Genomic DNA, 115202 nt, shown 5'->3' with positions numbered 1-115202 from the left:
CCCCAGAGAAGAGGCATTGAATCAATTAACCAAATAATCAATTATCCAAACGAAATACCACCCGCCCATCTTGTTCAGATAATCACGGTTCCTCTGTATTAACAGTAGCCCTGGACAGAAGAGAAGCCGAGTAAGTGATAATGAGGTCTGAGAGTAGGAGAGAATGGATAGGCTGTGCTGAAAACAACCCACGTATTGTGATAGGCCATGGAGTGTGAATGCATTGTCTGTGCTCATAGCAACCCATGTCATATCAGGACCAGATGTGGGAGGGTTGGTGAAAAACATGAAAGAATAGAAGCAGGCTGTAAATTTATTAAACTTATTGTTGACTCCTAGACATTGCAGGATCTCTATGTGTAAAATGGGATACTATTCTTTAAACTTGCACAAAGACTTGCAGGAAGACTGCATCAGGCTATCATCAGAAATGTGGGCATGGGAACATGATGGTATGTTTGAGTGGCAGGCAATTGGAAGCTTGATGTCATTTTTATGCACAGAATGTAGGTGTTCTGTAAAATGGTCACCCAGTCTGTATTTCCTTTCCCTAGAGACCACACTGTGAACAGCAAGTACAGCAGACTAGATTGAATGAAGTGCAGCAAATCGCTGCTTCATCTGGGGGTTTGTCTGGGGCCTTACAAAGTGAGGAGGGAGGAGGTAAGTGGTAAGGTATTACATCTGCAATGTCCTGGGAGGGTGCTGTGAGGCTATGAGACAGTGGGAATGGAGGAATGGACCAGGGTGTCCCAGAGGGAATAGTCCCTTTAGGATGCTGACAAAGGAAGGGAATGGTTCCAGGAATGAAAGGCTTAACATATGAGGAACACTTGAAGACTTGGAGTTTAGAAGAATGAAGGGGGATCTAATGAAACTTACAGAATACTGAATGGCCTGGACAGAGTGAATGTTGGGAATATGTTTCCATGGGTAGAGAAGACTAGGACTCGAATGCACAGCCTTAGAGTAAAGGGAAGACCTTTTAGAATGGAGATAAGAAGAAACATCATCAGCCAGAGAGTGGTGAATCTATGAAATGCACTGCCATAGAAGGCTGTAGAGGCCAGTTCATTGAGTGTATTTAAGATTGAGATAGATAGGTTCTTGATTGTCATGGGTGATAGGGAAAAGGAAGGAGAATGGGGATGAGAAACTTATTAGCCATGATTGAATGGTGGAGCAGATTAGGTGGGCAGAATGGCCTAATTTCTGCTCCTATGTCTTATGGTCTAATGGAATATTTGTCTGGTCGTGGTATCCCACTGGAGGTGACAGAAATAGCAGATTACGATCCTTTGGTTGGCAGATGGTAAGTGAGGACCGGGGTACCCTATTGTCCTTGTGAGAGGGAAGCAAAGAGGTGAAGGTAGAAGTGTGGGAGATGGGTCAAATATGTCTAAGGACCCTTTCAACCATGGTAGAGTGGAATCCACAGCTAAGGAAAAAGATGGATGTTTCTGAGGTCCTCATGTCGAAGGAGCTGATGAGATGGAGAAACTGGGAGAATCAGATACAGTCCATATAGAAAGCAAGGTCTGAGGGTGTATAGTCCAGGTAACTGTGCAAGTCAGTGGGTTTGCAATGGATATCAGGGGCTAGCCTATCCCAAGAAATTGAAACAAAAATATTGAGGAAATGAGTCAGGGAAAGACCAGGTGAAAGTGTGAGCAGGGTGGAAATTGGAAGTGAAATTGATACATTTTTCCACTTCTAATGAGAGAGGGAAACAGCACTGATGATGTCATTGATGTACAGAAATGCCTGTTCTTCCATTTCTTTCATCTATCCCCACACCCGGTCCAGCCATGACATGGGTTGCTTTCAACAAAGCCTACCCATTCTTTCATACTCATTATCACTCATTCAGCTTCTCTTCTGTCTTAGCCTACTACCAATAATCCCCTTGACAGCTGACATCTTTCAAGTCGCTCCCTCTCTCTGGACTCCATTTGACTATTTGCTCAGCCTCCACTCCACGTCCTCCACCCCTGACCACCACACCATACATTCAGCATAAATAACACTTTTCATAGCTCCTAACAGTTCTAACTCCAATAGACTCAAAATGTTAGGAATAATGTTCAGGAATAAGAGAACGAATACAGTAAGATTAGGGCCAATCAAAGACAGTAGTGGGAAGCTGTGTGTGGAATCTGACGACATAGGAGACACGCTTAATGAATGCTTTTTATCAGTATTCACATTGAAAAAGAGCAATGTTAGTGAGAATACGGAGATACAGGCTACTAGATTAGATGGGATTGTGGTTGACAAAGGGAGGTTTTAGCAATTTTGGAAAAGCTGAAAATAAGTCAGACCCCTGGGCTGGATGGGATTTAAGGATAAAGTGAGGACTGCAGATGCTGGAGATCAGAGCTGAAAATGTGTTGCTAGAAAAGCGCAGCAGGTCAGGCAGCATCCAAGGAACAGGAGAATCGACGTTTCGGGCATCAGCCCTTCTTCAGGAATGAGGAAAGTATGTCCAGCAGGCTAAGATAAAAGGTAGCGAGGAGGGACTTGGGGAAGGGGCGTTGGGAATGCGATAGGTGGAGGGAGGTCAAAGTGAGGGTGATAGGCTGGAGTGGGGTGGGGGCAGAGAGGTCAGGAAGACGATTGCAGGTTAGGAAGGCGGTGCTGAGTTCGAGGGATTTGATTGAGACAAGGTGGGGGGAGGGGAAATAAGGAAACTGGAGAAATCTGAGTTCATCCCTTGTGGTTGGAGGGTTCCCAGGCGGAAGATGAGGCGCTCTTCCTCCAACTGTTGTGTTACCATGGTCTGGCGATGGAGGAGTCCAAGGACCTGCATGTCCTTGGTGGAATGGGAGGGGGAGTTGAAGTGTTGGGAGGCGGCCTGTCTCCCCAATATAGAGGAGGCCACATCGGGTGCAGCGGATGCAATAGATGATGTGTGTGGAGGTGCAGGTGAATTTGTGGTGGATATGGAAGTGTCCGTTGGAGGGAGGTAAGGGGGGAGGTGTGGGTGCAAGTTTTGCATTTCTTGCGGTTGCAGGGGAAGGTGCCGGGAGTGGAGGTTGGGTTGGTGGGGGGTGTGGACCTGACGAGGGAGTCACGGAGGGAGTGGTCTTTTCGGAACGCTGATGGGGAGGGGAGGGAAATATGTCCCTGGTGGTGGGGTCCGTTTGGAGGTGGCAGAAATGACGGCGGATGATACGTTGGACATGGAGGTTGGTGGGGTGGTAGGTGAGGACCAGTGGGGTTCTGTCCTGGTGGCGGTTGGAGGGCGGGGCTCAAGGGCGGAGGAGCGGGAAGTGGAAGAGATGCGGTGGAGGGCATCGTCGACTACGTCTGGGGGGAAATTGCGGTCCTTGAAGAAGGAGGCCATCTGGGTGGTATGGTTTTGGAACTGGTCCTCCTGGGAGCAGATGCGGCGGAGACGAAGGAATTGGGAATATGGGATGGCATTTTTACAGGGGGCAGGGTGGGAGGAGGTGTAGTCTAGGTAGCTGTGGGTTGGTTTATAATAAATGTCCGTGTCGATTCGGTCACCCAAGATGGAAATGGAAAGGTCTAGGAAGGGGAGGGAGGAGTCTGAGACGGTCCAGGTGAATTTGAGGTTTGGGTGGAAAGTGTTGGTAAAGTGGATGAACTGTTCAACCTCCTCGTGGGAGCACGAGGCAGCGCCGATACAGTCATCGATGTAGCGGAGGAAAAGGTGGGGGATGGGGCCAGTGTAGCTGCGGAAGATGGACTGTTCCAATATCCTATGAAGAGGCAGGGATAGCTGGGGCCCATGAGGGTGCCCATGGCTACTCCTTTGGTTTGGAGGAAGTGGAAGGATTGGAAAGAGAAGTTGTTCAGGGTGAGGACCAGTTCAGTCAGTTGAAGGAGGGTGTCGGTGGAAGGGTACTGGTTGGTACGGCGGGAAAGAAAGAAGCGGAGGGCTTTGAGTCCTTCGTGATGGGGGATGGAGGTGTACAGGGACTGGATGTCCATGGTGAAGATAAGGCATTGGGGACCGGGGAAGCGAAAATCATGGAGGAGGTGGAGGGCGTGGTTGGTGTTTAATCTCCGATATGGCTACGAAGAACTGTTTAGTGTATAGATTCTTCTGTGGATGAAGAACAGTAGAGGTCCTTTACAGGTCTGTGTGAGTGTTGTCCTGAGCTGGGGTGGGTCGAATTGCAGGGAATGTAGGTAGCGGTGCATGGCTGCAAGTGTGGAGCGGAGGATCTGGAGGGAGGTCTGTTGATGGAGGCTTCGGATTTGTTGCAGGTACTGGTTGTCCTGGTTGGGTCCAAATTTTGTTGGTCGGAACGTAATCCGGAGTCCGTGTGGGATCAGTCCGGACCAACCAACCCAACCACCCCGTAGACTTGCGGAAGGTTTCAGAGAACACCTCTGCGACACCCGGATCAACCAACCCAACCGTCCCATAGACTTGCGGAACGTTTCAGAGAACACCTCTGGGACACCCGGACCAACCAACCCAACCACCCCATAGACTTGCGGAATGTTTCAGAGAACACCTCTGGGACACCTGGACCAACCAATCCAACCACCCCGTAGACTTGCGGAACGTTTCAGAGAACACCTCTGGGACACCCGGACCAACCAACCCAACCACCCCGTAGACTTGCGGAACGTTTCAGAGAACACCTCTGGGACACCCGGACCAACCAACCCAACCACACCGTAGACTTGCGGAACGTTTCAGAGAACACCTCTGGGACACCCGGACCAACCAACCCAACCACCCCGTAGACTTGCGGAACGTTTCAGGGAACACCTCTGGGACACCCGGACCAACCAACCCAACCACCCCGTAGACTTGCGGAACGTTTCAGAGAACACCTCTGGGACACCCGGACCAACCAACCCAACCACCCCGTAGGCTTGCAGAACGTTTCAGAGAACACCTCTGGGACACCCAGACCAACCAACCCAACCACCCCGTAGCCCAACACTTCAACTCCCCCTCCCATTCCACCAAGGACATGCAGGTCCTTGGACTCCTCCATCGCCAGACCATGGCAACACAACGGTTGGAGGAAGAGTGCCTTATCTTCCACCTGGGAACCCTCCAACCACAAGGGATGAAGTCAGATTTCTCTAGTTTCTTCATTTCCCCTCCCCCCACCTTGTCTCAGTCAAATCCCTCAAACTCAGCACTGCCTTCCTAACCTGCAATCTTCTTCCTGACCTCTCCGTTCCCACCCCACTCCAGCCTATCACCCTCACCTTGACCTCCCTCCACCTATCGCATTCCCAACGCCCCTCCCCCAAGTCCCTCCTCCCTACCTTTTATCTTAGCCTGCTGGATACACTTTCCTCATTCCTGAAGAAGGGCTGATGCCTGAAACGTCGATTCTCATGTTCCTTGGATGCTGCCTGACCTGCTGCGCTTTTCCAGCAACACATTTTCAGCTCTGGATGGGATTTAGCCTCAGATTCTCTGCAAGGCCAGGGAGGACATTGCAGAGCCTTTGGCTTCGATCTTTATGTCATCATTGTCGACAGGAGGATAGCAAATATTGTTTCCTTGTTTAAGAAGGGGAGTCGGGACAACCCTCCTAATTTTAGGCCAGTGAGCCTTACTTTGGTTGTGGGTAAGGTGTTGGAAGAGGTTATAAGAGATGGGATTTATAATCATCTGGAAAGAAATAATTTAATTAGGGAATAGTCAACACGGTTTTGTGAAGGGTAGATCGTGCCTAGCTAAAATTGGCTAGCTGAAAGAAGACAGAGGGTGGTGGTTGATGGGAAATGTTCATCCTGGAGCTCAGTTACCAGTAGTGGGCCACAAGGATCTGTTTTAGAGCCACAGCTGTTTGTCATTTTTATAAATGATTTGGATGTGGGCGTAGAAGAATGGGTTAGTAAATTTGCAGATGACACTAAGGTAGGCAAAGTTGTAGATAGTGCCGAAGGATATTGTGGGTTACAGAGGGACATAGATAAGATGCAGAGCTGGGCTGATAAGTGGCAAATAGAGTTTAATGCGGAAAAGTGTGAGGTAGTTCACTTCACAAGAAGCAACAGGAATGCAGAGTACTGGGCTAATGGTAAAATTCTTGGCAGTGTGGATTAACAGAGAGATCTTATTGTCCAGGTGCATAAATCCCTGAAAGTTGCCAACCAGGTTGATAGGGTTGTTAAGAAGGCATATGGTGTGTTGGTGTTTATTGGTAGGGGGAATTGAGTTTCGGAGCCACGAGGTCATGCTGCAGCTGTACAAGACACTGGTAAGGCTGCACCTGGAGTATTGTGTATAGTTCTGGTCACCGCATTATAGGAAGGATGTGGAAGCTTTGGAAAGAATTCAGAGGAGATTTACTGGGATGTTGCCTGGTATGGAAGGAAGGTCTTTTGAGGAAAGGCTGAGGGAACTGAGGCTATTTTTGTTAAAGAGAAGAAGTTTAAGAGGTGACTTAATTGAGACGTATAAGATAATCAGCGGGTTACATAGGGTGGAGAGTGAGAGCCTTTTTCCTCGGATGGTGAAGGCTAACACGAGGGGACATAGCTTTAAATTCAGGGATGACAGATATCAAGGGTAGTTTCTTTACTCAGAGAGTAGTAGGGATGTAGAACGGCCTGCCTGCAACAGTAGTAGACTTGCCAACATTAAGAGCATTTAAATGGACATTGGACATACGTATGGATAACAATGGAACAGAATAGGTTAAACGGGCATCAACTTAATTTCACAGGTTGGCACAACATCGAGGGCCAAAGAGTCTGTACTGCGATGTAACATTCTATGTTAGCTCTGTTTCTCACCACAGACCTGCTGAGTTTCACCAGCAATTTCTGTTTAGTAGGATGAGGTGATACAGTGAACCACAATGTTACAGATTGTAGTTGATTACAATTCTGCTGCTCATGGTGGCCCACAGCATTTCATGGATGCCCAGTTTGAGTTCCTTGATTTATTCAAATTCAATTTGCAAAACAATGAAGGGTATCCTCAATCTATAGGCAGAACTTTGTTTGCACAGTGACTATAGTGGTCAGTTCTGATACTGTCAAGGACAGATTAATCTGTTACATGTAGGTTGGTGAGGACAAGATCAAGTACATTTTTGTTGGTTTCCCCCATCACTTATTGCACGTCCTATCTAGTAGCTAAGTATTTTAGGACTCAACCAGCTCGGCCAATAGTAGTAGTAGTAACAAGCCACTCTTGATGCCGGACCTTGTCATCTATCAGAGTACATTATCAAAGGTCAGAGTGCCATGTCCAGCATCAATGCTTTTTCCAAGTGGTGATCAACGTGGAAGAGTAATTTTTCATCTTTCAAGATTGGAGGGTATGTAGGTGATTATCAGCAGAAGTTTCCTTTGCCCAAGTTTGATCTGGTGTAAATCTCTGGAATCAATGATGAGGAGTCCCACGTCAATTCTTTTCCCACAGTATACTACTGTGCCACCACCTATGATGCATCTGTCCTGCCGAATGTTCAGAACATACCCAGGGATTGTATTGGTGGTATCTAGGACATTAAGGTATGATTTGTGAGTATATCAATGTCAGGTTGTTGCTTGACTGAATGCCGCCCAACTCATCATGCAAACCAGCCTTCATTCCATTGACTCCATCTATACTTTCCCCTTGCCTCAGGAAAGCAACCAATATATTCAAAGACTCTCTTCCATCGGGCAGAAGATACAAAAACTTGAAAATGTGTATCAACACATTCAAATCAGCTTCTTTCCTGCCGTTATCAAACTTTTAAACAGACCTCTCATATATTAAAGATGATCTTTCTCTGAAATTTCTCTGTAGTTGTAACACAATATCCCGCATCCTGTTCTATTACCCTGATGTACTTATACAAGGCATGAATTGCCTGAATGGCGTACATGACACTTTTCATTGATGTATGTGATAATAACAAATCAAAGACTAGCCCTCCCAATTTTGGCACAAGTCCTTAGATGTAAGTAAGACTTTGCAGGGGTGCCAGAACTGTTACTGTCATTGTCGTTTCCAGTGCTTAGGCCAATGCTAATTGGTCCATCTGGTTTAATTTCTGACCAGTGACATTACCACACAGACAGCATATTCAAGAGGTTCTACTCTTGGTTGTGCCACTGTTGGTCTGTGTGAGTTTCCATCAGGTGTTCCAGTTTTCCCCCGAAGGCCAAAGATGTGCAGGTTGGTTGATATAGCCTTGCTAAATTTTCCATAGTGTCCAGGGATGTGCAGGCTAGGCGGATTAGCCATGGTAAAATACAGGGTTACAGAGATAGGATGGAATGTTCTTTGGAAGGTTAATGCAGACTTGCTGGGCCAAATATCCTCTTTCTGCACTGTAGAGATTCTGTGTTTCTAAACATCATTTTCATGGCCATTCCTCAACAATCACTGCGTCAAAATTCTGGAACTCCCTAACAACATTATGGGTATACCAACACGACACAGGCAGCAGCTGTTCAGGAAGTTCACCATTACCTTCACAAGTGTGCTTCAGGATGGGCAATAAATGATGGGTAGCCAGCATTGTCCACATCCTGTGAATGAATGAAAAAAAGACAGCATCTAGCAATATACACAACATATAAATCAACAGCAAAGCAGTAGAGTGATCAGCTCTCATGTGGCATTTGATTGTTATTCTGGTGAAACAATATCCTCCAAAGCGTCAGACTCTTGAAGACTGCAGTGCTGGACCTTCTATGATATCCCATTTCTTATATCTTAATACATTGTTCCCATTGTTTCCCTTCTTAGGAAATGAGTTGCCCATACCTAACTGTGTGTGAAACTAGAGGTCTGACAATCAAATTCTAGTCATGATTTGGAGATGCCAGTGTTGGACTGGGGTGTACAAAGTTAAAAATCACACAACACCAGATAATAGTCCAACAGGTTTAATTGGAAGCACACTAGCTTTCGGAGCATCGCTCCTTCATCAGGTGATAGTGGAGGGCTCAATCCTAACACAGAATTTATAGCAAAAATTTACAGTGTGATGTAACTGAAATTATAGTTTGAAAAATTGATTGTTAAGTCTTTCATCTGTTTCAATACCATATCGTTTCACTTCTTTCATGTGTAAATCGCAAAACCTTTTTTTAAAAGTTGCATTCTCAGGTTAGCTGTTAAAGACTTAACAATCAATTTTTCAATGTATAATTTCAGTTACGTCGCCCTGTAAATTTTTGCTATAAATTCTATGTTAGGATTTAGCCCTCCACTATCACCTGATGAAGGAGCGATGCTCCGAAAGCTAGTGTGCTTCCAATTAAACCTGTTGGACTATAACCTGGTGTTGTGTGATTTTTAACTCTAATCAAATTCCAGACTTATACATAGGCCAGACCAGGTAAGGATAGCACATTTCCTTTTCTACAGGGAATAAACAACATTAATTTATCAGCCACCCGCCGCAATAGGATTTGAAAACGTTTCCTCAGAACCTGGTCCTTTCATTACCACTACAGCCCCATCTCCCCAACTGCTCCATGAATGATTGGAATGCACAGGCTACATCTGGGCTGGATCTGGTCACAGTGAAATATTCCTGCCTCCACTGTGCCCTTTAATTTGCAACTACCTCGGCATTCGTTTTTTGACTATCGCTCTTCCTTTTGCAAACCGGAATACTGTTTTTCAGGCTCACTTCAATAATTTCTGTCCAAATGACTTTTTCTTTCGCAATGACCCTAAGTCAACACTTCTAAAAGGGGGAAGTAAACTGTCTGTCCAAAAGGGAGATAGATGAAATCCCAGAAGACTGCTATCATTGCAATGCGAAAAAAAACGTTGGGCGATGTACAGAATAGTCAATCTCACCCCCTGTAACTCGTAGGTTGCCGACTTTTGATCAGGAGTGGGTGGAAATTAATTTAGGATAAGCGACTTTAACCGCACCTCATGTAAACGTTCCACTGACTCTTTACAAACAAACCAGAACCACTATATATTTTTTTCTCTCTCTGTCGCCAATCTTTCGCTCTTAGCCGATTACCTTGATTTGACAGCTGGCTGATGTTGTGCTGTAGGGAATCACCGGAGAGCTGGTCCGGATTGCGGCGGTCTGGGCCGGTCCAGGCCGGTCTGAGCCGGTCACTGTGCGGTTGGCGGTTGCTGAGAACCGTTAGGAAGGACATGGCAGCCGAGGACCTGCCTCTGAAGGAGTTGGCTCTCGTTTACTTGGACAGGACTGGAGGGCTTCACAAATTTATCAACGACTGCATTCGCTACAGTGGTAATTTTTAAAAGGAGATCAGTTTGCAACGATTCATCCAAAGTTGCATTTGTGTGGTGGTGTCTTAAAACAAACACTAATGACATGAGGAATGGCAACAAACAGAAACAAATGGGTAAAGTCATTGCGAAGTCCAGTCCAATGATCTTTCTACAACTCTGAAGAATGGTCACTGAACTCAAAAGGCTCCCTGTTTGTCCACAGAATGACAGGACCAGGTTCAGAGGAAAGGTTTTCAAATCCAGATGTCCTGAGTTTCTTCAGCAATTTCTGTTTTTGTTTCAGATTTCCAGCATCTTTGTTTTATTTTATAAATTTACTGGATTTATTATTATAGTGTATTATTATTAGCACAGATCTTTACGCTGAACCATTCCTCGCACCTGTTTGTGGTCCAAGTATTGATCATCCGGATAAATACAAATTTATAAAATAAAACAAAAATCTGCAGATGCTGGACATCTGAAATAAAAGTAGGAATGGCTAGAGAAACTCAGCAGCTCTGGGAACACCAGTAGAGAGAAACAGTCAATATTTCAAGTCCAGTGACCTTTCTGTATTTTGTTTTTTGTTAAGTGCATAGGTATCTTATTTGCATGGCCAGCATACACTAACAAGGTGATGAAGAAGGCAGCTCAATGTATCCTCACCCATCTAGAAATGACTCGTAGATCTCCAGTCAAGCTGTAAAACTGCTATTATTTGGTATCTGAATTGGATCGGTTTGTTTTGAATCCCAAGGGCACCGCCCCACTTATCTCTCCACCCTGGAAACACCCTGCCTCCATTCCTGATGACAGGCTTTTGCCCGAAACATTGATTTTCCTGCTCCTTGCTTGGATGCTGTCTGACCTGCTGTGCCTTTCCAGCACCACTCTAATCTAGGCTCAGGTTTCCAGCATCTGCAGTCCTCACTTTTTCCTTGCTGATTTTAACCTTACTGCGAATCCTTTTGCAAGGATGCCTGCCTTGAATAAGTTCTCCTATCTCCACAAGAATCTCAGTCAGTCTCTCTCTCACTGCAACTCCCAGGTACCCTCTCCTCATTCCCCCCCCCAATCCTCGATGACTCTACTTTGAAAGTAAAAGCATGATGAAGCTCTCTGCACTAAATCTGTAGTAGCAGTTCCTCAAAAAGCCTATACTTTATGATGGCTGATCTTCACAGAATCACAAAACAATCCAAAGCATCAAGTCTGCAATGGCTATCCTCGTGTGTGCCATTCTCCTCCCTTCTGCCTGTATTCCTACAGTTTTCCCTTTCAGATCACAGTCTAATTCCCTTTTGAATGCTTCAAATGAACCTTCCTCCCTTGTCCCTGAAATCTTACATTGACACTGACCACCAAAGGCTAAAGCGATGGAATGCAAATCTGTGTGCATTTCTGGCAGCCAATGAGTGTTCTAGACATGGCTGTCCATAACAGCCATTTCATGGGTTCAGCACAGTTCCACTAATGTTGCTGGATTCTTCCACCCTTCGATCCAGTTTTCTGAGTGACTAACAAAAACCTGCAATGACCCAGATGGCTATCTTGTTCCACACTCTCACTGTCTGGTGTATTGGCCTCCTTTGGCAATCCAGAAAAAGGATTGCTGCCCAGCACTATAGGATTCCCAGGTCTTTGCCCAGGAATTAGGGTGTCATCTTACCTTTCTTTGCCATCTAATGGTATGACAAGAACTTTCAAAAGTTGATTGGAGTAGACTGTTCACAGGTAAGGGGATGACTGACAAGTGAGAGGCTTTCAAAAGTGTGATAATGAGATTACAGAGGCATTATGTTCCTGTTACATGAGAGGTAAAGCTGGTCAAAGTAGGGAACAATAGATGAATAAAGATATTGAGGTTATAGTCAAGAATAAGAAAGAATCATATATTGGATATAGACAATGGGATCAAATGAATCTCTTGAAACATAAAGAGTGTAGGGGCATTCTTAAGAGAATAATTCTACAAGTGCATTAAGAGCAAAAGAGCAACTAGACAGAGAATAGGGCCCCTTAAAGATCAACGAGGTTATCTATGTGTTGAATCTCAGGAGATGAGAGAGATACTAAATGAATATTTCGTGTCAGCTTTTACTGTGGAGAAAGAAATGGAGGCTAGAGAATTCAGGGAAGTAAATATTAATGTTTTGAAAACAGTTCATATTACAGAAGAGGGACTGCTAGAAGTCTTAGAAACATAGGTAGATAAATCTCTGGGACTTGATCATGTGTTCCAAGGGCAAGTTAAGGAAGAAATTGCATGGCCCCTAGCAGAGATATTTGTATCATCGATAACCACATGTGAGGTGTCAGAGGACTGGAGGGTGGCTAATGTTGTGCCCTTATTTAAGAAAGGCTGAAATGAGAAGTCTAGGAACTACAGACCAATGAGCCTGATATCGGTGATGGGTAGGTTGCTGGAGGTAATTCTGAAAGATAGGATTTACATGCATTTGTAGAGGACTGATTAGGGATAGTCAGCATGGTTTCATGTGAGGGAATAAAGGTTGATGAGGGCAGAGCAGTAGATGTTGTTTACATGGACTTTAGAAAAGCCTTTGACAAGGTTCAACATGGTAGACCAAGTAGTAAAGTTAGATTACATGGGATTCAGGGTCAGTCTGCCAACTGGATACAAAATTGGTTTAACGGCAGGAAACATAGAGTGGTAGTGGAGGACTGGAGAGCAGTGAGCAGCGGTGTTCGACAGGGATCGGTACTGGGTGCACTTTTGTCTATCATTTATGTAAGATATTTAGATGAGAATATGGGAGGCGTGATTAGTAAGTTTGCAGATGACACCAAAATTGATGGTATAGTGGACGGTGAAGAAGTTTATCTAAGGTTACAAAGAGATCAACATTAATTGGGTCAATGGGCTGAGGAGTGTAGATAGAGTTTAATTTGGATAAATGTGAGGAATTGCATTTTAGTAAAACAAACAAGGCAGGAGTTACACAATTAATGATAGGACCCTGTGTAATATTAGAGAAAGGAGAGACATGGGGTTCAGGTACATAATTCCTTGAAATTTGTCTCACAAGTAGATGTTGTGCTTAAGAAGGCATTTAGCATGCTTCCCTTCATTGCTCAGACCTTGGGACAGCATGTTGAGGTTGTACAGGGCTTTGTTGAAGCCTCTTCTGGAATACTATGTACAGTTCTGGTCACCCAGCTATAGAATGATATTATTAAATTGGAGAGGGTTCAGAAAAGATTTACCAGGATGTTGCCGGGAATGAAGGGGTTGAGTTATAAAAATAGGCTGGGTATGTTGAGACTTTTTTCACTGGAGTGTGGGAGGATGAGGAGTGACCTTCTAGAGGTTTATAAAATCATGAGGGGCATAGGTAAAGTGAATGAGACAAAAAAACAACAAATGCTGGATTCCAAAATAGGCAGGAGGCTGGAAGAACACAGCAAGCCAGGCAGCATCAGGAGTTGGAGAATCTTGAAGAAGGGTTAACCTGAAATTTTGACTTCTCCACCTCCTGATGCTGCCTGGCTTGCTGTGTTCTTCCAGCCAGGAGACAGTGATGCTGGAGATCAGAGTTGAGAGTGTGTTGCTGAAAAAGCACAGCAGGTCAGGCAGCATCTGAGTAGCAGGAAAATCGATGTTTTGGGCTGGAGCCCTTCATCAGGATTCCTGATAAAGAGCTCCGGCCCAAAACATCGATTTTCCTGCTCCTCGGATGCTGTCTGACCTGTTGTGCTTTTCCAGCAACACACTCTCAACTGTGTTCTTCCATTGTCCTGCCTGTCTATTATAGATAAGGTGAATAGCAAGGGTCAATTCCCTCAGGTGGGGGTATTCAAAACTAGAGGGGATATTTTTAAGGGAGAGGAGAAAATTCTAAAAATGGACATGAAAGACAACTTTTTTTTACACAGAGTGGTTCATGTATGGAATGAACTGCTAGAGGAAGTTTTGGATGCAAGTACAGTTACAACGTTTAAAAGATATTTGGAAAAGTACAGGTAGACAATCCTTTATCCAAAAACCAAAAAGAGCCAAAGTCTGAAGGTTTTTTTGGGAAACTTTTTTCTCATTAACAAGGTTGTTTGGCATGCAAACTGTTAACCCAAGTCCACACCCACTTGATGCGTGTCACTCAGATGCAACGTGCGGGAGCATGGCCTAGCACTAGCTGGCCTCAATTCTCTCTCAAGGCCCTTTTTACTTACATTAGGTCTATTATTCGGAAAGATTTTTTAAAATTTCACCATCAAACTGCCAATTATTCTGAAATTCGAAAAATTCTGAATTCCGAAAACCAATTGGTCCCAAGCATTTCGGATAAAGGATTGTGCACCTGTATATGAATAGGAAAGGTTTGGAGAGATATGGGCCAAATGCAGGCAAGTGGAACTAGTTTAGTTTGGAAACATGATCGACATGGACTATTTGCACTGAAGGATCTGTTTCAATTCTGTATGACTCTATATTTTCTAGGATAACATTTAAATAATAGACTTTGAGTGGTAGTTTGCAGCATTCGAGCTGGTGCCCAGCTCGGGTTTAAATATGGTGTTCATAGTGTCAATGCTTGAAGGTCCATGCACTAGCATGTGGCCTATGTGGCCACATGATTCAATGAGAAGGCACTTCGGAACCGAGTTGCGTAATTAATGAGATGTGCAACATAAGGTCGCTATGGTCCCTGGAGAGAAACCGTCCATGAAACTCCCGAAAATGACACTGCCAAAATACCAGAAGTTCCAGGTCAGTGATTTTCCATCAGAACTAAAGAGGAATAGAAATGTAAGAGATTCTATGGCAATGAAAGGTTGAGAACAGGAAGAGCAAGGAGGTCTGTGATAAGATGGATGCCAGAATACCTTTGGTAACAAAGGATCTCATGATTGGTCAGGCAAACAGAGTGGCATTTGATATGATGCAAAAGCAAAGGTTATGGTCAAATGAGGTGCGAATTGTACAAAAATCATCCGGTTGCAATGTGGAGAGATTATGTAAGATCATTATTTAAGAAAGGCTGCAAGGAATTATAGACTGGTGAGCCTTACGTCACTAGTTGGTAAGTTGTTGGATGGGATTCTGAGGGACAGCATTTACATGCATTTGGAAAGGCAAGGACATGACTTTGTCTATGGGAACTTGTTTCTCAGTAACTTGATTGAGGTTTTTTGAAGAGGTCGCAAAAGATTAATAATACAGATTCAGGACCCATGGGGATGGCCTCAACCGCGACCTTGGGTTCATGTCACACTACAGGTGATCCCACTAAACTACACAGACACAGAAACACACCCCCCCACACACACACACACACCCCCACACACACACTCACACACAAACACTCACACTCATAGACACACACTCCTACAGACCCATATGCTCACGCAGACCCTCTCTCATACTCAACCTCTCTCTCATTCACTTACACATGCACTCACACACGCACCCTCTCACAGACTTATACCCCTTTATACTCACACTCACACATACACATACACTTTTGTGGGGTGATTCTGTTTCGCCGAGCTGGAAATTTGTGTTGCAGACGTTTCATCCCCTGTCTAGGTGACATCCACAGTGCTTGGGAGCCTCCTGTGAAGCGCTTCAGTGATGTTTCCTCCGGCATTTATAGTGGTTTGAATCTGCCGCTTCCAGTTGTCAGTTCCACATTCAACAACCAAATATATGAACAAATCAACGGCACACCCATGGGCTCACCCATCTCTGGACTCATAGCAGAAGCGGTAATACAAAGATTAGAACAGTCTTACCGCAAACTCAACCCAAACTCTGGGTCAGATATGTGGATGACACCATTGTAATCATTAAAACCACAGAAATAGAGAACACATACACCGGATCATCAACGCCACACTCACAGGAATCTGATTCACTAGAGAGGAAGAAAAGGACAACTAACTCCCATTCCTAGACGTGATGGTACAGAGAACACCTAATGGAGAATTCACCACAAAGGTATACAGGAAAGCCGCACACACAGACCAAGTCCTGAACTACGGAAGCAACCACCCCAACACACACAAAAGAAGTTGCATCAAGACACTATTCAAAAGGGCCACAACACACTGCAGTACACCAGAACTGCAAAAAGAGGAAGAAGAACACCTATACAATGTATTCGCCAAAAACGGATACCCGTGCAATTTCATCAACAGATGCCTAAGGGAAAGACAGCGGAACGAGGACATACCGCAACCCAAAGGACTAGCCATACTACCATACATCAAGAGCATTTATGAACTGACAGCCAGACTACTGCGACCACTAGGACTCATAACAGCACACAAACCAACAGCCACTCTCAGACAACAACTCACCAGAACGAAGGACCCGATACCCAGCATGAGCAAAACCAATGTAGTGTACAAAATCCCATGCAAGGACTGCACAAAACATACATATTACAAACAGGAAGACAGTTAACGATCCGCATCCATGAACACCAACTAACCACAAAATGACATGACCAGCTATCCTTAGTAGCCACACACGCAGATGACAAGCAACATGAATTCGACTGGGACAACACTACTATTGTAGGACAAGCCAAACAGAGAACAGCCAGGGAATTCCTAGAGACATGGCACTCATCCACAGATTCAATCAATAAGCACATCAACCTGGACCCAATATACCGACCACTGCAACGGACAGCTGGAACTGACAACCGGAAGCGGCAGATTCAAACCACTATAAATGCCAGAGGAAACATCACAGAAACGCTTCACAGGAGGCTCCCAAGCACTGAGGCTGTCACCTAGACAGGGGACGAAACGTCTGCAACACAAATTCCCAGCTCGGTGAACAGAACCACAACAACTAGCACCTGAGTTACAAATCTTCTCACAAACCTTTTGTGGGGTGAATTTGTACTTGCAGAATTACATTTTATTTTGCTCAAAAACTGCATGAATCCCATGTAAGATTCTGTAAATCCCTTTTTTAGAAATAGAATCAGTCTGAACATTGGGGCACAGACAGCCTCACACAGACCACTTTGCACCTTCAATGCATTATCTGGGCCAACATCATGAGGGGCATGGATAGGGTAAATAGAGAAGGTCTTTTCCCTGGGAGAGTCCAGAACTAGAGGGCATAGGTTTAAGGTGAGAGGGGAATGAAGTAAAAGGAATCTAAGGGGCAACTTTTTCACACAGGAGGTGGTGCATATATGGGATGAGCCGCCAAAAGAAATGGTGGAGGCTGGTACAATTGAAACATTTAAAAGGCATCTGGATGGGTATACGAATAGGAAGGGTTTAGAGGGATATGGACCAAGTGCTGGAAAATGGGACTAGATTGGGTTGGGACACCTGGGTCAGCATGGACGAGTTGGACCAAAGGGCCTGTTTCCGTGCTGTACGTCTCTATGACTAAATGGTGCCTATTGTTAAAGTTCACTTGAGAATGTAACTTTAAAAAAGTTCTGGAATTTACATACAAAAGAACTGAAACCAACATAGCCATTCTAAAAGATGAGAGACTTAATAAACAATCCAGGTCTTTTTCAATATATAATTTCAGTTGCATCACACTGTAAACTTTTGCTATAAATTCTGTGTCTTACGACCTTATACTCCACAACCATCTGATGAAGGAGCAGTGCTCCGAAAGCTAATGCTTCCAAATAAACCTGTTGGACTATAACCTGGTGTTGTGTGATTTTTAACTTTGTACACCACAGTCCAACACTGACACCTCCAAATAATGTTAAAGAGTAATTTGTTAAATTTGGGGCTGGTTGGTTGAAAGGTGAGGAAAAGTGGAACCCAGTTGTGGTCCTGGGATGGAGGAGAAGGAATGAAAGCAGAGCTGTGTAGTGTGGATTGAATACTATCCACCACACTGGGTGGGAATCCTCAGTTCAGGTAAAAGGAACAAATGCTGAAATGAACACAGGGAATGCTGGAGAAATACAACAGATCTGGCAGCATCTGTGGAGGGAGAAACAGAGTTAATGATTTGAGTTTGGTTTGATTTCTTCTCTACTAACAATTGATAAAGGAGAACCGATGTACATAATATACTTAAATTTTCAGAAGGCTTTTGATAAACTCTCCCACAGGAGTTTGGTTGCAAAGATTAGTTCCCATCCCATGTGATTTAATGTAATGGCATGAATTAATAAATACAAAAAAACCCCAAAAAGAAGAGAATAAGAGTAAGTGGATAATTCTCACATTGGCAGATTCTGAATAGTGGGTTACAACAAGGATCAGTACATGGGTCCCAGTTTTTCACAATATATGTCAATGATTTGGAGATGAAGACCAAATATAAAATTTCCAAATTTGCAGGTGATACAAAGCCAAGTGGGGAATATGTATTGTAAGGAAGATGTAAAGAGGCTTCAGGAGGATTTGGACAATCTTAGTGAATGGGCAAGGTTAGGGCAGATGGAATATAAAGTAGAAGAATGTAAGGCTATCCACTTTGGTAGGTGAGACAGATGTGTAGAGTATTTCTTAAATGGTAATAGGTTGGAAATATATTTACATTTGGTCTAAAATATATTTATTCCAGATTCCAAACAGTGTCTTGCTGTTTATCGCTTCATTATTTGTGTGAATCCAGCTGACTTGACAGAGTTGGATGCAAGGCTTGGTAACTGTGTTCTTCATCAGCCTATAAGAGCTGCACATTTGTTTCAGTCTGTGAGTAAAAAAGAAAAATCCTGAATGGTTTGAACACATGATATTAATAGCATTCCCAAAATACTAAATAATCAAGAGGCCAATTGAAGGGGGCAGGAAGGACATAAAACACAATAACTATCACTAGAGAAAAGGTGCCAGGGAAACCGGTAGTCCTCTGTAGCTGATGCATTACGTCCTAGTGGGGTGCACTAAGAATTTTAAGATCTTCTAAGAATTTTGTGAAGTGCCAGAGTATTGGAAATCTGCTATAGTAAAACCCTTATTCAGAAAAGGAGGGAGATGAAAAAGGTAACTATAATTGGGAACATGTTAAATAGTCTCTTAGAAAAGGATTTAAAAGAAATATTTAATAATGCAGAGTCAGTATGGCTTCATGAAGAGGAACTCACACCTGCCAAATTTATAATAGCTATTTGAGGAGTTAACAAGCAGGATAGATAAAGGGGAACCAGGTGAAGTAATATATCTTAAAAGTCATTTGGTAGGTACTGCACACAAGGCTATTTAGTGAAAGCCCATGGTATTGGGGATAGTATAGTAGCATAGATAGAGAATAGGTTAACTAATAGAAGTCTAATAATTGGGAGAAAGGGTGCATTTTGAGGGTAGCACCTGTGGAGTTGTGGCCACAGGGATCACTGCTAAGGCTACAATTATTTACATTATGTATTGATTATGGAAGTAAACTTCGTAAAATCTGTAAAGACCTGCAGAAAGATACAGTACAGAGGGTTTTGGGAATCCTCATCCATGAATCAAGGAAAAATTAAGATCCAAGATCAGAGGCTAGTAGGGAAGGCAAATAGAATGTTGGCCTTTATTTCAAAGAGGATAGAGTATAAGAGTAGGGAAGTTTTACTAAATCTATACAAGGCACTAGTCAGGCCAATAACAGGAATGCTGTGAATAATTTTGGGCCCCTTATGTAAGGAAAGATATACTGGCATTGGAGCCGGTTCACTGGATTGATACCAGTATGGTGGGAGTGTCATGTAAGGAGAGGTGGAGTAGCTTGGGCCTGTACTCATTGGCATTTAGAAAAATGAAAGAAGACCTTACTGAAGCATATAAGGTTTTTAGGGGACTTGACACAGTAAGTGTGGAAACGTTGTTCCCCTTGTGAGAGTCCTGGACCAGATAGCATATTCTCAAAATAAGGGATCACACATTTAAGACAGAGATGAGTAGGAGTTCTAGTAGAGTGGAGTGAATCTGTGGAATTCTTTACTGCAGTGAGCTGTCAAAGTTGGGTCTTTAAGAATATTCAAGGCTGTAACGGACAAGTTTCTAATCATTTAAGGAATCAAAGATTATTGAGATAAAGCAGGAAAGTGAATTTGAGGATTGTCAGATCAGCCCTGACCTCATTGAATGGCAGAGCAGACCCAATAGGCTGAATGGCCTACTTTTACACCTCCATCTTTTATTATCTTTCAGATTTGCTTTACATCTATCAAGACATTATCGTTAATTCAACAGTTAGAAACAGAAAACCAGGTAAATAATTGCCTCTAATATAGATTAAGTATAATCTAGTCTAATGAGCTGTTTGTATCATAGGTCTTCTTCACACATAGAATGCACAGAATACAGAGGAACCTCGATTATCTGAATATCAATTATCCAAATATTGGATTATCTGAAGGAGATCTGGAGGCCCCGATAGAAACATTACATCAAAGAGCTCTTTCAACCCTGATTGCATCTTTTGTTTACAATGATTAAAAACGATCTCGGCTCACTGAAAAGCTGCTGACAAACAGTCCTGGACATCAGTGGGAACCCAGGTAGCATTTCCAAATGACCGACCTCCTGCCCACTCTCCCTCTCCCCACACACTTTCCCTGGAGATCCACACAGGGGTGAACCCTAAACTCCCACTTCCTCAGATAATCTCTCTAACATCGTCACGTACAGGGCAGAGGTGGAACTTGTCAAAAAGTTGTGTCTGTCTGTGTGTGTGTGCGCTATTTGGAGACTTACCCCACAAAGGGCAGCAGCAGTCTGACTGTTGGTGTCCACTCCGGCTGCTCTGGGGGCAGGGGAGGGGGGCTGACGGGAGTTGGGGGCAGACGAGGGCAGTGTTGGACATGATTGGGGTGGATGGGGGGGGCGGGTGGGACTGCGTTGGGGGCGAATGGGGTTAGGGGGCAGTGTTGGACCAGGTTGGGGACGGGTTGGCTGGGGGTGGTGTTGGACGGGGTTGGCAGTTGGCGGGGAGCAGTGTCAGACGGGGTTGAGGGAGGGAGGGTAATGGTATTGGACAGGATTGGGGGAGTGCGAGGAATGGTTTTGGACAGGGTTGGGGGTGTGCAGGAGGGTGGTGTTGGACGGGGTTGGGGGCAGGCAGGGGGACTATATTGGGGGTGTTGAGGGTGGGTGGGGAACCGTGTTGGGGTTTGGGGGGGCAGTGTTGGGGGCAGGCGGCAGTGTTAGGGGTGGGCGTGGGATGGTATTGAGGGTGTTGGGGGCGGTGTTGGGGTTTGGGGGCAGGTGGGGGCAGGGCTCGCGCGCGGTGTGCTGCTGCCTCGTCTCTTGAATGGGGAGCAAACATAACAGAAAACTCTGAGCCCCAAAGGAAAGGCATTGAATCGATTAACCGAATAATCAGTTATCCAAATGAAATAGTGCCTGCCCATCTCGTTCGGATAATCGAGGTTCATCTGTATATTCTCTGAGGTCTAACTTACTTCTCAATTCATAATTTCAACACATTAACTCCTTTGATTCTGCAGGATTCAATCAAATAAATGTATCAAGGATTAACTGGTCTTATGTATTTTCAACTCTAAAAAGTAATACTGAAACAAGAATTAATATAATGTAGTATTTAAGAAGATGCCAATTAATTTGATTACCGTTTGTAATTATATAAGTGGTTAAGACAATTTTAAGACAATTTTAAACAGAAAGAAAATAGAAAAAAGTTTAAATTCTTAAATGTGCTTGTCCTTTCATTCCTCTTTTTCATTTGCATCTTTCTCATTATTTCTGCCTTCATATTCTTTGTTCTGTTTTAAAGTTAAGTACCTTTTTGTCTATGTAATGACTTCTTTTGCAAGTTAATGTCACAGATTAGGATTAGATGTTCGGTTAATCTTTCTGTTCCTTCTCCCCCCAGGTATGCATCCTTTGAGAGCAACTCAAGTCATAAAATCATCATCGTAGAGATTTACAGCACAGAAAGTGCCCTTCAGACCATTGAACCATACTCGTCAAACATGAACAGCTAACTATTCTAATCCCATTTTCCAGCACTTTGCCCATCACCTTGTATGCCTTGGCATTGCAAGTGCATGTCTAAATACTACTTAAAATGTTATGAGGCTTTCTGCTTCTACTACCCTTACTGGCAGCAAGTTTTAGATTCCCACCACCCTCTGGGTAAAAAAAATGTTACTTCACATTCTCCCTAAACTTCTACCCCTTACCTTAAAACAATGCCTCCTGGTCCATCAAGTGGGAAAAAAAAAATTCCTATCCACCATATCTATTCTTCTCATAATTTTATAGACCTCCATCATGTGCCCTCTCAATCTCCTCTGCTGTAAGGAAAGAAAACCCAGTCTGTCTAATCTCTCTTCATTATTGAAATTCTCCAGCACATCTGGTAAATCTCCTCTGCATTCTCTTCAGTGCTACCACATTCCTTCAATGATGCAAATTCTAGAACTTTACAGAGTACTACATCTGTGGCCTAACCAACATTTTCCATCGTACCTCCCTGCTCTTAAACTCTATGCCCAAGCTAATAAAGGCAGTTTCTTAACCATTTTATCCACTTATCCTGATACCTTAAGGGATCGGTGTATATATACACCAAGCTGCCTCTGATCCTTAGTGCCTCCCAGGGTCCTGCTATTCCATATGTATTCCCTTGCCTTGCTTGTCCTGCCCAAGTGCATAGTCACACATTTCTATGTTTTTAAAATGTAAAACACTTCCACAAAGGATGAATTCCATGAACATGTCTTAAACGAGGTTTGGCATCACGCTGAAATTGCTTTGCAGCAATGCACATGTGGCAGTGTACAAAGATTTTGTGCACCATTGGATTTCTCTTATGTTTTTCAACTGGAGATTATGGCATTATTTTCTATGTTTCTAGATTGAATTATTTTTTCTTTAACCAAAACATTAAACTGAAAAAATTCAGAAATGTAAAAGAAAAACTGAAAGTAAAGATTTATCTGCAGTGCTAATTGCTGCAGGCTTTGCTTCATATGGATTACAATTCCATAAAATGCTATTCTTAGTACTGCAATAGAAATAAATACTATTTAATTTATTAAGGAAGTAAATGCTGACAGTAGAATTCAGTAAGAAGAGAATGCCACTTAGCTTACCCACCTTTATTTCTGTGTTTAAGATAAGATGATCTATGGAGAACTGATTTTCATTCCCTCTTCATGTAAGAACGATGTATTTATTTAAATTATCACACATTACAAAGTGTGCCAAAATGGTTCACACAATGAATTACTTTGAATGCAATATTTCTGTTACTAAGGCAAAATACAGTCCATTTGTACATAGCATAAGCAATCAAAAAAGTAATTGGACAAATGAGTTACGATGATGTTTGTTGAGGGAAGAATGTTGTTTAAGACTCAGGAAAATTTTTCATTCTTCTCGAATGGTGACTTGGGATCTTCAATGTCCATGTCAATTTCAGGAGCAAGCAGTTACTGTCCTGGCTTAAAATCGCAATTGAAGGACTGCACCTCCAACAATACACTGCTCCCTCAATACTGCTCTTAGGTGTCGCTTGCACTATGTACTCAAATCCTTATGGCTAAGAGCCAATAATGCTACTAACTAAGCCATATTGACATAAACTGAAATCTATTGTCACTGATAGACCAAATTCTTAAACAAGACTCTTCCACTGATAACCTACTTTTATATTTTCAAGGTTATTGTTGTGTTAAAGCTGACACATTTACCTCCACTACCAAATTACTCACTTAACCTCTGCCAGTTCCCTCGTGGGTACCAGCTGTTGAGATACTATAAGGTAGAAGGAGTAGTGATTGCAATGACAACTGTAACAAAATACACTCAAGGTGCAAGATTCCTTTGTTCTGAATCAAGCTGCCCATTTTCAACAGGTAAAACAAAGACAAATTTATTTTAAGCCAAGCTCATGTTTTGTATCAATTTTTAATACCATTTTATTCCTTTACCATATAATAGCAGTTCAGTTTAAGTTGAAATTTGTATCTGGAAGTATTCTAATTAAATACTGTATTTACAATGAGATGAATAATTGATAACTATTTTGTAAACTGTTTACAAAGTCATTACTCAAAGAGTTTTATTCATTTTGGAAATCTTCTTTCTCTTCCTCATTTTTAAGTTTTGTTTCCTTCCGTAATATGATCAGAAATTTCTTAAGGCATCAGGAAGTTTAGCAGCTGCTACAGGAGAGCTGGTGAGAGTTTTATTCCTGATGAAGGGCTTTTGCCCGAAACGTCGATTTCGCTGCTCGTTGGATGCTGCCTGAACTGCTGTGCTCTTCCAGCACCACTAATCCAGTATTTGCTTTCCAGCATCTGCAGTTATTGTTTTTACCTCTTCGAGGGAAGGTCCACCACATCATAAACCAATTAGGCAATGGCAAGACTACCAGGAGACTTCCCCAGGAATTAGATGATTGGGGATGCAGGTCCCTCTTGGAGGGAGCTGCTGATGAATCAGAGGATAATAGCTCCTACATTGGCATGTCATCAAAGAGGCCATGGCTGCTGCTGGATGTACACCCACTCAGGGTCCAAGGATCACAGAGTGAACCAGGAGAAAGGGAAGTGATGACGTGGAGAAGTAGGTTTCCTTGGTTAGGGCCTTGTGTAGTCTCAACAGCACCCCCTGCTAGAAGTCTCATACTTTGATCAGATACTGATTGCCTTGGATCGAGAGATCCTTGCATATCCTTCCCTAAGATTACAAGCTGTCTGCAGGGGAACAGCTATAGTTCATGCCACATAGTAACATGCTAGTTTTCCACTGGGTTAATCTCAGTAGATGTGGGCTAAGACCTTTTAATGGCCATTACTTTGGTGGGAAAATTGACCGTGGGTGTTCCTTTACTTAAGTCGGCGTCTAATTAGGTGCCCTTCCTGCCTCCCAAATTTCTACCATAGAGTGCAGATGATTTACCCCACATTTTTTAAGTGAGGAGAACATTTCAATTGCCTGTTACTTTTAGCTTATATCATTATCTAGTAAATCCCTAAAAACTAAAGAACTTACTTGCAAACAACCAATCTCCATATTCTCTTCAAAGTCATTGGATGTGTTGTCACCTCCCACATCCATTCCCATCTATTCTGGAATTATCTTAAAACACATAAAGGTAGATAAATCCCCACGACCTAATCAAATGTATTCCAGGACATCGTGGGAAGCCATGGAAAAAATTGTGTGGCCCCTCGCAGAGATATTTGTATCATCAGCCATGGGTGAAGTGCTGGAAGACTAGAGAGAGGCTAATGTTGTGCCATTATTTAAGAAAGGCTGTAAGGAAAAGCCAAAGAATTATAGACTGTTGAGCCTAATGTCAGTGATGGGTAAGTTGTTAGAAAGGATTCTGAGAGACAGGATCTACATGTATTTCAAAAGGCAAGGCAGATTAGGGATAGACAGCTTGGCTTTGTGCATGGGAAATCACGTCTCAAAATTTGATTAAGTTTTTTGAATAGATAACCAAGAAGACCGATGAAGGCAGAGCGGTAAATTGTCTACATAGACTGTAGCAAGGTTTTCGACAAGGTTGTGCATGGTATATTGGTTAGTAAGTTTAGGTCACATGGGATCTAGGGAGAGCTAGCCAATTGGATACAAAATTGCCTTGATTGTAGGCAGAAAGTGGTGGTAGACTGGAGGTCTGTGACCAAGCGGTGATGCTGTTGTTTCGCATTTATGTAAGCGATTTAGATGAGAATATAGAAGGCATGGTTAGTAAGTTTGTGGATGACACCAAAATTGGTGATATAGTGGACGGTAAAGAAGGTTATCTAAGATTACAATGGGATCTTGATCAACTGAACCAGTGGGCTGAGGAATGACAGATGGAGTTTAATTCAGATAAATGCAAGTTGCATTTTGGTAAAGAAACCAGGGTAGGAGTTACGCAGTTAATGATAAGACACTGGTGAGTATTGTCAAATAGAGAGACCCAAGGGTGCAGGTTTGTAGTTCCTTGAAAGTGGCATCACAGGTAGATAGAGTGATGAAGAAGACATTTGACATGCTTGTTGCATCAGTCAGAGCACTGAGTACAGGAGTTTCAACATCATGCCATGGCTGTACAAGACATTGGTAAGGCCACATTTGGAATACTGCATACAATTGTCATTGAGGCAAAAGTGGGTATTGCAGATGCTGGAGATTAGAATCAAGATTAGGGTAGTGCTGGAAATGCACAGCAGGTCAGGCAACATCCGGGGAGCAGGAAAATCAAGGTTTCGGGCCAAAGCCCTTCATCAGGAATGTTCTCATCACCTGCTATTGTAAGGATATTATTAAACTGGAAAGCATGCAAAAAAATTCACAAGGTTGTTTCCCAGGTTAGAAGGTTTGAGTCAGAAGGACAGGCTGGATAAGCTGGGACTATTTTCTCTGGAGCATAAGTGGCTGAGGGGCGATCTTACAGAAGTTTATCAAATCATGATGGGCATAGATAAGGTGAATAGTCAGGGTCTTTTTCCCAGGGTAAGGTAGTCCAAATGTAGAGGGTATAGGTTTTAGGTGAGGAGGTAACATTTAAAAGGGACTGGAGGGGCAATTTTTCACAGAGAGTGGTGCGGATATGGAACAAGCTGAAGAGGAAATGGTAGAGGCCATTTCCCCTTCCCCCACCTCACCCTAGTTCTAAACTTCCAGCTCAGCACTGTCCCCATGACTTGTCCGGACTTGTCCTACCTGCCTATCTCCTTTTCCACCTATCCACGCTTCAGGCTCACTGCCTTTATTCCTGATGAAGGTCTTTTGTCCGAAACATCGATTTCGAAGCTCCTTGGATGCTGCCTGAACTGCTGTGCTCTTCCAGCACCACTAATCCAGAATGGTAGAGGCCAGTACAATTGCAACATTTACTTGAATAGGAAAGGTTTAGAGAGACATGAGCCAAATGCAGGCAAATGGAACTAGTTCAGTTTAGGAAACCTGGTTGGCGTGGATGAGTTGGGCCTAAGAGCCTCTATGAACTCTAATAACTTACAATGACGTCTTGTCCTGCTCCTACATCATTACCTCAGGTATCTCCTAAGAATCTATCCTTGATAACTTCCTGTTGTTTATCAAAACGTTGTCCCTTAATCACAATATCTGATGGCAAGTGTTTGTTTTCATGTGCATGTTTTTGACAGCACCTAACTTTACTTCACCATCAACTCTCTCAACTTGTTCACTGCTGTTAAGTTAATGGATTGCTCATCCAATGTCAAGTATTGAGGAGCAGACAATTCCTCCAATTAACTATTAGAAGACTGAAACCATTGTTCACAATTCCCACTCCAAAATTCATTTCCCATTCTAATTCTATCCCTCTCCTTGACAATTATCTAAAATCAAGCCAGTCTGTTTGCAATTTTGGTGCCACATTGATCCTGAATTGAGCTTTCAATCTCATATTCATTTCAACACTAAGATGGCCTGTTTCCTCCCAGTAAAATCACTCAACTTCATCTTATTTCAGTTAAATTGCTGTTGAAACCCTCATCCATGTCTTTATTATCTTTAGCCATGACTTTCCAATGCATTCTTTACTGTTCTCCCATGTTCTACCTCCTATGTAATCAGGGTCACCCAAAACTCTAATACCTGTGTCTTAACCCATAGCAGGGCCTATCATTCCATGTGCTTGCTAACTCACTGTCTGTCAATCAAGCAACATCTTGACTTGAAAATTTTCAAGTCCTTCTATGGTCTTTACTGCCCTATTTTTGTCACCATCCCTAACCTAGGAACCCTCAAATATATCTTGCTGCCTACCCAGTTAAAATTGTTTCATCATAGTGCCATAATGTTAAAGGTTTAGATGGAGAGGAATTTCTTAAGTGCGTACAAGACAATTTTCTGATTCAGTATGTGGATGTACCTACTAGAGAAAGTGCAAAACATGACCTACTCTTGGGAACTAAGGCAGGGCAGGTGACTGAGGTGTCAGTGGGGGAGCACTTTGGGGCCAGCGACCATAATTCTATTCGTTTTTAAATCGTGATGGAAAATGATAGACCAGATCTAAAAGTTGAAGTTCTAACTTGGAGAAAGGCCAATTTTGACAGTATAAGGCAAGAACTTTTGAAAGCTGATTGGAGAAGATGTCCACAGGTAAAGGGATGGCTGGAAAATGGGAAGCCTTCAGAAATGAGATAACAAGAATCCAGAGAAAGTATATTCCTGTCAGGGTGAAAGGGAAAGCTGGTAGGTATAGGGAATGCTGGATGGCTAAAGAAATTGAGGGTTTGATTAAGAAAAAGGAGGAAGCATATGTCAGGTATAGACAGGATAGATCGAGTGAATCCTTAGAAGAGTATAAAGGAAGTAGGAGTAAACTTAAGAGGGAAATCAGGAGGGCAAAAAGGGGACATGAGATAGTGTTGGCAAATAGAATTAAGGAGAATCCAAAGGGGCTTTACAAATATATTAAGCACAAAAGGGTAACTAGGGAGAGAATAGGGCCCCTCAAAGATCAGCAAGGCGGCCTTTGTGTGGAGCCACACAAAATGGGGGAAGATACTAAATGAATATTTTGCATCAGTATTTACTGTGGAAAAGGATATGGAAGATATAGACTGTAGGGAAATAGATGGTGACATCTTGCAAAATGTCCAGATTACAGAGGAGGAAGTGCTGGATGTCTTGAAATGGTTAAAGGTGGATAAATCCCCAGGACCTGATCAGGTGCACCCGAGAACTCTGTGGGAAGCTAGAGAAGTGATTGCTGGGCCTCTTGCTGAGATATTTGTATCATCGATAGTCACAGGTGAGGTGCCGGAAGACTGGAGGTTGGCAAACGTGGTGCCACTGTTTAAGAAGGGCAGTAAAGACAAGCCAGGGAACTATAGACCAGTGAGCCTGACCTCGGTGGTGGGCAAGTTGTTGGAGGGAATCCTGAGGGACAGGATGTACATGTATTTGGAAAGGCAAGGACTGATTCGGGATAGTCAACATGGCTTTGTGCGTGGGAAATCATGTCTCACAAACTTGATTGAGGTTTTTGAAGAAGTAACAAAGAAGATTGATGAGGGCAGAGCAGTAGATGTGATCTATATGGACTTCAGTAAGGCTTTTGACAAGGTTCCCCATGGGAAACTGATTAGCAAGATTAGATCTCATGGAATAAAGGGAGAACTAGCCATTTGGATAAAGAACTGGCTCATAGGTGGAAGACAGAGGTTGGTGGTGGAAGGTTGCTTTTCAGACTGGAGGCCTGTGACCAGTGGAGTGCCACAAGGATCGGTGCTGGGTCCTCTACTTTTTGTCATTTACATAAATGATTTGGATATGAGCATAAGAGATACAGTTAGTAAGTTTGCAGATGACACCAAAATTGGAGGTGTAGTGGACAGTGAAGAGGGTTACCTCAGATTACAACAGGATCTGGTCCACTTGGGCTAATGGGCTGAGAAGTGGCAGACGGAGTTTAATTCAGATAAATGCGAGGTACTGCACTTTGGGAAAGCAAATCTTAGCAGGACTTATATACTTAATGGTAAGGTCCTAGGGAGTGTTACTGAACAAAGAGACCTTGGAGTGCAGGTTCATAGCTCCTTGAAAGTGGAGTCACAGGTAGATAGGATAGTGAAGGTGGCGTTTGGTATGCTTCCCTTTATTGGTCAGAGTATTGAGTACAGGAGTTGGGAGGTCATGTTGTGGCTGTATAGGACATTGATTAAGCCACTGTTGGAATATTGCATGCAATTCTGGTCTCCTTCCAATCGGAAAGATGTTGTGAAACTTGAAAGGGTTCAGAAAAGACTTACAAGGATGTTGCCAGAGTTGGACGATTTGAGCTATAGGGAGAGGCTGAACAGGCGGGGGCTGTTTTCCCTGGAGCGTCGGAGGCTGAGGGGTGACCTTATTGAGGTTTACAAAATTATAAGGGGCATGGATAGGATAAATAGACAAAGTCTTTTCCCTGGGATCGGAGAGTCCAGAACTAGAGGGCATAGGTTTAGGGTGAGAGGGGAAAGATATAAAAGAGACCTAAGGGGCAATTTTTTCACGCAGAGGGTGGTACATGTATGGAATGAGCTGCCAGAGGATGTGGTGGAGGCTGGTACAATTGCAACATTTAAGAGGCATTTGGATGGGTATATGAATAGGAAGGGTTTGGAGGGATATGGGCCAGGTGCTGGCAGGTGGGACTAGATTGGGTTGGGATATCTGGTCGGCATGGACAGGTTAGACTGAAGGGTCTGTTTCCATGCTGTACATCTCTATGACTCTATGACTCTATTGCTGGTTGTGCCTTAAATCACCTGGGCCCCAACCTCTAGAATTCCTTTCATACATCTCTCCCTCTCCTCTACCCCACTTTCCTCCTTTGACATACTTATTAAAGTCACCCATTTGGTTATCTCATAATGTATTATAATGTTCCAATGAAGTGTCTTAAGTACTTCATTTTGTTAAAGGTGATTTATAAATATACGTTACACAGATCACATTGGCAGAATATCCCAGTTACTTTATTTTTAAATCGTCCCTGTTTAAATGCAGCCAAATGCCGCATATAAAAAATGATCAGTTAATCTGTTTAAGTGGTTGCGGTTCATGGATAAGTATTAGCCAGTACTTTCTGATGCTGATATAAATGCTACTGCTGAGACAAGTTGACATTTGGTTGTATGTAAGATTGAGGTCAGAATGTATCATGTGAAGAGTTTTGGGTCCACATATTACAACCTTATCATCACGCATCGTGCATTAGTGCATCACTTTAGTTCTCACCGCACTTGGAAAGATACTTGCATATTAATTTTTATGTTACATTATTACAGCATTATATATTTTATCTTGTTATATATTACATCTTGTTAAATATTTAATATCATTCCCTATACCAGGCTTTGAGTACATTCGAGTGCATACTGTAGGTGCTACAGAATCAGCAACTGTGCGAAATGACTTCACATGCACTTTGTGTAACTCTGCACTCAAGGAAGACGTGAAATTTAGAGTGCTAGGTGGTATGTGTATAATTTCTTACATTCACAGCTTAATTCCTTATATTCTAAATTTAATTATACATGAAATAGTTATGTTTGGCACACTTTGGTGAGAGACAATTCTAAAACAGCAGCAAAATAACTTTTATAAGTTTGGAGGTAGAATAGCTCAGGATTGAAGAACAGAATCTGCAATAAACTTAATACATGGTGGAAATAAAAAATATTGAGCTTTTGTCATAAAATTCTGATATTGGTTGATATGTTTTGTTTATATTATTAGTAATACTAGTCAGTTTGTTTGTGTATGAACAACAATTAAATTATTTGGATATTACATAAGGATGTCAAATGATGCAAGTTTGAAACATATTCTCTCACTGGCTTAATTGATTAAATAAATGATTGGTTGATCCATACAAGCCAAGAAAGATGTCATTGTTCTGTGCCATTTGCTGAATGTTCTTATTGTAATCTGAATGTTAATATGTGCATTACAATTAACTTTGGTAATTCAAAAGTTACAGAGGAGAAAGTAGGCCAACATTCTTACTCTGCATTGCTAATCAGAGACACATTTAGTGTGGAGAAAGAGGATGGAAAGGATTCTCAGATGCCAGCCACCTATCTCTAAAGCCCTGTAATCCCTCAGTCCATGTGACACCTCACAGACATGGTCTCAAATAAATGGAATCCTGACCTTCTTTTCCCTGCTTATCTTTTCATTTGGATGGGTTCCTGGACTATTGAAACAATAGCATAGCACTGCCTTGAAGGAGAAAGCAAGTGAAACATTTTATTAAACCTTCCTATATGTTTTGTTTTAAGAATATGTAAGTTTTTGTTATCCAAGTTGTTTCTCCTTCTTACCACCATCCACTTTATCATTCTGTTTGTATCATTTTTGGCAAAAACAAATATAATCTGTATGCTTAACCATATCTAGTACTCACCTTGGATTTGTGCATCGCACAGTCGTTGAATCAGAAGTTGAATTCTGGGCTGAGTAGAACAGAAACATAGCAACATAGAAAGTAGGAGCAGAAGTAAGTCATTCAGCCCTTTGAGCCTGCTCACAATTCAATATGATTGTGACTAATCATCTAACTCAGGACCCTGGTCTCACTTTCTCTCAATACTTTTATCCTTTTAGCCCCAACAACTGTATGTAACTCCTTCTTGAAAACATTTAATGTTGTAGTGTGACAGAGAATTCCACTGGCTGACCAATCTTTATGAAGAATTTTCTCCTCATTTACAATACAACAATATTTGATAAAATATTACTTTTGTTTTAATATGTATTTTCAAAAGACAAACAGCTTGTTGAAATAATTGATGCAGCTGCCCTTGATGTCATAAAAGGAAATCAAGTCAACAGATCATGCTCTCGATACCAGTCGTTCACTGTGTTCTTAAGGGGTGAGTTGCTTTTATTGTAACATCAGTTAAATGTTTTGTCATGACAACTTATTGGAATGGCAAATAGTATTTCATGTTAGTAATCTTAAATAATTTAATGTGTAATTTTTCTGTCACTGGTAAATGTTTGATTTTAGTCAGCAGTCTCCTAAAGTAGCACTATTTCATTCAAATTGGAATGTTAACCTTTGGTGCTTAGTTCCTGTTTGTTGTATTATGATCCTAGCTGATGGTAGTACTGGACAAGTCAGGTCCCAAGTCAAATCTGGCTTGATAGATAACATGTTTAATTTTTGAGTTAATTACTGTTGTTAGTCACTGAAAAAAATGAAGGTAGGTTTTCCCCAATAAATTCACAGAATTGTTTGGTCAGTGAATCATTAAGGGAATGAGGGGAAATTAAATGTTCCATTGCTTTTTGAAATCAATCCGTACATTATGTATTATACTGTTATACATTATGCACTCATTAAGAGAAGGCAATGTTAGAGTGGTACTGGAAAAGCACAGCAGGTCAGGCAGCTTCCAAGGAGCAGGAAAGTCAATGGCCTAGTGGATTATTACTGATTGTTAATCCAGAGACCCCAAATAATGTTCTGGGGATCCAGGTTTGAATCCTGCCATGGCAATGAAAATCTGGAATTAAGAGTCAAATGATGAGCATGAATCTATTGTCGATTGTCAGACGAAACCCATCTGGTTTATTGATGTACATTAGGGAAGGAAAACTGCTAATCTTACCTGGTCTGGCGTACATGTGAATCTAGACCAATAGCAATGTGGTTGACTCATGAGAATGGGCAATAAATGCTGGCCTACCTAGTGATGCCCTCATCTCATTAATGAATTTAAAAAATTGTGCTGGACATGCTGTTCAGCCATCAAACACGTGATGTGTCTTTTCATGATTTTTCAGGGACATAAAACATCTTTAGTTACTCCCATGATGACACTATTGTTTATTCTGCTGCAGCCTTTCATTCTTGGTTGGGTATCAGAAGGATATTGCTTTAACATAGTTACCACACAGGTGCAAGACTGTATCACTAGTCAAAGCCTGGCTCAGTTGTACATGCTCTGAGCCATTTTTATAACGAAAGAAGCTTCCAGGGAACCAGTCGGAGCTCTAGCTTGTACTTGTATTCACATATACAAATAGTTAAGGAACATGTTAAAGTTATCTGTAAAATACCACTTCAAAAACAGTGTTTAAACCTAGTCATCTTTGGCATTGTAGAAGGTAACAATATATGCATGAGGAAATGACTGACCTTGACCTGCAAGTGGAAAGGTACTGCTGAGGTCTTGGAAATTTCATAGGCTCACAGTTAGTCAACTTCATGTGTTCAGTTGGAGTTTGAATACTGAAAATACCAAATGCAGATAAATTGTATTCTAAAGTGAAATTGTGGGAATACTTTTCCAAATGGTGATGCAACAAACTATTCCTATTCAAAGTAGTAGTAAAGTGCTAGGTTTACCAGGATGCTGCCTGGAAAAGAGGGTATGAGCTATAAGGAGAGGCTGGACAAACTAGGGTTGTTTTCTGGAGTGGCGAAGCTAAGGGGGAGACCTGATAGAAGTTCATAAAATTATGAGAGCCGTAGATAGCATTGACAGTCAGAATCGTTTTCTCAGAGTTGAAATGTAAGGGGGGAGAAGTTCAATGGAGATGTGAGGGGTAAGTTTTTTTTATACAGAATGATAGGTGAAATGCGCTGCCAGGGGTAGTGGTGAAGGTAGATATTATAGGGGTGTTTTAGGGGCTTTTAGATAGATACATGAATAAGCAAGGAATGGAGGGATATGGACCATGGGCAGGCAGAAGAGATTCATTTAATTTGAGGACATTTTTGGCACAATATCATGGGCTGAAAGGCGCGTTCCTGTGCTATACTGTTCCATGTTCTAAATGAAGTGAATCTTGCTGTAGAATGCAGTTTCTTACTACACTTGTAGACAGCTGTTTGCTGGCTGCTAACCATTCACTCACAATAATGGTTTAACAGACATAAACGTAGGACTTTGTGGCATAAACCGATTTAATGCACAGGAAGCTAACTTTGCTTTGGGAGAATCAGAATCAGTGATTTTGACATAGCGTTTACGCTGTCCAAATGAACTACACCTGTGTGAAATGCAGCATCAACCCCTCATGGGACACTCCGCTTTCGCTGCATTTCCTCCAAAAGTACCTAGAAAGCAGCAACTGGAAAAAAGCTACTTATCCCTTAAGGTGATAGCAACATCCTGCTGGTGAGCCTGAAAGTTCTGTTTGATAAAAACGAGACCAATCTTGAGCAATTTCACAAGATTAGCCAATCAAATATTTTATGAACAGAAATGAAAATGTACTCTTGTGTGCAGATTATCATTTAGTCAGGCATTAGCAAATAACATCATTATGGTTTGTCGGTGTTCCTTTTTTGTATTGGCTGTCCACAATTTTCTGCCCATTAAAACAACTTATAGATAGGGAACTTTTATGTATGGTTGCCAGTCTAAGTATTGGTAGCTTTGATATTACAATGATGCATACATTGAGTTACAATGTCTTCACAGCATTTTTAAGTCTGAAAACATAATATCTCATAAAATGGTAAAATACAACGTATATGGGATCAAAGACATTCAAAATCTTCATTTTACATCTTGCCATTTTAAGTTGTCTTGAAGAAACCAGAATGGTGTCAAAGGGCTAGAAATTATTGCCAGCAATGTTATGGTTCAAATACTTTCTAAGGTTAACCCTCCATTAATAAGCAAAAAGAAATTTGATATGAACTTGGTAAAAATAAAATATTGGCAGTAATTTTTAAGCTTCAGACTTCCAGGGGTAATGTAATAGAGAAAGTCAAATATATTTGACTGATTTAGATGAGATGTTTCTTTTGTATACCCAACAGTCCAGCTCACAATTGCAAGATATTCATCCTATGGATACCTGACAGAGTAAATAAAGGTTTCAAAAGCAATCTTATGTCATTAGGTCAGTTTGGACTACTGAACTAAAAATATCTATTTTGATATGTTTAACATAACCAATATAAAACTATAAGGAAATTATGTTGGAAACTTGGAATACTTTTTTTTTAAAGATGAGCTTCCTAACAGAATGAAAATGGGCAATAGATACTATGTAATAGGAATTCCAGCTCATATATACAGTGGTTCGCAACTGCAATTATGTATGGAAGCAAATAGCATACAGCCATGGTTTACAAATGGTAAGATCTGTATTAATTTGCAATATTTAACAAGAAACCCAACCGACAGTGATTTTAGAATATAGAATAGTTCAATGTAGTGTTGAGCCTTTTTGAGTTCAGTTGATAAATTTGATGTAGCCTATGTTCCTTCAAAGTGATAAAAGGCAAATGAATAAAGAATCGCTTTTTAATGTTATTAAATACAAATAGTAGTAGAGTCTTGAATATTACTGAAAAGAAATACATTTTGCATTAATCAGGATAAGATTGGTTGATTGTATCAAATAGCATTTGCAAATTGCAAATAGTTATTTGTACGAAGCAATGTACTGACCTTACCCAACTAGACCATTCTTACAAAACTTGCAACACATTGTCCAATATTAGATGTGGTTTTGCAAATGGGCAGTATTTGTTGGATAATCCTGAGTGTGCAAAGAATTACAATGATAATTAATGTTAGATTTTCAGTTAGACTTGCACTTTTCTCAGGGCACTGCCATAACTAATCAGTGTCAACTTGGTTTAAAATTTAGCCTGTCAATCATTATTAATGGGTGCTTTCTCCATAGCAATGCCTCTGCCAGAGTCCACTTGTCAACTAATCAACATGCTGCTCTCATTCAGTATAAATGTTGGATTTTTCCTTGAATTGGTATTCTTGTGAATTGTCCTGATGAGTGCAAGATGAAGCGCTTTGATAAAGTATGTTTTTTTTTCATAAATGCTATGCTTGAAATTTTGAGATATATTTCTAGTGATCTTATTATGTCGCAAACTTTGTGAACAACTGTTTATAACAGATGCTCACAAGAACCAGATTTCAAACCTTCCATCAACTGTCACCTTGTGGAAGATAGAGATTTATAGTCAAAACATATGCATCTACCTCTGACATACCTCTTCGTGATCAGTTAGTTTTCCTCTCTTTCAAGGGCACTAGACGCTCTCCTTTGCATTGCTGGGCTGTTCATCATTAATATTTGAACTGTTACAGGGACTATCAGCTAGCTTTTTCAACATGGGAGATATTGCAGCTAGTTCAACATGCACACCTGTACTTCTGTGCTAATGTGATGAAGATTTTTGATACCCCCAACTCATGGACTGTGGCCAGTTATATCATCTCAGTTGTATCTCTATTAATGCTGAGCTAAGATCAGCTAATGTCACAATTAAAAGATTGAATTGGGGTCTCTTTGGTGTGTATGCCTCAGCTACTCTTTGAAGTATCTCACTAAGACTGTGAATGCATTGAACTGTTAAAGATTGAAAGAACTGAACAGTATTTTTCTAACTTTACAATCTTTGCATTTTGATGGTGCTTAATGGTACTTGTTCTGTAGCTTTATGACTCACTAGCATGACATTATCTCTCCAGTTCATCTAATCACCAGTCTTCTGTTTTGTGCTGCACTTCTAGCAATGATTTACTGCCCAAAGGTACACAATAGCAGTGCAAAAGTACATTATTAAGATAGCACTAAAGCTAATCAGTCTGTTTTAAGCTAACTTGAAATGTTTCAAATTGTACATGAAATCGATATAATCAAAATTTGCTGAACCTGTTAAAGTAGTAAAACTAATTACCTTTCATGGTTCCTTTAAAGATTCACCCTTCATCAGTGACAACTTCAAATACCTACTTTCTATCACTTCAACTTCACCTTGGAGATTCACAGCTGTTCTGGCCGATATCTTTGCTGCCCAGATTGTCCCCCCCGGCACTTACAACATTCTGAAACTCAGCCTGCTACTGAGTCTGGTTCAGACCCGCAAAAATGACAAGCAGACACTGGAATACTTAGACCTTTTAGTTGTTACAAGTGATCCAGTAACAGTGGACAGGTGCTATTTTATGTTATTTAACTTTGTGTATAATTTTTATATGGCAATAGGAAGAACAATATCTAGCAGATTTCTCACATAGAAGTTGTATTGAATATTTGTATATCTCAAGGTTTATGGACGATCAATATTAACATTAGGGATGTTTTTTTTCTACAAATCAGTAGCAATTAATATCCTATCCTTATGTGTGTCATGGTTCAATTCAGAATTCTGCAACCTTGAAAAGAGGGGCATCCCTTTCCCAATTATTTCATAATCATATGTAGCAATCAGGGTGGCATGGTGGCTCAGTGGTTAGCACTGCTGCCTCACAGCGTCAGGGATCCTGATTTGATTCCAACTTTGGGCGACTGTCTGTGTGGACACTCTCCCCGTGTCTGCGTGGGTTTCCTCCGGGTGCTCTGGTTTCCTCCCACAGTCCAAAGATGTGCAGATCAGGTGAATTGACCATGGGAAATGGGTCTGGGTGGGTCTTCGGAGGGTCGGTGTGCATTTGTTGGGCCAAAGGGCCTGTTTCCACACTCTAGGGAATCTAATCTGATCCAGAACTTCCGATGACATTCATATTCTTATAGAACTCAAGAAACGTTACCTCCTTTCTTAATTAAAGTTTCAGATGGTAATTAAATGATTTTGTTAACCAAAATATTGTAATTTTGTTTCTGGTTCTTTTTATTGAGAGTATAAGTTCCTGGTTGTTATGAAATATACAGATCTTCCTTTGGGATAGAGTCCTCAGCATTGAGACAGATCCTTCAAACCACCTGCCTTGGCAACTGTGGCTTGTCTCTGAATTTTTTTTCCTGGGTCAGCTAGCCTGTGTGTAGGCTATAACCCCCACTCCATATAATAAAAATTCTACTTTCCCTGCTTTAAAACAAGTGGACCAAGCCAGGAATTTTTCTGACTCCTGCTACCTGTCTCAAGAAGAAAAATCCAGGTCAATGTCTCAAGGTACCAGGTTGTTGACTTCCTCAGCTACTTCTAACCACACCTGCTTGGTTGGAAAAGTCATTCTGTTCTTCCTGCCCTTCAGAAAGCTCACATCACTGCAGCACCTCAATTCCCACAGCTGGACATCTAAGTAAGGGTCAGAGAGCCAGGATGCAATATTCCCAGGTCACGTTGTCATCACTGTGTTTGCTGCAGCCTCAAAAATCCAAGTGCTATTGAGCCCTTATAACCAATGGCATGGCTTCTTTAATTAGAAATTCATCCCTTGGCAGAATGGATGAATCATCCCATCTCCCCTATTATTGGCCAGGATTCTACAAGATTCTACTCATTATTCTAGAAAGCTGCCTTGAATGCTAGTCCATGAACTCCTCCAATCTGCTTTTCATCAATCTGGCTTGAGCTATTTATACAATGATTGCATTATCTTTATTTCATAACCCTGTATTTGTACTCTGTGGAACATACTAACTACGATTAGGGTCCATAAATTACTCCAAATAATGTGTTATGGTTTGACATTTCTTAGCTCTGCCTATGCTGTACTATACTCTGACTTTTCTGGGCTAAGATTCTTCATCATTAGAGTCTGCTTATCTGTTCTAAAAATCAAATATCCCGAATTTTTGGTTTGCACACTTGTACATGTTGTAACCATGTCCCGGTAACGTTTGCTATTTCAAATTATTTATCACATTAATTAATCTGAAGTGGTATGAATGCTACATGTCTTCAAATATTGTGCCTTCTTTTTTAACTCACTATTTTCCCATGACATAACCTTAATATTAACACCCTGGTACCTTTATTGAAATCTGCCTCTTCCTGCCATACCCTGCCCGATCCACCCAGGCCATCACTCTGCTCTACAGCCTTGACTTTTCTCTTTCGTCTTAAAAAAAACATTCATCTTAATTCCATACCTACCTCCTATGAGTTTAAACATCTATCTACCACCCTGTTATTTGAACTTGTCAGAATACTGGTCCCAGTTTAGTTTTAGTGGAGTCCATCTCATGGGGCATCTTTCTCTTCCCCTTGTACACATGGTGGTGCCTCATGAATTGAAACCTCTTACTTCTGCAGCTTACTTATGTCATGTTGAGGTTGTAGAGGATGTTGGTGAGGCCACTTTTGGAGTACTGTGTACAGTTCTGGTCACCCTGCTATGGAAGGATATTAATAAATTGAAGAGGGTTCAGAAAAGATTTATCATGATTTTGCCAAGCCTGGAGGGTTTGAGTTATAAGGAAAGGCTGGAGAAGGTGTTATGGTGGCTCAGTGGTTAGCACTTCTTCCTCACAGCACCATGGGCAACTGTCAATGTGGTGTTTGCCTGTTCTCCCAGCGTCTGCATTATTTTCCTCTAGGAATTCCGGTTTCCTCCGACAGTTCAAAGATGTGCAGGTTAGGTGGGTTAGCCATGCTGACTTGCCCATAGTGTCCAGGCATGTGTACTTTAGGTGACTTAGCCAATGAAAATGCTGAGTTACAGGAATTGGGTGGGATACTGTTGAGATGGTTGGCATGGACTTGGTGGGCTAAATAGCTTGTTAAATGGATTCCTGATGAAGGGCTAATGCATGAAACGTCGATTCTACTGCTCCTCGGATACTGCCTGACCTGCTGTGCTTTTCCACCACCACACTCTCGACGCATCTTCAGTCCTCACCTTTTCCTAAATGGCTTGCTTCCACATGTAGGGATTCTAGGCTGGAATGTTTTTCACTGGAGGGTAGGAGGTTGAGGGATGACCTTATAGAGGTTTATAAAATCATCAGGATGAATAGCAAATGGCTTTTCCCTAGAGTGAAGGAGCTCAAAACTAGGGGGCACATTTTTAAGGTGACAGGAGCAAGATTTAAAAAGGGACCTGAGGGTCAACTGTTTTACACACAAGGTGGTTCATATGTGGAACGAAATGCCAAATAGGGCAGCACAGTGGCTCAGTGGTTAGCACTGCTACCTCACAGCACCAGGGACCTGGCTTCAATTCCCATCTGTGTGGAGTTTACATGTTCTCCCTGTGTGGGATTCCTCTGGGTGCTCCGATTTCCTCCCACAGTCCAAAGATGTGCAGGTTAGGTGAATTGGCCATGCTAAATTGCCCGTAGTGTTAGGTACATTAATCAAGGGAATGGATCCGGGTGGGTTACTCTTTGGAGGGTCGGTGTGGACTTGTTGAGCCATAGGGCCTGTTTCCTCACTGTAGGTAATCTAATCTAGCAAGTAGCGGATGTGGGTATAGTTACAATATTTAAAAGACATTTGAACAGTTCATGAATAAGAAAGGTTTGGAGGGATAAGGACAAAACGCAGACAAGTAGGACTAATTTAGTTTGGGAAACTTAGTTGGCATGGATGAGTTGGACTGAAGGGCTAGTTGCCATTCTATATGACTGTATGACTCTCCTCAAAACTCAAACTCTGCAGTCCCGTATGACTTTCCAAAAGGTAGGTGTGAGTGTGTATGTGTGTGTCATGATCTATTGTCACTTGTACTTGAACAACATGGTAAAATTCAGTGAAAAGGTTCAACTCTCGTCACAATCCAGCGCTATTCAAATGCTTTAAGAATAAAAAGACAAAGCTGGAAGAAAGTCCATTTACATTCCACCACCTCCACTATGAGTGTTGAGCCCTAAACCAGCCGACCAATGATGTCGGTGCTGGACCCACCAACATCGGAATCACCAATCTTCAGGCTCCAGATGATGCAGGTGCCACGCTAGACCCACTCTTGCCCTGCAACCAGGAGCCCCCAGCTCCACTGCTGCTGCGCCGACAACCAGGAGACCCTAGATCTTGGCCTACCACAACCAGGAGCTGCCACCGCCATGCCAATAACCAGGAGTCCCTGCTCCGGGTCTACCGCAACCAGGAGTCATTGGCCCCTCTGAAGCCACTGTCTTGCCAACGCCTGGAGTCCCTGCTCACCTCTACCACCACTGACAGGAAGATGACAAAGAAAAAGAAGTAAATCAAAAGGGTAGGAAAGAAGAGAGGAAGCAGCTGCCTGGAGCAGATGTGCCCAGGAACCTGAACACTGCCTACCTTTCCAATGCCACCATTGCTGATGCCACTATTCTATACATCCTTGTTGATCAGAGATAGACAGGAAGCTCACAAATAGCCATTGATAAAATTAGAAATATCTCTGACATATATACTTACTTGATTTAAAACAATTACTGAACCAAACAGGCTAAGTGCAGTAATTGCCAAGATTATAAAACATTGTTACATCGAAATCATATCTTCCTTTTATCTTCCATGGTCTCATGTGCTGCAAATATTGCAAAGCACCCATGAGGATGATTCTTTAGAGGACATCATTCCTTCAGAAGATGTACAGCACTAGATTACTTAGACACTTTGTTGAGTTTTCATGTGGTGATTTATATCTCACCAATCAGAACAAACAGACCCTGAAGGGTGGTAAGGACAATCATTGAGAGTCTGCTTTGAGGCATAATTCACACCAACTGGTGCTGAGTTGGACAGAGATGCTGAAACCCAGGCACTGTTTTTAAGAAGGAGAATGCTAAAAAAAAGTGTTAGCAACTTGGTTGAATACTGACAGAAGTGCAAAAAACACTTTTCACAACAGTGGAAAGGATGAAAGTATTCACTTTGGTTGTTAATAAATGAAATTCAGAGACAGTCAACAATGGAGACAGTAGCCAATTCCATGCAGTTTAAAGCTGAACTGTCAAATGAATCCATGCAGGCCAAAACTAAATCCATGTTAGGTTGGGTGAAAACCTGGCTGCTGCCTTAAAACTGGATTTCTAAGCATTGTAACGTGCTATTGATTATTGTCAAATTGTTCCACAGTAAGATGATCTGTTCATGGTCCAGAGATGGATGATAGAAAAAGGGAGCATAGAAGTGGAAACTACATTCCCAATTTACTCCTGGTCTCCAACCTCCTTCCCAGACCCACAACTGATATTCAATATGCAGCCGCACTTCTCTCCTCCTGCACAATTGCAAATAGAGAAGTTTTTCAGGGGTTCAAAACGCAGAAGGCATAGACCAAAAGCATCTGAGCAGTCAAATGAGGAATTATTCCGACTGAATGCTTCATGGGATGCTTCATGTATGTAAGAAAAATTCAAATACATCCAGGGTATGCATAAGATGGTAACAAAATACTGCATTGTTAAGATTCCTTTTCTTAATAATGCCACATAATTGATTAATTTACCCTTCCATGCCTTTGCTTATTAGTGTTTTGAATGCCAACATCCATTTTCACTTGTTTCATGAATGAAAACACCTGCTGAATTTAACTGGATGGATGTCCATTGACAAGGGGTCATGAGTTCAAAGTAAGAGGGGAAAAGTTTAGGGGAGATACACTTGTACATGGAAAATTCTTCACACAGAGAGTAGTGGGTGCCTGCAATGTGTTAGCAGTGGAGGTGCTAGGGGCAGAAACGATAGCATCATTTAAGATATATCTAGCCAGAAACATGCATGGGCAGGGAGCAAAGAGATACAGATCCTTAGAAAATAGCCTGCAGGTTTAGATAGAGGATCTAGATCGGCGCAGGCTTGGACGGCCGAAGGGCCTATTCCTGTGTTGTGTTTTGTTTGGATGAATGACAAGAGAGCTCTTGGGGTGGCAAGATTGACCTGGTGGTTAGACTTGATTGCAAGATTTCATTTCTTGTGTTTTACATTGAGGTGAACCTTCCCAGAACATAATAGATCGCTATTATTCTGGGCACTTCAATGGTGTGTACTGAACATGAGTACCACCAAGCACTTGAGGCCCTTGTTAAACATTCCAGTGAATTATTCTATGACACAAGATGGACTTGAAGCTCTCGTTGTAGCATGTCTGCACTCCACTGTCAAGATTTCTCAGAGTTTTCATGCCATGTTTGAAGAGACATACAGTCAGTTCTTCTATAACGCAATGATTGCGTTCTTGTGCAACCCCACGTTATAGAAAAATCGCACTTTAGAAGCAGCGCTTAAAGTGTTGGTGATGTAATCGCATTACAGCCAACTGTATTAATAGTTTTAATAGTTTGCATTTTAGAAACAATATCCCCAATTTGTCAATCGCGTTACAGAGAATTTGTGTTGATGAAACGTGCATTATAATAGAATGACCTGTATTCCATCTCTCCTAAAAATCATACCTTAAATCTGTTTCATAGAAATAAAACATTTGAAATGTTAGACTGATGCAATACGAATCCATCATAATAACTCCCAGTGAATTTGGCACACGCTTAGAAACCCCTTTCTGTGATTGTACATTAGCTGCGCATTGTGCAATTGATGACACCTATGGCCAGGTGGAATACAGAGAGTCGATCCACCTGCATACTTACTTTAGCTGTTGCCAGCAAAGGGTGGGTGAGAGGAGAGATAAAGTTTATGAGATTTTCAGCTCTGGCAAATTATCCATTCACCAACCACATTATGCGTGTGTGTATCTGGGACAGTGAGATCTTCAGGATGTCCCTGGTAGCACTCTGGACAAAATCATAGGCAAAACAATTTAGGTCTGTAGTAACCTTCACAGCTATTCATGATATGGAGATGCTGGTGTTTGACTGGTTGTCCACCTGATGAAAGAGCACCACTCCAAATGCTAGTGCTTCCAATTAAATCTGATGGACCAAAACCTGGTGTTGTGTGATTTTTAACTTCACAGCTACCAGTAGTGTGTCTCTGCCTGATAAAGCAAGTAGTAGATACCCCTTTGGAATCACTTAACATGACAAGGAAAGCTTGTGGAAGCATGGCTGTTCCAAGAGTTCAAAGAAGCTGAGCATTTGTATTTAAACATTAACTTTGGTCACTCTCCTGTTTACTTACTTTGGAGAGTCGCACGTGACTACTATTAAAATTCCTGATTTGGAGGTGCCAGTGTTAGACAGGGGTGTTCAAAGTTAAAAATCACACAACACCAGGTTATAGTCCAACATGTTCATTTGGAAGCTCTAGCTTTTAGAGCGCTGTTCCTTCATCAGGTGGTTGTGGAATATAAGATCGTAAGACACAGAATTTATAGCAAAAGTTTACAGTGTGACGTAACTGAAACTATATATTGAAAAAGACCTGAATTATTTAATGCCGTGATGCCGTCATTGTGGCATCACGGTAACAGCCTCAGTACTCAACGACATTTTCTCTACGCAGGACCTCTAACCAACATTATACACCATGTCAGAATGTGGACATGGATACCACCATTACATGTGGGGACACCTCCCACCATGTACATCGCAGGTACTCATGTGACTCAGCCAACGTTGTCTATCTTATTCACTGCAGGCAAGGATGCCCGGAGGTATGTACATTGGGGAAACTGAGCAAAAGCTACAGCAATGGATGAATGGGCACTGCACAACAATTCCTGATGAAAGGCTTTTGCCCAAAATGTCGATTTTACTACACCTCGGATGCTGCCTGAACTGCTGTGCTTTTCCAGCACCTCTAATCCAGAATCTGGTTTCCAGCATCTGCAGTCATTGTTTTTACCTACCACACAACAATCAACATACAAGAGTATTCCCTCCCAGTTGGGGAACACTTCAGCGGTCCAGGGCATTCAACCTTGGACCTTCGGGTGTCCATCTTCCAAGGCGGACTTCAGGACAGGCAGCAGTGAGCAGAGACTGATAGCTAAGTTCCATACCCATAGGGAGGGCCTTGGGCTCATGTCACACTATAGGTGACCACCATTGCACTATACACACAGATACACGTATACACAGACATGCACACAGACACACACACACTCTTACAGACACACACACACACAAAAACGTTTCTAGGATGAATTTGTACTTGCAGAGTTACATTGTACTTTGCTCAAAAACTGCATGAATCCCTGTAAGACTCTGTTAACACACTTTTTAGATTAGAATCAGTCTAAACATTATGACACAGACAGGGAACACAGGGAGCTAACACTTTCAACATATTATCTGGTTGACACCAGTTAACCTGAGAATATAACTTTTTAAAAAAGTTTTGTGATTTACATATGAAAGAAGTGAAATTATCATGGTCATTCTAATAGATGAAAGACTTAACAAACAATCAAGGTATTTTCAGTGTATAACTTCAGTTACATCACACTGTAAGCTTTTGCTATAAATTCTGTGTCTTACAATCGTGCACTCCACTACCACCTGATGAAGGAGCGGCGCTCCAAAAGCTAGTGCTTCCAACTAAACCTGTTGGACTATAACCAAGTGTTATGTGATTTTTAACTTTGTACACTCCAGTCCAACACCAGCATGTCCAAATCATTGGGATACAGACAGATTTCACACCTATTGTTTAAATAGCGGAGCTATCTTGAGAATGTAATTCTGAAAGAAGTTCTGGGATTTACATGTCAAAGAACAGAAACCAGCATATCCTACTATAAAAGATGAAAGTTTCAATCTAATATTGTTTTCTGTATCACATCCCCATATCACTGGACTCCTTTGGCTATAAATTCTGTGAGCATGACCTCAACCTCCACAACCAACTGATGAAGGAGCGGCGCTCCGAAAGCTAGTGCTTCCATATAAAGCTGTTGGACAATAACCTGGTGTTGTCCACCCCAGTCCAACACCGGCACCTCCAAGTCATCAGTTCCAAGAGACTGCCTAACCCATACATCATGGACACCTGTGACAAAATAAAATTCCCTCCCCAACATAGTCTACATTCACAACTCTGTTATCCCTCCACACTGGATAAAACATCACAAAACTCCTAGGAAGGTATAGGAAAGTAGGTGTGGGGTAATCCTCATCTGGTTAAATGAAATGAAAGCCTTGTTCCAGGAGGTTGCAAATATCAGCAATGACTTAGCATGAAGACCTGAACCTCTAAAGGCACTAGTGCACATGTTGAGAGAGGTGATTTTTTGAGTCCTGAATTGTGGGCTTTACCTCATTGGAGCTAGGTCTTTATGCACATCCCTTTTGCCCTGTGGAACAGTTTGTGACTAAAGCGCTAAACTGCTGTTGCTCCTGTTGCTTTTGATCTTCCTACATTACCTATCCTTCATGAGAGAACCTTGGTAGAGCTGAATAAGCTGTTATCACGTCACATTGAAGGTTGCCAAGCAGGAGACTAGAAGAACACAGCAAGCCAGGAAGCATCACAAGGTGGAGAAATCAGTTGTAACCTTTCTTCAGGACTCAAAATGTTGACTTCTCCACCTCCTGATGCTGCCTGGTTTGCTGTGTTCTTCCAGCCTCCTGCTTGTCTACCTTGGCCTCTAGCATCTGCAGTTGTTTTGTCTCTCACATTGAAGGCTACCAGCAGAGAAGTTCAGATGAAGGTGAGCAAAGTCAAAGACAGATGAACTGACTTCAAAGTAGTTGGAAAGAGTGGCAGGTTAGCTGAATTGGCCATGCTAAATTGCCCATAGTGTTAGGTGAAGGGGTAAATTTAAAGGAATGGGTCTGGGTGGGTTGTTCTTTGGAGGGTCGGTGTGGACTTGTTGGGCTGAAGGACCTGTTTCCACAGTGGAAGTAATCTAAATCTAAATCACCTGTTAAGCTGTATCATATACTCTCAGAAAAAGTGCTGCGAGCATTCACTTGTGCATAGCTGTAGCTATTCAGTTTCCTTGTCTGAAGGCCTCGTAGTCTGTTAATATTACTGAAAAGCCACACTCCACCATGTTTTTGGGCTAGTTGTTGACATTGAGATGTTCTAAGTAGCTTCTGGAACCTGTGCACTGATTGTTAAAGGTAGAATGCTGGTTAAATCCTGAGATAATTGCTTCTTTAATTATTTTAATTGCTTATTGACAATTCCACCAGTGATTCTTGCTAATCTGCATGGAAAAGACTTGGAAGCTGCAGGATAATGTTGTGTTTCTGAGCGAACACCATATTTCAGGACATCATAACCATGTCTGTATCTAAACCTAATTCTCCAAGACAGTTAAAATTCTGCTCAGTGTTAATGTAGTTTCTGGTCAAATGTAACATTTTATGATTGTGTATTTAACAATGATAATGCTATTGAAAGTCAAGGGGGAATGGTTAAATTCTTGTTGGAGATGATCATTAATTGACATTTGTTTGATCCAAATATTACCTGGCATTAACGCAAGCCTGAATTTTGTCCAAGTTTTGCTGCATGTGGCAGTGGTCTGCTTCATTATCTGTATAGTAACAAATGGAACTTAACATTCTACAATCATCAATGAACATCTCTCCCTCCTCCCTGATGAGGGAAGGGAGGTCATTTCTGAAGATGATTAGATCCAGGACATTCTCTTGAGGAACTCATGCAGCGATATCCTGACACTAAGATGATTGACTCCCAACAACTAGAACCATCTTCCTTTCTGTTAAGTATAATACAACCATTGGAAATCTTTTGCCCAAGGGCAGTCACTCTGGGTTCAACTCTTTTGGCTATGTTTGGTCTAAGGCTTTAATAAAGTTGGAAACCAAGTATCCTGGGTGGAGCCCAAACTGAGCACATGCAGGCAAGTTATTGGTGAGTAAGTGTAAGCCTTGCCAACACCATCTTATATGTGTCTTTCTGACGTTTGAAAGTGGCTTGAAAAGGTGCTAAGGAAGGGTTCTGAGGAAAAGTCACCAGAGCCAAAATGTTAACTTTGATTTCACTTCACTGATGCTGCCAAACCTGCCATTCTTTTCCAGCAACTTCTGTTTTTGTTGTTGATAAGGTGCTAATTGTCCAGATTGTATTTGGATAGGACACTCTAAGTAGTTTTCAACATTCAAATTTCAGAGTTGAAGCTATATCTGAACAATTTAACCAGGGCATGCCCTAGTTCAAAAGCACAAGTCTTTAGCCCTAGATCTAAGATATTGTTGGTGGTGAAGCTTTAGCTACATCCAATACATTCAGTGTTTCTTAATAGCAGGTTGAGTAAATTGAACTTGTTGAAGACCGGCATCTGTGAAGCTGGAGGCCTCAGGATGACGCTGAAATGGATTACTTACTTGATACTGGCTGATAATGGTTGCACTTTTGTCTTTTGTCTTATGCACTTATATGCTGGGCTTTACCATCATTGAGACCAGGAATTGTCAAAAACAGTTCTCCTCCAGTTTGTTGTTTAATTGTCCACCGCTATTAATGATTGGATGTGAATCTGCCCTCGGTCTGCTTTTCACTCAGTGCTTTATTTGAGGAAAGGACTAAATCAGTTTTATGCATTGTTTTAAAGAGAGTGGTGTGTACATAGTAATTTAACAACTTATTCAGGTTTATGTACCAAGGCTGACCAAAGGTCATCTTTCATACTAGTCCCACATATAGCAGGAAAGGCAAGAAAACGGATTACTGCAAGCTTAGGAGTCATTGGAAAAAGAAATCTTCACAGTCCTTCCTAGGCAATTGGCAAGCTCTGACTTTTTTATTACCTCGGACTCATATCCGGAAAATACCTTCTAAATTATTTGATAACTTTGGTATCACATGCCATTTTAAGATTGTAAATTTTCAGACCTTCTTTTGGCATCCTACTCCAGACGTTGATCGGCCTTTGTGAAAAGCTAAGCTAACCTCATCCCCTTCTGTGCAGTGATATCTGTTCTGCCCAAAAACACAAGATGTAGGAACAGAAGTAGGCTATTCAGCCCATTGAATGTTTTACCATTCAATGAAATAGTGGCTGATCTGATAATCCTCAATTTGACCTTTCCTTTTCCTTATAACCGTTAATTTTCTTGTTGATTAAAAATCTGTCCATCTTGGTCTTGAGTATGCTTAACAATCCAACCTTGGCAGCACTGTGCAGTGAAAAATTCCACAGATTTACTACCCTGGGAGAGAAGAAAGTTCTCGTCATCTCTGTGTGTGACCCCTTATTCTGAAACTATGTCCTCTGTCCTCAACTCTCCAACAAGGGGAAACAACTTCTCTGTATTTTGCCTATCTAGGCCCTAAGAATCTTATATGTTTCCATAAGGTTGCCTCTCATTCTTCTTGATTCCGTACAGGCCTAACCTACTCGACTTCTCATAAAATAATCCCTCAATATCCAAGAACAGCCTGGTTAACCTTCTCTGGACTGCCTTCAACGCAACAGCATTGTAGCTCCTACTGATTTCCTTAGATAAGGAACTCCAACCTTTTCACAGTATTCCAGCTGTGGTCTGACTTCTCAACTTTTATATGTCATTCCCTTTCCAACATTCCATTTGCTTTCTCTATTACCTGCTGAATTTGGGTATTAGTTCTTTGTGATTCCTAAACAATAACTGCCAAATCTTTCTGTAGTTTTCTGCAGTCTTTCTCCATTTAAATAATATTCAGGTCCTTGATTCTTCCTGTTAACATGCATAGCATCACACATTTTCCCACGTTATATTCAATCTGCCAGATTTCTGCGCACTCACTTAACCTATCTAAATCCCTCTGCAGACTCTTTGTGTCATCCTTCCACCTATTTTCATGTCATCAGGAATAATACATTCACTTTCCTCAACCAAGTCATAAATATATAGTTAAACAATTGCAGTCCTAGCACTAATCCCTATGCCCCTCTACTAATTAAAGGTTGCCATCTTTAAAATATTCTCCTTATCCCAACTTTCTGTTAGCCATTCCTCTATCATTGTTTATCTACTACATCCAACACCACAGAGTCTTATTAGGTAGCCTAATGTGTGGTACCTTTTCAAATACCTTCTGAGATTATATCCTCTGTCCTAGACTCTCCAACATATATTGCCTTCACTGCTTCACATTTAACTATTTTGCTTGTTCCCTCCTGAAAGTATTCCAGTAAATTTGTCAGACATGAAGTCATACTGACTCTGCTTGATCATATTTCAAAATGCTCTGCCATTACACCCTTTACAATAGAGTATGACATCTTCCCAATAACAGATGTTAAGCTAACTGGTCGATACTTATCTGATTTTTGTCTTTTTTCTTGTTAAAATAAAGGCACTACTGGAATTTTCCAGAATACCTAGTGTTGTAGAATGTCTACAGTGTGATAAAAGACTCTTCAGCCCTAAATGTGGGTCATCCAGCATCTATCTATTCTCATCTCATTTTCCAGTATTTTGCCCATAGCTCTGTATGCTAGCACCAAATACTTTCCATTTTCAGATGACATTCATGCCTTATGTAGTCTTAACTATGAGGATAAAATCTCCTTCTAAATCTCTACAGTTATTTATCTGGGCCTGTTTTCATGAAGATTTTTCCATCTTCTTGTAGGCTGTTAACATATAGTTTGAACCTTGTGCCTTGTGGAGTGCGGCATTTTCCATCATATGAAATGTTTGCCACAGTCTCAAAAGATGAACATGGAACTGGCACTGCCAAAGTTCAGGCTGGCTCTGCATTACTGGCAAAGGGAGGTATCTGCTACATTGGAGAACTTTTTTCTTACAGAAAAGACAAGCTTGACTTACTTCAGACAGGTATGCTGCATACTCATTACTATGTGCATTAGGCAGTTGGTATTTAATAGAACTTTGCATTGAAAATGTCTCTTGTGTATGTATTAGTTTTAGAGACTAGGAACACCACAGTGTTTATTTCTGGAAAGAAGTTTGGAGAAGATATTGATCAGCAGATGTCCTTTCCAATCCAGTGCAACTTCTGGGCTTTGGCTGATGCTGATACCCACCTAAAGAAAGCTATGCAACGAGAAGATGCTGTATTTGGTTCAATGGTAAGACAAAATCACATAAGTCACTGCCTGGCTAATCACATGTATTATCATTCTATTCAAGGATGGCGCTTTCAAATTAAAAATGGGAAGTAATCTTGCAGTCTTCTGTCAGTAGACCCTTTAAACATTGCTGGTAGATTTTAGAGTGGTCCAGGCTGATATAATAAGTGAAATTTTAACCTCCAAAAATGCATGAGTTTGTGGCAAGTGAAAAGTAAAATTAACTTTAAGTCTCAAATCTAGCTCTAATTCACATTTCTCCAGGTTTTACGGAAGTTGGTAGGATGTGGTGGGTTCTGACAAAGTTAGTTTCCTCTTAGGAAAAGGTGAAGTGTATTGATAATCGTCTGCACAAGATTCAATCAGTAAAAACGAACATCTACGAATTGGAGATGAGTTTATGGCCTGGGCTGAAATAGGTTGAGAGATTGGAGACAGTAAGTAAGTAATATGCATAGGCATTCCCTTATCCCCCATATTAGTGACCTCCTCAAAGAAAACCTAGGTTAGTCAGACATGACTCACCCTTCACAAATCTATTTACGATACTTTCTAATCTCATATTATCCAAATGTGTTGCCCCTTGTCAATGTAGGCATACTGATTCTTCATGTTGTCAAGATCAAGTTCAAAGTTCACCTTTCTTTAATGGTTATAGTGTTCAATGTTAACAATATTAAAGTTTAAATGCCATGACTTTGAATAAGCTCAGGGTTTCAGAACTTTGGGACTTAGAAGTTTTATGTGTGGGAAAAAAAGGATAGATCATATTGGGAGACCTAAAGTCATTTTAGAAGAGTAAAGCAGGTAAACATTTCTGTATAATTATCATTAGTTTAAATACTCATTCACTATAGCTAATATCATTGTTAAGAATACTTGAACCTATGTTAATTTTGTTTTTTTTAAAAACTTGTCTTACTTGGCCACTTTGGAAACATATCAGATTTTTGTGTCCAGACTACAAATCAACTATAATGTTTGTGTCAAAGTTAAATTAAAAATTCTTCCAAGGATTGTTTAAAGCAGGATGTGGGATGATTTTCAGTTTGAACATATATTGAGTGTGTGAAGTATTAGACATGTTCTAATCCACCTGTACAGTGATGTTATTGCACACTTGTGAAGCAGATGGGACTTGGCCCAAGCCTCCTAGTTTAGAGGTCAGGTCACCACTACTGCATCACAAGAGCCCTTTGTGTGAAGTACGTAGATGTTTCTAATCAGCCTTTTCAGAGATGTTATGATATACTTCTGGATCAGGTGGGTCTTATACCCAGGTCTCCTTGCTCAGAACGCTACCACTGCGCCTCAGGAGTCCTTTGTGCATGACGTGTGTATGCCAAAAGAGTCAACATGAAGCAAATGTCGTTATCTACATTAATTCACTGAACTGTCATTGCTATCATTCTCCCTTTTGGAGGTTCTCTGCAGTAGAGTATATAAAATCCATTAATGTGAAGGTGCTGACTGCACCTTACATGGGATGAGTTGAAGTGCTTGGAGAACGAGGCAGCATAGTCCTTTTTAGAGAAAAAAAACATATTAAATATCAAACCTTTTAAGCCTCAAAGCCCACGGATAACAGGTGCAGTACAATAGCAAATAAACAATCAGTTTTTATTATTTGAACCCAACTGCTTTTTATGAATGCACAAAATAACTGTATCTGAACATGGAATGTCATATTGGTTGAGGTGGACGCAGTAATTCAACCAGCAGAGATTAGTTGCTCATGAATTATGACTGTGGCATCTGATTTCAATTAGTATATATTCATGAGGTTTCTATGCGCTGCTTCAACTACTTACATGAAACCTACCCAATAACTAAAATGAGCTGGAGCCATATGGTAGCTTGGTGCTGCAACATCACCTTTTATTTGGTCCACATACTATTGTTTTGAAGTGCAAATGGGGAGATAGGAACCCAAAAGATGCCCAGTTTTAATTTATATGCTTTTCCTCTTTGTTTGTTTTATACATTTTTTTTGGTTTCTTTAACTTAGGACATCAGCTCAGTCCCAGCTAATCTGGTTGATGGTTTTGGTCTGTTGATTTACTGCGGTGAATCATCCAACTACCATTCTCCTGTGCACTTAATACAGCATGTACTGAGTGAAGCTATGAATCCAGGCAAGCCTCTTTATCCAGCACTACAGAACTTTACAATTCAAGACTATGAAAAGGTAAAAATAAGAAATTGGTCTAGTTGCTAACTTATGTTACAATGGTGTTGACTAAAATAGTGTTGACTAAATGAGAGTCAATACTTATTTTCATTCTAGGACCTGGACAGTCAAATTGTATAAATGCTGAAATGATCATAAATATAACATTAAAGTATATCTCTACACAGTATCTGCCTAACATCCAAGTTAATATATGGTTTTGTTGTAAGCACATTTCACAAATTATTGAAATATTTGTTTTCATTCTTGTCATAGTAATTTTCTTTGCCATTCATTTGTGACCAAAACGGTGTAATTTTAATTAATACTTAAAAGGATGGTTGTCACCTGAAATGAGGACCAAGTCAATGAATTAACTGTGCCACCAACCCAAAGCTTGTGTTGAAGTGCCTGAACTACCATATACATGACTCATTGAATGTTGCTGATGAGCTGTCAGCACCAGAGAAACACTGCATTACAGTGTGCGAGTTGTAATTGGTGGGAATTGATTTGGCTTGTGGAGGGAGGACATGAGGAGAGGAAAGGAGAACTAAATCTGGATGATGGACCAATAGAAACCTGTAAGATTTTTATGCAGTGAAGAAAAGCTTTCCAATGCTTCTCCTTTGCCCAAAGAAAATTCTTCAGAAACAATTCTTGTGCCTTTTTTTCAAACAGCTATCAATGATTCACTCAAGGACCTTGCATCAGGCTACTCAGGCCAATCGGAAGTCAAAATGCTCCTCCAAATTGTATCTATTGAAAAGTCACGCCTGGTGCTATTGTCAACTAATGCAAATATTTGCAAGTGCAGGAAGATTGATTATTATATATGTCTGGTCAAACAGAGTAGTTTTATTCTAAAGAATATAGGTTCAAGAAAATAGTATGAATTTCAAAAATACATGAGCAGTGTCATAACATCATAGTCATTCATTGATTCGGAAGGTTGATACACACGGTTTTCGTCATTTGCGGATCCAGAGTAAAACTTTTTGGTCAATCATTTGTGTGCCCTCTGACTCATGTAAAGGAGAAGTCAGTTGTTTGGTGACAATTTGATGTTGTAAGAGTTAAACTTGTCACAAAAGTTTGTAAAATTTGAGCAACTATTGTAATTAAAGATAAAATCAGAGGTGCTTGGTCAACTTTGAACAACCACCAGACAAAGTGAATAGATTCATGGTACTATCAAGTGACTATAAATGTAATGGTTAGCTGTAAAACAAATATCAAATGTTAAAAATACATTTCAGCAATTTTGGATTCCAAACAACAATGCAAATGTTGATTTTAATTGGGCGTAATGTTTAAGCAGGTTTATTAATGACAAGATGATATCAATTTAGGAACCCTCCTCTAAGAACATGGTGGCAATCAGATTATGAGTGAAAATCCACTGTATGGGGACAAAGTAAAGGCTAACTGCCATAAAAATGGCAATGCCTTTGTGTTCATTATGATTTATAAATTAATTTCTCTCGCTTCAAACTTAGATCTTAATATATGTCCATTTTCTGAATGTGAAGGATTTAGACACTTTACTTGATGGCCTAAAATAAAGCATCATTTATCGAGAGGAACAAGTTTCAAATCTGAAATTGATTCAGATATCATAGGTTTTTAGATCGTGCACATTTACTAGATTAGCAGTTTTACTTAATAAATTGAAAAATAATTTTCTAAATGTATATTTAAGACTCAAGTAAGATATATTGTTCTGGAGTGCTTCTGATCAGTCTGTAAATTTAAAACATATCTTGATCAGCTGCTAGCATTTGCCAGAAACCAGCAGACTGAACTTACTCCCGAGGCTGAGAGGCTCATACAAGGGTATTACACTGCAAGCCGGAGAGTCCGAACTGATCCTGTCCATGGATCTAAAATTTCTCCCACTGCACTGAAGGCATTGTAAGTTATTTTTATTAAAGTTCATCACTGAGTAACATTTGGTAAATAAGTTAGGTAAGAACAAGGACTGCAGATGCTGGAAACCAGAGTCTAGATTAGAGTGGTGCTGGAAAAGCACAGCAGGTCAGGAAGCATCCGAGGAGCAGGAAAATCGACATTTCTGGCAAAAGCCCTTCATCAGGAATAGAAGCCCCCAACAACCCACCCTCCTTTCCTGGCACCCTCCCCTGCCACCGCAGGAATTGCAAAACCTGCGCCCACACCTCCTCCCTCAGCTCCATCCAAGGCCCAAAAGGAGCCTCCCACATCCATCAAAGTTTCACCTGCAAATCCACCAATGTCATTTATTGTATCCATTGCTCCCGATGCGGTCTCCTCTACACTGGGGAGACTGGACGCCTCCTAGCAGAGCGCTTTAGAGAACATCTCCGGGACATCAGGACCAATCAACCACACCGCCCCGTGGTCCAACGTTTCAACTCCCCCTCCCATTCTGCAGAGGACATGCAGGTCCTGGGCCTCCTCCACCACTGCTCCCTCACCACCTAACGCCTGGAGGAAGAACGCCTCATCTTCCGCCTCAGGACACTTCTACCAAAGATCCAACTATTCAGTCAGGATGATTCAGCAGACATCTTTTTTTTAAAAAAAGGCAACTGCAACCTGATTCCAGGATTACCTGCACCTTCCCAGGATTTTTAATTTTCAGAAGTGCATCTTCAGGTTGTGGGCCAGTGAGCTGTGAGCTCACACCTTATATCGCTGACCTGGTCAGAACCATTGCGGAGATTGGCATGTTCTTCTCCACAATTTTAATGGAGTTGAGCCAACCTTTTGAAGCATTGTGTCTCACACATCTGAGTTGTTGACTATGGTCTACATTTGAGCTCCTTATGGAGGGGATGCCGGTATAGTGGTAATGTTACTTAACTCATAATTCAGTAAGCCAGTATAATGCTTGGAGGACATGGGTTCAAATCCCATGAGCTGGTAAATTTAAATTCAATTAATAAAATATGGAATTAAAATCTTGTCTCTAATGGTCACCATTGAACTGATAGATTGTCATAGACTCTCATCTGGTTCACTAATGCCCAGAAGGGAAGGGAATCTGCACTCTTTACATGGTCCAATCTGCATGTGATTGCAGACCCACGCCAATATGGTTGACTCTTAATTGTTGTTTGAAATTAGAATAGAATAGAATATTCTTTATTGTCACGTGTGCTCAAGTACAGATGTATAGGGATACAGTGAAAACTTTACATTGTCGCCTCTCATGGCTGAAAATGTGTTGCTGAAAAAGCGCAACAGATCAGGCAGCATCCAAGGAGCAGGAGATTTGACGTTTCGGGCATGAGCCCTTCCTCAGGAATGGAGGCCTGGAGTGGTGCGGAGTGGGCTGGAGGCCTAGCGCGGTGCAGAATGGGCTGGAGGCCTGAAGCGGTGCATAGTGGACTGGAGACCTGGAGTGGAGCAGAGTGGGCTGGAGACCTGGAGTGGAGCAGAGTGGGCTGGAGGCCTAGTGCGGTGCGGAATGGGCTGGAGGAATGGGCTTCAGGATTCCTGAAGAAGGGCTCATGCCCGAAACGTCGATTCTCCTGCTCCTTGGATGCTGCCTGACCTGCTGCGCTTTTCCAGCAACACATTTTCAGCTCTGATCTCCAGCATCTGCAGTCCTTACTTCCGCCTCTCATGGCGCCATTTTCGGTACAAAGTACCTAGATACAAATCTTAGATACAAACAGAGGAATACAAAAGAAAAGAAGTTGCATTATATTCATAGTATAAGTTAGATGTAAGACCTATTAAAGTCAGATAAACAAATTACAGATAAACATTACATTGCAGTAGCTCAGCACAGGGGCTTCTACATGTGGTTTGTATGGCCTCGTAACCTGCTGACTGACAACACCAGATCCCATCCAACAATTAACCCCGTTCAGCTCCAGGCCTTCAGCCCACTCTGCTCCGCTCCAGGCCTTCAGCCCACTCTGCAGCAGGCATCCAGCCCACTCTGCTCCGCTCCAGGCCTGCAGCCCACTCCAGGCCTCCAGCCCACCCTGCTCTGATAAAGGCCTCCAACCCATACCGCTGCAAGCCTCCAGCCCACACCACTTCAGGCCTCCAGCCCACTCCGTTCTGCTACATGCCTCCAGCCCATTCCGCACCGCACAAAGCCTCCAGCCCACTCCGCTCCAGGCATCCAGCCCACTCTGCTCCAGCCCGCCCCAGGCTCCAGCCCATTCCGCACCGCACTAGGCTTCCAGGCCACTCTGCTCCACTCCAGGTCTCCAGCCCACTCTACACTGCACTAGGCCTCCATCCCACTCTACACTGCTCCAGGCCTCCAGCCTGTTTCACACCACTCCAGGCCTCCAGCCTGTTCCACACCACTCCAGGTCTCCAGCCCATTCCACACCGCACTAGGCCTCCAGCCCACTCTGCTCTGCTCCAGGCCTCCAGCCCACTCCGCACTGCTCCAGGCCTCCAGCCTGCTCCGCTGCAGGCCTCCTGCCCACTCTGCTCCACACCAACCCGCTCTGCACCGCTCCAGGCCTCCGGCCCACTCTGCACCGCTCCAGGCCTCCAGCCTACTCCGCACCGCTCCAGGCCTCCAGCCCACACCGCTGCCGGCCACCAGCCCACTCTGCTCAATTCTAGCCCACTCTGCACCAGCCCGCTCCGCACCACTCCAGGCCTCCAGCCCACTCTGCACCAGCCCGCTCCACACTGCTCCAGGCCTCCAGCCCATTTTGCACCACACTAGGCCTCCAGCCCACTCCGCTCCAGTCTGCTCCAGGTCTCCAGCCCACTGTGCACCAGCCCGCTCCACACTGCTCCAGGCCTCCAGCCCACTCCATACCATTCCAGGCCTCCAGCCCACACTACACCACTCCAGGCATCCAGCCCACTCTGCTCCAGCCCGCTCCACACTGCTCTAGGCCTCCAGCCCATTCCGCACCACACTAGGCCTCCAGCCCAGTCCACTCCAGGTCTCCAGCCCACTCCGCACCACTCCAGGCCTCCAGCCCGCTCTGGACCACTCCAGGCCTCCAACCCCTCTGCTCCAGCCCGCTCCGTACCACTTCAGGCCTCTAGCCCATTCCACGTCGCACTAGGCCTCCAGCCTACTCTGCTCTGCTCCATGCCTTTAGCCCACTCTGCACTGCTCCAGGCCTGCAGCCCACACCGCTGCAGGCCTCCAGCCCTCTCCAGACCTCCAGCCCACTCTGTTCCGATCCAGGCCTCCAACCCACACCGCTGCAGGTCTCCAGCCCACTCTGCTCCAGCCCACTCCACACTGCTCCAGGCCTCCAGCCCATTCCACGTCGCACTAGGCCTCCAGCCTACTCTGCTCTGCTCCAGGCCTCCAGCCCACTCTGCTCCACTCCAGGCCTCCAGCCCACTCTGCTCCACTCCAGGCCTCCAGCCCACCATGCTCTGCTCCATGCCTTTAGCCCACTCCACACTGCTCCAGGCCTCCAGCCCATTCCACGTCGCACTAGGCCTCCAGCCTACTCTGCTCTGCTCCAGGCCTCCAGCCCACTCTGCTCCACTCCAGGCCTCCAGCCCACTCTGCTCCACTCCAGGCCTCCAGCCCACCATGCTCTGCTCCATGCCTTTAGCCCACTCCACACTGCTCCAGGCCTCCAGCCCATTCCACGTCGCACTAGGCCTCCAGCCTACTCTGCTCTGCTCCAGGCCTCCAGCCCACTCTGCTCCACTCCAGGCCTCCAGCCCACTCTGCTCCACTCCAGGCCTCCAGCCCACCATGCTCTGCTCCATGCCTTTAGCCCACTCTGCACTGCTCCAGGCCTGCAGCCCACACCGCTGCAGGCCTCCAGCCCTCTCCAGACCTCCAGCCCACTCTGTTCCGATCCAGGCCTCCAACCCACACCGCTGCAGGCCTCCAGCCCACTCCACTCTGCTCCAGGCCTCCAGCCCATTTCGCACCTCTCCAGGCCTCCAGGCCTCCAGCCCATTCCGCACCGCACTAGGCCTCTAGCCCACTCCGCTCCAGCCCGCTCCGCACCGCTTCAGGCCTCCAGCCCATTCCTCACCGCACTAGGCCACCAGCCCACTCCACTCCACTCCAGGTCTCCAGCCCACTCTGCACCGCTCCAGGCCTCTAGTCTGCTCCGCACCGTTCCAGGCCTCCAGCCCACTCCACACCGCTCCAGGCCTCCAGCCCACTCTGCTCCACTCCAGCCCACTCCGCACCACTCCAGCCCTCTCCACAACGCTCCAGGCCTCCAACCCACATTGGCCCGCTCCGCATCACTCCAGCCCTCCAGCCCACTCTGCTCCACTCCAGGCCTCCAGTCCACCCTGCTCCGCTCCAAGCCTCCAGCCCACTCTGCCCTGCTCTAGGCCGCTGGCCCACTCTGCACCGCTCCATGCCTCCAGCCCATTCCGCATTGCTCCAGGTCTCCAGCCCATTCCGCATTGCTCCAGGTCTCCAGCCCACCTTGCTCCACTCCAGGCTTCCGTTCCACTCTGCGCCGCTCCAGGCCTCTGGCCCACTCTACACTGCTCCAGCCATCCAGCCCACCTTGCTCTGCTGCAGGCCTCCAGCCCACATTCTGCTCTGCCCCAGGCCTCCAGCCCACTCTGCTCCACTCCAGCCCACTCCGCACCACACCGCTCCAGGCCTCCAGCCCTCTCTGGCCCGCTCCAGGGCTGCGGCGCACTCTGCCCCGCTCCAGGCCTCCAGCCCAGTCTGCACTGCTTCAGGCCTCCAGCCCACTCCGCACCACACCAGGTCTCCAGCCCACTCCACACCGCTCCAGGCCTCCAGCCCACTCTGCACAGCTCCAGGTCTCCAGCCCACTCTGCTCCAGCCCGCTCCACACCGCTCCAGGCCTCCAGCCCTTTCCACACTGCACTAGGCCTCCAGCCCTTTCCACACCGCACTAGGCCTCCAGCCCACTCTGCTCCACCACAGGCCTCCAGCCTACCATGCTCTGCTCCAGGCCTCCAGCCCACACCACTGCAGGCCTCCAGCCCACTCTGCTCTGCTCCAGGCCTCCAGCCCTCTCCAGGCCTCCAGCCCTCCAGCCCACCCTCCTCTGATCCAGGCCTCCAACCCACACCGCTGCAGGCCTCCAGCCCACTCCACACCTCTCCAGGCCTCCAGCCCATTTTGCACCTCCCCAGGCCTCCGGCCCATTCCGCACTGCACTAGGCCTCCAGCCCATTCCGCTCCAGGCCTCCAGCCCACTCTGCTCCAGCCCGCTCCGCACTGCTTCAGGCCTCCAGCCCATTCCTCACTGCACTAGGCTTCTAGACCACTCCGCTCCACTCCAGGTCTCCAGCCCACTCTGCACCGCTCCAGGCCTCTGGCCTGCTCCGCACCGCTCCAGGCATCCAGCCCACTCCATACCACTCCAGGCCTCCATCCCACTCTACACTGCTCCAGGTCTGCAGCCCACACCACTCCAGTCCTCCAGCCCACTCTGCTCCAGCCCGTTCCACACCGCTCCAGGCCTCCAGCCCATTCCACACTGCACTTGGCCTCCAGCCCACTCCGCTCCGCTACAGGCCTCTAGCCCACTCTGCACTGCTCCAGGCCTCCAGCCCATTCCACTGAGCATTAGGCCTTCAGCCCACTCTGCTCCACTCCAGGCCTCCAGCGCACTCTGTACTGCTCCAGGCCTCCAGCCCATTCTGCTCCAGCGCACTCTGCACCGCTTCAGGCCTCCAGCCCATTCCACATTGCACTAGGCCTCCAGCCCACTCTGCTCCACACCAACCCACTCCGCACCACACCAGGCCTCCAGCCCACATTGCACCGTTCCAGGCCTCCAGCCCACATTGCACCGTTCCATGCCTCCGGCACACTCTGGCCTGCTCCAGGCCTCTGGCCCACTCTGGCTTGCTCCAGGCCTCCGGCCCACTCTGGCCTGCTCCAGGTCTCCGGCCCACCCTGCTCTGCTCCAGACCTCCGGCCCACTCTGCTCCACTCCAGACGTCCGGCCCACTCTGCCCCGCTCCAGGCCTCCAGCCCACTCTGCCCCGCTCCAGGCTGCAGCCCACTCCACACCGATCCATGCCTCCAGCCCACTCCCCCCCACTCCAGGTCTCCGGCCCACTCTGCACCGCTCCAGGCCTCCGGCCCACTCTGCACTGCTCCAGGCCTCCAGCCCACCCAACTCTGCTCCAGGCCTCCGGCCCACTCTGCACCGCTCCAGGTCTCCAGCTCACACTGCACCGTGCAGACCTCCAGCCAACTCTACCCTGCTCCAGGCCTCCAGCCTACTCCGCACTGTTCCAGGTCTCCAGCTCACCTTGCTCCGCTCCAGGCTTCCAGCCCACTCTGCACTGCTCCGGGCCTCCAGCCTACCTTGCTCCGCTCCAGGCCTCCAGCCTACTCTGCTCTGCACCAGGCCTCCAGCCAACTCTGCTCTGCTCCAGACCTCCAGCGCGCTCTGCCCCGCTCCAGGCATCCAGCCTACCCTGCGCCGCTCCAGGCCTCCAGCCCACTCCGCACTGCTCCAGGTCTCCAGCCCACCTTGCTCCACTCCAGGCTTCCTGCCTACTCTGCCCCCTCCAGGCCTCCGGCCACTCAGCACCGCTGCAGGCCTCCAGCCCACTCTGCTCCACTCCAGACCTCCGGCCCACTCTGTCCCACTCCAGACCTCCGGCCTACTCTGCACTGCTCCAGGCCTCCAGCCTATCGTGCTCTGCACCAGGCCTCCAGCCAACTCTGCTCTGCTCTGGACCTCCAGCCCACTCTGCCCTGCTCCAGGCCTCCAGCCCATTCTGCACCACTCCAGCCCATTCCTCACCGCACCAGGTCTCCAGCCCACTCTGCTCCACTCCAGGGCTCCAGTCTACTCCTCACCACCCCAGGGTTCTAGCCTACTCCGCTCCACTCCAGGCCTCCAGCCCACTCTGCGCCGCTCCAGGCCTCCAACCCACTCTGCGCCGCTCCAGGCCTCCAACCCACTCTGCTCCACTCCAGCCCACTCCGCACCACACCAGGTCACCATCCCACTCCACACCGCTCCAGGCCTCCAGCCCACTCTGGCCTGCTCCAGGGCTGCGTCCACTCTGCACTACTCCAGGCTTCCGGCCCACTCTGCTCCGCTCCAACCCTCAAGCCCACCCTGCTCTGCTCCAGGCCTCCAGCCCACTCCGCACTGCTCCAGGCCTCCTGCCCACTCTGCTCCACACCAACCCGCTCTGCACTGCTCCAGGTCTCCAGCCCACTCTGCACCGCTCCAGGCTTCCAGCCCACACCGCTGCCAGCCACCACCCCACTCTGCTCAATTCCAGCCCACTCTGCACCAGCCCGCTCCACACCACTCCAGGCCTCCAGCCCACTCTGCACCAGCCCGCTCCACACTGCTCCAGGCCTCCAGCCCATTTCGCACCACACTAGGCCTCCAGCCCACTCCGCTCCAGGTCTCCAGCCCACTGTGCACCAGGCCGCTCCACACTGCTCCAGGCCTCCAGCCCACTCCACACCATTCCAGGCCTCCAGCCCACTCCACACCACTCCAGGCCTCCAGCCCACTCTGCTCCAGCCCGCTCCGCACCACTCCAGGCCTCTAGCCCACTCCACACCACTCTAAGCCTCCAGCCCACTCTGCTCCAGCCCGCTCCACACTGCTCCAGGCCTCCAGCCCACTCCACACCATTCCAGGCCTCCAGCCGCTCCACACCACTCCAGGCCTTCAGCCCCTCTGCTCCAGCCCGCTCCGCACCACTCCAGGCCTCTAGCCCACTCCACACCACTCTAAGCCTCCAGCCCACTCTGCTCCAGCCCGCTCCACACCGCTCCAGGCCTTCAGCCCTTTCCACACCGCACTAGGCCTCCAGCCTACTCTGCTCCGCTCCAGGCCTCTAGCCCACCATGCTCTGCTCCAGGCCTTCAGCCCACTCTGCACCGCTCCAGGCCTCCAGCCCACACCGCTGCAGGCCTCCAGCTCACTCTGCTCTGCTCCAGACCTCCAGCCCACCATGCTCTGATCCAGGCCTCCAACCCACACCGCTGCAGGCCTCCAGCCCACTCCACACTGCTCCAGGCCTCCAGCCCATTTTGCACCTCTCCAGGCCTCCAGCCCATTCCGCACCGACTAGGCCTCCAGCCCACTCTGCTCCAGCCCGCTCCGCACTGCTTCAGGCAACCAGCCCATTCCTCAATGCACTAGGCCTCCAGCCCACTCCGCTCCACTCCAGGTCTCCAGCCCACTCTGCACCGCTCCAGGCCTCTAGCCTGCTCCGCACCACTCCAGGCCTCCAGCCCACTCCATACCACTCTAGGCCTTCAGCCCACTCCAGGCCTCCATCCCACTCTACACTGCTCCAGGTCTGCAGCCCACACCACTCCAGTCCTCCAGCCCACTCTGCTCCAGCCCGTTCCACACTGCTCCAGGCCTCCAGCCCATTCCACACTACACTTGGCCTCCAGCCCACTCCACACCGGTCCAGGCCTCCGGCCCACGACACACCGCACCAGGCTTCCAGTCCACCCTGCTCTGGTCCAGGCCTCTAGTCAACCCTGCTCCGCTCGAGGCCTCCAGCCCATCCTGTAATGCTCCAGGCCTCCAGCCCACTGTGCTCCGCTCCAGGCCTCCAGTCCACCCTGTTCTGATCCAGGCCTCTAGTCGACCCTGCTCCGCTCCAGGCCTCCAGCCCACTCCGTAATGCTCCAGGCCTCCAGCCCACTCTGCACCGCTCCAGGCCTCCAGCCCACTGTGCTCTGCACCAGGCCTCCAGCCAACTCTGCTCTGCTCCATGCCTCCAGCCCACTCTGCACCGCTCCAGGCCTCCAGCCCACTGTGCTCTGCACCAGGCCTCCAGCCAACTCTGCTCTGCTCCAGACCTCCAGCCCGCTCTGCCCCACTCCAAGCCTCCAGCCCACCCTGTTCCGCACCAGGCCTCCAATCCACTCTACACCTCTCCAGGCCTCCAGGCCACTTCGCACTACTCTAGGTCTCCAGCTCATCTTGCTCCGCTCCAGGCCTCCGGCCCACTCTGCCCTGCTCCAGGCCTCCGGCCCACTCTGCCCCGCTCCAGGCCTCCAGCCCACTCTGCTTCACTCCAGCCCACTCCCCACCACACCAGGTCTCTAGCCCACTCCACAGCGCTCCAGGCCTCCAGCCCAGTCTGGCCCACTCCAGGGCTGCAGCCCACTCTGCACCGCTCCAGGCCTCCGGCCCACCTTGCTCCACTCCAGGCCTCCAGCCCAATCTGCTCCACTCCAGCTCACTCTACACTACACAAGTTCTCTAGCACACACCACACCGTTCCAGGCCTCCAACCCACACTGGCCCGCTCCAGGACTGCGGCCCACTCCGCACCGGTCAAGGCCTCCGGCCCACTTCGCACCGCTCAAGACCTCCAGCCCATCCTGCTCCGCTCCTGAGCTCCTGTCCACCCTGCTCCGCTTCAGGCCTCCAGTACACTCTGCTCTGCTCCAGACCTCCAGCCAACTCTGCTCTGCTCCAAGTCTCCAGCCCACCCTGTTCCGCACCAGGCCTCCAACCCACTCTACACCTCTCCAGGCCTCCAGGCCACTTCGCATTACTGCAGGTCTCCAGCTCATCTTGCTCCGCTCCAGGCCTCCGGCCCACTCTGCCCCTCTCCAGGCCTCCGGCCCACTCTGCACTGCTCTGGGCCTCCAGCCCACTCTGCTCTGCACCAGGCCTCCAGCCAACTCTGCTCTGCTCCAGACCTCCAGCCCGCTCTGCCCCACTCCAGGCCTCCAGCCCACTCTGCTTCGCTCCAGCCCACCCACCACACCAGGTCTCTAGCCCACTCCACACCGCTCCAGGCCTCCAGCCGACTCTGGCCCACTCCAGGGCTGCAGCCCACTCCACACCGCTCCAGGCCTCCAGCCGACTCTGGCCCACTCCAGGGCTGCAGCCCACTCCTCACTGCTCCATGCCTCCAGCCCACTGTGCTCCACTCCAGGCCTCCAGTCCACCCTGTTCTGATCCAGGTCTCTAGTCGACCCTGCTCCGCTCGAGGCCTCCAGCCCACTCCGTAATGCTCCAGGCTTCCAGCCCATTCTGCAACGCTCCAGGCCTCCAGCCCACTGTGCTCTGCTCCAAGCCTCTGGCCCATTCTGCACTGCTCCAGGCCTCCAGCCCACTCTGCTCCACTCCAGTCCTCCAGCCCACTCTGTTCCACTCCAGTCCTCCGGCCCACTCTGCCCTGCTCCAGGCCTCCAGCCCATTCTGCACCGCTCCAGGCCTCCAGCCCACTCTGCACCGCTCCAGGCCTCCAGGCCTCCAGCCCACTGTGCTCTGCTCCAGGCCTCTGGCCCAAGCTGCCCTGCTCCAGGCCTCCAGCCCACTCTGCACCTCTCCAGGCCTCCAGCCCACTCGGCACTGCTCCAGGTCTCCAGCCCACCCTGCTCTGCTCCAGGGCTCCAGTCTACTCCGCACCACCCCAGGCTTCCGGCCCATTCCGCACCGTTCCAGGCCTCTTGCCCACTCTGCATCACTCCAGGCCGCCGGCTCACTCTGCACCGTTCCAGGCCTCCAGCTCACCCTGCCCCGCGCAGGCCTCCAGCCCACTTTACCCTGCTCCAGGCCACCGGCTCACTCTGCACCTCTCCAGGTCTCTAGCTCACCCTGCTCCGCTCCAGGCCTCCAGCCCATTCTGCTCTGCTCCAGACCTCCAGCCCGCTCTGCCCCACTCCAGGCCTCCAGCCCACTCTGCTTCACTCCAGCCCACTCCCCACCACACCAGGTCTCTAGCCCACTCCACACCGCTCCAGGCCTCCAGCCGACTCTGGCCCACTCCAGGGCTGCAGCCCACTCCGCACCGCTCCAGGCCTCCGGCCCACCTTGCTCCACTCCAGGCCTCCAGCCCAATCTGCTCCACTCCAGCTCACTCCACACTACACAAGTTCTCTAGCACACACCACACCGTTCCAGGCCTCCAACCCACACTGGCCCGCTCCAGGGCTGCAGCCCACTCTGCACCGCTCAAGGCCTCCGGCCCACCCCGCACTGCTCAAGGCCTCCAGCCCACCCTGCTCCGCTCCTGAGCTCCTGTCCACCCTGCTCCGCTTCAGGCCTCCAGTACACTCTGCTCTGCTCCAGACCTCCAGCCAACTCTGCTCTGCTCCAAGCCTCCAGCCCACCCTGTTCCGCACCAGGCCTCCAACCCACTCTACACCTCTCCAGGCCTCCAGGCCACTTCACACTACTCCAGGTCCCCAGCTCATCTTGCTCCGCTCCAGGCGTCTGGCTCACTCTGCCCCCCTCCAGGCCTCCGGACCACTCTGCACTGTTCTGGGCCTCCAGCCCACTCTTCTCTGCACCAGGCCTCCAGCCAACTCTGCTCTGCTCCAGACCTCCAGCCCGCTCTGCCCCACTCCAGGCCTCCAGCCCACTCTGCTTCGCTCCAGCCCACTCCCCACCACACCAGGTCTCTAGCCCACTCCACACCGCTCCAGGCCTCCAGCCGACTCTGGCCCACTCCAGGTCTGCAGCCCACTCCGCACCGTTCCAGGCCTCCAGCCCACCTTGCTCTGCTCCAGGCCTCCGACCCACTCTGCACCACACCAGGTCTGCGGCCCACTCCGCACCGCTCCATGTCTCCAGCCCACCCTGCTCTGCTCCAGGCCTCCAGCCCACTCTGCTCCGCACCAGGCCTCCAGCCCACTCTGCCCCGCTCCTGGCCTCCAGCCCACTCTGCCCCGCTCCTGGCCTCCAGCCCACCCTGCTCCACTCCAGGGCTGCAATCTACTCAGCACCAGCCCGGGCTTCCAGCCCACTTCGCACCGCTTCCAGCCTCCAGCCCACCCTGCTCCACTCCAGGCCTCAAGCCCACCCTGCTCCGCTCCAGGCCACCAGCCCACTCTGCTCCGCTCCATGCCTCCATCCTACTCCGCACTGCTCTAGGTCTCCAACCCACCTTGCTCCGGCTCCAGGCTTCTGGCCACTCTGCCCCGCTCCAGGCCTCTGGCCACTCACACTACTGCAGGCCTCCAGCCCACTCTGCTCTGTTCCAGGTCTCCAGTCCACTCTGCTCCACTCCAGACTGCCGGCCCACTCTACCCCGCTCCAGACCTCCGGCCCACTCTGCACCACCCCAGGCCTCCTGCCCACTCCGCACCGCTCCAGGCCTCCAGCCCACCTTGCTCTGCTCCAGGCCTCCAGCCCACTCTGCTCCGTTCCAGGCCTCTAGTCCATCCTGCTCTGCTCCAGGCCTCCAGCCCATCCTGCTCCACTCCAGGCCTCCCGCCCACTCTGCTCCACGCCAGGCCTCCAGCCCACTCTGCTCCAGCCCGCTCCACACTGCTCCAGGCCTCCAGCCCACTCTGCTCCAGCCCGCTCCACACTGCTCCAGGCCTCCAGCCCATTCTGCACCACACTAGGCCTCCCGCCCACTCTGCTCCAGCCCGCTCCACACTGCTCCAGGCCTCCAGCCCATTCTAAACCTCACTTGGCCTCCAGCCCAATCCGTTCCGCTATCGACTTCCAGCCCACTCTGCCCTGCTCCAGGCCTCCAGCCCACTCTGCACTACTCCAGGCCTCCAGCCCACTCTGCTCTGCTCCAGGCCTCCAGCCCACTCTGCCCAGCTCCAGGCCTCCATCCAGCCATGCTCCGCTCCAGGCCTCCAGCCCACTCTGCCCAGCTCCAGGCCTCCATCCAGCCATGCTCCGCTCCAGGCCTCCAGCCCACTCTGCTCCAGGGCTGCGGCCGACTCCGCACCGCTCCAGGCCTCCGGCCCACTCCGCACCGCTCCAGGCCTCCGGCCCACCCTGCTCCGCTCCGGGCCTCCTGTCCACCTGTTCCACTCCAACCCACTCCGCATCACTCCAGGTCTCCAGCCCTCTCCACAATGTTCCAGGCCTCCAGCCCACACTGGCCCACTCCAGACCTCCAGCCCACTCTGCACTGCTCCAGACCTCCAGCCCACTCCGCCCCACCCCAGGTCTCCTGTCCGCCCTGCTCCACTCCAGGCCACCGGCCCGCTCTGCACATCTCCAGGCCTCCAGCCAACTCTGCCCCGCTCCAGACCTCCACCCACTCTGCTTCACTCCAGCACACTCAGCACCACACCAGGCCTCCAGCCCATTCCGCACCGCTCCAGGCCTCCAGCCCACTCCGCTCCACTCCAGGCCTCCAGTCCACTCTGCTCCGCGCCAGGCCTCCAGCCCACTCAACTCCACTCCAGCCCACTCCACACCACACCAGGCCTCCAGCATTCCGCACCACTCCAGGCCTCCGGCACACTCCACGCCGCTCCAGGTGTCCAAGCCACTCTGCTCCGCACCAGGCCTCCAGCCCACTCTGCCCAGCTCCAGACCTCCAGCCCACTCTGCCCAGCTCCAGACCTCCAGCCCACTCTGCCCAGCTCCAGACCTCCAGCCCACTCTGCCCAGCTCCAGACCTCCAGCCCACTCTGCCCAGCTCCAGGCCTCCAGCCCACTCTGCACCGCTCCGCAACGCTCTAGCCCTCTGGCCCACTCCGCAACGCTCCAGGCCTTCAGCCCACTCTGCCCTGCTCCGCTCCAGGCCTCCAGCCCACTCTGCTCCGCTCCAGGTGTCCAAGCCACTCTGCTCCGCACCAGGCCTCCAGCCCACTCTGCCCAGCTCCAGGCCTTCAGCCCACTCTGCCCTGCTCCGCTCCAGGCCTCGAGCCCACTCTGGCCCACTCCAGCGCTGCGGCCCACTCCACACCGCTCCAGGCTTCCAGACTACACTGCTCCGCTCCAGGCCTCCAGTTCACCCTGCTCCGCTCCAGGCCTCCAGTTCACCCTGCTCCGCTCCAGGCCTCTAGTCCACTCTGCTCCGCTCCAGGACTCCAGCCCACTCTGGCCCACTCCAGGCCTGTGGCCAACTCCGCACTGCTCCAGGCCTCAAGCCCACTCTGCACCGCTCCAGGCCTCTGGCCCACTGCACACCGCTCCAGGCCTCCAGCCCACCCTGCTCCGCTCCAGGCCTCCAGTCCACCCTGCTCTGATCCAGGCCTCTAGTCAACCCTGCTCCGCTCGAGGCCTCCAGCCCACTCCGTAATGCTCCAGGCCTCCAGCCCATTCTGCACCGCTCCAGGTCTCCAGCCCACTCTGCTCCGCTCCAGGTCTGTGGCCCACTCGGCCCTGCTCCAGGCCTCCGGCCGACTCTGCACTGCTCCAGGCATCCAGCCCACTCTGTTCCACTCCAGGCCTCTGGCCCACTCTGCCCTGCTCCAGGCCTCCGGCCCACTCCACACCTCTCCAGGACTCCACACCACTCAGCATTGCTCCAGGCCTCCAGCCACACTGCTCCGCTCCAGGCCTCCAGTCCACTCTGCACTGCTCCAGGCCTCCGGCCAACTCTGCCCACTCCAGGCCTCCAGCCCACTCTGCTCCGCTCCAGGGTTCCAGTCTACTCTGCACTATCCCAGGCCTCTGGCTCACTCCGCACCGCTCCAGACCACGACTCCAGGCCTCCAGTCCACCCTGGTCCGCTCCAGGCCTCCAGCCCACCCTGGTCCGCTCCAGGCCTCCAGCCCACCCTGGTCCGCTCCAGGCCTCCAGCCCACCCTGGTCCGCTCCAGGCCTCCAGCCCACCCTGGTCCGCTCCAGGCCTCCAGTCCACCCTGCTCCGCTCCAGGTCTCCAAGCCCACCTTGCTCCACTCCAGGCCTCCAGCCCACTCTGCTCCACTCCAGGTCTCTAGCCCACTCCACACCACTCCAGGTCTCCAGCCCTCTCCACCACGCTCCAGACCTCCAGCCCACACTGGCCCACACCAGGTCTTCAGCCCACTCCGCACCGCTCCAGGCCTCCAGCCCACTCCACACTGCTCCAGGTCTCCAGCCCACCTTGCTCCGCTCCAGGCCTCCGGCCCACTCTGCACCGCTCCAGGCCTCCAGCCCACTCTACCCCGCTCCAGGTCTCCAGCCCACTCTGCTCCACTCCAGGCTTCCGGCCCACTCTGCACTTCTCCAGGCCACCAGCCAACTCTGCCCCGCTCCAGGCCTCCAGCCCACTCTGCTCCACTCCAGCCCACTCCGCAACACACCAGGCCTCCAGCCCATTCCGCACCGCTCCAGGCCTCCGGCACACTCCACACCGCTCCAGGCCTCCAGCCCACTGCTCCGCTCCAGGGTTCCAGTCTTCTCCGCACTATCCCAGGCCTCTGGCTCACTCCGCACCGCTCCAGACCTCCACCCCATGCTGCTCCGCTCCAGGCCTCCAGTCCACTCTGGTCTGCTCCAGGCCTCCAGCCCACCATTCTCCGCTCCATGCCTCCAGCCCACTCTGCTTTGCTCCAGGCCTCCAGCCCACTCCACACCGCTCCAGGCCCACGCTGCACTACTCGAGGCCTCCAGTCCACTCTGCTCCGCTCCAGGCCTACAGCCCAGTCTGCACCACTTTAGGCCTCCAGCCCACTCCGCACTGCTCCAGGTCTCCAGCCCACCTTGCTCCACTCCAGGCCTCCGGCCCACTCTGCACTGCTCCAGGCCTCCAGATCACCCTGGTCCGCTGCAGGCCGACAGCCCACTCTGCACTGCTTCAGGCCTACAGTCAACTCTGCTCCACTCCACACCAGGTCTCCAGCCCATTTCACACCGCTCCAGGCCTCCAGTCCTCTCTGGCTCGCTCCAAGGCTGCAGCCCACTCCGCACTGCTCCAGACCTCTGGCCCACTCCGCACCGCTCCAGGCCTCCAGCCCACCCTATACTGCTCCAGGCCTCCTGACTGCCCTGCTCTGCTCCAGGCCGCCGGCCCACTCTGCCCCACTCCAGGCCTCTGGCCCACTCTGCTCCACTCCAGCCCACGCCGCACCACACCAGGTCTCCAGCCCAACCTGCTACACTGCAGGCCTCCAGCCCATTCCGTAACGCTCCAGGCCTTCAGCCCACTCCACACCACGCCAGGCCTCCAGCCCACTCTGCTCCGCTCCAGGCATCCAGCCCACTCTGCTCCAGCCCACTCCACATTGCTCCAGGCCTCCAGCCCATTCCAAACCACACTTGGCCTCCAGCCCAATCCGCTCCGCTCCCGACCTCCAGCCCACTCTGCACTGATCCAGGTCTCCAGCCCACTCTGCTCCACTCCAGGCCTCCAGCCCATCCTGCTCCGCTCCAGCCCGCCATGCTCCGCTCCAGGCCTCCAGCCCACTCTGCCCAGCTCCAGCCCTCCAGCCCACTCTGCTCCACTCCGCACCGCTCCAGCCCTCCGGCTCACTCCATATCGCTCCAGGCCTCCAGCCCACTCTGCACCGCTTCAGGCCTCTAGTCCACCCTGCTTCGCTCCAGTCCTCAAGCCCACTCTGGCCCACTCCAGGGCTGCGGCCCACTCCGCACCGCTCCAGGCCTCCGGCCCACTCCGCACTGCTCCAGGCCTCCAGCCCACCCTGCTCCGCTCCGGGCCTCCAGCCCACCCTGCTCCACTCCAGCCCACTTCACACCACTCCAGGTCTCCAGCCCTCTCCACAACGCTCCAGGCCACCAGCCCACACTGGCCCGCTCCAGGGCTGTGGCCCACTCCACACCGCTCCATGCTTCCGGTCCACCCTGCTCCGCTCCAGGCCTCCAGCCCACTCTGCCCTGCCCCAGGCCTCCTGTCCGCCCTCTGGCCCATTCTGCCCTGCTCCAGGCCGCCGGCCCACTCTGCACGTATCCAGGCCTCCAGCCCACTTTGCCCCGCTCCAGGCCTCCAGCCCACTGTGCTCCACTCCAGGCTTCCGGCCCACTCTACATGTCTCCAGGCCACCAGCCAACTCTGCCCCGCTCCAGGCCTCCAGCACACTCTGCACCTCTCCAGGCCTCCAGCCCACTCTGCACCGCTCCAGGCCTCCAGCCCACTCCGCTCCACTCTAGGCCTTCAGTCCACTCTGCTCCACTCCAAGTCTCCAGCCCATCTGCTCCACTCCAGGCCTCCAGCCCACCCTGCTCTGCTCCAGGCCTCCAGCCCACTCAACTCCACTCCAGCCCACTCCGCACCACACCAGGCCTCCAGCATTCCGCACCACTCCAGGCCTCCGGCACACTCCGCACGGTTACAGGCCTCCAGCCCACTCTGCTCCACTCCAGGCCTCCAGCCCGCCATGCTCCGCACCAGGCCTCCAGCTCACTCTGCCCAGCTCCAGACCTCCAGCCCACTCTGCTCCACTCCGCACCGCTCTAGCCCTCTGGCCCACTCTGCACCACTCCAGGCCTCCAGCCCACTCCGCACCGCTCCAGGCTTCCAAACTACACTGCTCCGCTCCAGGCCTCCAGTTCACCCTGTTCCGCTCCAGGCCTCCAGTTCACCCTGTTCCGCTCCAGGCCTCTAGTCCACTCCGGCCCACTCCGCACCGCTCCAGGCCTCCGGCCCACTGCACACTGCTCCAGGCCTCCAGCCCACCCTGCTCCGCTCCAGGCCTCCAGCCCACCCTGCTCCGCTCCAGGCCTCCAGTCCACCCTGCTCTGATCCAGGCCTCTAATCAACTCTGCTCCGCTCGAGGCCTCCAGCCCACTCCGTAATGCTCCAGGCCTCCAGCCTATTCTGCACCGCTCCAAGTCTCCAGCCCACTCTGCTCCGCTCCAGGCCTGTGGCCCACTCTGCCCTGCTCCAGACCTCCAGCCCTCTCTGCACTGCTCCAGGCCTCCAGACCACTCAGCACTGCTCCAGGCCTCCAGCCACACTGCTCCGCTCCAGGCCCCCAGCCCAGTCCGTAACGGTCCAGGCCTCCAGCCCACTCTCCACTGCTCCAGGCCTCAGGCCCACTCTGCACCGCTCCAGGTCTCCAGCCCACCCTGGTCCATTCCAGGCCTCCAGCCCACTCTGTACTACTGCAAGCCTCCGGCCCACTCTGCACTGCTCCAGGCCTCCGGCCAACTCTGCCCACTCCAGGCCTCCAGCCCACTCTGCTCCGCTCCAGGGTTCCAGTCTACTCCGCACTATCCAAGGCCTCTGGCTCACTCCGCACCGCTCCAGACCTCGACCCCAAGCTGCTCCGCTTCAGGCCTCCAGTCCACTCTGGTCTGCTCCAGACCTCCAGCCCACATTGGCCCACCCCAGGTCTCCAGCCCACTCCGCACCGCTCCAGGCCTCCGGCCCACTCTGCACCGCTCCAGGCCTCCAGCCCACTCTGCACCGCTCCAGGTCTCTAGCCCACCCTGCACCGCTACAGGTCTCTCGCCCACTGTGCACTACTCCCAAGCCCCCGGCGCACTTCCCTCTCAGCCATTCCAAGCTTCCAGCCCACTTTGCTCCAGCTCTCAGCTTCTCCAAGACAAGTTTTCTTATCGACAAAACAAACACTTTAAAATCTTCAAAAAAAAAGAGAGAGGAAGAAACAGGAGAACAATTTGGACAGATTGATGAGCTCTGGGCTTAAGATCCCAAAATGCTGTCTACTCTTCTGATCTCGACTGCTGTCTACTCTGTTGCCACCATCTTGAATGGATTTACAGGTGCTGGGACACCTGAATTCTTGCTCCTTTATAGACTTGCTGATGTTTGTGTTGATTTGAAAGACAGGCCCAAGTAATACTGTAACTGAAACAAGGGGAACACACACAGGCTACAGAATCACAAGGAAACATGAATAGGCAGTTCTGATGAAACACTGTCTTTCTTATATCGTCAGCAACAAGAGACCTGGAAGAGACAAAGAAGATCTGGATGAATGACACTATAAAGATACAGTGAATTGAATTTTTTTTAACATGGTGCTCGTGTGATTTTACATATTCAACTGTCTTTTTAGAGTTTATTGCTTCTAAATTGTGTACAGTGGGTAAGTAGGCATTGAAGGGGTATACCTGGGCATGGCTGTCATGAGATAGCAAGGATGGGGCAGTGGATTATGTGGAATGTCAGGGCTGTGGGGCCTTGTTTTTAAAGCCTCTGGAACAAAGTCCCACAATACTGAGGTAGCCTTTTAACCAACTCGCCTTGGTATACGGCAGCCCCTGTTGCTGTGTGGGAACTTTCTCCAGGAGTGGTTGGCTTGAGTTCAACTAGCACCCTCCTGTGGGCCATGGGAATCGCTCCTCTGAAACCAGTATCTCCTGAGGTGGGCACATGGAAAATTTCCAGAGCCTCTTTACCAGCCTCCAGGATGAAAATCTGATTCTTTCATGCAGACATTAATTCTGAGCAACTACAGGCAGCAAATGAGACAAACCTGATTTTAATAATCTCCTCACAATGTTAAATTGTATTTGTTGTAGAAATATTGGAGTAAGAGCTGGCCTTTCAGTCTCTTGGACTTGCTCCATCCCCTAGATCATGGCTGACCATCTTCCTCAATGCCATATTCCTGTACTATTCCCATATCCCATGACATAATTAGTAACTAGAAACCTATCAATGCCTAACCTGAATTTATTTAATGACTGAGTTTCCACTACTCTCTGGGATAGACAATATTCGTGATTGAAGTGAATGGAGAAGTACCTGCACAAATCAGTCTGAACTGACTTGCCTTTTATTGTGAAACTACATTCCTTGGTCCTGAACCCCACAGACATGGGAAACATTCCTTTACATCTCCATCATATTATAATAATTATAACATACATCTATGTTCTGCATAATGGGTGCAAAATAATAACTGTAAATTTGTAATTTAATTGTAAGTCAAATATTTAAGGCTTTGTTTTACAGTTTAACTCTCCAAGAAATCATTTGATTAGGTAAATTGTCTTTTTTAAAGGTATGTACAATTGTACATGATTTGTTATTGTAAATGAATTGCATGGAAGTGTGTAAAGTTTCATTACAGCAACAGTTAAAGCATTTATGTTTTAAACTTCTGAGAATTTTCCTAATTTCCAGAATGTCATTGTCTGAAACACATGCCAAACTCAGCCTGAGAAACAGGGTATTGGAAGAGGATGCTGTCATTGCAATTTTGCTGTATGAAATTTCCATCACTGCAAGACATGGTAAGGATAGTCTTAACAAAAAAATGTAAATTCTAGATTGTTATTGTAAACAAAGGATGCATTTTCATCAAAAACAGAAATTGTAGGAAAATCTCAGCAGGTCTGGTAGCATGGATTCGCTGCAGTGTGGGTGTAGACCATTGAGTCCACACTGACCCTTTGAAGAGCATCCTACCCAGACTCAACCTCCTACACTATTCCTGTAACCCTGCATTTCCCATGGCCAATCCATCTAACCTACACATCCTTGAACACTATGGGCAATTTAGCATGACCAATCCACCTAACCTACACATCTTTGGACTGTGGGAACAGACCCAAGCAGACACAGGGAGAATATGAAAACTGTACACAGAAAGTCACCCAAGGGTGGAATCAAACCCGATCCCTGGTGCTGTGAGACAGTAGTGCTAACCACTGAGCCACCGTGCCATCCAGAGTGCTTTGAAGAAGGGTCACTGCACCTGAAACATTAACTCTGATTTCTCTCCACAGATGCTGCCAGACCTGCTGAGATTTTCCAGCAATTTCTGTTCTTGTTTCGGATTTCCAGCACACGCAGTTCTTTTGGTTTTTTTTGTCTAGGATGTATTTTAATGTTTAGAAGGCTGTTTGTGTATTGTTAACTTATACAGGATGTAGTGGATAACCATAAATTGAACTAGTTTTTATTAACTTCTGTAGGTACCTCAGTGTTATGTGTGGCTCCCAATGCAGTGTTTCCCTTTGAGCTGTGTGATGAGCATAGCTTAAATCAAAGAGATATATATTTGGCACAATTCCATCAACAGCTGTTACAGTTCTGTTATACATATGCTCCTGGGATGTCTGTACACTTTTCTGAAGAATAACTTAAAAAAGAGATTTATTTGCATTATACTCAAAATTTGCCAATCAACACTGCCATTGTATTGTTGTTACTTTTTGGTAACTGTTTTATATGTGTACATTAAATTGCAATAAATATCAAAACTACAAATATAAAACAGATTATTAATGAAAAAAGTAATTTATTGAATATTTCTAATTTAACATTGTATAAAATGTAGAGTGCTAATATTTGATAAAATTATTGTTCAAGCACATTTTATTACTCAAAGTAGCTAACATAATTCTTGGCATTAAATATAATCTTTTGCTTAGCATCTATTTGTGATTATTTCTATAACATGTAAAATCCTATTGGAAATCAGAAAATTAGAATTGGGCACTTGCAGGCATTAAGTGAGTGTTGAACTCACATTACTTGTAAGTGGTGTCATACCTGCTACTCGTTCTTCCCCATTTTAGTTTTCTTAAACTGTGTTAGCTTGTTTTATATTTCTGAGAATGAATAGCTTTATATTCAATAACTCCAACCAGAAAACACCTGAAATTGTGTTTTAATATGGATAGGCATCCTGTAATGCAAATTTTAATGTACTTTATGAGTTATGAGTTTCATTAGGTGTGATTTGGATCCTACCATAGATATCTGTCAGGGTTCATTGGCGTTTATTCTCGAAATGGTTCTAGTTATTTTTGGCAGTTGATTGACACTGCTCTGTTTCTACTGGTGCATAACAATGAAACTCCTTTTAATCTGGAATGAATCTTCATGTGTTTTAACAGATGTGCAGAAAAGATTGTTTTGAATTCATTTTACACTCAGAGTTAGAAAATCTTCTCACTGAATTTACATGTCTTTGTGCCTGACCATCCAGACAGTTCAGTTTTAAAACACTAGATCAGCCAGAGTCAATTTTCATTATCCAAACATGGCACATCAGCCTGCAAATAGAGTCGATATCCTGAATGTCTCATGAACACTGGTGATTAGGGTTTGTTAAGACTTGGATATCTGGACCACTCACCTGTTTCGGATGGTAGGCACTTCTAATATTGAAATTGGTGTGTTTTTGAAGTAAAGAGGATGATAACTGATGATTTGGATCAGAATGGATCAGAGCCCACACCATTCACATTCCAGCAAATACCATGGTGATGGAGCCAAAGAGGCTGGCCAGAGGTAGGGGTTAAATTAATTCACAGGATCTTGGAGAACTATTTTGTCTCATTCTCCTCAAGAACTGCAAAAACAAAACTGGGCCACTACTTCTTCAGGCCAACCAACTCCCTGCCTTAGAACCCCCAATCTCCAACAATAAAAACACCCTCATGTAGCCAATTCAATATTGATATGCAAAGCCCATTAAGGGCACAGCAAACCATCGAAAGTAAGAGGGAGAAAAGGAAGAGACTAAATTAAAATGGAGTTGGAGGGGGAAGTAAAGACTGTATTCCACTGTGGTGCCTACTTATCTCTCAAGGCATTGACAGCATTGATGGACAGCATGCTCTGCATTGTGCTTTTTGTAACTCACATGTAACTCAAAACTTCCTGATGAAGGGCTTTTGCCCGAAATGTTGGTTTTCCTGCTCCTTGGATGCTGCCTGACCTGCTGTGCTTTTCCAGCACCACTCTAATCTAGACTCTGATCTCCAGCATCTGCAGTCCTCACTTTTGCCTGTAACTCAAAACAGGTGACAGCCATTTTCTTTTTCATTTTTCAGGACCATGCCTAGGCCAGTTAGGGTTAAACCAACTTGGCATAAATGTAAACAAAAATTGGGAATTAACTGTCAATGATCATTTAACTAATTCATTCTCCAAGACAAGACCTTTACCAATCAAGTAAACTCTCATACAGTATAAAATAAAGTTTACCTTGCCATATCTTGTGAATTGTCATGCATACAAGGAGAAAGCTTGAACAAAATGTTATTTTTCAGCAACATTCAAATGATATAAAAGTAGTATTTTGACTTTTTGTATTTTTCTTTTGGTGCAATTGTTATTTTCTTACCAGTTTCACAGTGCCCCCATCCTCTCCTAGGCCATCATGCTTAAGTAAGGAATAATAGATTTTTTTTATAAGGAAAAGTATATTTTTTTAAATTTTTCTCATTTATAGTTTTCAGCAGGAATTGCTTGGGCTTGTTTTATTTGGAATCATGCTAGTAAAGTCAGCGTGGACATTACGCCATCTGGTATGTCAAAAGAGTGGGAGAAAGTAAGAACTGCAGATGCCGGTCAGAGTCGAGAGTGTGCTGCTGGAAAAGCACAGCAGGTCACGCAGCATTCAAGGAGCAGGAGAATCAACATTTCAGACATAAGCCCTTCACCAGGAAGGCCTGATGAAGGGCTTATGCCCAAAATGTTGATTCTCCTGCTCCTTGGATGCTGCCTGACCTGCTCACACTCTCGATGTTAAAGGAGTAGCCCTTATTCCAGTATCATTTAGAGATAAACAGTAAGTATTGGAATAGCAATATTCTACGCTATCACTTCAGACTGTCCATACAAATAAAAACACAGATTATCAAGCAAATGAATTTTTGAGAGAAGCTGAAGCACATCATCAATTCAGGAATCGCAGTCAGAAATCCTCCCCAACCTTCAAGGATCGTGCTAGCCGTTAAATATCCCTTAATATCTAACATTTCTCCTTTGGTGATTTTGTAGTTTTCCATACAAATTTCTAGCATTTTCTTTGAAGGCTGTAAGACACTATCCTCACCATCACTTTTAGAATGCCTTTTCATGTGAAAAATAAAACTTCCTCACAGCAAATCTCACTTCTTATTTTCCCAACTTAATTGTATACTCCCAGTTTTGTCCAATTTCATCTTGCACTATTGGCAGTGTCAATTTCATCCCCTTTAACACATTTTGACAATACCAACTTTTTTGTGGCTCATTTTCTTCAAAGTTGCAGCTAATCCAGCTTTCTTTCCTGTTGAACCATCATTAGGTATTTCATTACTTTCATTACTTTCATAAATCATGAATTTTGTAACTTTGAGCCTGTTGCATTGAAAAGATTTAAACCTTCTGTTGGCTTGTTCAAATCTTAACTTTCATCTACTGGCTGCCTGAACATTTAATGTTTTTGACAAATGGCATTGCTCTCATGTGTTATAATTTACTAGATTTGGATACTATACATCTTTCCTTGTAAAAATGATATTAGTTGGTTATCATAAAAACTGAAGTTTTCTCCTTTAAAGCATCCTGGGAGTTAGATATGAAAATACACACAATATGGCCTTCGTTCTGCCATGGTTAATTACATACAATTATTCTTCAACTATTTTAAGACACTCAAACTTGGGTGTAAGACAACAAAAAAAACATGTAGGACTGTAGGAAAATCTGAATATACAGCAGTGTACTTTTTCTTTGAGTCTTAAAATTTAAATTTCAAGTATTCACCATCATTTATACATACTGAGCACAGTAGCTTTAATTACTGCAGATTGACAAAGTATTTTAATTGTTAATGTTACTTATATTTAGATCATGAAAATGAATTAAAGATCACAAAAGAAAGTGGTTCTCTTGTATTTATTTTGTTTCCTCCTGTGCATTACAATCTGTTATAATGAGCCAAAATGCTGTCCCTGAACATACACGTGGAGAGTCATTTTTGAGACTTGGAGAATGACCAGCTGACTGAAAAGACTGTGGAGACTTGACCATATTATAGTTACCCAGGCAACTCTCAGTAAATGTTTTTCAATCATTTAAGGCACATATTTAATATGTACCCTCTTACAGTTGTATGTCTGTGCAAATCCAGAGAAAATTCCAGGAATACATGCACTTATAATACTGTATTATTTCTTAAAAAAAAATTACCTAGTAGCTGAAGGAGAATCTTCAATATATTTAAATGCTGCAAGTGACCTTAGTAAAAATCTCAATGAATTAAGATGCTTTCAGCTCTGGCTGATTTACTGGCTTACTGCAAACACTAGGTGGTAGTAAGAATGTTTGTAATGCACCAAAGATTTGCAGTGCTGACTGTACCTATTAATTGGTCTCTTTTGCATTAGCAAATTAAGTAATCGCATTAATGTACACAACATTCACTGTTTCACTAAAAATATTCACAATGCTGACGTACACATGTGTGAATGAATATTTTTAAAAATAAATATCTTTCAATGTTAAATATGATTTCTTTAATGGGTTACTAATAGTCACAGGGAAAGCTGGCTTAAAAACAATGCTTTTTGATGCAAAATATTTCTCCTTAGAAACTGGAAAATGTTGAAGCATCAAAAAAAAACTAGGGTTCTGAGGAAGGGTCACTTGACCTGAAATGTTAACTTAGATTTCTCTCCACGATGCTAGCAGACCTGCTGAGGTTTTATAGCGATTTCTGTTTTTGATTCTGATTTATAGCATCCATAGTTCTTTAGGTTTTCAATGTGGAAAGCTAGGATTCACTTTTGAATAAATAAATAAATTAGGCTCAACCCCCTGTTGTGTTGAACAGCCTTTGGGCGTCCATTTTGTTTTGTGATTTGTTTTCCACTGGTTCAGTTTTTTCTTTTTTTTATTATTCCCTTACTTTGGATATGAATAGCTGCTATCCAACCAATCACACCACATCTAGACACTTTTTTTGTTTCCTTATTTGCATTACCACTCCCTTTTTTGTTAATCTTTTTATAACTTAAATTTCTCTCCCCCTCCATCCTTTCATACATTTTGTTATTCCATCCCCCACACTTTTCAATTGCTGAAAAGCTGTAACTGCTAGACCTGCTGAGTTTCTACAGCAATTTGTTTTTCTTTCAGATTTCCAACATCTGCAGTTCTTTGTTTTATATTGCAATGGTAATTTTTTCTCAGATACTCGCTGACCTGATGAACATTTCCTGCATTTTCTGTTTTTATTTCAGGTTTTAGCATTGGAGTGGTTTGGTTTTGTAGTGGCATCTGTTGATGCCTTAATGATCTCACGGCATGTATCTTAGGATAATACACCACGTCTAGGCATGCCCAAATAACTGTAAATCCTCATGTTAAAAGCCCGCTGGCTACTTAATCATCAGTCCAAGAGACACATCACTCCTGTGCTGGCATTTTGACCTCTGACATGAACTGTGATACCAGGTTGGGTAGTGTGAGGTCCAATGCTACACGTGAGTCATGAGTTGTCCCTGATGGGAGTCTGAGATGACCTATGGATTACTTATTGTTGTTCGTTATTGTGGGTAACATCTTCAATATCTGACTCATCAACACGTCAATACTCTTTTTTGTGTAGGAGCAGCATATGGCAAACTGAACTAATTCATTCATTTGAAATACCAACTTGAATGTAACCCATTCTTTTCTATGGGAAAAATGTAGTCAGATATAATAAAATCCAACAACAACCAAAAAAGGATTCATTAAAAATGTCATTGCAGATTATGGGATGGCGACCACAAATGGCTGCCATTTGATCTGCATTGGTCAGTGCATTTCCAAGTATATTTGCACACATTTGTGTTTGCAATGTGTGAAATAACCGCTATTATTAATAGCTGTACATTGTGGGCAACATACTCCTGCAAGGAAAGCCCAACAGATAATCATCTCAAAGCACAAATAGGCATTTTTATTTCTTTCTTCACATCAGAAATTTGAATTAGTTAGTCACTGATTCCTCTTGTCACAGCTGCTTAAAGTTTGGCAGTTATTAGTAAATCCTCTAAGGGTGTTATCACCCAGAGGGAGCTGTACACCTAAAGCATTCCTCCCATTTGCCCATCATGTTGCATCATATTTGACTAATTGATCCTCTATACTAGGTCTATATCCAAAAACTGTCAAGCGAACAAGATTAATGATATTCTGACTCTCAATTTTGACAGCTATTTAACTTGACCATTCCTTGGAATTTAGTAAAGGCAAGATAAAAATCAATATACTGTAGCATTATGGCAGAGGATGTTTCAGTTTAATTACAATATTGAGCAGCTGCATATGCTGGTAATATATATGAACTGAGAGATTTATTGAGGACCTCTGCAACTATTGGCAGCATTCTGACTTTTTGAACCAATAATTTGATGGTACTTACACATACAGCATTTATTTCCACAAAGAGTCACTATCACTAAATATATATTTTTGGTTTTAATATGAAATTGTCATATATATTAACAAGCACTGCTAGACAATTCACAGCAAGCCGTAACATTAGAACCTCTGACAATATTGCCATTGTGCCTCTGTGATTAAAAAAAAAGATATTGTAGATACTGGAAATCTAAAACAAAGGCAACTAGTTCTGGAAGTACTTAACAAGTCAAACAGTATATGAGCACAGAACAGATAATACAATTTTGACCTCGAACAAATGCTCTGACTAGCTGCAAATCCAGAATTTTTGTACTTGCTAATTTCATTTTGCTCTTCAATTGTCATTGTTGATACAAGCAGGATGAGTAAAGAAGGGGAGAAGGGGAAAATGTTGACAATGGGTAAAGGGGAAAAAAAACCTTGCAAGGCAAGTGCCCTCTCTTGACCCTTCTTCTCCCTCTGTCCCCTTTCCCAACCCCCTCCTCTTTGAACCCTCTCTCCATTTGGTCTCCTTCCGAAACTAATTGAGAAAAATGCCCAATCAACATCTCCTCATAAGAACAGTCCTTTTTACCTTGAACAATATAAAGGACTTCTCTGGACTGCCTTCAACATCAGTACTGTATATCGTTCTTTAGACAAGGGGACCAAAATTGTTCTAGTATTCTATTTGTGGTCTAACTAGTGTCTTGTATAGTTTTAGCAAGGTTCCCCTATTTTTATAATCCATTCCCTTTGAAATAAAGGCACACATCTCATTTGGTTTCCCTATTATCTGTTGAACTTGTATGATTTTATGATTCTTCCAAGGATCCCCAAATCCCTCAGTGCTGCTTTTCATAGTCTTTATCTATTTAAATAATATTTGTAATATATGTCTATTTTTATATTTGCTAGTATACCCTTAAATTTATTTTCTTGCTATTTTTTTCGGTCATCATTTGTTGGCTTATAAAACTTTCCCAAACCTCTACCACTAATCTCTGCCACATTGTGATTTTTTAACTTTAAATTTGAGACTACCCATGGTTGGGGTTTATCCCCTTCCGAGTATCCTTCTTCTACACTGTGATGCATAGACTCTGAGTTTACAGCAGAGTGAGATCATTCAGCCCAATTTATCTGTGCTGACTTCACTATGACCAGTTACCAACTCTTGGCCCACTGCCCGGCAACTCAAGCAACTATCTAAATAACATATTACAAAAGTTTCTGACAACCATAATTTCAGCCAGTGAATTCTACACACCCTTCATCCTCTGTTTAAAGACTCTTTCTCTAACACCATTTTAGCCTTCTACGTTATCTTAAATCTATGCCCCCAGCTAATAACCCCACTTTAACAGGAAGTGATTGCTCTATGCCCCTCATAACCTTATATATCTCAAACAGGTGCTCTCTCAGTGTGTACTGTTCTACATTCAACCTTCTTTGCTGTTAAAAAACAACTCCAGCCTTTCCAATCCTTCCTCTTAGTTCAGACAGCACCCTCTCTCATGCAATCACATCCTTCCTGAGTTGTGGTGACCAGAACTGCAGTGTTCCAGTTGTGGCCTAATCAGCATTTTAAACAGTTCCAGAATAACCTTGATCAATAAAGGCAAGTATCCCGTATGCAGCCTTAATCATATTATACCTGCTACCTTCAGGAATTGTACACCGAGGTCTCTCTGATCTTCAGAACTTTACATTTGTGGTGTAATCGCTTGTCTTGTTGGTCCTGCCCATGTGCATCACCTCATTTGCCACTCTTCTACTCAGTCCTCTGAGCTTATAGCTGTCTTTGTCACTATTACTACCCTACATCACCTGCAAAATATTTGATCACACCCCTGACAATAAAGTCCAATTAATGAATGTACACCACAAAAAGCAAGGATCTAGCACTGAACCCTACAGAACCCCACTGGAAAGACTTCAGTCACAGAAACATCTGTCTCTTATCACCCTCTGCTTCCTGCCTCTCAGCCAACTTTGGATCCAATATTCATGGAGCACATGAGCTCTTACTTTTTGACCAGTCTGCTACATCTAATCAAAGGCCTTGCTAGGCCTCATCCAATGCATTTCCTGAATGGTCATTCCTGGTTACCTCCTCATAAAATTCAAATTTGTCCAGCAAAGCTTTTGCAAATCCATGCTATCCCTGACTTTTCATGTATTGATAGATTCTGTCCCTGAGAATTTTTTCTAATAAACTTGCCAACACTGAGGCTAGACCTAATTTTGAATATATAGTTTCCAGTTTTGATTTTCTTGTAACCATGTCTCTATTAAGATTGTATCCATTAACATATGTTAGTGCTATTAATTCATCTATTTCATTCAGAATACTACATGCATTTAAGTGAGAACTACTAATTTTGCCCTTTTAATACTTTTTCATCACCTCATGTCTTTAAAAATATTTGACATTATGTGCCTTGCTGTACCACTCTGGATCTTAAGTCATAGGGATGTATAGCACTGAAACAGATAACTCATCTATGCCAACCACATATCCTAACCTAATTTAGTCTCATTTGCCAGCACTTGGCCCCTATCCCTCTAACCCCTTCCTATTCATATACCCATCTAGATACCTTTTAAATGCTGTTAATTGTACCAGTATCCACCACTTCCTCTGGCAGCACATTCCATACACGTACCATCTTCTGTGTGAAAACATTGCCCCTTCAGTCCTTTTTAAATCTTTCCCCTCTCACCCTAAATCTATGTTCTCTAGTTCGACTCTCCCACCCCAGGAAAAAGACCTTGTCTATTTATCCTGTCCATGCCAGTCATGATTTTATAAACCTCTATAAGGTCACCCCTCAGTCTCAGGACGCTCCAGGGAAAACAGCCTATTCAGCCTCTCCCTATAGCCCAAATCCTCCAACACTGGCAACATCCTTTTCCTAATAATAAAGTTTATTTCCATTAGTTTTACTCATACACTAAATCTATTAACAATACCATGAGCAGATACAAAGTTTGGAACTTTCTTCCATAAATATCAACTGATGCTCAGATAACAATTTTAAATCTAGTAGATCTTTGTTAATAATGCTATTAAGGGGTCTGGGGTAAAGATGATTAGTCATGATTCTTTGAATGGAAGGTGAGAAACTAGCTTCAAAGGATAGATGACCTACTTGTGTTTGGTTTCCCTCCACTTTTATCTTGACTTTTGATGGGAAAATAAAATTACGCCCCAAGCCAACAAAGCCACGATGAGACATTCACCATGGTGGGTATTATTACAACTGGTTTATATCTGTTTTTGCTCCATGTCACAATGAAAATTAATGCATGTATAGTTCAAGAATAGTTGTTATTTTTCATTTATGATCCATATTTTCCAATTTTAGTGGCTAATAATTTCAGAACCAATGTAAAACATGGTGGACCATAAAGTATAAAAATAAAGAATACTTATTTGTTTAGTGTTGTTCTGATGTTCATTCCCCTGTCAGAAATAGATGAATATTCTCTACTTTTTAAGATTGTTTAAATGAAGTTAAATAGCATTTTCTAACTGCATGTTTTGTTTTATTTTAACTTGCTTAATAAGCATATTCAATTATGAATAATACATAGTAGTTTAAAATAGCAAAAATCTTCAGCACTTCTTTCTTACACCATTACAGTGCTGGAGGACGAAAGGCTAAACTACAAATACATAAATCTAGTTTGGTATTACATAACACATTAGAATTAGAACCCCTACAGTGTGGAAAAAGGCCCTAAGGCCCAACAAGTCCACACTGACCCACCCAGACCTATTCCCCTACATTTACCCGACTCATGCACTTAACTTATACATCCCTGAACACTATGGGTAATTTTAGCATGGCCAATTCACCTAACCTGCACATCTTTGGATTGTGGGTAGAAACCGGAGCACCAGAGGAAACCCACATAGACATGAGGAGAATGTATAAAGTCCACACAGTCGCCCGAATCTGGAATCGAACCCAGGACTGCTGTGAGCAAGTGTTAACCACTGTGCCACCGTGCTGCCCTTCAACAGCTACTCAAAAAAAAAGGTACATCAAGATCCTAACCTAATTTAGGATCATGCTGTATAACTAACGTGAGAAATGTCACATGATATATCTGTAGCACAAAAAAATCAATTTTTGAATCAGAATTGCCATGAAAAACCTAAGGACATACAAGAACATGCCTAATTAGTTTGGGATTTAGTTATTCTTAACCAAAAGTACACTGAAGGGGCAAATGAACAAACTGATCTTTTTTCATTTATACTTTTAATAGATGTGATAGATTTTTCCTTCTGTTGACAAAAATCGTTCTCAGCATTTTCAGTTTTCATTCTGTTTTAGTTAGGAGCCATTTAATTACAACTTTTTTTTAGGAAATAGACAAATTTTAGCACCTATGTCTCTGCACTTTGTATGTATAAGGGTTCCTGAGTGGTGATTTTCTTGGTCTGAACAGGAAACAATTCATTTAAAGAGAAACAACAAGTTTTAAAGTACAATAACTTTATTGCTTTATTATTTTAAAGTACAACTTGTAATGAAAATTATTTTTAACTGGGTTTCACTACGTTCCCTTATCTTCAATGAAAAAAATTAATAAATGATATGAGTCTAGAGTGAAATTATAATTCACCAACTGTTCACAATTCGCTCCTGTTGAAAGGCTTTTCATTTTGAAAAATTAATAACAGTATGGTTTCTTTATTAATTCAAAATAAAAAGTAGAAGCAAAATAACACTCACAAAAGCAGATTGAAAAATGTTAATTGAAACTAAAGATTTCAATACCACTATTAGGAATCCTTTTAGACAGTTAACTTAAGAATAATGAACTTTATTTTACAGCACATAAGCATTATTGTTTCAAAGTGAATTCTAAAAATGCCTTGCATCAAAGACAATGCGCGGAATCTTCCCAGCCACTGAATGACATCGTCATTGGCAAGAAACATGGGAGAACTGAGATCAGCAACGAGGAACTTGCTATAAAGAGCAAAATGTCCTATTTTCCAAACTAGTGTTTGAATAGCGAGATGAAATTTTCGCTCGTGAGAAGCGAGGGAACTATTTACATCATTAGCAGCTTCATTTTTACATAATCTCAGCTCATTGATTTCCCATTCTCCCACTGGCTGTATAGAAACTAGGTGGCGACAGTTCCCAATGTGAAAGTCAGAGCAATTCAGAGTGTCTCCAGATTACTGCTTGCTCCTCAAGACTTCCATCAGTCATGAACATCTCGTGCACATTCCAGGGGCAGTGACTGAAAACATCATCCCGTACAGGAGGGCCTCCAAATCCCCATCAGCAAAGCTGGGTGCCAATTACTCTTTGTCTGACATGTCTGGGGAAAATAAAAAAATGCAGGCCAGCTGCAGACTGCCAGCACTCAACGAGATGCATGACTTAAAATGTGGTACCAATAATCTTAGGAGGTGACAGCAGTGTGCAGTACTTCTAACTGTGGAAGTGGGAGAATACCACAAATGGGGCATCATAGGGGGGATGGTACAAATGTAGTAAGGCAAGTTTGGTAAGACTGCATGGAAAAAATGTGCTTGGGCTTCAAAGAGAAATCCTCCATGAAACTCTCCAAACTTAACACTCAGGCAATGTCTCGTGGTAGTCACAATGATCTTCGCAATGTTATTTCATTAACAAGCTAAAAATGGCTAAAATTGAACAAGTCTTCTGAATATGGTCATTCATTTAACCAATTTTAATGATCACTGGTCAAACAGCCAGTTGTCAATCAAGGGTATATTTGTCTCAAAACAAGAGGTTCAGCACATTGATACAAAGTGTGCCTCAAAATCTACCATGTAATAATGCACAATCCACTCTCATTTCAATGGCGGGGCTCAACATTAGACAATTCACATGATTGAATGTTTACTGCTGTTGAGATCAATAAATTCATTCAGTATTACTCCAGAGAAAATTGCATCTCCATCCAACCACGTTTGACTTTATAAAAAGGATAGGAGAAAGTGAGGACTGCAGATACTGGAGATCAGAGCTGAAAATGTGTTGCTGGAAAAGCGCAGGTCAGGCAGCAGGAGAATCGACGTTTCGGGCATGAGCCCTTCTTCTTATAAAAAGGATAATTTGTTGAAAACAGCTCAAAATACAAAATCTCTACTGAAACAGGACAATGATGTTCTAATGTTTAGCTTCAGGATGAACTGACACTTACAGAACAAAATCCAATTGTTTTTAAATCAATGCTACAGTTATAGTACATAGACGAAAATCCATCTGGAAAAAGACTTTGCAGAATTATTCCCACAGTTAAAGCAGCAACATTATTTTCCAGACTATAGATTAGACTCCCTACAGTGTGGAAACAGGCCCTTCCACCCAACCAGTCCACACCGACCCTCTGAAGAGTAACCCACCCTGACCATTTCCCTCCAACTAATGCACCTAACACTTTAGGCAATTTAGCATGGCCAATTCACCTGACCCGCACATCTTTGTGACTGTGGGAGGAAACCAGAGCACCTGGAGGAAACCCACGCAGACACGGGGAGAACGTGCAAACTCTACACAGTCACCCAAGGCTGGAATTGAACCTGGGACTCTGGTGCTGAGAGGTAGCAGTGCTAACCACTGAGCCACCGTGCCACCCTAGAATTCTAATTCCTATAATAAGATGTGTTCTATTTCCCTCCCATACTTTTTAAGTTTACCTTGTCACATGCCATATGAAGTTCGAAGGCAATGTGCTCCCAAAACATCTAGGTTGGAATTTCAAAGGAAAAATTCAATGATTTAAGTCATTTCCAAATTCTTTTTGCAATAATTTAGTCTTTGAAGATTTCCTAGACTCCATTTCCAAACAGTTCCAGTAATAAATCCAGAAGATGCTAAACAAAGTAATAATTACCATTCTTCACTTAGATTGCTGGTTTCAGTAGAGGTCACACCCAGAGATAGAAAACCTTGAACAACATTAGTAGAAATTGATTATCAACTGCAATCGACAGGAATATACAACTTGTATTCCATTTATTTAAAAGTCAAGACTATTTGTAAATGATCAAAATTTTAGGCAGGCATAATTTAAGAACTAGTAGAAGCAGTAGGCCATACAGCTCCTGGAGTCTGTCCCACCATTTAGTCAGATTGTGGCAAATCTTCAAGCTCAATTCCACTTTCCTCTTAGTCCTTTAATTCTCTTACAGTCCAAACATCTGTCAATCTCAGCCGTGAACACACGTATAACCTACTGGGGTAAAGAATTCTCAAGATTCACAACTCTCAGACTGGAGAAATTGCTCCTCATCTCAATGCTACATGGCTGATCTCTTATTCTCAGACTATAAAACACAAGTTCTATACTTTTGAAGGGAAAAAAGCCTCTCAGCATGTATCATGTCAAATTCTCTCAGAATCTTGTATGTTTCAATGAGACTATGTTTGACTCTTCTAAACTCCGAAGTACACAGGCATATTCTGCTCAAAATTGTGTCACTGGACTGTTATCTAATCTGAGGAATCAACCAAGTGAACTTTAGCTGCATCCCTCTCCAAGCCAAATAAAACCTTCCTTGGGTAGCAAGACAAAAACTGTCCACAGTACTTGGTTTTAACAAAATCTTGAATACTGCATCAAGATTTCCTTCCTCTTGCACTACAACTCCAATGTAATAAAGGCCAATGCACCATTTGATTTCCTAATGCTTCTTGTACTGAATGCTAATTTCCTGTACTTTGTAAATAAGGATACCTAAAACCCTCCGAACATTAGTACTTAGTATTCTTTCAATTGTTAGAAACTATTTTGCATTATTTCTACCAAAGTGGACAACTTCAGATTTCTCCATTATTATACTTGTTTGACCACCTTTGCATCTGCTCACTACTTTTGTCTACAGATTTCTTGTGTCATCCTCTTGGCAAACTTTCAACCTAGCTTTAGATCAGCAACCTTAATACAAAACACTTGGTACCATAATCTAATTAATTAATATAGATTTTAAATAGTTGATGTCCAAGTACTAATCCATCACCCATGAAACTAGGCGAAAGTGAGGACTGCAGATGCAAGAGATCAGTCGAAAGTGTGGTGCTGGAAAAGCACAGCAGGTCAGGCAGCATCTGAGTAGCAGGAAAGTTGACATTTCGGGCAATGAGACTGAGAGCCAAGGGGATGGTGAGGCAAATGGTGGGGGGGGGGGGGGGGGGGAGAGAGAAGCTAGCTGAGTGCAATAGGTCAATGAAGGTGGGGGTGAAGGTGATAGGTCAGAGGGGAGGGTGGAGCAGATAGGTGGGAAGGAAGATGGACAGGTAGTTCAGGTTATGAGGGTGGTGCCGAATTGGAAGGTTGGATCTGGGATAAGATGAAGGGAGGGGAAATGGGGAAACTGGTGAAATCCACATTGATGCCATGGGGTTAGAGGGTCCCCAGGCGGAAGATGAGGCATTCTTCCTTCAAGTGGCGGATGGTTAGGGAGTGGCAATGGAGGAGATCCCCCTCCCACTCCACCAAGGATATGCAGGCACTGGGCCTCCTCCATTTTCTCATCTTGTAGTCTGGCACTCCAGCAATTTAGAGAATACGATATGCAATGGGTCAAAATTTATTTCAAAGACTGAAGACTTCTTAATGACTATGTAGTAACTCAAAATGAAACTAAACTTAGTAGAGGACATGACTAACTTGCCAGAATGATCCTGTAACAAAACGCTTAGCACCGCTGTTGCTTTCCTCTAATATCACAGTTCTTGTTTTTTTTAAAAAGTAATCTGTACTAGGGCAGGGCTTCCCAAACTGCAGGTTGTGACCCAGGTATCACCTTTTGGAGCTGTAAACCTCATGACAGCAATGACTGCTGTGAAGTTTGAACTAATATTTGAGAACTAGGAGGTTCCTTCAAAATGCTTTTTTGATATTAAGGGACATGACTCAATGGACTATTCGGGAGGCCTTTACACCAATTCTCTCACATTCTGGTTCAGTGGTTAGCACTGCTCCCTCACAGCACCAGGGACCCTGATTCAATTCCCACTTCAGGTGACAATCTGGGTGGAGTTTGCACATTCTCCCCGTGTCAGCGTGGGTTTCCTCCAGGTGCTCCGGTTTCCTCCCACAAACCAAAGATGCGCAGGTTAGGTGAAGTGGCCATGCTAAATTGCCCACAGTATTAGGTGCATTAGTCAAGGGTAAAGATAGGGTAGGGGAATGGATCTGGGTGGGTTGGTCTTTGGAGGGTCGGTGTGGATTTGTTGGGCCAAAGGGCCTGTTTCCATACTAATCTAATCATCCTTCTCTTTCTAACCCCCACCCCTCCATACCAAAACTCTCACAATACCAAAATGTTTACTCTGGGGGTCTCACAAATCTGAGAAATTGAAATTAGGTCACACCAGCAAAGAGTCCAGGAAGCACTGCATTAGAAAGTGCTTTACAGGTAAATTGATTGTTTAAAAGAGACAGTGGTGATCTATAAACTTTGCTGCAAAGATGCAGCTGTTCTCTAGTGCTACAAAATACAACTAACTTCCATGATAGCCTCTTACTAATTATTTTGCTTTTCCTCCAAAAATACAGCACATAAGAAAAATGTCCATGGAGATCTCATTTTGAAGCATTTAGATGAGGTTTCTCAAAAATTACGTACAAGCAGAATCTCTCAAAACAAAGCTTCAAGCCTAACAAATCGCAATCTCTGAAAAAAGTCCAAATATGAAGAAAACATATTTTACAGAAAAATGCAGTTTTGAATGATTTTAAGTATAGCACTTGCCCATTTAGAAACCTTTCCTTTTCTTCCACCTTCATTCAGCACCGCCAAGAATGTGGGATAGAGGTGCTCATGATTTGGGTTTACATGAAGGGACTTAGGATGATGACTTTATCCTGTCTAAATTAGTCAACTTGCATTGTTATATTCATTAAAGATTAGACATATCACACACTGGTTGCCACTTGTAGCCAGGAATTTCACGTAGAACAAAATAACTAGGCCAAAAATTTTAATTCCTAAAGGATTGATGCCACCATGACTCTTCTAACTAGGATTACAGGATTTAGCCCTCTTAACTATACAGACTAGAAAGCCCCAGGTTTGATTTCCACTATTTGCTGCATCTCTCTCAAAGTGGTGGATTAATAATTGAGCAAACTTTTAGAGAAGAATTTAAATGGTCATGTCTCCCATTCTTGACTGCTATGAAGTCATGAAATACAAATGTATTTGTATAGACACCAAATGTTTGGCTGACGTGTTTTAACAAATGATACGCCAGCACTCATCATCAAACTCACAGATGAACTCCTGAACACTGGAGACAATGTTTCTGTAGACACCAAAGTTTATGTTGAGGAGATGGAGGGAAAAGAATTAGAATACTAAAAGACATATTATCAAGTTAATACCTTAGTATTTTCCAACATTAGAGAACAAATATTAACACAATCATTTATAATTTTCTGAAAGAGAATGCAGATGAAAAACAAACAGGGAACACGGAGTTTATGATTGGTGGCTAGAAATCACCAGGTGTAAGTACACAGGCAGATTTCTTAACCCTTTTCCCACTGTTTTGTGTATCATCTAGATTTACGGTCATATTGAATTTGGCTCACGTCGGATTATTTGCCATTCAAACCTTATCAATAAAAGGAAGTTAAATATTTTCTTCAAGCATTAGTTTGGGAAGGGTCTGTTTCTGTGCTGTATGACAATGAGAAATAATTCTCGATTCAACAATTTTGCAACACTTTTTGGAATTTTACAGCGACAGGCTGAGATCACAAAATAGTTTAATTGACGTCTGTTCATCTGTAAAGTACCAACATTTACCTAAACTCAGCTTTTAAGAGAAATTATACTCACCATATGGTGGTAAACTTCATAAATCAGGCTCAAGTAGCTGTGATCAATAACAGGAAAAAAGTGATGTTTGCATACCAAACATTTTTTAAAAACAATTTTTTTTAGGCCGTGCCTACCATCTTAAATCAAGCTAATTTCTTCATAAAAATCTTCACTAGATCTATATTTTGCAAACATGCTCAGAGATAGGACTATTCCAGAGCCTTCTGCTGTAAACCTTGATGTTGGGTGGCACAGTGGTTAGCACTGCTGCCTCACAGCGCCAGAGACCTGGGTTCAATTCCCGCCTCAGGTAACTGTCTGTGTGGAGTTTGCACATTCTCCCTGTGTCTGCGTGGGTTTCCTTCCACAGTCCAAAAATGTGCAGGTTAGGTGAACTGGCCATGCTAAATTGCCCGTAGTGTTAGGAAAATGTAGGGGAATGGGTCTGGGTGGGTTGTTCTTCGGAGGGTCGGTGTGGGCTTGTTGGGCCAAAGGGCCTGTTTCCACACTGCAAGTAATCTAATCTACACTAATGATTTTTGAATAGGTTTATGGGCACTTCAAACTTGCTTTACTAATTTCAGATGCTCTATATACTTCTGTTCAAATTGTCATAAGGAAAAGTTTCTGATTTAAATATTTGATCATTATAAAAGGAATTAAGACATTGGGAAACGTAAAGGACTGAATGTTTGCCAAAGCGTATGAAAAAATGACAGACATGGCAGAGGGTGGTGGTGCAGGGTGGCTTTTTTGGACTGGAGGCCCGTGACCAGTGGCGTGCTGCAGGATTAGTGCTGTCGTGAGTGTGGTGCTGGAAAAGCACAGCGGGTCAGGCAGCATCCAAGGAGCAGGAAAATTGATGTTTCAGGCAAATATCCTTCATCAGGAATGAGGCAGGGAGCCTCGGGGATGGAGAGATAGATGTGAGGGAGTGGGGATGGCTTGGGCCGGGGTGGGGCGCACGGGGCTGAGTGTGCAATAGGTGGATGGAGATGGGAGTAATGATGATAGGTCAGAGGGGAAGGTGGAGAGGATGGGTGAGAAAGATGATGGACAGGTAGGACAGGGCATGAAGGCAGTGCTGAGTTGGAAGGTTGGAACTGGGACAAGGTGGTGATGTGGGGGCGGGGGGGTGGCGGTGAATGAAGAAACTAGTAGAATCCACATTGATTCCATGGGGGTAGAGGGACCCAAGGCAGAAGGTGAGGCGTTCTTCCTCTAGGCGTCAGGTGATAAGGGAGTAGTGATGGAGGAGACCTAGGACCCGAATGTCCTTGCCGGAGAAGGAGAGGGAGTTGAAGTGTTCCGCCACAGGGCAGTGGGGTTGGTTGGTGCGCATGTCCCAGAGATGTCCTCTGAAGCACTCTGCGGGTAGGTGTCCTGTCTCCCCACTGTAGAGGAGACCGCATCGGGAGCGATGGATACAGTAAAATGAGGGTCGTGAGGGGATGTCTGGGGGATGGTGGAAACTCGGCCACAATTTCCCCTCCCAGGTAGTTGGAAGATGCCGTGCAGCACATCTCATCCACTTTCTGCATCTTGCCCTTTGAACCCCACCCCTCCAACCACAAAAAGGACAGAATCCTTCCCGTCCTCACCTTCCACCCCACCAACCCCCAGATAAGTCGCATCATCCACCGACATTTTGCCACCTACAGACCCACCACGAGAGATCTATTTCTCTCCCAACCCCTATCCGCTTTCCGCAAAGACTGTTCTCTCCACATCTGCCTCATCGGTCTATGCCTCCCAACAACCCACCCTCCCCTTCCACCGTAGGAATTGCAAAACCTGCGCCCACACCTCCTCCCTCACCTCCATCCAAGGCTCTAAAGGAGCCTTCCACATCCATCAAATTTTCACCTGCATCCACACGTCATCGACTGTATCCCTTTCTCCTGATGTGGTCTCCTCTACATTGGGGAAGAGAGGACACCCACTCACAGAGCACTTCAGTGAATATCTCCAGGTCTACTGTACCAACCAAACCCACTGCCCCATGGCCGAACACTTCAATCCCCCCTCCCACTCTACTGAGGATATGCAGGTCCTGGGCCTCCTCCATCGCTACTCCCTCACCACCTGACGCCTGGAGGAAGAACGCCTCATCTTCAGCCTTGGGACCCTCCAACTCATGGCATCAATGTGGATTTCACCTGTTTCCCCATTTCACCTAGCCCCACCTTTTCCCTGACCCAACCTTCCAATTCGGCACCACCCTCATGATCTGTCCTACCTGTCCACCTTCCTTCCCTCCTATCCACTCCACCCATAACCATTACCATTACCCCAACTCCAACCACTTATCACACTTTCAGCTAACATCCCCCCCCCCAGCCCCACACCTCTCCCATTTATCTCTCCACCCTCGAGGCTCCCAGTCTCATTCCTGATTAGATTAGATTCCCTAGAGTGTGGAGACAGGCCCTCTGAAGAGTAACCCACCCAGACCCTCTGACTAATGCACCTAACACTATGGGCAATTTAGCCAGGCCAATTCACCTGACCTGTACATCTTTGGATTGTGGGAGGAAACCAGAACACCCTGAGGAAACCCACGCAGACACAGATAGGTACCCAAGGCCAGAATTGAACCTGGGACCCTGGTGCCTACCGTGCCGCCCTGATGAAGGGTTTTTGCCCAAACGTTGACTTTCCTGCTCCTCGGATGCTGCCTGACCTGCTGTGCTTTCTCAGCACCACACTCTCAACTCTAATCGCCAGCATCTGCAGTCCTCACTTTCGCCCAGGATTGGAGCTGTGTCCATTGCTTCTTGTCATTTATATAAATGATGTGGATATGCATATAAAAGGAATGGTTAGGAAATTTGCAGATGACAGCAAAGTTGAAGGTGGAGTCGCGGGCATACAGGGTAATGAAGGTGGCATTTGGTACACTTGCCTTTACTGGTCAGTGCATTGAAGTTAGGATGTCATTTTGCAGTTGTACCTGACATTGGTTTGGAATATTGTGTTCAGTTCTGGTCTCCCTGCCATAGGAAAGATGTTGTGAAACTTGAAAGGGTGCAGAAAAGATTTCAGGATATTGCCAGGAATACAGGGTTGAGGTATAGGGAAAGGCTGAACAGGTTGGGGCGGTTTTCCATTGAGCGTTGGAGGCTGAGGGGTGATCTTATAGACATTTATACAATCATGAGGAGCATGAATAGTATGATTAGCCAAGGTCTTTTCCCCAGGGTAAGGGAGTCCAAAACTAGAGGCATCTGTTTAAGGTGAGAGGGGGTAGATTTAAAAGGGACCCAAGGGACAGCTTTTCCACACACAGGGTGTTGAGCGAATGGAATTAGCTGCCAGAGGAAATGATGGAGGCTGGTACAATTACAACATTTAAAAGGCTTCTGGATGAGCACATCTGGGCAAAATGCTGGTAAGTGGGATTAAATTAATTTTAGACTTCAGGTCAGCTTGGACAAATTGGATCAAAGAGTCTGTTTCCATGGTGTAAAACTCTGACTGTATGACCAAGGATCAGAAGTCTCAACTGCAACCATGGCAATCTACCATTTTTATGTGGACAAGAAGGAAGACATATGCATTTCACCGATTCATACAGATCAGCAGTTTATATCCACATCAGTTGTCTTGGTAATTTGGGTGTCTGAAATACAAAGTGCAGTGAATAGACCTTGTAAGGAACAAGTCTGAATTTTAATGAATTGTCTGGATAGCCAGTTTGCCCTTTTGGATATAGTCCTGGGCCAACATTTTGAACTGCTGCAGTTTATTGGGAGTAGGTCATCTATGGAGGAGGTCACTCAGTTTTGGAATTTGGGTACAATTTGCAGGAGTCCAGATGCGTTTTGGGATTTTAAGTATGGAAGTGCATAAAGTATGTGAAATCACGCAGAAATGTGAAATCCACTGTTGGCATTTGCTTTTCACAGTTTTTAACAGTTCTGAGTGTCAAGAGGAATTGTCAGAAGTTATTGTCAAAGGGAGCTGTCAAGGCATATAAATGTCCTGCTCTGAAATTGTCTGGACTGTTGAAGAATGTTATTGCTTGCCAGTTCAATCTGTTGGGGAGGGTAGGGCCTTAGATTGCTTTTTGGAGGTTCAGTGTAGACTCTATGGGCTCAATGCCTCCATCTGCACTGTAAGGATGCTATGAACTCACTGTTTTGGGCAATGAAGTCAATGCATTTTTTTAGATTAGATTAGATTACTTACAGTGTGGAAACAGGCCCTTCGGCCCAACAAGTCCACACCAACCCACCAAAGCGTAACCCACCCAGACCCATTCACACGGGAAGAATGTGCAAACTCCACACAGAGAGTCACCTGAGGCGGGAAGTGAACCCAGGTCTCTGGCGCTGTGAGGCAGCAGTGCTAACCACTGTGCCACCCATTCATGTAAACAACTGAAGTGTTAGCAAACAAAATTTTAACTCTGCTGGAAACTCAGAACAAGTAGATATCCACATGATTTTTATATCAGATGGGTAAACGGCAAAGGTAATCTTCACAGTTCCAGCTGCAATGTTCACTAACTTCCAAAATTACATTTGTTCATTAATCATATTTACCTGTCATAGACATTGAAAAATCAGTCTAACATTCATTCACACAGCTACCAGAATATGTAGTCATGGACATCACCTGTAATCATGAACAAACAAATATATATTCAAACATTTTCTAAACTTTTGATGCATCCAACTAGTTTTTTATTGTAACACGCAACTGAAAAAATATTGACCATTTTCTTTGGGGTTCTACATTTCAGCGAACATGTTTAAGAAGGTTCTTTGATTGGATGAGAGTTTTGCTGACAAAGTCAGCATTTATTGCCGATCCCTTGAAAAGGGGATGGTGAGCCAACATTTTGAACTGCTGCAGTTTTATTGGGAGTAGGTAAACCAATATTATTAAAGGGAAAGGAGTTCCACCATTTGGACCCAGTGATAGCAAACGAATAGTAGTAGTTATCCAAGAAAGGAAACGTGTGATTTGCAAGGGAGCTTGCAGGTGGTGTGCTTTCATGCACCTATTACACTTGTTCTTCTGGGCGGTAGGGGTCATGGGGTTAAAACATGCTTTTGAGGATGGTTTGGCAAGCTGTCTTATGGCATGGATGGGTTCGAGTGAAGGGTCTGTTTCCATGCTATGTAGATTATAGGCACTATTGCCACTACAGATTAGTGGTGCAGGAAGTGAATGTTTAAGGTGGTGGGTGGTGCACCAATCAAATGGCTGCTTTGACATCAATGGTGCCATGCTTCTTGAGTGCTCTCAGAGCTACACTCATCCAGGCTCTTCTCCCCAATCTACAACAGAAGCTTCAGGCACGTGAATGCACCAAAATGAGGAACAGATAAGTATTCTTTCCTTCCTGTTGGAAAAGCTGATTAATAGATTCTGACTTTAGTTACAATAATAATCCACTGTATTAGTCTAAATCAGAAAACTAGTCATCAAATAACCTAGGGACTGTATAAAACTAAACAATATACAACATGGTTACCGCAAAATAATCTCACCTAATTGAAAGGTGAGGTTTTTAAAATTATCATAGAACCTCTACAGTGTGGAAGCAGGCCATTCAGCCCGTTGAGTCCACACCAACCTGCTGAACAGCATCCTACCCAGACCCACGCCCTTACCCTAACTCTGCATTTCAGATGGCTAATTCATGTAATCTATGCATCCCTGGACACTATGGGCAATTTAGCATGGCCAAACCACCTAACCTGCACATCTTTGGACTGTGGGAGGAAACCGGGGCACTCTGAGGAAACCCATGTAGACACTTGGAGAATGTATAAACTCTACACACTCATCTGAGGGGGAATCGTACCTGGGGTCACTATGATGCAGCAGTGCTAATCACTTCTTTCTTCTAGTAATCACATCCTATTTCGGATCAATATTTCCACTTCCTAGGCTGGACCTTTGATACTACACACTGGGGGGAGCATTTCACATACCAATGCAATCAGTGACATCATTATCAACAACATCCTAGATTAGGCAATTGGTTCCCTCACATAAAACGCAAATATGGCAACATTTGGGAAAAATAACAGTGCAGTGAAATTATATTTTAAAAATAAAGTAGCGAGAAACCAATAGCAAACAGAACATGGGACAAATCCAGATTGATCTTCCAGTTGGTATGGGCCAAGAGGGATCTCAAGTCCCTGTGGCTCTCAATGCATAATGTTACGATAAGTTGGTAAAAATCAATATAAAGTATCTTTATATGATATATCATTTTAGATATCATTTCTATGATCGAAAAATGGCGAAATTATTCAGTATTCTTTCATTCTCACCAAATCTGGAACTCTGGTCCAAAACAACAAGGTTTTATTCGCTTAAAAAGTTTCATAGTTAACAGTCACTTGGTTGTGCTGTTACAAGAGAAAGAACTAATGTTCAACCAAAATACTCAATAAATCAGAAGAAAAACAATTAAACTTGATAGCTGACATTCTGGCAAAAATTGCTGTGTTAAAACAGCCAGGTGCTGTATTAGTGGCATGTATCAGTTTAGGGGGAGAGACTACACAAGCAATGAGGGCCAGTGTGGTTCATTTGCACGTGCACAAATTCCTTGGTGCCGGTCTGTTTGTGTTATTGTTTCTAAAAGCTAACACATCAATAGATCTATTTATTTCTTAAATAAATAAGTGTGTTCCATTCTTTTTCTTAAGCTCTGCCCGAAGGCAGGTCTGACCCACATCCACAACGTCAACCACAGATAGACCAAGACGACAGGTTTTAAACCCACGGGGAGCTGGAAAGGGGGCTGAATCTCATGCTGTTAGCACCAATCTGATTCACTCTCACCATCCAATCTACTGAGCCAACCAGACGTCCCAGGAGTCCAAATGCATTCATGCCACACGTATGTAATTTAAATGTATTAATGATGATTTGTTACTTCAGAAGTTGTATCTTTTGTTCTAAAAGATATATTGTGAGATACAGAATATTTTGATGCTGGAAACTCAGAATTAATAAGATATCCTCATTATATTGTCAGATGGGTAAACGGCAATTGAATTCATCATCGTTCCAGCAATAATCCAATCCAAATTAAATGTAGACTCTTTTTGTAAGTTACATATAATTAAATGATGTTACATATAATCTTTAAACAAGGTACTTTTCAAAACTACCTGACAACTTAAAAAGGATTCTCTCTTTTGCAGGTCCTACGAGTTATAATAATAAATACATATACAATTTTACCTTCTTCCTATTCATCAAAGCACCGCTCCTGTGGAAAAGGTCATTCCAATCTACTGTAAATTTTCATCAGTTGTAATTTCCAAATAGTGTGCTGACATCTGATAAAGATATTTGTCATCTGTAATAGTTTATAACAGCATAAAAAGTTAATAAAATCATGACTTTAAGCTTTCAGGTTCAAACAAACTGTACAGCCAAAACAATAAATTGGTCTCTTAAGAAGTGATGGACATGTTCTGCATTTCCAGAATGTTCTGCTTTTATTTCATGGTTTTACTTGCTATTCCAACTCAACATCAATGACAATTAGTCTTCATTGCAAATTGTGCCTGTGAATATTTTGTACCAGGCCAGTAAATTTTAATAAAATGGCTACAATGGACATGTATTGATTATCAATTTGAAGTCCTAAACTTGTGCAGCATAGTGGTTAAGGAAAATTCAAACAGTTCTATACATTAGAATTGTGAAAAAAAGAGCATATGTTTTTATTAAATTGTTACTGCTCATGTTTTCAAAGCATATACATTAAAACTGTAGGTTGCACTGAGCAATCATAGGACACAGCTGAGAAGACCATTTTTAGCAGTTTGGTCTGTGTGTACAAAAATTGTTGAACCTATACTGCATTTTCAGACACTGCTTTTATTTTATGGCTTTGAAATGAAGTTTCATCCAGTTAAGTATAAAGTACTCAACGTTGGACTGAAAAAAAGTGGGCAATAAAAATATACCAGAAACAAGTTGAAAAAAATCTGGGGGGGGGGGGGGGGGGGTAGGAGGGCACTTAGATTAAATGTTCTTTATATGCAATAATTGCAGACCAGCAAAATAAAACTCTTAAGAATGTTAATATTAAAGTGCATTATGAACAAATGTTCTGGTCAAGTTGTGTTTTGAGTGCTACACAAACGTTTAGTCATATTCTAGCACTGGGAAGTAGCACTGCACAAACAAACAAACAGTCATAGAGCTGGTCTCTCATGTTTTACAAATTATAAAGAATACTGGACAGACATGGAGATTTTCAATCCTGAAATAAAAGATATCATTCATTGTAGTGATATAAGATATTGAAGGATACAGACAAGTTAAATTTGGAATATTACCTTAACAGAAACAGAAGTTCAAACATGTAAAGATACATACATGGGAACATCTTTCTTCTACAAGGTAATTCACATTCAAGTAAAGACTGTTAAAATACAATGATATTTATCAAAAGTCAAGCACAATTAAGTAATTATGAATGGAAGGTGATTTATTTAAAGTGATATTCATTATAACCAAATAATAGAAAATCTAACTGGTACTATGACATATGCAAATGTGTTGAAAGATTAATAACCAATGTGCAAAGGTCATGGCTTCACTGCATGATAACAGTAGTCCCAATACAACCAGAGTCGCATTTTCACTGCAAGTTCATTTCAAGACTTTGACCCACACAAAATTTATGATACCACAGAGACAACTAAACAAAAGACTAAACAGAATTAAATCTCTGACCACCAGCATTCTCTTTTCTGTTTCTTTGGAGAACAGGGGCATGGTCAGGTCCACTGGACAGCTCTAACCATGATGCCCCTGTGGCAAGGGCCAATTTATCATCTAAATTAGAGCTTACAGCTGCTAACATGATTTATGATGACACTTGCACTAGCTAGTCTAAGAAACAACACATTTTTTTGTTACTCAATTTATCATTTATGGACATTTCAAAAGTTATGGACTCAATTTTGTTATTAATGTACAATACTTAACAAAACGATTTTAAGATTTTGTGCAAAATAATTTTCTTAAGCAGGATGATAACTAATTCAGCAAGTGGACACTAATTATTTTCTTAAAATGAAATTGTTAGTTTGTTAAACAGGAAGACTCATTTCATTTAGATACATATGTTTCTATGTTTATTTCACATCAGAGTAAGGTGCATTTTTTATTTCTACTAAAATCACGAAAAGCAGTGATGGAGGTTAATAAGGCCATTAAAAAAAGCAGAGGGCTGGGAAACAAAGCATTGAGAAGGACAAACTGAAAAGCAGAAAAGTTACATTAAACTTGTACAAAATCTTGGATAGATCAAAGTTGGAGCATTTTAAAAGTTCTGATCTCAATGTTTGATAAAGAATAAAATGGCAGAAACAGACTCACCTGAATGTATCAAAATTGAAGTGTTATACAGTACGTATCAGAAAATACTTAAAATTGGAGCTCATTTCTACAGATAAGAAAGTGACTTGACTTTAGTTCACAAAATAAATGTAGAAAAACACAATTTGGTACAATATATGACAGTCATTAATAATTCAGCAAAGAATTCAGAAGAAACTTCTTTACTAAGTGAGTGATTGGAGTGTGGAAAACAACCCCAGCCTATTCAGCTTCTCCTATAACTCAAACCCTCCAAGCCCTGCAACATCCTTATAAATCTTTTCTGAACCCTTTCAATTTTCACAACATCCTTCCTATAGCACGGAGACCATAATTCCAAACAATATTCCTAAACTGGCTTAACCAATGATCAGAAGTGTGCTAAAATAGTAATTATAAGTGCTTTAAAGGAAAAAAAAGAGGGGTACAAAGTCAGAGGTTTAGGGAGCAAATTTCCGTTCTAAGGGCCTTGACACCACGACCACCAAAGGGACACACAAGTCAAAAGGAGAGAAGTGCTGAAAGCTCAGAAGATTGTTGAGGGTCAGTAGGAAATTACAGAGAAAAGGAGAGATGAAGCCATGGAGGTTGTACATAACTGGCAGCCAGTAAGCAGACTGATGATGAATAAATAGGGTTCAGTGCAAGTTAATGTGGGCAGCAAATATTTGGGTTGATTTCAACATTACTAAGGATAAACCAGGAATGGCTGGCCAGCAGTACATTGGAAAAAGCCCTTAATAAATACATACATGAGATTTTCAGAGGTAGATGAGTTGAGACAAGATGAAGTTTGGCAATATATTGCAGGTATTGGATGAAGGTTATCCTATCTCAGGAGGGCATATTTACTAATACTGTAAATTGTAACCTTGTCCTTATACTTACTTTATTTTGACATATATAATTGGCTCAGTTATATAGTTTTTGAGATGAGACACAAATACATGTTCATGATTCCACACTCCCCGACTTGGAAGAATTCCTTTGTGTTGCAAATATTTTCTGTATATTCTACTTGCTCCATGATTGGAAATTTTTTTGTAATAGTTTAGAAAATATGTTTTGAATGTCCTTTATTGCCGGACAAACTTCATGGAATACATGGATTATACCTTAGAAGTCAATCACAAAATTCATAAATTCTTCAGACACAGGAAATAAAAAATATGCAGACTTGTTGAGGAGAGACAGGGAAACCATTATTAACTCACTATTAAGGAGAACAATCTCAGATCCAGTATTTATGAAGGAAATTTGGGAATGATTATACTTTGAAAATACTAAGTCGTTGCAAAGAGGAATAGATGTTTTATGTAAGCTATATTTCTCTGCATAATTTTCCAATAGTTCTAACCTTTTTTTTCCTTTTGATATTCAATTTCTTCTCTCAAACATATTGCTTATTGGACTACTACCTGCAGTATAGAGATTACAAACAGGGTTCTGTAATATTAATTAATCTAAATAAAAAAGGTTTTTAAATCCTCTTGACACAGCTTTACAATGTCAGACACTGTGGTCTGAAACAACACTTTGGTCACTAAGAATAAAGGCTTACTTATTCAAATACTTAAACCTATCTGAATTAAACACTCAATAGAGTAACAGTTGACAACTGACAATTTCAGGCAACCTTTTAAATGACTAGAACTATGATTAAAACATAACTGCGACTATCAGTAAGAGAGACAAATGCCAAATAAATGTCAAAAGGGACAACTTAGAAAGGAAAGAGAGATACAGAAACATTTAGAGATGGAATACCAGAGCTTTGACCTAAGCAGATGAAGATCTAGCAGGCAATAGCGAAGTGATGAAAATCAAAGCTGTACAAGTAGTCAGAGCACGTATTTCAGGGTGTTGTAAAGTTGGTAGAGATGATAGATGTCATATGTGTTGTGAAATCAATCATTACCAGCTAATGACTGGGGTAGAGTTTTGCCTCTATCCTCCTTTCTATTCTTTTAAACATAAACTGCTAGGCAGCCCCTGATGGTACACTGGACCCTGGTGGGAATTGAACCTGGGTTTCCTGGCTCAGAGGTAGGAACACTACCACTACACCACAAGAACCCTCTACTGGCTTAAACTGTTTGGTTAACAGTGTTAGAGGATGAACCACTAATGAGTCTTAACAAGAAGGGGTACATGTTTTAACAATATGATGTAGCTTACTGCATGACAGCAATAGGTACAAACAATAGACATAATTACTAAGAATAGTCAGGGATGACAAATCTGATTCCATTGGGTATTGAAACAAATTCCTCTTTTATTTGCACATACTTGTGTCATCACCAGATTGGAATATAATAACGTATCCAACATCAACTTTTTCAGAATCATTGTCTCATCAAACAACGGAAAGGGGCAAGGCTAAGGAGCAGTTTGAAACAAAGTTGAGCACATTTTTTAAACTTTAGGCATTGACTTGGAACCAATACAGACCAATGAGCATAGGAGTGATGAATGAATGTGACATGGCACGAGACAGAACATGAGCAGAGTTATTCTCGCCCACCCTCTGACAACCCCTTCTCCCACCTCCAATATACCATCCACCTGGACACCCCGTGCCGGCCTTTTACCTGCCCTCGATCTCTTCATAATCAACCGCTGCCACAACATTAACCGCCTCAACCTCTCCACCTCTCTCACCCACTCCAACCTCTCACTCTCAGAACATACAGCCCTACACTCTCTCCGTTCCAACCCCAACCTCACTATCAAATCGGCAGACAAGGGAGGCGCAGTGGTAGTTTGGCGCACCGATCTTTACACCGCTGAGGCTAAACGCCAGCTCGCGAACACCTCCTCCTACTGCCCCCTTGACCATGACCCCACCTCCCACCACCAAACCATCATCTCCCAGACCATCCATAACCTCATCTCCTCAGGGGATCTCCCATCCACCACCTCCAACCTCATAGTCCCACAACCCCACACCGCCTGTTTCTACCCCCTGTCCAAAATCCACAAACCTGACTGCCCCAGCCGACCCATTGTCTCAGCCTGCTCCTGCCCCACCGAACTCATCTCTGCATACCCCGACACAGTCCTGTCCCCCTTAGTCCAAGAACTCCCCACCTACGTTCTGGACACCACCCACGCCTTCCCCGGTCCCCAACATCTTATCTTCACCATGGACATCCCGTCCTTGTACGCCTCCATCCCCCAACACGAAGGACTCAAAGTTCTCCGCTTCTTCCTTTCCCGCCTTACCAACAAGTACCCTTCCACTGACCCCCTCCTTCGACTGACTGACCTGGTCCTCACTCTGAACAACTTCTCTTTCCAATCCTCCCACTTCCTCCAAACCAAAGGAGTAGCCATGGGCACCCGCATGGGCCCCAGCTATGTCTGCCTCTTTGTAGGATATGTGGAACAGTCCATCTTCCGCAGCTACACTGGCACCACCCCCACCTTTTCCTCCGCTACATCGATGACTGCATTGGCGCTGCCTCGTGCTCCCACGAGGAGGTTGAACAGTTCATCCACCTTACTAACACCTTCCACCCCGACCTCAAATTTACCTGGACCGTCTCAGACTCCTCCCTCCCCTTCCTAGACCTCTCCATTTCTAACTCGGGCGACCGAATCAACACGGACATTTACTATAAACCGACCGACTCCCACAGCTACCTAGATTACACCTCCTCTCACCCTGCCCCCTGTAAAAACGCTATCCCATATTCCCAATTCCTTCGACTCCGCCACATATGCTCCCAGGAGGACCAGTTCCAATACCGAACAACCCAGATGGCCTCTTTCTTCAAAGACCGCAATTTACCCCTAGACGTGGTCGACGGTGCTCTCCACTGCATCTCCTCCACTTCCCGCACCTCCGCCCTTGAGCCCCGCCCCTCCAATTGCCACCAGGACAGAACCCTACTGGTCCTCACCTACCACCCCACCAACCTCCATATACATCATATCATCGGTCGTCATTTCCGCCACCTCCAAACAGACCCCACCACCAGGGATATATTTCCCTCCCCTCCCATATCAGCATTCCAAAAAGAGCACTCCCTCTGTGACCCCGTCGGGTCCACACCTCCCACCAACCCAACCTCCACTCCCGGCACCTTCCCCTGCAACCGCAAGAAATGCAAAACTTGCGCCCACACCTCCCCCCTTACTTCCCTCCAAGGCCCCAAGGGATCCTTCCATATCCGCCACAAATTCACCTGCACCTCCACACAAATCATTTACTGCATCTGCTGCACCCGATGTGGCCTCCTCTATATTAGGGAGACAGGCTGCCTACTTGCGGAACGTTTCAGAGAACACCTCTGGGTCACCCGCACCAACCAACCAACCCAACCACCCCGTGGCTCAACACTTCAACTCCCCTCCCACTCCATCAAGGATATGCAGGTCCTTGGACTTCTCCATCGCCAGATCATAGCAACACGACAGCTGGAGGAAGAGCGCCTCATCTTCCGCCTAGGAACCCTCCAACCACAAGGGATGAACTCAGATTTCTCCAGTTTCCTCATCTCCCCTCCCCCCACCTTGTCTCAGTCTCAACCCTCTAACTCAGCACCACCTTCCTAACCTGCAATCTTCTTCCTGACCTCTCCGCCCCCACCTCCACTCCAGCTTATCACCCTCACCTTAACCTCCTTCCACCTATCACATTTCCAATGCCCCTCCCCCAGTCCCTCCTCCCTAGCTTTTATCTGAGCCTGCTTGGCACACTTTCCTCATTCCTGAAGAAGGGTTCATGCCCGAAACATCGATTCTCCTGCTCCTTGGATGCTGCCTGACCTGCTGCACTTTTCCAGCAACACATTTTCAGCTCTGATCTCCAGCATCTGCAGTCCTCACTTTCTCTTAGAGTTTGGATCAGCTCAAGTTTATATAAAGTGTAAAAGTGAGAGACCAGCCAGGAGAGGTAAGGAATTGTTGGGTCTAGTGGGAATAAAGGCCCAATAGTACTTTATATTAAAGACAGAAAAATGCCCAAGACATTCACAGAAGTATTTCAGATACAGAAGGGGTCATCTAAACCTGATGATAGATTAGATGACAGATTAAGATTAGAAAAAATGCTTAGTTGAAAGCTTGATCAATGAGAGTTTAAACAAGGTTAAAAATCACAACACCAGTTTGTACACCCCAGTCCAACACTGGCATCTCCAAATCATGGTTTAAGCAAGGATACAGAAATGGAGAGTGGTTTATGGAACAGATTCAATTAAGGTCTACATGACTGATGTGCAACCATCCATGATGGGCAAAAAGAAGGTTCAGAATTTAGAGCAAAGCAGATGGGGCTAGGGTTAGGTTGTATGTTTGGAGTAGGTTACAGAAATTTTAGAAGATAAAGCATGAAGGAATCTAAACACAATGTTGAGAATTTTGATTCAGCAGTCAACAGCTAATATAGGCTAGCAGGCACAGATGTTTTGGGTGAGCAGACTTGATATAGGTTTAGGTATCTGAATGAGCTCATACATTCAGGCAGGAGGACAAAGGCAGAATATTTTCTGCTCCCCTCATCGAGAACTCATTGTTTTGCTTAAAGGTCCTTCTCCTTGAGTGACCAACACAGTTAAAGTTGTATTTTCAATTCGATGTTCCAGTTTTTCTTCATTTTGTGTCTGTCTCACCTCCACCACCTCCTTGCGCATCACTCAAACCATTTACACAACCTTAATTTTGTCTTTGATTTTCATTTCAATCATTGCTTTAAAAGCCTATAAACCAATATTAAATCACATTTGTTTCACTTTAAGACAGCTAATTAAAAGATTTAATTGAGCTCTAAGTTACAAATGGCTTTTACAAAGTAAACAGAAAAGAACTAGTTCATTGAGCAATGCAACCATAGCACAGCATACGTTTTACAGCATTAAAAGAATAATGCAAGAAAATTTTTAGTTCATTTCGTCAGAAAGAATAAAAAATACATATTATGTAAATGCAGAATGACTGTAGAATTCTAGGGTCCAGAGGAATCTAGATGTGCCGGTGCATGATTTACAATTACTACAGAAATAATTATGAAGACTAACAGAATGTCATAAGAGGAACTAAACATGGAAATATTGAAATTAAGAACAGGAGTAAATCATTCGGTCCTTTGAGCCTGCTCCACCATTCAATATGATCATAACTATCATGCAACTCAGTACCCTTTTCCCACCTCCATCCCATACCTTCTAATTTCTTTAATCCCAAGAACTATATCTATCGCCTTCCTGAAAATTTTCAGTGTTTTGGCTTCAACCACTTTCTGCAGAAGAGAATTCCGCTCACCACTCTTGAGATGAAAAGATTTCTTCTCATTTTCGTCATAAATGACCTACCCATATCCTTAGACTGAGAGTTCTGGTTCCGGATTCCACAGACTTTGATGAAACGATGTCAACTCTTGTGGGGAGTCCAGAACTAGGGGCCACTCTTAAAATTAGGGATTGTTCTTTTAGGACAGAGATGAAGAGAATTTTTCTGGGAGGTTGTGAGACTTTGGAACTCTGCCTCAGAAGGCAGAGGAGCTGTTGGTCATTAAAACAGAGGTAAATAGATTCTTGGGAATTGAAGGTTATCAGAGGAGTAAATGGGAAAGTGGAATTTAATTATTCACAGATCAGCCATGTATTGGTTGAGCAGGGTCAAGGGACTCAATGATCTACTTCTGCTCCTTATGGTTGAAATGCCCTATATGGAACTTTATCAGAAGTCTTCAGAAAATTCAAATACATCCCATCCATTGGTTCTCCCTCACCAACAGTACAAGTAATATCCTCAAAAAACTCCAATTTGTCAAACATAATTTCCTTTTCATAAATCCATCTTGACTCTGCCTAACTTTACCATTCTTTTCCAAATGTCCATTTACCATATCCCTTATAAATATCTTTCAAACATTCTCCCTGCTACTGATGTTAAACTAACAGGTCTGTAGCTCACATGTCTCCATTCTCTCTCCTTCCTTATTCAATAGTGGGGTTATATTTGCTATTTCTAGACTGCAGGAACATTTTCAGAATCCACGGAATTTTGAAAGATAACCACCAATACATCCACGATTTTTCCAGCCCTCTCCAACATTCTAGGATGAAACTCATTTGATACAAGGGATTTATTGACCTTAAAATATTACTTCTTTAATAATACTAATTTTGTTTTATTTTCCTCCATTTCACGAATCCCTTGATCATCCATTAATCAATATTCAGTTCCATTAGTTTCTGATGTACTACAATCCTACTAATAACAGTTTCTTTCCACTTTCGAATCTTGGTAGTCTCTTGGTTCTTTAGTATTCCTGGAAGATTTTTATATTTTCCTCAGTGAAGACAAGCTCAAAAAAAATGTTTAATTTCACTGCTGCTTCCTTAGTCCCTATTATAAAAATTCTCCTTCTCTGCCTGTAGTGGGCCACATTTGTCTTTGCTTTCTTTCCCTTTTTTTTTTACATACCTGTAGAAGCGTTTGCAATCCATTTTTGTTTCTTGCTAGTTCACTTTCAGACTCCATATTCTTTCTTCTTCAAACTTGACATTTGCTGAATTATAAAAATGCTCCCAATCCTCAAGTTTACTAACTTTTTTGACAACTTTATAAGCCTTTTCCTTTGATCTGTGGACAGAAAGTGTTAACTTTGAGTTCCATGACCTAACTGGTTTTGGCTTATTGTCAGTTGAGTTGACAAGTGTGTACATTTGTCAATGAGAATTTGCTTGATAAAGCCTTGATAATTCAATATGTAGTTTATGTCAGTCTTTTGGGAACAGGAAATAAATTCTCAAATCCTAAATCAATGAGTGAGCACAACTTTCAAAATATGTTAACACACAAAATGCCAGCTGGGAATACAGTACTGGTTTCCTCATCAAGAATGTTGACAATGGAAAATTCCATAGTTGCTGACATAACGATGTTGCTGAAAAACAGTGACAATAATAAAATGTGCATGCCAGAATTAGGATTTTTAATGAATTAAATAATTATCCAGAAAAACTGTAATAATATTGTACAAATGGACAGATATGTTGGAACCTTCATCAAACTCTTAGTGTCACAAACCCTGGTTTTGATACCAATGGTTTGAGGGGAATAAAAACAAAAGGATAACATTCAAATAAAATTATTTGATCTCTAAATTACTTGATTACCCACAGAACTATCCAATGTTTGCAAATTTAAGTTCAGGAAGCTGTTCGTTAATAAAGCAGCAGTTAATAGCTTCCATGTGCTTTGCATCATTCGCAGGATACAGCATATTAATATTAATCAATCAGAAGCACGCAGTGTGTGGGAAATTGCCTTTAACATTCCACTAAAAAGAAAATAGGCCATTAATCTGGCAATATCTCTTGCCAGATCAGTTTACAAAGTCATTAGATACTGACTGAACAACATCTTAACTACGTTTACAATTTAAATCGAGGCACACGCTGGACTTGATATTAAGTTTGGGCCTGTTTTTCCCGCCTCTCCTCCCCCCACACCTCAGTGCAGTGATTTACCCGCTCTTTCCTGATCCATGGGGATTTTTCCCGCTCTTTCCTGATCCGTGGGGATTTTTCCCGCTCTGCCACCTCTCTGACGCTCTGAGCCAGGCTCCTCCAGCCGAGCTGCTTTTCCTCCGGCCTGTAACCGCCAGAGGACGGACAACCGCTCGGTCAGAGCCGAACACAACCCGCTCGGCCTAAACTGAAGCCACTCTTAACAGACACCATTCCACCTCCTCCTCAAGGTCCCGTCTCCAACTGCTAACGGGAGGCGCGCACATGTGCACGCGCCTGTGTCCCCAGCGGGAGCGCGCGGACGGCGCTCGTGATTCACAACAGCGTCAGGAATAATAAATGGCAAACACTATTACTGACGGTAATCTGAGGGACGGTTTATTACTGACGGTAATCTGAGGGACGGTTTATTACTGACGGTAATCTGAGGGACGGTTTATCAGTGATATTACTGACGGTAATCTGAAAAACGATTTATTATTGTTATTGCTGAAGGTAATAGGAGCTATGGTTTATTACTAATGGTAATCTGAAAGACTTTATTACTGACAGTAATCTGAAAGATGGTTTATTACTGATACTACTGAAGGTGTCTGAGAGATGGTTTATTATTGATATTACTAACTGGTACTGCGAGATGGTTTATTACTAATATTACTCATGGTAGTCTGAGAGATGGTTTATTACTGATAGTAATCTGAGATTCGTTTATTACTGATGGTAGTCTGTGAGATGGTTTATCACTGATATTACTGACGGTGATCTGAAAAATAGTTTACTACTGATATTACTGACAGTAATCGGAGGGACAGTTTGTTACTGAAAGTAATCTAAGAGACGGTTTATTACTGACATTAATCTGAGAGATGGTTTATTACTGATATTACTAACAGTGGTCTGAGAGATGGGTTTATTACTGATATTGCTAATGGTAGTCTGAGAGATGGTTTATTGCTGACAGTAATCTGAGAGACCGTTTATTACTAATATTACTAACAATAGTCTGAGAGATGGTTTATTGCTGATATTACTAACGGTAATCTGAGAAATGGTTTTACTGATATTACTAATGGTAATCTGAGAGATGGTTTATTTCTGATATCACTAGTATCCTTACATACAGGTGAGGAAGGACACCACTTCGACTGGGACAACACATCCATCTTAAGACAAGCCAACAGAGACAAGAATTCCTAGAAGCATGGCATTCTAACTGGAACTCTATCAACAAACACATTGACTTGGATCCCATTTACCACCCCCTGAGAATAAGAACAGGAAATGACAATACCACAGAAAATGATATCACCATCCCAAGGAAACTTAAACACATAAATAAAAAGTGGGCCATACCACCAGTGCTTCACCGGAGACTCAGTGATGATGTTACCTGGTATTGTGGCGAAATGACTGGAAACGAACCTTCCAGCTCAGCGAGCAAACTTACATCCAGATGGCTTATTACCGATATTACTAACAGTAGTCTGAGAGATATCTTATTACTGATGTTACTAATGGTAGTCTGAGTGATGGTTTATTACTGATATTACCAACAGTAATCTGAAAGACGGTTTATTATTGTTATTACTGACGGTAATTTGAGAGGCAGTTTATTCCTGATATTGCTGACAGTAATCTGAAAGATGGTTTATTACTGATATTACAGACAGTAATCTGAGGGCTATTTATTGCTGATATTACTGAGAGTAATCGGAAAGACGGTTTATTACAGACAGTAATCTGAGGGCTGTTTGTTACTGAAATTACTGACAGTAATCTGAAAGATGGTTTATTACTGATATTACTCATGGTAATCTGAGGGTGGTTTACTACTGATATTACTGATGATAATATGAGAGACAAATACTGACAGAAATCTGAAATATGGTTTATTACTGACTGTAATCCAAGAGACTGTATATTACTGATGATAATCTGAGAGATAGTTTCTTACCAATATTACTCTCAGTAATCTGAGAGATGGTTTATTGCTATGGTAATCTAAGAGAATGTGTAATACTGATGGTAATCTGAGAGGTGGTTTATTACTGTTATTGCTGACAATAATCTGAGAGATGGTTTATTACTGATAGTAATGAGAAAAATGGATTTTACTGACATTATTCTGAGAGACAGTTTATTATTCTTATTACTCTGAGAAATGGTTTATTATTATTACTGATGTTAATCTGAGAAATGGTTTATTATTGTTATTACTTAAGATAATCTGAGTATGGTTTATTACTGATGGTAATCTGAGAGACTTTATTACTGACAGTAATCTAAAAGATGGTTTATTACTGATGGTAATCTGAGAGATTTTTTTTTACTGATATAACTGATGGTAATATGAGAGACTGTTTATTACTGATGGTAATCTGAGGGTGGTTTATTAATGATATTACTGGTGGTAATAAGAGAGACTGTTTGTTACTGATTGTACCTGCGGTAATCTGAAAGATGGTTTATCACTGATACTATTGATGGTAATCTGAGAGACACTTTATTATTGATATTATCTGTAGTAATCTAAAAGACGGTTTATTTCTGACAGTAATCTAAGATGGTTTATTATAGTTTAATATTTTTATTTTCAAAGACATACTTTATTTATAAATGATTGAGAAGTAAGTTTTGTACTTAAACAGCAAGTGTTGTTTAATGGCATTTTCCAAATGGCATTTTCCAAACATGAAAGGAAACAATTTACGTTTCCATTAAGGCTACCAGGGTATCTGTAAATGTAACAGACCACGTTATATCTCAGTAGAAAGACCGTAGACCTTGGTCTACATGCTTTTGTATGTATCTCACCACATAGTCCTGGATGTTGGAGTTATGACTGTTTAATCGCACAGAGGTGATTTGTTAATGAAGATGATCAAAATGAACACCCGCAGTCTAATCAAGATTCATTTACTCAGCAATAACCTGCTCACTGACACCCAGTTTGGGTTCTACCAGGGCCAATCAGCTCCTGACCATGTCACAGCCCTAGTTTAAACATGGACAAAAAAAAGCTGAATTCCAGAGATGAACTGAGAATAATTGCCCTTCATAAGTATTTGACTGAGTATGGCATCATGGAGCCCTACCTAACAAAGCTAGAGTCACTGAGAATCAGGGGGAAAATTCCCTGCTGGTTGGAGCCACACCTGACACAAAAGAAGATAGTTGTAGTTGTTGGAGGTCAATTATCTCAGCTCCAGGATATAGCTGTAAGAGTTCCTTGGTGTAGTATTCTTGGCACAACAACTTTTATCAGTTATATTCCTGTGCCCCTGCCCCCCTCATTATAAGGTCATGAGTGTGGATATTTGTTGATTATACAATGTTCAGCAATATTTGTGACACATCAGACACTGATGCAGTTCATGTCCGTATGTAGCAGCAACTGAACAACATCCAGGCTTGGGCTGATAAAGTGGCAAGTAACATCCAAGTGATGACCATCTCCAACAAGGGAGAATCTAACCATCATTCTTTGATATTTACTGGCATTACTAATGTTGAATTCCCCACTTTCAACATCCTCGGAGATACCATTGATTTAGAAACTGAATTGGACCGTCCATATAAATTCTGAGACTGCAAGGGTACGTAAGAGGTTAGGAATTCTACAGCGAATAACTCACCTCCTGTATCCTCAATGCCTGTCTGCCATCTACAAGGTATAAGTCAGGAATGTAATGAAATGCTGTCCACATAACTGGATGGGTGCATCTGCACTCAGGAAGCTTGACACCATCCAGGACAAAGCAACCTGATAAATTGGCACCCCATCCAGCACCTTCAACATTGACTCCCTTTACTTCTGACACAACGTAGCAGCAGTGAGTACCAGCTACAAGATGTACTGCAGTAACTCAACAAAGCTCCTCCAGTAGCACTTTTCAGACCATGATCTATACCTCCTAGAAGGACAAAAGCAGAATATACGTGGGAAGTACAAGTTACCCTCCAAGCTACAAAGCACAGAATTGGAACTATGTCTCATTTCTTTCAGTATCACTGGGTTAAAATCCAGGAACTCCTAACAGCACTGAGGGTGTCCCTGTAACCCAAGGATTGCAGCATTTGAAGAAGGCAGCTCACCCCCTCCTTCTGTGGGGCAGTTCAGAATGGGTAATAAATGCTGCCCCAGCCCATGAGACCTATATTACATGAATGATTTTTTTTAAAAATGACAATAAACTAGAAGATGCAATTTGTTACTATGAATAAAAATGACAACCCAGAGAGGCATTTTGTTATTGTTAGTGTTCAGTTAATCTGGGAGCAGCAGTTTGTTGCTATGACTACTTTTTGTAGTCCCAGAAAGGCAATTTGTTATTGTTAATTCTGATGGTCCCAGACAGGCTGTTAATACAGATGATAGGTTTGTTATTGCTAACACTGACAGTAATCCCAGAGCAGTGGTTAGTTGTTCATATTTACAGTAATCCCGAGGAGATGATTTCCTGTTAATATTGTTAGTAATCTGTGAATGGTGTTTTGGTAATGTTAATGCTGACACTAATCCCAGTTCAATGGTATGTTGCTGTTAATAGTGACAGTAATCTGAAAATGCATTTTGTTATTGTTGGTTCTGATGATGATAACTCAAAGGATTTG

The 115202-nt window shown here is 44.4% G+C and overlaps 1 protein-coding gene, 2 long non-coding RNA genes and 1 other non-coding gene across 8 annotated transcripts; 1 reads left to right on the top strand and 3 right to left on the bottom strand.

The window, feature by feature from the left end:
- Positions 1-6878: 6878 nt before the first annotated feature.
- Positions 6879-10131, bottom strand: LOC140477486 (uncharacterized). The gene is made up of 2 exons (XR_011960748.1): positions 9939-10131; positions 6879-8478 (listed from the first exon to the last, which is right to left on the bottom strand). It is a non-coding gene; the product is annotated as an uncharacterized lncRNA (long non-coding RNA).
- On the top strand, positions 10040-75864 carry mcmdc2 (minichromosome maintenance domain containing 2). Of its 2 annotated transcripts, none has more exons than XM_072571498.1 (14): positions 10040-10178; positions 18690-18820; positions 20261-20320; positions 23739-23934; positions 30898-31020; positions 32314-32421; positions 35520-35648; positions 37241-37478; positions 50631-50836; positions 50924-51090; positions 53099-53278; positions 55032-55174; positions 74904-75013; positions 75698-75864. In XM_072571498.1, exons 1-14 carry the CDS (start codon positions 10079-10081, stop codon positions 75862-75864), a joined length of 2058 nt encoding a protein of 685 aa, XP_072427599.1. In that variant the 5' UTR covers positions 10040-10078. The 2 variants fall into 2 exon arrangements, with proteins under 2 accessions (XP_072427599.1, XP_072427598.1); XM_072571497.1 differs by having other exon boundaries at positions 35520-35657.
- Positions 75865-86390: 10526 nt separating this feature from the next.
- On the bottom strand, positions 86391-110841 carry LOC140477484 (uncharacterized). 4 transcript variants are annotated; one of them, XR_011960745.1, is made up of 7 exons: positions 110589-110841; positions 109540-109698; positions 102106-102172; positions 99949-100066; positions 97278-97350; positions 92749-92785; positions 86391-88848 (listed from the first exon to the last, which is right to left on the bottom strand). It is a non-coding gene; the product is annotated as an uncharacterized lncRNA (long non-coding RNA). The 4 variants fall into 4 exon arrangements; XR_011960746.1 differs by lacking the exon at positions 102106-102172 and having other exon boundaries at positions 86391-87995; positions 88794-88848; positions 110589-110834; XR_011960747.1 differs by lacking the exon at positions 102106-102172 and having other exon boundaries at positions 86391-87992; positions 88794-88848; positions 110589-110834.
- Positions 99696-99776, bottom strand: LOC140477535 (small nucleolar RNA SNORD87). The gene has a single exon (XR_011960765.1). It is a non-coding gene; the product is annotated as a small nucleolar RNA SNORD87 (small nucleolar RNA).
- Positions 110842-115202: the final 4361 nt, after the last annotated feature.

This window comes from Chiloscyllium punctatum, chromosome 5 (assembly GCF_047496795.1).
Source record: "Chiloscyllium punctatum isolate Juve2018m chromosome 5, sChiPun1.3, whole genome shotgun sequence".
Lineage (NCBI taxonomy): Eukaryota > Metazoa > Chordata > Chondrichthyes > Orectolobiformes > Hemiscylliidae > Chiloscyllium > Chiloscyllium punctatum.
The sequence above is the reverse complement of the archived record's forward strand: the minus strand, read 5'-3'. Positions and strand labels throughout refer to the sequence as shown.

Bases quoted from the DNA above. Each gene is read 5' to 3' on its own strand.
- mcmdc2 (XM_072571497.1), top strand. From the start codon at position 10,079: ATGGCAGCCGAGGACCTGCCTCTGAAGGAGTTGGCTCTCGTTTACTTG. The intron at 23,935-30,897 runs GTAAAACAAAGA...TCCCTATACCAG, and splicing joins AAGCTGCCCATTTTCAACAG to GCTTTGAGTACATTCGAGTG. The intron at 31,021-32,313 runs GTATGTGTATAA...TATTTTCAAAAG, and splicing joins GAAATTTAGAGTGCTAGGTG to ACAAACAGCTTGTTGAAATA.